The sequence below is a fragment of the Coffea eugenioides genome, chromosome 2 (assembly GCF_003713205.1).
Source record: "Coffea eugenioides isolate CCC68of chromosome 2, Ceug_1.0, whole genome shotgun sequence".
Taxonomy (NCBI): Eukaryota; Viridiplantae; Streptophyta; class Magnoliopsida; order Gentianales; family Rubiaceae; genus Coffea; species Coffea eugenioides.
In genome coordinates, this window is record NC_040036.1 from 63,583,535 (window position 1) to 63,723,071 (window position 139,537).

General features: G+C 34.8%; 3 protein-coding genes and 1 pseudogene across 5 annotated transcripts; all 4 read left to right on the plus strand.

Annotated features, from left to right (window-relative positions):
* Window positions 1-7,584: 7,584 nt before the first annotated feature.
* On the plus strand, window positions 7,585-13,024 carry LOC113760021 (annotated as a pseudogene).
* A 37,204-nt stretch (window positions 13,025-50,228) lies between these two features.
* On the plus strand, window positions 50,229-61,897 carry LOC113763402 (cysteine protease ATG4-like). 3 transcript variants are annotated; one of them, XM_027307203.1, is made up of 10 exons: window positions 50,229-50,422; window positions 51,822-51,970; window positions 53,462-53,900; window positions 53,998-54,083; window positions 54,168-54,218; window positions 54,385-54,764; window positions 58,112-58,250; window positions 60,970-61,025; window positions 61,180-61,250; window positions 61,335-61,897. In XM_027307203.1, exons 3-10 carry the CDS (start codon window positions 53,465-53,467, stop codon window positions 61,553-61,555), a joined length of 1,440 nt encoding a protein of 479 aa, XP_027163004.1. In that variant the 5' UTR covers window positions 50,229-50,422; window positions 51,822-51,970; window positions 53,462-53,464; the 3' UTR covers window positions 61,556-61,897. The 3 variants fall into 3 exon arrangements, with proteins under 3 accessions (XP_027163004.1, XP_027163003.1, XP_027163005.1); XM_027307202.1 differs by having other exon boundaries at window positions 50,229-50,418; XM_027307204.1 differs by lacking the exons at window positions 50,229-50,422; window positions 51,822-51,970 and adding an exon at window positions 52,546-52,621.
* Window positions 61,898-68,793: 6,896 nt separating this feature from the next.
* Window positions 68,794-76,930, plus strand: LOC113760022 (protein BREAST CANCER SUSCEPTIBILITY 1 homolog). The gene is made up of 14 exons (XM_027302600.1): window positions 68,794-68,885; window positions 69,022-69,075; window positions 69,164-69,234; window positions 70,964-71,077; window positions 72,060-72,532; window positions 72,978-73,088; window positions 73,186-74,154; window positions 74,266-74,366; window positions 74,794-74,980; window positions 75,054-75,154; window positions 75,309-75,432; window positions 75,528-75,693; window positions 75,868-75,986; window positions 76,488-76,930. The coding sequence occupies exons 1-14, from the start codon at window positions 68,827-68,829 to the stop codon at window positions 76,836-76,838; spliced, it is 3,000 nt and encodes a 999-aa protein (XP_027158401.1). The 5' UTR covers window positions 68,794-68,826; the 3' UTR covers window positions 76,839-76,930.
* Window positions 76,931-105,145: 28,215 nt separating this feature from the next.
* LOC113760023 lies at window positions 105,146-106,488 on the plus strand. Its single transcript, XM_027302601.1, has 2 exons — window positions 105,146-105,227; window positions 105,569-106,488. The coding sequence occupies exons 1-2, from the start codon at window positions 105,146-105,148 to the stop codon at window positions 106,486-106,488; spliced, it is 1,002 nt and encodes a 333-aa protein (XP_027158402.1).
* The last annotated feature ends 33,049 nt before the right edge of the window (window positions 106,489-139,537 follow it).

Here is a 139,537-nt window from a genome sequence, read left to right on the forward strand (position 1 = left end):
ACTTGACTCACAGTAGCGAATTGATCAAACTTGATTTTAATAGGGATCTATTGCAGTCTACTTTTATTGATGTTATTACATCTATTTTCTTCTCAAAAGGTCCTAAGGAGGTGTTAAGATTCTTCATTTTTTTTGACACCCTTGTTGATGGAAAATCTGTATTCCGAGGGGTTTAGTGTGTGTTTTGGAGGATTTTTATATACCAAAGACATCTGGGTTCCTCCCTATGTCATGATATGATAGCAGTAATATGTAGAAAACCTGTTTTGATGACCTGTTATCATTGAGGAAAAATTAATAAGGTTGTAGTGCCTCTTCCAAATTTTTATGCTTAGTTGTCTTGGTGCTTTGAGTTGCGGCAACAGGGATAGAATTCCCTGGGCTTTGTTGCAACAATAGCCATCCCGTTTGTAGTTGCTAAGGTTCGTAAGTATGGGATTGGTTTGTTGTTCCATTTGAGACACTATGTGTATGTTCGCTGCAAGTCTGTTCCCTAGCATCTTTGCTGCATTTTATTTTCGTGTCCGTTTGGAACTTGTGAATCTGATGGAAGATAAGTCGATGCATGGAGTGAAACATTGATGAATGATGATTTTTTTTTTATTTTTTTTATTTTTTTTTTTTTGTTTGAGAAACTCACAAGAAGATTACACAACGTGAGTAGTTTTGTTGTTTTGCTGAAGCCGAATAGCATAGGAAAGAAATAATTGCAGAAACAAGTTTCCTTCGTAGGTTGCATGTTTTTGCATGAAAGGAGTTCTTATAATAGCACTTTGACCCATCAAGTTCCCTTTTATTCTACAAAGGCCCAAATATGTATTGATTTCTTGCAATTGAGTCCTAAGGTATTTGCAATTTGAACCATTATTTGGCTTTTATTATTTTTGGGACCTTTGAAATGCTTAAATGTTTCAATTGGATTTGGATGTTTGGTAATAGTTGCATTTGGGTCCTCGATATTTTGCTATTTTAGAAATTTGATCAATGATTCGCTTTTGCTTGAGAATTATGCATTATTTGGCCATTTTTAAGTTGCAATTGAAGAAAGTTTGATGTTTTGGTGGGCCCAAATTATTTAGTTTATATCTTATCACTAAATTGGTGCATTAATCTTTTGTTTTTGGTGATTTTAGCCTAAGTTAGTCTTTTCTTGGGTGACTCTAGCCAAGTTGACTTTGTTTACTTCCTTAGTATCACCAACGGGGAGGTATAATCTCTTTTACCCCTTTTGTCTCTCCTATGTGATCCAATGTGCTAAGTGTGAATCGCATGCCTAATTTGCTTTCATTACCATTCTTTAGTTCCATTATTTCATTCATTCTTGCTTTTATTAAATTATTCTTTTAAATGGGGTATGTGTACACCTTTTGGCTTGTAATAGATAGGGCTGTGGCGAGCAATTTGGTCCATTTTCCCCTTCCCCTTTTGTTTTAGTTAGTGAATGTAATAAGTTCATTAGCTTGGTTGCATGCCTATGTGTTATATGTTAAATGCTTTATTAGGATTTTGCATCTAGTCAAGCATGCTAAGTGTTATGTGCTACGTGTTTATAAGTGATTCGCATGTCTACTCGTTTTTCGTAAGTATAAATGAATGGAATGGATGAATGTACGTCACCACACTAGTCCAACGCTAGTTGTGGCTTCTTTTATCGTTTCCACTAGTCCAACGCTAGTCGGAATTCATAGAATGGGCTAGTCCAATGCTAGACCCAATAGGTTCTTTTTTCCCTTTTTCATTAAGTGCATGATCACCACATATCACGCATTTTTCCTTAGCTTATCATTTGGTATGTTCCTCAAACCCCTTCCCCTTCACTTTAGGACTTGCATCTCATGCTAGTTAGAGTTCATTTGCGTGAAAATCCCCTTAAATATGGGATATAGACGAGTGTGGCTTTTTCTAAGCCTTAGCACGCTTGTATCCTCTCTATCAAAGGGCAAATTGAGTCACGATTTAGGTCTCCCCGTACCCATTATGCATGAATTCCCTAGGTTCATGCATCCATTCTATCATAACACTTTTCTTCCTATTTGCACACGTACACCTTTTTATCCCTTCACTTGCACACGAACACTTTTTGCACACGTACACCTTTTTATCCCTTCACTTGCACACTAGCACTTTTTATCATAATTTGCACACATGCACTTCATATTACCATCGCACATACCATACCTTGCCCACTCACGTGCACATTTTCACTTATGCATCTTTGTTTTTTATTACTTTTTCAAACTCATGCCTTCACATTGCATACATGCATTTCCTTCATTTGCATCTCACTTGCATTATTCGTGACTTCTTCAAAGGATCGTTATTGGGCTTCACAATTAATGTGATTGGCACCACTCAACCTTTGAAGAGAAATTTCCCCCAATACCCCTAGGTCTAGGGTTTTGCATTCATGTAGCACATCCAAATGTAATAAATTCTTTGGTTAAAACAAGAAAATTTTTGATTAAATCAACGCAACTAGCCTTGGCTAGGTCGAAGGGGTGCCTTGGATTTTTATCCTTGCCTTCCCCTTCGTCAAATGTGACTCCCGAATCTTTTTCTTTGTTTGCGTGGACTAGGAGTCGTTCAAAAGGGTTTCTTACTTTTTTCCTTAAAAATTCACTTTTTGGGTGACTTGGTACATCCTAACTCTATACCAAGTGGCGACTCCATTTTTCATATAAAAAACCCTTTTTGAACTATTTTTCTTGGGTCAAATCGTCGCAGTTTCAAAAGTCCCATTTAGACCCATCTTTCTTTTAAATCACAATTCATTTTCCAAATCACAAAATACATCTTTCTCAAACCATTCATTTTTATTTTTATCAAAAAAAAATGGGGCGCGACAGTTGGCGACTCCACTGGGGACTTTCGAGAGTCCGAGCAAATTTGATTTAATCAATCTTTTTCTTCTTTTAACCTTTTCATATATCACATTTGGGTGTTTTAGGGTTGCATTTTTTCCTTTTTTAGGATTTTGCATTTCACGCGTATCCAACTACTCCCTCGCTCGTGAATGTATGATTGGTTGATTGGATGTATGTTTACTTGTTTATCTCGCGCTTGCATTGCATTTGGGTGGGGGACATCACCTTAGAGCCTCGCGTTGGTTCTTGATCCCTCCCCTCCAAACGAGCACTAGCATACGTGCATACGCTTTAATTATTTATCCCTTTTATTTTTCTTTAGTGGCTTGTCACGCCACTCCACCCTATTAGGATTAGGTGACTCACTTGGACATGTGATCACGACACGATGTGTGTGTAGCATGTTCCAATGGGTCACTCAATCTTCCGCTTAAAGCTATTGGTTGATAGCCTTTAGCTTTTGGTCGAAGATTGAAGTTTTGATAGATTCACTCAAACACGTAGCCGTGACACGATGTGTGCGTAGCGGTGTTTGGGGAATCGCTCGAGCCACCGACAAAGAACCTTGGGATTGATGACCCTTGGTTTCTAAGTCTGAAGGCTCGGGGGCCTATGACCTATCGAGTCTAGATGCATTAGTAAGCCAAGCCTCATGCATTCATATTAGAATTGCCTAGGGTAGAGTTAGCCATTATCCTGAACTAGGGACACTATTCACGAGGGGAGGGGTCCCAACCCTCTTTTCTTATTTATCTTTATTGCCTTTCATATTATCTATTTGTCCAAATGTGTTATGTGATTATGTGTTGAGCTCACGTTTCCTTGTTTTTTGTTTTTGGCATTCACAAACATTAAGAAATAAGAGGTCTGGCATGACCTTCTTTTAAGACCTACCCTTGTAGATAGGCTATTGCACGTTTGACAAATTATGGTTTATTTTGTTCATAAATTCATAATGCCATACCGTTTTAGGCCTACCCTGGCAAATAAAGGGTTCCTTAGGTCACGTTTCATTTCAAATTGCATATTTTATTGTTTTAATAAAATGGCATTATGCATAAACCCTAGAAAGGGAACGCCACGTAGGGAATCCCGTTTTAGGAATAAAACCAACCCTTTTGTGTCCCATGGGTATTTAACCCTTCAAGGGACTGCACGTTTAAGTTATCGCATAACTGGAGGAATGAGACTCGTAGGTAAGGTAATTGACAAACTACCCTCTTCATTATCAGATGGCTTGCCCTCGCCGCATCTACCAATTGTTAATACCGTCAACTGAGGTTCAACAATGGCCCACCTTCATGTTACCTAGTGAATTGAATCAAGTAGCCCAATTTTTAGGACCAATTGGAGACTTTAAGTAGATCAAATCCAACAATTATTTGGTAGAGGCTTTAGTTCATCTTTGGGACCCCGAGTGTACTGCTTTTAGAATAGGCAATAGGCAAATGACTATAACACTCGAAGAAGTAGCTGGCCTCCTTGGTTTACCCACACGAGGAACTGCCTTGGTGTTTCCATTTGCTTCCGACAAGGCCGAATTTTGTCAAATTATAGGATTGAAAGAGTCCGTGCTACGAAGGTCAGATCAGGGCGTCGCTGTGAATATTCTGTTTGAACGATTTGCGCCACGCGATGGATTCGAGAGGCATGTGACGGATTTTGTGTTCACTTCCAAAGCCGTATGGGAGCGCAAAAGGCTACTAGTATATGGGGTAGTTATGGCTGGGACCTATCTCTTTCCGCGAAAAGATCAAAAGATAGCCTTCAAATCAGCAAAAATTGTGAATGACCTTCTCTTAGGAATTCAGGGTAAGCAATGCTCTATAGTCCCGACCATTCTCGCAGATATTTTCTTAGCTTGTACTGGTTGTCGAAAGGGAGAAAAGTTTTTCCATGGGGCGAACTTGGTTTTATACATATGGGCTACGGAACATTTTAAGAGACAAGCATCAGTTGCCGATAGTTTGCCGGTGGTTGGATATAATTGGGTAATCACACATCCCAAAAGAGTCAACGAGGGAGATCTACCTAAGAACGCATCCGAATGTGTGGATTACTTGGAAACATTGCAAGATTTCAACATTAGGTGGGTATTAGATTGGACAGACTGCTTTGAGCCGATACTTCGCACTAAGGAATCCGAACGTGTTCTCTTGCTGGGAACTCAAGGAATCATCTCATATACCCCGAAAAGATTTCTCAGACAACTAGGTCGCATTCAGGGGCCGCCACCGATTTCCGAGTTTAGTGAAGTCACCATTTTCTTTGATCAGGGGGTATGCCCAAAAGAGATCCCTATGAAGAGCCAAATCACTGAATCTTGGAGAACAATATCCAATGATAGAAGCATTCGTTATCTTCCGGAGCTCAAACAGAGTGGGGTAATGACCGCACCATACGAGGATTGGTTGAAAGATTCCACCACGCAAGGGTTGCAACATGAGTCGTATGAGGAAATTGAGAAGCTGAGAGCCATCATTAAAGCCAAGGACATGGAGGTGGTACAGTTGAAGAAATCCATCGAAGTGCACAAAGGAAAGGCAGAAGAAAACAAGAGGTTATATGAGAAGGAGCGAGAAAGGCGCCAAGAGATGAAGCGGAAATGTGGGGAATTATATGATCAAGCCGAACGTGTCCAGATGCCATATACTAGAGAGAGTAAAGACTCTGTACTAGATAGGCTTAGGAACTTTGGTGATCTTGTACAAAATCGCCTTCGCAATATAATGTAAACAGATGTATTTGGTTTTTGCAATGAATCCCTTCTCACAAAGTGTTTGTCAAATAACAGGTTTGATTAATGGGTCTCATTCCGAAAGTGTTGCATCATGCTAGGCCTACCCTTGGCACAAAAAGGGCCCCCCCATAGGACATGCATCCGAATTTTTCGAATAATTACTAACTCATGCCTTTTTCTTTTTTCTCTTTTTGAATAAATTGCAGAAATTCAGTAATCATTGGTTTATCTAAGGGAGTTCTTTCTTCATTTCAGGTAAATTTCAAAATAGCTTTTCGGAAAAGCCCCATTATTACGCGATCCCGAAGTAAGGCCCAAAGGAATCGTGTAGACATGAGTACTCAACCAGAATCATCCGATAAGGCCGTTGCCACTACCCAGCCGGAAGCTGCAAGTCCTGGGGTTCAGTTGACAGAGTTACTCACAAAATTTGGGGAAATGGCGTCAGAAATGGCCGCTCAGAAGAAGTTGATTGACGAGCTCGTTAGTAGCGGAGTGCAACCTGAGCCTGTACCCGCTACACAACCACAATCCGAACCATTTGTTATTCCTCCATTTCAAACCACCTTTGAGGGAACTTTTAACCCGCAATATGCTTTTACTCAAAATCCTCCTTTCTACCCTCCTTATGGTCAAGGATTTCAGCCTCAAAGCGACCCAAACATGCATCAGAACCCACCAGCTTTTTATCAAACCACCGCGGAGCCCGTGGTGCCGGAGCACACTTTTCAAAATAAGCCAGAAATGGGAGAGTCGTCTGCCCAGATTAATATGAAGTTACTTAAACGCTTGGATCGTTTTGATGAATTTATCCGGAAAAGCCAAGGTTTAAGCAAACAAGGGGTGTTGGATTATGATGATTTGTGCCTGTTTCCGAGCGTGCAACTGCCAGTGGGGTTCAAGACCCCTAAATTCAACAAATATGATGGAACAAGCAACCCTAAAACGCACCTGCGCTTGTTTGCTAACAAGTTGGGCAAGCCAGTGGATGACGAGAATTTGCCGTTGAGATTATTTCCAGAAAGCTTAGAAGGGGATGCGCTTGACTGGTATTCCAACCTAAAGCCGGAGGAAGTGAAGACCTGGCTCGATCTGTCCAATGCCTTCATTAGACAATATGAGTATAACTGTGAGCTAGCGCCAACTCGGACTACTCTGGAAGGAACGAAAAGGCGACCATCTGAAGATCATAAGACATATGCCAAGAGATGGAGAAAGATAGCTGCGAAGGTGGAGCCACCGATGACTGAGGATGAAATTATTCGCACATTCATAAAGGCGCATGATCCTCCATATTTCGAAGAAATTTTCCGTATGACTGGTTGTTCTTTTGCTGCAATTGTAAATAAATTGGAAGAGTTTGACGACTTTGTGAGAGCCGGGAAGATTGTCAATGTCTCTGCCCTGAAATCTCAGTTGGATGCTTTACAAGGTCAAGGAAGCAATGTGAAAAAGCCGCCGTTCAAAAAGAAAGAGGGGGATGCAACATTTATTTGGAACCAAAACCCTTCACCCAGACCCCGATACCAACACAGCCCAATCTACCAACCCCATTACCCTTACTACTCAAATCCGCATCCTGTATATACTACCAACATCCACCACCCTCGACCTCGCCCAAGCTATCCAAACCCACCTTCAGCCCCTTTTCAAATTTCCCAACCAAATCCACCTCAAAACCGACCTCGCCCTCCATATAACCCAAGATTTCCTCCACCAAATAGACCTGTTTACAACCATCCTCAACCTCCTGAACCTTACAACCGACCCCCTAGCCGTACATTTACCAATTTAGGCAGGCCTCTGGACCAATTGTATGACCAGTTGAAGGCCGCCGGGAAAATTGGTACAGTACCCCCTCCTACCTACCCATATGGTATGCCCGCGTGGTATAATCCACAAGCTGTCTGTGCTTATCATTCTGGGGCCCCCGGACATGCCACCTTTGATTGCAAAGCGCTTAAGCATAAAATCCAAGATATGGTTGAAGCCGGGGAGATTGTAATCCGGAAAAGGGAGGCGCAAGGGCCGAACGTAAATAGGAACCCTTTACCGGAACATGCCAATACCATTGGGGTTATTCTGGATGATACGGAGTATGTGGAACCAGTCAAAGAATTGGCAAGGGAAGCTGAAGTGTTTGGGGTCACAGACCAACCTTTTGTCATAGAACTGCCATTTGAAGAGGACGAGAAACCCTTTATCTTGGATCTCACGCCAGCTGAGAGTGAGTCTTTGGAGCCGGTGGTTATTGAATTCCCGAAGCAGGAGCCTGTCCTGAGCCTGCAACAAGTACCATGGAATTATGATGAACCTGACGTGCAGATTGGGGAAAGGTCAATTGCAAAGAAGGAAGTATCAGTGGTCACAAGATCGGGGAAAATTGCAAGCCCGTTTGAAGCAACCATTCCGATTCAAGCAAATAACTCTGAGCCACCCGCCAAACCAACAATTACCGAGAGAGAAGCCTTAGATTTCCTTAAAAGGCTCCAAAGAAGCGAATACAATGTGATCGAGAAGCTTAGCAAGTCGCCCGCTCAAATATCCATGTTGGATCTACTTTTTTCATCAGATGTGCATAGGGATGCATTGCTCGAAGTACTGACTAAAGCTCAAATTCCTAGAGACATTTCAGTTGATAATTTCTCACACGTAGTTGGGAATGTACTCTTCACCAAGCAAATTACTTTTTCCGACGAGGAATTGCCGTCGGAAGGCATTGGACATAACAAGGCCCTGTACATAGTTGTGAGGTGCAACGGAAAAATGCTGCCGAAGGTATTAATTGACAATGGATCTGCTCTTAATATATGTCCCTGGAGCACCTTGGAAAAGCTAGGATTGCAAGACGTCAAGTTGAGGCCTTCAGGGACCATAGTCCGAGGTTTTGATGGAGCGCAAAGAGAGCCAATAGGAGAAATTGATTTAGTAGTTGAAATGGGGCCCGCCCAGTTTCAAATAACCTGCCAAGTCATGCATTTTTCTAGTGTTTACAACGTTTTGCTTGGCAGGCCATGGATTCACAAGTCTGGGGCTGTGCCTTCTTCATTGCATCAATTGCTAAAGTTTGTAGTGAATGACAAGCTGATCACTATATTTGCCGAAGAGGATTGCCTTGTAATCACTGATTCTGGGACAAAAGAGGATGGAAGCCGCAATGTCACCATGACTCCCCATAGCACGGCTGATATCGTCTCTGTAAGTTGGATCACAAACGAGGAGCAAGTTCTACCAAAGGCCAGTGTTATGATGGCTAAGGAAATGATCCGAGGAGGTTATGAATTTGACAAGGGACTAGGACGAAATCTGCAAGGAGTTTTGAAGCCAGTGGAGATTATGGAGAAGAAAGATTCATTTGGCTTAGGGTTCCGACCAACTGCTAAGGATATCAAAGAAATGAAGGAACGTAAGAAAGCAGAGAAAGAGGGCAGGCAAAGGGTTTTTGACATTCCACCACTGTGGTATACTTTTCCACGACCAACAGAGGTTATCACATCAGAGGTTAATCCAGTCGACGAAATTGAAGCAAGTTTGGCTCAATTGTTCGTTGGGGCAACATTTGAGGATAGTGTTCCAGGCGAAGCTGAATTTCCTGACATCCCCGAAGGATCAATTCCCAATTGGACAGCCGAGTCCCTGCCCGTTCGGAAGGAGTTTCGGTAAACTAAAAGGGGTTTATCATTCATGTGAATTCATGAAAATACCTTTGCATCTGTAAATAGCCAATGAAAACAATTTTCCTTTTAACTAACGTTTGTGCATGTAAATATTGTTAAGTTTTCGTTTCAATTTGCTTTCAATCAAAGGTCTTTATGAAAATGCACAAGTTGTTCTTGTCATTGTTGTGTTGTTTATTCGATTGTTTATATTCATATTGCTTGATTCATTTGTTTGTTGTATGCTTATTTACTTATTATCCCACATTCGTTAATTCTTTCAGATGGCCAAAAATAAAATTATTTGACCCTTTGGATATCACAGTTCTGGAATACGATAATGGCAATCTCTATATCACTCACGACTTGGAGGTCTGTGAATCTGAACTCCAAAGCGAGAGTGATAATGAGGAAGTATTCGATTCTTTTGCAAAGGACTTTGAACAATATGAGGAAAAACCAAAACCGAACCTGGAAGAAACAGAAAAGGTTAACATTGGCACTGAGGATGAGGTTAAGGAGGTGCAAATTAGTATTCATTTGAATGAAAGGCAGAAAAAGGAGTTGTTTGAATTCTTGACCATGTTCCAGGATGTATTTGCGTGGTCCTATGATGATATGACTGGCATTTCAACTGATGTGGTGGTGCATAGGTTACCCACAGACCCTTCTTTTCCACCCGTAAAACAAAAACCCAGAAAATTCAAACCAGATATAAGTCTCAAAATAAAAGAGCAGATTGAAAAACAACTCAAAACCAACATTATCATTGTTTCCCATTACCCAATTTGGCTTTCAAATCCTGTCCCTGTTCCAAAAAAGAGTGGAGAGGTAAGAGTTTGTATTGACTATAGAGACCTTAATAAAGCCAGTCCTAAAGATGATTTCCCTCTACCAAACATTCACATTCTCTTAGACAATACGGCCGGACATGAGATTGAAACCTTTTGCGATTGTTTTGCTGGCTACCACCAAATTTTAATGGCAGAGGAGGATAGGGAGAAGACTGCTTTCATTACCCCTTGGGGTACCTTTTGCTACCGAGTCATGCCTTTCGGTTTAAAGAATGCTGGAGCAACATATCAGAGGACCATGACAACCCTATTTCATGATATGATCCACCGGGAGATGGAGGTCTACGTGGATGATATTATAATCAAGTCCAAAAGGGCAGAGGACCACTTGGTTGATCTGAAGAAATTATTCGAGAGGTTACGGAAGTACAATTTGAAGCTAAATCCTGCAAAATGCGCCTTCGGAGCACCTGCGGGTAAGCTGTTGGGATTCATTGTTAGCAAGAAGGGCATAGAAATAGATCCGGCGAAAATCAAAGCAATTCGAGATATGCCAGTGCCGAAAACTCAGAAGGACGTGAAAAGCTTCTTAGGGAAGATCAATTTCATTGGGAGGTTCATCGGCCAGCTAACTGCCACATGCGAGCCGTTGTTCAAATTATTGAGAAAGAATGTGCCGTTGTATTGGAATGAGGAGTGTCAACAGGCTTTTGACAAGATTAAAGATTATTTGTTGCATCCACCAGTTTTAGTGCCGCCCAAACCGGGCCGACCTTTGATTATGTATTTATCTGTACTCGATGGAGCAGTAGGGTGTGTTCTGGGTCAGCACGATGAATCCGGAAGGAAAGAACAAGCCATTTACTATCTAAGCAAGAAGTTCACGCAGTACGAGGCTAATTATTCATTCATTGAGAAAAGCTGCTGTGCATTGGCCTGGGCAGCCCAAAAGTTGAGACACTACCTGTTGAGCCATACCACTTATCTTATTTCCCGATCTGATCCTTTGAAGTATCTTTTGGAGAAGCCGATGCTGACTGGGCGTTTGGCGAAATGGCAGATAATTCTCTCAGAATTCGATATTGTTTTCACCTCACAAAAGGCGGTCAAGGGGCAAGCTATAGCTGATCATTTGGCGGAAAATCCAAGGGATGATGATTATCAACCACTCCGTACTTATTTCCCTGACGAGAGGGTCCTATTTGTAGGCGCTGCAGATGATATAAGTGAACAAAGTCCTGAATGGAGGCTTTTCTTCGATGGAGCTTCGAATTCTCTCGGAGCTGGAATTGGAGCTGTTTTGGTGTCACCCGAAGGGAAGCATTACCCTGCCGCTGCCAAATTGCAATTCGCTTGCACGAATAACATGGCTGAATATGAAGCTTGCATTTTTGGTCTCAAAATGGCGTTGGAAATAGAAATCAAAGAATTGATAGTTTTCAGTGATTCAGATTTGCTCGTGCATCAAACTTTGAAACAGTGGATAACCAAAGATTCGAAAATTCTACCCTACCATTGTAGTCTGCTCACTTTGGCCAAGCAGTTTCAAAATTTGGAGTTTAGACATCTCCCGAGAGCCAGGAATGCATTCGCCGATGCTTTGGCTACCTTAGCTTCTATGATCCAGTATCCTGATGAATTGAAGATCGAACCAATCCAAGTTCAACTTCAAGACAAGCCTGCCCACTGCTGGGTTGCAGACGAGTCCTCGGATACTATTCCTTGGTTTAATGATCTTAAAGAGTTTCTCAAAACTGGGTCCTACCCTCTGCATGCTGGTACAAAGACAAGAGTTTTCTGCGTAGAATGGCTTCAAAATTTTTCTTAAATGGAGAAGTGTTGTACAAAAGAACCTCGGATTTGAACCTTTTAAGGTGCATTGATGAAGATGAAGCTCAATATATGATGAAGGAAGTGCATAGTGGCGTTTGTGGACCTCACATGAATGGCCATTTGCTAGCGAAGAAAATCATGAGAACCGGATACTTCTGGCTTACTATGGAGCATGATTGTATAGACTTTGTCCGGAGATGTATAAAATGCCAAATGCACGGTGACATTATACGCGCTCCACCCACTGAGTTGCATAGCATGACCGCCCCGTGGCCCTGTTCAATGTGGGGTATGGACGTGATTGGTACAATCGATCCTCCCGCTTCAAATGGACATCGATTTATATTGGTGGCGATCGAGTACTTTACCAAATGGGTTGAAGCGGAGTCATTCAAACATGTCACGAAGAAGGTAGTGGCCAATTTCCTGAGAGATCACATCATCTGTCGCTTCGGAGTACCCGAAACGCTTATCACGGACAATGCCAAGAATCTGAACAATGACATGGTAGATGGACTATGTGAGCAGTTCAAAATCAAACACCGCAATTCTGCCATTTATAGGCCTCAGATGAATGGAGCTGTAGAAGCCGCAAATAAGAATCTGAAGAAAATTATCCGCAAAATGACAGAAAAGCATCGCGATTGGCATGAAAAGTTGCCTTATGCATTGATGGCGTACCGGACTTCTATTCGGACATCGACTGGGGCAACGCCATATTCACTTATGTATGGGATGGAAGCTGTATTACCAGCTGAGGTTGAAATTCCGTCGCTACGAATCCTTATGGAAGCTAAATTGGAGGAGGCCGATTGGATCAAGCAGCGCCATGAGCAATTGACTTTGATAGATGAGAAGCGATTCAATGCTATCTGTCATGGGCAATGCTATCAAAAACGTGTGGCCCGAGCTTACAACAAAAAAGTCCATCGGCGGGCATTTGAAGAAGGTGATAAGGTACTGAAGCGAATTTTGTCAATGCAAGATGAAGCTAAAGGCAAGTTCGCTCCAAATTGGCAAGGGCCGTTCATTATCCAAAAGGTATTACCTGGCGGAGCTCTTATTTTGGCGGAAATGGATGGACGGGTTTTCCCTCAACCCATCAACTCAGATATGTGCAAAAAGTTTTTCATTTGATCATGCAAATTTTCTTTAGAAATTCATGCAAATGGCGAAATGCAAGTCAGGCCATCTTCTTTTACACTAAAAAACATTTTATCTCTACTTGTCCCCTTTGAGCCATCAGAATTGACAAATCTCGTTTGATAACCCTTGAGAATTGCAAACCCCACACTGGGGCAAATTTGTTTCGAAAAAAAAAAAACCTACACTGGGGCAAATTTAGTTTTCAAAGAAAAATGCAAAAAGTGAGGAAAATACAATGAAAAATGCAAAGAGAGAAAATCTGATCAAACTGGGGCAAATTTTCCTCAGTTTCGGAGTTGTTCTCAAAAGGGTGCAATCTCAAGTTATTTCACCCCTCGTATCAAATCTGCTTTCAAGCCTCAACCTTTCTTGAAAAACACCCCACCTGACCTCATTACAAAAGCCCAAAGTCCTGGTTTTCGTCACTTGCTGCATTTCTATAAGAAAATTTGTTAATCAACTGGCAGGTGATGTCCGTAATGTCTTCGCCTAATTTTACAAGGGAAGTACATTTTACTGATGCCAGAAATCTTTAATTCATGTTTCTGAGTCGATCATGGTCGAGATATTTCATTCTTCTTTAGGTGAAAACCCGAAGGGGCACCTCGAAAGAAAAAGAAAAAGAAAAAGAAAAGAAAAAAAAGGAAAAAGGAAAAGAAAAAAGAAAGAAAAGAAAAAGGAAAAGAGAAAAGAAAAACAACAAAAGGGGTGGGGGCAACCTTGGTGAAAACCCGAAAGGGCGCCAAGGTAGGTTTTCTCAACAGACAAGCTCAAGAAGGAACAGCCGGTGACCTGGTTCATTTGGGGTTTTCCTCATATTTGTGATACTTCTGCCAATATCGGATTCCGAAGAGAAAATATCCAAAGTTTTGAATATGATATTCGTTGGTTAAATTTGTATTTGTTCTTTACAAATATTCTTTTGCAAAATGTATCTTTATAAACCTCTTGGTTGTTCTCAATTATTTGTGTATGAATGCTTATGATTGTCTACATTCTTTTGCATGCTCATTTTGCCTAACATAGGAAATCATCTTGCATATACATTGATTTTTATATGACTAATTTTCATGCATCATTCTTTCACCATTAAATTCAAATGAATGATAAACCCTGAGGTTTGTGCAAAGATAGGGGATTCAATCATCAGTTACAGGGAGTAACATACAACAAAGCTACCACCTGGATTGGGTGACGTGGTAAATCCGTATTTTATCAGTCTCAGAAATTGAAAGGTTTAAGGCAGACGCCGCCGAGCCGAAATAAAAGCATCACAAGACTCATGTTTACACGATTCTCTCAAGGCAAACCGGATCAAATAATGGTGGCAAGTCCATTATTTCTTCTTTTCTTGCAGGAATGTTGCATTCACAAACAAAAGCAGTCACTCTCTTTTTGGCACCTAAACCGATGTCAGACAAAGCTTCCCAGTAAACAAGGATAGATGTTATTTGCAAGACTCGATCATAAGAAACAGCATCAGCTATCGTTTCAGTCACAGAAATCCAAATTTCCCTCTTGGTACAAAAGTTGAACTATTCTCAGGTAAAAAAAAAAAAAAAAAAAAAAAAAAAACTCAATTCATTGTTTAAATTTCCCCAGTGCAGTCCCGTTTTAAATTCTTGTTCGGGCCAGTCCCGTTTAAATTCCTGTTCGGGCCAGTCCCGTTTTAAATTCCTGTTCGGGTCAGTCCCGTTTTAAATTCTTGTTCGGGCCAGTCCCGTTTTAAATTCTTGTTCGGGCCAGTCCCGTTTTAAATTCTTGTTCGGGCCAGTCCCGTTTTAAATTCTTGTTCGGGCCAGTCCCGTTTTAAATTCTTGTTCGGGCCAGTCCCGTTTTAAATTCTTGTTCTTGTTAGTCCCGTTTTAAATTCCTGTTCGGGCCAGTCCCGTTTTAAATTTCTTGTTCGGGCCAGTTTGTTTAAAACAGTCCGTTTTAAAAATTAAATTCGGGCCAGTCCCGTTTTAAATTCCTGTTCGGGTCAGTCCCGTTTTAAATTCTTGTTGTCCCGTTTTAAATTCTTGTTCGGGCCAGTCCCGTTTTAAATTCCTGTTCGGGTCAGTCCCGTTTTAAAATTTCTGTTCGGGCCAGTCCCGTTTTAAATTCTTGTTCGGGTCAGTCCCGCTTTAAGTTCCTGTTTGGGCCAGTCCCGTCTTTAAATCCGTTCGGGTCAATCCCACTTTAAATCTCCTGTCTAAGTCAATTCCATTTTTTTTTAAAAAAAAAAGTTTGCCAAAAGGGGTCAGTCCTTATTTCTAAAACGTCCACCGTTCGTGACGTTTGCCACCGAATAAAGCAGGTAAGTATTTGGTGTCTACTTCTTTGTCTCAAGTTTTTCCAAAACTCAGACAAAGAGGGGCAAACTGTAGACACCAAATTTTTGGTGTAATTTCTTTTACTTTTTATTCTCATTTGTCGTGGTTGCTTTTAGTTTTTTTTTAGTTTCTAGTTTCTATTTTAATTCTTAAGTTTTAACGTAGAAAAATCATGGAAAAAGAGAAAAAAAGAAAATTGTTCACAAAAATACATTCAAATTTAATCTTTTGGCATTTTGGTTTATTTTTGTTAATTTATTTTGAAAAAAAAAAAAAGAAAAGAAGGAAAAAATGATGAAAAATGATGAAAATGAAAGAAAAGATCGAAAATGGTAATTTTGTTATTTTTAGTTTGATTGATTTTGATGTGTTTGTAATTAAAATTGTTGTTTTTATTATTATTTAGTTTTACTATTATTTTTGTTAAATTATTAAGTTAAGGAAAAGAAAAAAAAGAAAAGAAAAGAAAAAAAAACTAACTAAAGCCGTGAATGTTGTGTGAACCTTAGAAGTAGAAGTTGAGTGGAGAGCTTCGGTATTGACACCACCGACTGATAAGGAGCTGGAGTGATTAGTTACGTAGGTAATACCGACCGAGAAAAAAAAAAAAAGGAAGAAAACAGAGAGCGAGGTTTCTTTTCTGCTGTCTGCTTGAAACTGTGAGGAAGAGTGAGAGTGGGGGAGTATTTCTGGTTCCTTCCAGCCACAACCAAAAGAGAGAGAGAGACTTACCTGGTAAGCACCGCGAGAGGAAAGAAAATAGCGAGCTGCAATCTTTCTTCTTCTCCTGTCTGTCCAGACCGTGAGCTAGAGCAACGGAAAGGAAGACACTGCGTGAGTTCCTCCCATTTCTGCACCCTTCACCCTCAACCAACTGCGATCATCCACCCACTTCAACAACCGCAGCTGCAACACCAACTCGCGAACCGAACTGGTGCGTGAAGCCGAGAGGAAGGAAGGAAAAATTTTCAGATTTTTTTTGTGCGTGAGCTGAGTTGTTACAGAGGTAATTTCTGAGCCAAATTTAAGCTAATTAATGGTAGATGATAGAGATTAAGAGTCTGCATGTTGGATGGTGCGACTGAATGATGAAATTACCACATGAGAAAATCTGTTTTGCAAAAGAAATGAGTTGACCGAGAACTGATTTGGATAATGCAGCGTTAATCTTGTTTCTTGGAGTAATCTGAGCTTTTAAATGTTATTAACTAACTAAGAACTGGATGGTTAGGTCTTGCATGAAGTTAGTTAGCTCAGATTAAGCTAGAAAAGAAGAGATGAAACAAAATCGGCTTGCATGCAAGTTCATCCGAGGGAAGCTGAACAAATTGCTGGTTGATTGACGAATTCTTGGTAATAACCGAACTGAATTTGGACTGGAAATGCTAGATAATCAGTTCAGTAGTTGTGCATGTGAGATTTAAGTGCCAAATACAAGGTTTTAACCGAAGGAAAATTCTGTTTAAGACTATCCTATGTTACCAATTCAAATCAGTTCAAATGTTTAGATGTTTGGGTTCTGTTTGCTAGTTCGAAGTGCTCAGTTTTTGATGGTCTTTTGTTGAAATTTCTGGACTGGTTCGATTTTCCTTTTGGTCCTGTTTGATCATGTCTTCATGCCTTTGCTGACTGCATTTCGAAGCAGCAATTTGCGGTACAATAGTGAGCTGCAACAGAGTATCTGTTGTTGCAGCAACATTGCTAGATGTATCGTTTGGTTGTTCTAAAGTTTGAGTGGTTTAATTTCTGGGGTGGGTTCGTTGTCTCTGGGTTGCGTTTATTGGTTAGTGGGCAAGAGTTGAAATGGTTTTTATCAAAGTTTCAGGGGTTTTCTTTCTCTTTGCTGGTGTCTTCCTCTGTTTCACTCATTTTTGTTTTGGTGGCTGATATGGATAGTTCAGGTCATTCTCTTAATGTTAAATCCTGGTCAGTGTACGTTAGGAGGATGCGTAGGGAATTCTGTTCTTTGATTCAAGTTGGATTTGATTGGAATAGCTAAACTTGCGGTGGAACATGAAATCTGATAAGTTGTCACACGAGGAACAAGGAAAATTTGCAGAATGCATGAACTTCTTTGAGTCATTTGCATGAGTTTCTTTTCTATGTTTTGCTTTGTTTGCATGTTGAAATCATGTTGCATGTTGCTTAGCTTAAAGCTGTGACATTGGAGCTGAAGGTATCTAATCAAAGTCGTGTGTTAAAATTGGAAATTTGAGTTAGGAAACCAAAATGCAGCAGGCTTTACATTCGGCATGCTGAAATCCTTAGTGTTTAAATTACTTAGTCTGTTTGTTATTTGAAATTTTTTGAGAAGTGTTTAGGTGAAAGGTTTGGTTAAAGAAGGTGTGCTGAAGTCCCAAGTTTGTGTTTGAAACCTGTTTTTTTTTGTTTTTTTGTTTGTTTTGAAAGAAAGTTATGGGCAGATTTTCTGTTTTGGCCGATGCAAGCTCAAAGAGCAAAGTGTTGCAGCGGTTTCTTTTTCTTCTTTCTTTCGTGATTGCATGAAAGTTTGCATGAAAATATTTTTTCAGAAAATTACACTTTAACCCCCCAAGTTTCTTTTGGTTGTACTATGACCCAGAAATTGGAAAAATTAATCAATTTAATCCTTCAAGCTTCTCCATGTTCCACAAAAGCCCAAACATGTTCTCATTTCTTTACAAAAAGGTCCTAAGGAGGTGTTAAGATTCTTCAGTTGTTTGACACCCTTGTTGATGGAAAATCTGTATTCCGAGGGGTTTAGTGTGTGTTTGGAGGATTTTTATATACCAAAGGCTATTATTGAGGCTGTCCAGCAAAGTCTTCAAGATATTTCACCCTTGCTATATCATATGCGCTTAACTCAAAGTGAATCAATAAGATTACAGCAATCTTTTTCCATCTTGCCTAAAAGTTCCATAAGTGTTTTATATAATTTCCTTCTATGTTTTGCTTGTTGGATGTGAGTTTTATTTGTTTTGATTGCTTAATCCAGAGTTTGGACAAATGAAATGGTTATACTTAAGGCTGTCTAGAGCCCATTTGTAAATGAAGCTGCAGCAGACTTCTCCTTTAGTTGTAGCAGATTTTGAAACATGTTTTTCTTTCAGAATGTGGCGTGATATCCTGTTAAGTTTTTGGCCTTTTTAGATGCGGAAGTTCTTATATTTGGTTGCTTAGTTTTCCATTTTGGTATCTGGGGAACAAAGTTTAGATCAAAATTAGGCATTTGGATGGGAACCTGCGTTTTTGGGAAATAAAATTTCCAGCAAGTTCTATTTTCTGCCGCAATATGGTTCATCATTTGATCTTTCATTTCATTTTAAGGGTTGGTTGTTTATGAAGGGATTGAGTTAACAAAAATGTTCAGTTGTCAAGGGTGTTTGAGAGTTGGTGTTGGTTAGTTAGTTTGTTTAAAATCTGGCATGAAGTTTACAAGAGGAAGCTGCCGAAAGTTTATTGCAGAAACTTGTTTACGTTGTTTTCTTTGTTGCATGAATTTGGCATGTAAAAAGTTTCAAAAAAAAAATTGCAAATCAGTCCCCCATGTTCCTCCGCATATTACTAAGGCCCAACTATGTTCTAGTAGCTTACAATTGAGTTCTAAAATAATTGCAATTTGAGTCATGACTTGGCCCCCTTCCTTGCTTTTGAGCTTGTGAATTTCTCAAAATGTGTTAATTAGACTTGAGTGGTTGTTGATGGTTGTAATTGGTTTCTAAAAGTGCAAATTGAACCATTCCTTGGCTTTTTCTTTACACTTTGGCCCCCTAAGTCTCTCCTTATCTTACCATGGCCCAAGCAAATTGAAGAATTCAATTAATTTGATCCCTCTAAGTTTCTCTTTGTGCCACAATAGCCCAAGCATGTTTTAGTATCTTGTAATTAAGTCCTAAAATCATTGCAACTTCAATCATTGTTTGGCTCTTTTTCTTTATTTTTGGAATCTTTGAAGTGCTTAAACGATTTATTTGGACTTGAATGTTTGAGTAATGCTTGTTTTGGGTCTTTAGTAGATGCTATATTTGGAAATTGAACGGGTTATTCCGTTTTCTTGGTCTTTAAGCATTTTTTGAGCTCATTCAAGTCGCAATTAGGTGGGTTTTGGTGTTTTTGCTTATACTTTACTTTTAAATTGATGCCTTGACCCCTTTATTGTTTTGAAGCCATTTTCCTTCATTTGCTTACCATTAGGGGAAGGTATAATTTCTTTTATCTTTGTTTATCTCTCCTATATGATCCAATATGCTAAGTGAATTGCATGTCTACCTTGCTTTCTTTACATTTCTTTAATTCCTTTCATTCCTTTCATTTATGGGGTATGTGTACACCTCTTGGCTTGTAATAAATAGGGCTTTGGCGAGCGATTTGGTCCATTTTCCCCTTTCCCTTTTGTTTTAGTTAGTGAATGTAATAATTTCATTAGCTTGGTTGCATGCCTATGTGTTACGTGTTACTTGTTTTATTAGGTTTTGCATCTAGTCAAGCATGTTAAGTGCTACGTGCTACGTGTTTATGAGTGTTTGACATGTTTACTAGCTTTCCGTAGTGTAGATGAATGTGATGGATGAATGTACGTTTCCACTAGTCCAACGCTAGTCGGAATTCATAGAATGGGCTAGTCCAACGCTAGACCCTTAGGGACTTCCCCTCGTTAGTACATGTTTGCATGTTCATTACATGTCATGCATTTTTTTAATTTTATCATTTTGCATGCCCCTCGAACCCCTTTTCCCTCCATTTTAGGATTTTTGCATTTCATGCTAGTTATAGGGTTCATCTGCTTGAGGGTCCCCTTAAATATGGGATATAGACGAGTGTGGCTTTTTCTAAGCCTTAGCACGCTTGTATTCCCTCTATAAAAGGGCAAATTGAGTCACGATTTAGGTCTCCCCGTACCCAATATGCATGAATTCCCTAGGCTCATGCATTTTCAAATCCACTTTACCATTTTATACCCTCATCACACTTGCATTTTTCCTCCCATTTTGCACACGTGCACCTTTATGTTTCTTCACTTGCACACGAACACTTTTATCATCACTTGCACACATGCACTTCATATTATCATTTCACCTACCATACCTTGCCCGCTCACGTGCACATTTTCATTTACATATTTATTGTTTTTTATTACTTTTTCAAACTCATGTCCTCACATTGCATACATGCATTTCATTCATTTGCATCCCACTCGCATTATTCGTGACCTCTCCAATGGGTCATTATTGGGCTTCACAATTAATGTGATTGGCACCATTCAACCTTTGAAGAGAAATTTTCCCCAATACCCCTAGGTCTAGGGTTTGCATTCATATAGTACATCCAAATGTAATAAATTCTTTGATTAAAACAAGAAAATATTTGATTAAATCACGCAACTAGCCTTGGCTAGGTCGAAGGGGTGCCTTGGATTTTTATCCTTGCCTTCCCCTTCGTCAAATGTGACTCCCGAACCTTTTTCTTTGGCTTACGTGGACTAGGAGTCGTTTTAAAAAGGGTTTTACTACTTTGTCTTTAAAAAACACTTTTTGGGTGACTTGGTACACCCCAAATCTATACCAAGTGGCGACTCCGATTTTTTATTTCAAAAACCCTTTTTAAACTATAATTTTGGGTCAAATCGTCGCATTCTCAAACCCCCATTTAGACCCATTTTTCTTTTAAATAACAATTCATTTTCCAATCACAAATTGAATCAAAAAATACATTTTTTTTAAACCATTTATTTATTTTATCAAAAAAAAAAAAAAATGGGGCGCGACATCGACAATATTACAATATCAGAATCTTTTCATAAACTAAGCTGTAGGGAGCAACTTCTTAGTCATCCAAATTATTAGAAGTCTACCAACCATCCCATCCTTATCCAAAACCAATAGCATAGAAGGAGAGAAGTATATAAAACCCTATAACGATTATAATCACAATCCCATAGATTATGATTGATTTTCTATCTATTCCAGCTATTTGTTGCTAGTCGGCAGCTCATATAAATCAAACCATGCAAAATATTTAAAAGTGTGAATAATTGTTTCATTTCCTGTGTTTAAACATATGGACACACTTGATTTAATTTGTTGAAATTGAGATAGATTTCAAAATCTATTTTAATTTATTGAAACTTTATATGAAGCCACTAAACGTAAATTATTTTAGATAATTTTGAAATTCTCTAGAAAATAGGAAGTTAAGAATAAAATGAATACATAAGATACTAAATTAAATTAATTTATTGTAACAATCTGACAATCTACCTAATTTCAAATCCTTCTACTACATTACTATGTTTGTAAATATGATCAAATGAACTTGGTCGCGCTATAATTTGATAGTAAATCATGTTTAACTTCAATATCTATTGCATGATATTTTATTGTTTCATGGATTAAATCCCTAGAAAGAATATCATTCTTCCATCTTTTTTTACCAAAGCTAAAGCTGCTCACTATTATAACACAAAAAAAAAACTTACAAATTTGCTAAAAGAGTAAATCACGTTTTAAACTTTGAGTATATGATACTCTTGATTGGCTTCCTCTCAACATTCATACTTGAAACACTTATGATTCGACCATTATTTTAAGATGTTATGGTTTCTTTGAAATATGTATAAACTTTGAAAGAAATAAAAGGAATAGGAATTTTTTTTAACTTGAAAATATAAAAGAAAGCAATGTATATATAGGCCTGCCTAAACATAGTGGTAAAATTACTTTATCTTAATACCAAAAAGCTTTCGAACCAAATACCCAATTATCCCCTAAAAGACAAAGATTAAAAAAGAGAAAGTCGAAGTTTTTTAATTGAATGTTTTTTTTAGTCATTTTCAATATATGAATAAAGATATATTGAAACATATAATTGCTAAATATTGTACATGAACTAAAAAAATAGAAAAAGCCTATAACAAAAAAAATTAAATTTATGCATAATTTTGTTGATAAAAGATATAATTTCATTCCATGAAATTTGCCCTAAGGGCAAATAGCAAACAACATATTAAACATGTCACAAATACAATACATATGAAAAATCTCTAGATCTAACAAATTTTAGAAATAATAAAAATGACACTATGAAACTCTAATAAATTTATAATTCAGATAAATCATGAGTAGCCCAATAAATATCTATCATGTCAACACCATCAGATCTGTAATCCAACTAGTTCAAGCTCGAATTTGATAGTGAAAATCTGATAAAAGGACTTGAGAAATCCCAGACCTGACATACAAATTTGAAAAAAAAAACTTTTAGATCTAATAAAGAAATGGCTAAAAAATTAAAGGAAAAACTCCCATTAGCATACTCTAAAAGAACAAAACCCTCAATGAAACCCTAAAAAACAAGAAACTCCTACTAGTAAACACTAGGAGAGCGAAAAATCTTATTAGGATACTTTAGGAGAAACTTTATTAAACATAAAAGAAGAGTAAAGGGAGGGACCCTGGCTTGGTCTCCCTTCCACATAAATGTTAATATAATGAAACTTGCCATAGGTGTCCTTGAGTTATGGATAGTAAGTGAAAAAAGAATAACAAATTAATTAGATGAAGAAATTACGGCATAAGAAAGAGTTCAACCAATTATTTAAGATTAATGTACGTAGTATTTAAAGTAACGAAATTTGGATAAATTTAACTATTTTGTTGAATTTAAATATAGATTCAATTTTGTTGAATTTGAGAGTAGATTGGATTTGGTAGTAGTATTTGAAAAATGTAAAATTAAGTGATAACTAATATGAAAATTGGAGATATTAGTGTTAAACAACGTAACATGTTTGGTATTGGAGAATTTAAATGACAAGCTTTAAATTTTTTTGAGCATTCTATTAGAAAACACATATCAAACTGTCAGAGTATTAGAAAGCTTCTATAGCATTCTAATAAATAGATAGATTAGAGAGGCTTATTGATAAGTTAGTTTAAGTACAATTTTTTACTACCTATAGAAACGTTAAAGTAAAGAATTTTACTTAGATAGGCTTTTTGCTAAGTTGGTTTAAGCAAACTTTTTCCTCTTGATTTGAACATTTGAACTAAACTGCTAGACAAGCATTAGATAACATTAATCATACTTATCAAAAAATAAATAATCCAAAAACCTTGGAAAATGATATCAGAAGCCTTCTAAAACATATCAATTAGTGAATAGTATATAATTTGGCAAGAAGATATAATCTTGCAGACAGACTTCAAATTCAAAGTCGAAATAGGATTAGATAGATCTCAGCTTTGTGGAATCTTGTTTCTTGTCAATAGATCTCAGCAATATTCTAATCTAAAAGCCTTGGAAAGTCCATTGCTAGTGCCAAAAAAGGAATTTGGCCTGAGTTCTTGACAGATGACGAGCCTGTGCAATAATAATAATAAAACCTAACTACCATCAAAAGTAGTCAATAATCAATTCTAGGTACTGGAGCAGGGACTCTAGATGTGCAAAGGGTTACTTGATTCACCCTGTTTCCGAAAAGTTTGCTTAATCCGATATATCAGAATTAATCAACTGACAAAAATTACTAACTAGTAGATAGTGGCAAGCAGGGTCGTCTTCTCAGGGACTGGGGAATAGTTCGTTTCCTTTCGAGTCAAGACAAACGGGGTGATTTAGGATTAAATGCTAATGAATTGCTAACTAAATAAATTAAATGCGAAAAAAATAATTAATTGAAAGAAATAATTGGAAAAAACTCTAGCCAAGAATACACTTTAGAAATGGTTCATGCAACTGATCATCGATTCAAATATAATTCCAACATTTATTAATAGATTGGTTATAGTTGTTATACACGCGATAAACAACCAGCCTTTCCTTACTTTTTCGATAGTCAAGGTACGACCTTTAACTATTTCTCTAACCAAGAAATAACCCTAGATACGACCATAGGATTTAATTTCTAGATTGCATTAAGAATTAGAAAAGCTCAACCCTAACTAACAAACACTCTATGAGGGTTTGTTTAAGTTAGATCGTATGTTTTCCTGACATAAATCCAATTATTCCAGTTGCTACCGGAAAGGAAGTAATCGAACAATTACGGATTCAACTACCCCCAATTAACAAGTAGCCTACGTGAATAATTAAATATTGTCCATCTATTCAATCATACACGATAGCTATAGCAATTAAAAGCAGAAAACACATAAATACCAATAAATGAAGGAAACAGTTAAAATAATTTAGATCTCATAGTTATTGTTGAATCAAATCTTCAGTTGTCCCCTTAACTAGAAATAGGAAGTTAGTTCTCCATTAATGGAGAACAATCCACGCAACCCAATTGAGAAAAGCCGTCAATTCTTGTCCCCCCAAAATCGGTCAACAGAGAAAGAAAAAAACAAGAAAAATCGTTGCCTCCGTTTGTTTCTAGCAGAACATAAAGAGAGTCTGATGTCTCTCCAATTCGGCCAAACAAGGGAAAAAAAAAGAATTAGACCAAGTCCACAATTGTGGCTTCTTTCGTTCGTTTCCTCCCAATTGTGCTAAGAAGCAAAAAAAGTCAAAGACAAAAGAAAGTACAATTCTTCTATGCATTTTTATCCTCCCAAAAGAAAACGGTCCTACAATCTCTCCCTTTTCCTACTTTTTCTCCTAAGTAATTGGTATCCAAAATACCAATTACTTCCTAAATAGCAATCCTATTGCAATTCAAAAGGGTCAATATGTAATGATAATTATTGTATTCGACATAACTTTCTAATTGTAAAAAATATAAGTAATGATATAATTTTAGGAACACCATTCTTAATTCAAATATATCCATTTTCAGTAGGACATGAGGGAATTTCTACTAATATTATGGGAAAAACAATTACTTTTAAATTTTTAACACCAATTAGACAAAGAGAATTACAAATGCTACAATCATCCTCTATTTACAAAACAATAAATACTATTACCAAGGTAAAACAACATATAAACTATATAAAGGAAGAAAAATCTTATTTAAAAATCGAAGAACAACTGAAAGAAATAAAAATGCAAAAAAGAATTTCAGAACTAGAGGAATTAATTAAAAAAGAAGTTTGCGCAGACATTCCGAATGCTTTTTGGGATAGAAAACAACACATGATAAAATTACCATATGAAAAAGATTTTAATGAGAAAAATATTCCAACTAAAGCAAGACCTATACAAATGAATAACGAATTATTAGAATTTTGTAAAAAAGAAATACAAGTATTACTGGATAAAGGATTAATAACACCCTCAAAATCACCTTGGAGTTGTGCAGCTTTTTATGTCATGAATCAAGCGGAGAAAGAAAGAGGAGTTCCAAGATTAGTTATTAATTATAAACCATTAAATAAAGTTTTGCAATGGATTAGGTATCCAATTCCAAATAAAAAGGATTTATTAAATAGATTATATAATGCAAAAATATTTTCAAAATTTGATATGAAGTCAGGATATTGGCAGATATTAATAGCCTCTGAAGACAGATATAAAACAGCATTTACAACACCCTTTGGACACTATGAATGGAAAGTAATGCCATTTGGATTAAAAAATGCACCTTCAGAATTTCAAAATATAATGAATAATATATTCAATCCATATAGTTCATTTAGCATAGTTTATATTGATGATGTATTAATATTTTCAGAATCATTAGAACAACATTTTAAACATTTAAATATATTTCTAAAGGTAGTTAAGAAAAACGGATTAGTTGTTTCAGCATCAAAAATGAAACTATTCCAAACTAAAGTAAGATTTTTAGGACATGATATAAATAAAGGAACAATAAAGCCAATAAATAGAGCTTTAGAATTTGCAAGCAAATTTCCAGATGAAATAAAAGAGAAAAATCAATTACAAAGATTTTTAGGATGTTTAAATTACATTGCAGATTTCTTTCCTAAACTAAGACAAGAATGTGCTATATTGTTTGATAGACTAAAGAAAAATCCTAAACCATGGACCGAAGAACATACTCAAAAAATTAAATATCTTAAAGGAAAAATTGAATCATTACCATGTTTATGTCTTCCTCATCCTAAAGCTTTTATGATAATCGAAACAGATGCATCAGAATTAGGATATGGAGGAATTCTAAAACAAAAAATAGATGATCTAAAAGAAGAATTAGTTAGATTCCATTCAGGAACTTGGTCCGGTCCACAAAAGAATTATTCTACTATCAAAAAGGAAATTTTATCTATAGTACTATGTATATCAAAATTTCAAGATGATTTATATAATAAAAAAATTTTACTTAGAATAGATTGTAAATCAGCAAAAGAAGTTTTACAAAAAGATGTTCAAAATATTGTTTCAAAACAAATATTTGCTAGATGGCAAGCAATTTTATCTGTATTTGATTTCGAAATAGAATTTATTAAAGGAGAAAATAATTCTCTCCCTGACTTCTTGACTAGAGAATTTTTACAGGGAAATGGAACGTGAAACCCACAAAGAATACATTCGCAGGCTGAGAAAAGAAAGGGACGATCCTATTCTTCAAGAAAAGATAAAAACATTTCCCATAAATATCATACTTACTATATTAAAAATTCACAAGGACAAATTCAGCCTATTCCTCATCATCAAATTCAAAATCATTCCCCAGTTTATATTCGACCAAGTTTTTGGTCTGTTCAGACTCCAAAAGAAAAAGCCTTTCTTCTCAAAAGACAAATTAATTCCAATATTATTTTTAAAGATGTCCTCAAAAAAGCCGGTCATCCTCAAGAAGAGATTCAATATTATGACCAACAAATTAAACAGCTTCGAGAGAAACTCAACAAAATTATTTCTTGACTTTGAATTTTGCAGGATCATGGATTCAAAAGCAGGAAGTTCTTGACCTAAGACTCCTCAAGACTATGAGATGAGTCTTACTCCTGTAACTCAAAATAGATTCCAATTATTGCAAGATTTTCCAGCATTGACTTATAGTCAAGCTGCTCGTACCCCAACTTCTTCTCAAATAAGACCCATTCAACAGATTCCAAGAACCTCAGAAAAACCCAAAGAAAATTCATATTTTACTAAACCATTCACTCAACATATTACTTTGACTAGATTCCAAGAAGTCCCTCTTTATAACACTCTCAATTCCTTTACTCAAAGAATCTTTCCTTCAAAATGTTTCTGGCAACCAGATGATCCGTTTAAAAATCTGGATTATTATGAATTGATCCTTACAGATACTCAATCTGTGGAAATTTTTCCTATTCCAGATCAAAAGAACCCCGAAATTGTTAGTCATTCAAAATGCATTATAAAGAAAGTTTGTTCTCCCAATGAATGGACTTCTCTTTATTCAAAGAAATCCTTCTCAGTCAGATTCATTCCAGATGGATTTACTTATCAAGATTACAAAATGGCATGGTATCGTGCTTTTTTGTATAGACCATTCAATCATTCATGATTTTTTACATTCAAAGAAAGTTGTTGCAGAGAATTCCCAATTTGGTTCAATCATTGGTGGCAATGGTTTGGTCCTCAAAAGGATATCCTACCTCCAAATGTACTCATGGGATTTCAAACATACCTCAAAAAAGCAAGGGGGGAAGAGTATACAAGACCAATATTATTCCATATAGAATTCAAAGCACCATGGATTTTTTGCTGGAGTTTCAAAATTCATCAAGAACTTGAAAAACCACTTCCAATGTCACTAGTTCGAGAATTCAAGATCAAATGGTGGATAGGATTCAATCAAGAATTCTGTGACCAGAGAAATGTTTTAAGATTCTTGGAAACAGGAGAGAAGCTCAAATGGACAAATCCAAATCAGCAAAATACCAAAGGAGTTAACATTCCAACAACCCCACAAAAGAAAGAAAAAGAAAGCTGCTCAACAACGGAAACAGTTGCAAATGATTTCCTGATGAAAAAGATGATGCAAAATCCAGAAATGCTCAAAGAATATCTGAATTATTTGCAAAATCAAGATAAAAAGGAAGAAGACAAAAAAGATGAGTCAGTCGGATCATCATCAGAATCCACTTTTGATCCTTTTGTGAATTTATATTTTACTTGTAAATTTTCTCCATTTGCTGCCATTAATGTTTCTTTTGTTCTTTCACAATATTTAGTAGGGATTATTCCTTCTTTTATACAGCTTGAATCTACTCCACTATCTAATAAAACTACATATGTTTCTTTAAAATCTTCTACTGTTATTGTAACTAAAGCATACCACTTTTGAAATGTTATTTTTTCTATTGTATTTAAATACTGTTTTTCATCCAATGGTTTTTCTGAAATAATTATTTCTTCCGTGGTTAGAGGTTTTGAAGTAGAAGGTTGATTTTCTATTAGTGTCATTTTAGCTTCTATTTCTAAATCTTTAGTTTTTAATTCTATAATTTCCTTTTGTAATTGTTTTACTTGAATTTTTAAATTATTAATTTCTGTTTGAAGATCTTTAGTAGTTTCTTTTTTCAAATTATTTATGTTAGGGTATTTATCTAATAGTTTTGAAATACTAAATGGTTCAATTATTTTTGGCATTTTTTCTTCTTGTATAAATAAACTCTTTAATCTTTCTAAATATTCTTTTTTAGCTAAAGGATCTTCAATTTTTTCTATCATATCTAATAAAAATTCTTTATCTCCCTTTTTTGTTATTACATTTATGTATTTTGGATTATTTGAGCAGTTACAATCTTCTTCACTTTCTGAACTACTTTCATCATTGTAATAATCATCTTCTGTACTTTGTTTTTTTTTTCATTTATTAATAGACTTATTAATTTATTCTTTATTTCTTCATCTTCTGCACATATTTCATTTAATTTTTTTCTAATTTGCATTTATTCGCTTTATGTCCTACTTTTCCACATTTGTAACAAACAATTTTCTTTTTATAAAATTTTTTCTTTTTATCATATTTTTCATCTTTGTTAGATCTTTTATATTTTATATATTTTTATCCTTCTTACTTTTCTTTTTATATGCTGATGGTGATTTTATACCAAATGCTTCACAAAATGATCTTACTTCTTTTGTTTTGGAACCATACTTGATTTGAAGTTTTAACTCTGAACATAATATTAATCATTCTTTTTTCACAAAAGCAAATAATTGGCCAAAAGTAATATTTTCAAATGAAATAACATCTGTTCCTATTTCTTTTTGTAAATTGTCCATTATTCTTTGTGAAAATAAACTTGGTAATCCTGTAATAAATCTTTCTTTCCAAAATGAAGCATTACAATCTAGTCTTCTTAATACATTTGTTAAAAACATATCTTTATACCATCTAAAATCTGACAAAGTTGGACATCTTAAATTTGTTAAAAATGTTTTATTTGCATTTAACTCTTCTTTTGGATTTCCTACAAAATATATTACTATGGTAACGATTAAAAATTCTGCAGCATCTGATTGTACTTGGATATTACCTTGATCATCTTCTACTTCTATTGTATGATCTAATATTGATAATTTATCTTGAAGTGTTAAGGCATTATCCCACCAATTTTTTAATTGTCCGGTAAATCCTGATACTAGTAATGTTGCAATATTTCTTTCTTGAATATTTTTTAACTTATAAGCTAGTCTAGCCATTCCCATTTCTTGTAAAGTGTTTAGTACTTCATATTCTGCTCTTCCATCTATATTCCATTCAAAAATTGAATCTCCATCATATTTTGTGGTATGAAATTTTGATCTTTCTTCATATTGAATATCTGGGAGACTAGGTTTTGGATAATAATTTCTAGTGCTCACTATTTGCCAATCTTTTTTATTACTTTTAAAAGGTCTTCTTCTTCTTATTTTATTTATTTGATTGTTATCTTCTTCTTTAAATTGCTCTTCTATAGGTAAAATTATATCTTCATCATTTTCCGAGTAGCTTGATTCTTCTGATGATATTTCTTCGTTTATTATATTATCTAATATATTTATTCTAGGAGTTTGAGTCTGAGCTTCTGTTGTTAGACTTTGCAATGTTTGAGATATTCTATTTAATATATTATCTGTATTATTTATTCTTTGAGTATTAACACTTTGAATTAATTCTTGCTCTCTATCTCTTGTTAAGCTTCTAGGTTGAAAATGTGGTGCTGAAACATCATTAGGAAATTTTGTAACTGGTTTCTGAATACTGTCTATTTTAGTACTTATTACTTCTATATGTTGTGATATAGTATGAAGAATTTGATTTGTGTAATTATTTTGCTGATATAATTTTTTAATATCATCTAGATTCACATTATTGCTACTACTACTTGCTTCTGCTTCTCGTCCTTTTTTGAAAGGGGATGCAATAACTTCTCCTTGTCCTAAATTAATTTTTACTTCTTGTAATGGAGGATGAATTGAGGTTACTACTTGATCGTCTTTTAATTTTCATTTTTTATATAAACTAGTTTGAACATTTATCTGTGGTGTATTATATATATCAATTATTCCTATTTTTGAAATATAGAATGATAACCAAGTAAAGAAGGGAAAATCAAATTTTTTATTTTCTAATTCTTTTTTCCATTCTAATATTAAATTTTCTTTACACTCTGGCGATAATTGAAAAAATCAAATTCTTTTTTCTGTATTTTCTTCATCATCAAAATCTTCTTGTAAATATTTATGATTTATTTTATATTCTTTACTTATTACATTTATTTCACCTCGCATTTGAGAATGTGTTGGGGAATATTTTGATTTATTTTGATTGATTACTTCTGGAACAGGAGTTTTAAATTTAAATGTTGAGGAACTTTCTGGAATAAAAGCTGTATCAATTGATTCATAACTAGATCTTCTAGCCGGAATCCATGAATGACTTGAAGTTGAAGATCTTTCTCTAAATGAAGAAAATCTTAACAAAACTTTTCCACCAGGTTCTTCTATAATATCTTCTACATTTGTTTGTTCTATGTTTCTTGGTGCTTGTGGATTTTGAATTATAAATTCATTAGGTATACTAATTTCGTTCCATTTTAATCTTTTGGGAGTATAAGTAGTAGGTCTATCTGCATCAACTTGTAATAATGTTGTTTCATCTTTTAAAGTTGGAGTCATGATAAATTTTGGATTTAATTGAGAAGACAATGGTCTATAATACATTCTATAGATTATAGCAAAATTCTTAGTATGTTTTTCAAATTCATCACCTTGTAAATGAATATCTAATATGACTGAATTCAGAACATGTGGATCTGTTAAGTCTACTGAAAAATTTGGAGCACAGTTAAAGTAAATTGGTCCATTACATACATTTGTTTGAATCATAGATAAAAGAGAGGTTTTATATCTTTTGAGTCTCGTATCTCTTAAAGCTAGATATATAGGAGCATCTACTCATAGATGGAATGATGGTTTTACCGCAACTTGAATTAAACCTATATGAATATATCTATATCCTTTACTAAGATATTTCTAAATTGTATTATGATTTAATAACGGAATTGTTTGATATTCTTCTTGAATAGAAATCGTTTCCTCGTGAGTTTTAACTGATAACGCTATTTTGAAATCTAAAGGGCCTATTCTATAAATATGTTCTATTTTTTCTTCTGGAATAGTCCAATCTGAATTATTTACAGGCATATGATATTCATGACTTTGTACTGTATTTGCTTGTTTTGAATTAGATCCTATCTTAAATTGTCTAAGAAATGCAGCCATGTTTAATATTTTATTTAGTCTTTTATCTTATCAGGAACAATCGAGCCTATGCGTGGAACATCCTATCCTGGACTTACCAACCGACTTACAAAGCTTCAAAATCTTACCAATAATAAGATAAAATCGTAAATGAAATATATAACATAAAAGCATAAATTAGAAATTTTATATAAGAAATAATTCAAAATTAGCAATAACTATGGTCTGGCTCTGATACCAGAACCAACCCAGGCATATAAAAGCATATAAAATTTAGATAAACTTGAGAAATAAGACTTACAAATAATCAGAGTGACCTTTGCAATGGAAGCTTTAAATTTCAGAGGCTTTTGGATGAGATCAAATTTCGAACTTTTATTGAACTTCTTGAATTAAAAGGCGTACAAAGAAATATAAAAACTGGAAGAGGAAAGTTTACAGAGAGAAATTCTTAGAATTGCTAAAAGACTCGATCCTCTTTCTTTTGATATTGAATCCTATTTATAGAGACTTCTTTCTTTGAATTTCATTTGTATTTTCATGCCGACACTTTCATTTGAATGTCATTTGCTTTTCTTGCCGACACCTTATCTTCTTGTAATTGGTTCTTTTGAGATTCTTATCTTATCTTGAAATCGGCATCTTTGAGATTGGCCGACAACTTTATCAAAAGTCTGTCGGGTCTTGAGCACATGGGCCACCGAAAGGATCAAAAGTGGATTCTGATGATGATCCGGCTGACTCATCTTTTTTATCTTCTTCCTTTTTATCTTGATTTTGCAAATAATTCAGATATTCTTTGAGCATTTCTGGATTTTGCATCATCTTTTTCATCAGGAAATCATTTGCAACTGTTTCCGTTGTTGAGCAGCTTTCTTTTTCTTTCTTTTGTGGGGTTGTTGGAATGTTAACTCCTTTGGTATTTTGCTAATTTGGATTTGTCCATTTGAGCTTCTCTCCTGTTTCCAAGAATCTTAAAACATTTCTCTGGTCACAGAATTCTTGATTGAATCCTATCCACCATTTGATCTTGAATTCTCGAACTAGTGACATTGGAAGTGGTTTTTCAAGTTCTTGATGAATTTTGAAACTCCAGCAAAAAATCCATGGTACTTTGAATTCCATATGGAATAATATTGGTCTTGTATACTCCATTGGGAGTTATACCCCAAAATCGGTCAACAGAGAAAGAAAAAAACAAGAAAAATCGTTGCCTCCGTTTGTTTCTAGCAGAGCATAAAGAGAGTTTGATGTCTCTCCAATTCGGTCAAACATAGGAAAAAAAAAAGAATTAGACCAAGTCCACAATTGTGGCTTCTTTCGTTCGTTTCCTCCCAATTGTGCTAAGAAGCAAAAAAAGTCAAAGACAAAAGAAAGTACAATTCTTCTATGCATTTTTATCCTCCCAAAAGAAAACGGTCCTACAATCTCTCCCTTTTCCTACTTTTTCTCCTAAGTAATTGGTATCCAAAATACCAATTACTTCCTAAATAGCAATCCTATTGCAATTCAACTTCTTCAGCGTTTGCTTTCCTTTGGAGTGATCCCACTAATTTCCCAATTTGTAGTCAGCTACTTCACTCATTTTTCTGAAGCTTTCCACGTGCGAATAATCCGGAGAATCCGGCTTTGAAGGTTGGAGTTGGGCGGGGGCACGTCTAACTGTCAGGAAGTTTTCTGAAATATTGATTTTCTGCACCTTTTCTTCACCACTTCCTGCAATTAACACCAAACACAAAACCTGAGTAGAATCCACCAAATAGTGCAATATTTAGTCAAAACAATTATGCAATATTATCAAAATATCTCACTAAAATGCACCCTATCAGTTCTACTTTTCGAAACTAACATAAATCCATAAACCATACGAGAAACCTCCAATCACATGACTGAAAGAATCTAAATGCTCGTCACAATCAAAATCTCCATGACCAATTTGGTCAAAATAATAACAAAAAATAATAAAACTAGTATTCAAATTTTATTATGCATACCTCTTATTCAGCGAACAACTTCATAATTCATTTCAATGAATTGACTAGTTAAAAATGGATCTTAAACCTAAGATTCATGCCCCATGACATTTTTATCGCCCTTTGCGCCATAACTTTCATAACATCAGTTCTATTGCCAATAAATTCTGTGATTTGAGCATCTATCTATCAAGTGGAAAAGTGATCCAAAAAGAATAGGAATCAAATTTCGCTTTTGGTAACTGAACGCTGCCAATATAATCTCTAATAACAAAAAGGTGACCATCAAATATCCATAGACATCCTAAGATCACTTTCTTTGTGTCAACCAAGCTATTAAATGTGTATAGAAGGAGAAATGGTATTATTTTCAATTGTTTCATTAGGATGAATACTGTCAATCTAAATCTTGTTTTAATATGACAAACATTATTTGATGACTTTATTTAAGTATGCAGGATACTTTAAGTGAAGACCTTGTAGTGTTTGACATGGAAAACAAGGTGACAAAAGAAATAAGCCAATTGAGGAAAGCCTGATCTTTTGAATTTTGTTAGAATTTTGTTGAGGAAATCTTTACTTAATTATCGTGATAACATTGAACTCTAAGGTCATTCTCTAGTCTCTAGGGTCAACCTGTTTATCAGTGTCTAAGATATTTCTCAAATTATTTTTGAAAAGTTTTTAATAATATATTTTGTGGTCAAAATTAACTCTCTATGAGTTTCCTAGCATTTAATTTTTTTTTTGAATTTCTATAAATTAGTCAAATAATCTTTCATACAAATCAAAGTTAGTACTTTCATAAAAGATCTTGATTCATTTAGCAATCCATCTTTGTTTACATGCTACCCTCCCCTTTTCAAAGTTAAATTGTCATTTTATGAAAGTCAATGTTATATCTGACTTTCTCATTAAGGTCTGATAGATTTGATTGTTTTCCAATTAAAAATATCCATAAATCATTCATTATATCTAGATTAAATCTTTAAATTGAAACAATAACATTTTCAATCATCAAACACAAAAACCAATAGTCAGTTCTAACATAAGTTTCTATGACCTCTTATTTTGTGGTCAAAATCTTTACAAACCATTAATTGTCCAATGGGTAATTAGTTCCATATGATTCTACAAACAACAGAAGTATTCTTCATTCTAAGCATTAGACTTTGTGAAGTGTTTAAGTGAAAATCTTTTATTGAGTTCTTGTGGTTATAAACTAACCTCTTATTTTTCTTGCAAAAATAATCTAGAGACATCAACGGTGTTTTAGAAAATTTGTGCAAGATTGAGGGCAATCTAGTTGAGCTACAACTTGCTAGCATCGATCCTTTGAATTTGATCTTCTCTAGTATTAGGAAAGTTGCTAGGGTTTGATCTTTTCTTGTATAGGGAATTAAATGTTGGAAAACCTCCATGGTTAGGCCTTGGTGCTGAACTATCATAAAAACCCTATTCCTTACTCTTCAATTTCTATAATTTTATTTTATGTTATTATTTTTCTATTTTTTTACTCTGATTCTTTTATTTCTATTCAAAATATTTGTTTGGGGTATTCATTAGGAAAGGTTATGTAACGACCCCACTTCCTTATAGGGTGTACTCTAAAAGTTAGCGGATCGTCTGTCTGGCTCTCGCCAGAACTCGTTGATTTCACATTAACTTCAGAGATAACCGTTTAATAATTTCCATTAACCATACATTAACTCCAGAGATAACATTTTGATAAACCAAAACCAACCGTTCACATCTTTTACAATACCTTGATGATACAATATTCCTACCTTATTAAGATACTAATCACAAGGCTAAAGTCTTCACGATAAATCCCCAAATTCCCTCGTTCGATCCCCGACCTCCAACTCCTGTAAGGAAAACAAAGCTAAAAGGGCTGAACTAATGCTCAGTGAGGTTTGCTGAGCAAGTAACATTTAATAAACACTTAAATCAGTACAATTAAGCAAGTAATGCACAATTCACTTTACAATCACTTTCATTAAGCAATTGAGGAAACACTTCACTAAACAATCACTTTTAAAAGGATACGGTACTCGCATTAGAGCCACTTCAACGTCATTGAGCATTCATTTTAGTGTCAAGAGACACTCATTTTACTGTCATTGTATATTCATTTCAATATCATTGCACATTCCGCCGATTCACCCCTTATGTCCTCCAAAACAATTAACAATCCCCTACATTCAATAATCAGTTCAATAATCTCCCAACCTCATAGTAATACTCAAGTATACTGAAACATTTACCCAAAGCTACTGTCCTACCCAACCAAGCCCTTTGCTGGCTCGAATAGTCCGTTGAACAGAGGATATTGGGGCCTAGTTCAGCCGATGCGGCGAGGCACACATACGGCTTACATTCATGCATACTTACAGTAACATTCAGTCAATTATCGACCTTCAAACTCAACTAAGCCAAGTGCGATGAAGTACACCCTCGACTTAGAAGGCGAGAGACAATTGAGATACACTTCACAATGAATCATTTAGTAATAATTCATAATAAACACATTTGTCACATAATTGCACTTAGGTACACATAAACAATTAAACACATAAATTCAGAAAACACTCACCAAATATCCAAATGAACTATTCACGAGCCAATGAACTATTCGCGAGCCTCGCATTTGCTTCCTGACTCACAGCTACTTCCTGGGGCAATTTAATAAGTTCAAAGTAAATATATAATTTGTAGTCGCATTTGCTTCCTGACTCACAGCTACTTCCTAGGGCAATTTAATAAGTTCAAAGTAAATATATAATTTGTAGGTAATCACTTATCATTCTTACTTTATTATCTAAACTATTATAATCAAGTTTGACCTTAAAATATAAATATATTCTTTATTTACCATTTATCCTACATTTTATTTCGAAACCTATTAATTTTATCATTTAAACCAAGAATTATACATATGTTCTAAGGTTATAGTTTTTATAGGTATTTAAATTAGCTGTAACCTATTTTCCACCCAAAATCTTAAGATGCAAGCTTAGAAACACTCCATTGGTTCTCCTTTTATCTAGCCAAAGTCTAAGTTGTGTGCACTTTAAATTTTATTTCACTACACTAGCCTCTAAGTTTCATAGTTTTTAAAATACTTGTGAAGACAAGCTCAAGTGATTATAAGCCATTTTAGAAATCAAAGTTCAAAGTTGATAAATTTTTTAGAGGTTGGCAACTTAGTATTCCTATGAACTTCCTTGATTATATCCTATATTTTGAATGAATTTTCACAAGTAAAATTGTTATAAGGTGGTTTGAAGGGGTTTTGATCAGTTTTGGTTCAAGTTCGACTTTTAGAATTCAAGTTAAACTCAAAATTTAAGCACTTGTTTAAGAATGGTTCAAAACAGCTTTTCAGCAACAGGTAGTCAAGTTTCTTCCTTTAGTTTGCTATTTTCTAGCTTAAACTTCCTCAAATTCAAGGTACATTTTACTGCCATTCTGTTATAGGTCGTTTTTGGTTAAGGCTTAGCTAAAATTTTCAGAAAAACTCAACAATACAATCGAAATCATCCAATCAACCCAAATCTACCAAAACAGTTCCGCATGCTTGATTAGCTCCCCTTTTCTTTCTCTAAGATTCAATTATTTCCTCTCAAATTAGGACAATCACAATATTCAGAGTAAAACAGAGGAGTAGGGATGTTTTGGATCAATATATGCATATATTCCAGGTTACAAGATGAAATCTAAGTTTGAGAAAACACGAGAGCATTCTTGGTTCAAATCTGGGATTTCCAGCCATATATCTTTACCAAAATTGCATTTAATGCATCAAACATTAACCAAATTTGACATGCATTCATCATTGAACATAATATATAATCCCTAGTAGGATTTCCATCAAGAAATTCACCAAAATCAACATTTAAAAGCTATCTAACTATCCAAGTTTCAACATAAGCAAAGCTGGGAGGAAATCCAGCAAACATTCGGTTCAAGTGAGGGATTTTCCCAACAAATTTCATCAAATCCATCCCAAATCGACATGCAATCTCATGACCACTGAAATGAGAACATGTAACTTCTAAATCCAGCAAAATTTTGAAGAAAAGAGCCAAAAATTGCAGCTTTTCTCTCGTTCTGTTGTCCAGAAAATTTTCCAGCCTTGCTTTTGCTCACATATCGATCTTTTCCTTGCTTTAACCTCTTAAAAGTCACATGCATGTTAAGGTTAATGTGTTATAAGGTGTTTTGAACTACCGTATGAAAGCTTGCAGCCAAATTCATAGCGAAAAACTGAAAATTTCTTCCTTTCGCTCTCTCGGCCATGTCATCAAATTTTTAGCAGCTTCTTTCAACAATTTCAGCCAAGTTTGTCAATGATTCACTAGTTTCAAAACAAATATCTTATAAGCCATGAGATTAAACATATATCATACATTTTTAGTGAAATTTCCTCCAAGTTTTCGAATGGACAGTTGTGAACTTCAACTCTCCTACCCTTGGCCAAGTCGAACTTTCCAGAAACGAATCAGTTTTCACACAAGATTTCCTTCAGCAAAACTCACTTTTCTTGGCTAAAAACTATCATGCAACATGAGAAATCAAGAGTGCTAGAAGATTGAGAGGTTTATTACAATTGTTACCTCCCTTTTGCAGACAATCTCAGCTGGAAAAATGTGGACAGTTTCCTCCCTCTGCTCCTCAAAGAATCGCACCAGATTTCTCTCTTCTTGCTCCCCCCGCTGCCTCTAGTTTGCACGCCAAACAGCTGCAGTCCTTCCCCCTCTCAACTCTCTGTTGGTTGGCTTGGTAATAGGAAATGATTCACTCTTTCTCCCTTACTCTCTCTCGGGTGCAGACTTGGAGCAATGAAAGAACCAGAAATGTTTCTCACTCGGTGGTGTTTTGGAATGAATGGTTATGACCGAAACTCTCTCTCTCGGTTTTGTTTCTACTGCTTGGTTGATAAGAAGAGAATTCGACTTATTTCCTTCAATCAGCCGACCACTCAAGCTTCCTCATTCGGTGCTAATCAATCCAAACTCTCGTTCGGTCACTGCCTACTCAACAATTTCGGTGGCAAGTTCATCTGGCAGCTGTCCAAATAACAATCATGCACCGCCCAACTATCACACAAATTCCACTCCTTTTCTTTTCCACCGTTTAGATAGCAGCTCCTTACGGTTCCAAGCCCTCCACTTATATGTCTCCCTTTCAGTTTTATTTTATGAAGTACCGTTAGCTGGTTTCTTGGCTGCATGGAAAATTAACCAAAACTCTAAGGTTGGTTTGGTCTTCTTTTTTTTTAATTTTTTTGGTTCATTTGTTTGTCATGAGTTCGTGATTTTATTGCCTCACGCATTGCCCCAAAATTTTTCGTTTGTTCTAATTTGTATGTACCTTGAGAAATTTTCCTTATATCGATCCAGTAAATTTTCACACATTTAGGTTTTAAGGAAAATTAATTAGGCATGTATTTATTCAACTATACAATGAATTAAGATGTCACAATTTGCAATATGTCTATCGTTTGTTTATTTGATTCCTAAAATTTTCTACACCATTCTAGGATATTTCTAAATTCTCAATTTTTATATAAATTCAATTAGACATTTAATTTAACCATTTATTCGTTATAATATTTCTAATAACAAAGCAAATAAAACAAAATAAATTCAAGGCATACACATAACTCTTTTTTTTTTTTTTTTGAGTTCTCACAGGTTAACCTATCTAAGACATTACTATACTCTACCTACCAACTTATTCATTGCTCTAGGTTTGTCTATTCAAGACAATAAATATGTTCAAATAACATGAAACTAACATTAAAGGCCCCCTTTCCCACCCCATTATGCTCAATATTGCAAAAACACCAGCATCTGTCATATCTTCATTTCTCACGCTTTAACACTTCAACAAGTATGCCACCTCTATATTTGACATCTACTTCTTTCTTTTACCTCTCTCTCTCTCTTGGATGCACCCATCCTTCCCTTCACCTTCCTTTTCTTGGTGATTTATGTAGTGCAATCAATTTATAAAACTAAATAAACTTGAGATTAATTACAAATCAAGATTCTTTCAACTCTTAGTTTTATTGTAATTTAATATTTCGTAGAGCTCCTCCTAAGAATGAGAGAAACAATAATCTTTCCTTTATCAGTGATGTACATTGCAATACAATAAACGTAAAGGAGATAAAATCTTCCTCTATGATTTTTTCTCAATTACCCAAATTGTAATAAGCTAACAACTCATCTTGAGTTCCAACTTTATCATTATGTTGTTTGCAATTCATTCTAACTATTATTGATACTAAAATGAGAATAATAATCTACTACATTTAATTGGATTCAAGTGAACGATAGTATAGAATGTCAAAAGTTAATTTGTATATAGATTTGTGAGAGTGAATCACATTGTGAATACAGAATTGAGAATCATATTTTCCAAAACTTGTTTAGAATTTCATCATGATTAGTGATTTCTTGATTTGCTCAGTTTGTTTTTTTACCTAACTATTGAGAGTTGGTTTGTCAAACTACTAAGTCTATTGGCGACTATTGAGAGAAGAAGGAGAAGAAAGAGGGAACAGAGGTTGAGGAGAGGGAACAGAGGTTGAGTTGGAACTTAGGATATATATATATCTTGAATAGGTTGCCATATGAGGTGCCACATATGAGTTGGAGCATCAGACACTAGCCTATATATCATTAATCTAAATAGAAATACATTATCTCCCATGACAGTGTGTATCAAACCTTGAAAGGAAATCTAAACTTTCATCATTGTGGACATTAGTACTTCATCATTAAATTATTATTGGGTAAGCTACTTTGCAAGAATGCAATAAAAGTAGATGCATCACTATCCTATATTGACATCAACATAACCTCTTTTTCATCATTTTTTAGTGTCAAACTTGGCAAATTTTCTCCAACTCCTCTATCATGTTCAGTTGATCATGACACAATCATAGTAGAGAAATTCAAGATGCCAAGAAAAAGAACCAATTAATTAGATTAAGAGATTTATCAAAACTACCAATAAAACAAAGGTGAGAGCATATAAAATGAAAAGAGAGAAAAATCCTAGATATTGATTACTTAACTAAAGTAAAACAAGGAGAATAAAAAGATAAAGTGGAAAAGTGAACCAAAAGGAAGGCACTCGTGGAATAAACTAAAAAAGGAAAAGCAATTGATAAAAAGGATCAAATAACAAAAGTACAAGATTCAGCACTTGTAACGAATATAGACATTTTCAATAGAAGTCCTAGGAAAGAGAAGACTTGCATTGAACAGAAAGCAAAATACTCATAAGGAGCTAAAAGTAAATTACTTTATATTCACTTAATTTAGAAACTAAAAATAATGGTTTTATTTTACTAGTTGTGTCTAGCCATATATACATAGGCCATGGAAGTGGAATTTGAAACTTAAATTCTAATTTCAGTTTCTCAAATGATCTTTTTGTCAATTGAGTAAGAATGAAAAAAAATTGCACAAACAATCCATTACATTTGTACTTTGACTTTCTTTTGGTACTTGCATAAAAAAGAGGATTTTTTTCCTCAATTGTTAAGATTATATAATTATAATCCCGATTGTTTTTAGTTTAAATCATGCATATGTAGGTTATATTGCCAAAAATTTCAAGGTGAAAATGGAAACCATAATTGTTTCCTTCCAAAATAAACAAGATATGTATACTCGCATGCCTCTTCCTTCTTTTAAGTCCAAGTCACATTCAAAACAATTATTTTTATATTTGGGCAGGGATAGAGGATTGGAGTTTTGTGATCAAATCCAAACACAATTGTCAAATGACAATTATATTTTACCTTGAAATCTATACTGCCACTTAGATTTATTTAAGGCCCAAGTTTTAAGCTACTTTTCGAAATTTAGATCGAACAATGACTCAACAGAGTTCAAGGGTTAGGGGTCAAAATGTTCGATTGATTAGTTGTGAGTCAAACGGAATGATGTTATATTGATGATATAAACATATTTTAATTATACATAAAATAATTAAATAGAATAAACATATACTCATTGTCATTTTAATTTTTCCCTAGATGCCCTATATATTAACTTGTCAAATTTATAGTAACTAAGTTGTAATAATCAACCCATATGTTCCGTTAGCTTAACTTTTGTATATCTGAAATGCATATTATGACTCTCTAATCTATAAGATGACTAATTTAGAATGAAATTAATAGTCATTTTAAATATGCAAAAACTAAGGTAGCAAATGAAAATAATAAAAGAATTTTAGGTGTGTAATTATGATTGTCCAAAATTTTAGGGGTAAAAGTACAAAATGAGAAAAGTTTTTAACTTTAAAAGAAATTCCTTATTAGTTCTCCGCCGTGAAGCTTCCAACTCCTTATGTCCCCGTCACAAAGTTTTCACTTTTGCTGGTCATGTGTTTGCCTTGTCTTTTCTTTTCTTTTTTTTTAATGGTTTGTTTTGATTTCTTTTTTCATACTCACTTCTTCATCTCTCTCTCATCTTCCCTTCCATCATTCTTCATTATTTCTTCTTTTGATTTTAGATCTTTTCATGCTTTCTTATGTAAGATTTCTTCACCTTTTTCTTCTTTTCTTTCCATCTTTCTATCTTTTATTATTCATTTGATTTCAGATTTGTTAAAAATTCAACCAAATCTTAAGCTTTTAAGGTGCTCTGTTATGGTTGGTCATTTAGGAAAGTCTAAGAAAAAGATGAAATTTCGACAAAAATAGAACAAAACAAAAAACCAAGTTTTCTTAGATTTTAATGGTTTATGTCAAACTGGGTTTTTGACCGATTTAACAGAGTTTCTTGCACTCGAGTTTTAATACTAACTTGAACTGGAAAACTAGACGGTTCTCGATTCGACCAGTCAAACCAACCAATATGCTCTAAGTTTAAAGACACAGGTTTTTAGTGTCATGAATTTGCTACAGCCATAGATGGAGTGAACTCTTACCCTTTTTTTTTTTTTGAGCTTTTGAACATTTTTTTTCTCAAATTCAACCTATATTTTTCCACAATTGCTTTGAATGTGATTGAGGTTTTGGGAAGAAATATGTAATTGACATGTGCCCATTTTATTGCCAGGAAGGAGTTACACATTGTCCAAGTGTCGCCACTGGTGAGAATTGCTATATTACCTATAATTTTCTTAATAAATTAATTTTGCTTTACTAATTTGTAAATGTGCCCCTAAGTTTGCGATTTACAAAATTGTACTTTTATGCTGAAAATTTTGAGCACTATTCTTAATTAAACAAACAAATAAAGGGCATGGTTCATCATTTTAATGATTACCAAGAACTCTAATACTTTAAAAGAGTGCAGTCCTCTATTTAGTATTGCTATGATGGTACTCTAACGAAATATAAGGCATTAGTGGGTTCCTCGTATCCTCTTACGTCATTTATTAATATGCATGTCGTTTCTTGTTAGTTATTGCTATGTGCATATTTTTGGATGAATTTCATTTGGGCATGGTTGAAAACGGTAAAATAATGTTTATGAGATGAAAAGGGGCTTGATACAACTAGCCATGGGTAATTTTGGAATGTCAGGTTATTTTTAAAAAAAAAAAAAAGATCTTCAAAATGGAAATGAAAATATATGAATGTCAGGTTATCAAGGCAATGGCAAGCCGAGCAAGCTCTATTACTGAAGAAGCTGGCAACCATCATATCAACTCATTATCGTGTTCCTTGCCTCTCTCTCCTCTACTAATATCACTACTGAAAAATTTACCAGAATTGAGTGGGCGTTGAAAAGGGTCATTACTGTCAGGTCTAGTGGAAGGGGAAAAGGGCACTAAGAATTTAAAACAAGATTTGAGTTTCCAAGCTTCTTCGGCGTTTACGGATGAAGTTTGTTAGGGAGAGCACATAAGAGTTTACAGGTCCTGACAGTGTTCTTGGGTATAGAAATGATAGAATGCTTTTGTGTCTGGGTTTGGGGATTGGGGAAGAATAGTGACATTGAGGAGACGGCGGTGGTAAGGGAGCAGTAGAGAACTACACCAAATTTGATCAAGAGAAAAGGTGGGATTGCCCATCATTAGAGATGAAGGGGTGACCAAGACCCGTCCTTGTTACTTTTTCATGCGGCGGTGGCTGCAGCACAACTAATATGAAGGTGGTGATGAATGGTGATGGTGGATGAATATTGCAGACTTATTATTTGAATCATCTGCTGAGCCTCAGTGTCTGTTACAGGATAGAATATTTACTTTTGACTTAGGAAAATGGAGATGATTATTGAAATGAATTTAGTCATAACACCTCCTCTGAAGAACTTCCAGTTACCCGCTTTTCCGACGAAGATTCTTTCTATTAATGGTTTACCTATTTTAATCACCCTAAATAAACCCTCTAGCTTAGATTCATCAGAACCAATATTATACCATCGTCATAGCTGCTCTGAGAATACTTAGGAGACTATTGAATGTGTGGGGGAGGGATAGATTGAATGATTTGGAAGAGAAAATGTAAGTTAGAGATCTTGAATTTAACTTCTCCCACTTATACTATAAAAAAAATTTTAAAAAGAAAGGAGACTGTTGAATGGCAATCTTGCCGATCTTATGGGTCCAGTACTACATTCATGAAACGTCTCATATTAGACGGGCATTGGTTTCTTTTGCCTCATCCAGTTATGAGCTAAGAGGCATAAAATCTAAGGAAGGGAACCTTTCTTACTTGGAACAGCATTAAGGGTCTTAGGACTTCAGAAATCTTGCCGATTTGTGATCATGATTTTGCTCTTGCCTGTTTTCTAAAGGTTTATTTGTTTTTTTTTTGGGTAACCTGACATGTCATAAATATCCCCAACTGATTGTGCGAAAGAGAAAAAATGTGGTGGTGCCGCCAGTAAAAGGTTTACGTTGGAATGGAAAACATATAGTTAGAAGGCTAAAGCTCCATTTGGAGTTGCAGTGTTTTTTAAAAAACACGTTTTGGTACTTTTGAGGCATTTGATGAATATTATTTCATAAAATTAGGAGTGAAAATATTGGTGTTAAAAGTACTTTTAGCAAAAGTTCAAAGAGGACTGTCAATGGGTTGGGCCAGCCCGAGTTCGATCCGAGAAAAAGTTTGATAAGCCTAACCTTACATTGAGTCAGGCTGAGATTAGACATAAATATTTGGCCTAAATTAAATGTGAATCAAATTTGGACCTTATTAGATTCAAATCCGATATAAGCCCGATCTTTTAATATGTATATGCTATAAAACCTTTTTAAATTAATAACCTTGGAACCACATAAATTCTATTAATTTAAAGAGGTATTAATTGATCAATAAATTAATAATTTATCAATTTATGAAGTATATTACAATTCCAAGAAACTCTCATTTAATTAACTAAAATTTTATTTTATAAAAATATGAACTATTATATTAATAAAAGGTGGCTAAAAGTTTACTTGGTTTGCAAATATAATTTAATTCTATTAATATTTTCAATTTTCAATTTTTGTACATGACTGATATCATTTTTCTATAATAAACAGGTCAAAAATATATAGGGATATTACATGATAGATGCCCACCTTCATTTTATTAATGTATTAGATTAACAATATTATGTATATAAATGACAAGAAAATCTTATTAGATTAACAATATTATGTAGATAAATGACAAAAAAGTCTTCTTATAATAAACAAACACAAATTCTTCTCACATATCTCATTATTAGACTATGGTTTTCTAGCTAAAAGGTGTTCATAAATCAACAATAGAATCATATTTTAGGAAAATATGTAATTTTAGTGAATTATTAATTTATGATATGTACGGGACCAAAGGATTACATGATGTTTTCAAAAACTATATATTATCTTATTATTTTATCAAAATTATTAATTTAGCTCGTTAGCCAAAATTGGGATTGAGAAAAATTATTATTTAATAGAGGTTATTAATTTATCAAATATTAATATATAGATATTTTACTCTATATGTATATATATATAAAAATTCATATTTTCATATGTATAATTATATATCTAAATATATAATACTAATATTTTATACTCATGTGTCAAAATATATTAATATATATAATAAATATTAAATATACAAAATTGTGCCAAAAGATTCAGAACATAAACAATGACCCAAAATCCTAAATAAACTTATGAGTTAGAATCAATCATTCTGTTGCTTTCTTGAGGGCAAATAGGGGTAATTCATGGCTTAAACTCTAACTTTCTTTTTGGTTTAGTAAATTTTTGTATTGGTATGATATTAGCTACTTCTTATGCTAGGTAGGCAGATTCTTGGTTTAGTTGTTTCAATATCTCTAACTAGGGAGGGACAGCCGCGCGACGCGCGGGAATTTGGTGCTTGTGATTCAAGATAATTAATAATTATTGTTTAATATTTTGTAGTATAGGAACTGAACTATGATAATTTTATCATGTGATTTTAATAGAAAAATTATAAGTTACATAGTGAGTCAATAAAATAATGTGCAATGAAACATCCTTATCGTTATACTATGTAAGAATCCGTTGTGATCAAAAGTTATGTTTGAATTTCAACTGCAAAGATAAGGGTAGTTTGAAAATGTAAGAATGTTTAAAGTGCAATTGAAAATTATCCAAAAGTCTCTTCTAAAACTTATCCAAGATGATAAAACATTTTAAAGCATCAATTGGACCCCTCATCCCTCGAATCTATATATGTTCATGAAAGATCCCTTAAGCAATGCTTTTGATTTCTCCCTCGACTTAAGCTCAACCTGAATTATCAAGTCAAATTTATCCATCAATCACTTTGCGTCCAATCTAATCTAAAATAATTTTATTTTAGACTAACTATTTATATAATTTGGTGGGCATAATACGACTTAATCACATGTTTCTTACAGAGATAATAATGCCAAAAAATGATAGATAGATAAGAAACTTAAGTGGTCTTTTTCAAAGTTTTGTAGAAACTATTCAGATTTGGTGTTTTTTGCTAAGGGCATTTCTTTATAATCTCATAAATAAGTTCAAATTTGTATAATTGTTAAAGATCTGAATTGAAACTATCTTGATTATAAAAAATTGGTGCAAATAATATTTTCTAAATTTGAAACCGTAGAAAAAGGTAACTAAAATCAGAAGAAATTCCTCATATGAATTCGAATTGCAAACTATAAGTAGAAACTGCTTAATGATATTTTCCAATGTTTACTTGTATGAGTATCCAATATAGCAACTCTACTTAATTGACTCGTTTGAACTATGGACAATAGTTGCTTCAATCAAATCAAGAAACATTATTTATCATTGAACAACATAAAATTATGAGTAAATGAATTAATACAATACAATCAAAATGGTGCTATAGCTAAAGCATTTAAACTCATCAAGTTCCACTACAAATTCTTTTAGATAGCATAAAAAGCAAATTTTTTGTATTTGAAACTATATAAACAGTAGAATACAAGAATGAGATCATAACATGGAAAGCAAATAGAGTGCAAATGACATCTTAGTACTGTGTAGCATGATTAATTTTCTTTTTTAGTTTCAATGAAGTACAAAATTCTAAGTTAATAAATTTTACAATCATAAAATTCTCAATTAAAATAAACACAAGCTGAATTCCAAATCATATTACATGAAAAAATAACTACTTGAACCATACTATATCCATAATATACAATGCATAATAATTTTGTTCAACTATCAAAAAAATTTTCAAGCATTAAACTATTGGCAGAATCACCAGGCCTCGACTCCATCCCTTCTTGCTATGCTTACTGCAACACCCACACCCATAAGCCTATTGCCTCAAACCCTCAAGTTTCAATCGCTTTCATCGATTTTTCATACTTTAGTTTCAACAATACTGATTAGCGTCTTCAAGCAATCTGAGGCCTTAGAAGAAGATGTCAAGGTTGGGGCTTCTTCATGGTAACTGGCGGATCATACCCTTTTGTTTTTTCTTTTTTTTTTCCACTTGGGAATTTGGATTCCTAGCTACTTGGTAGCAACAAGACATCAGGAATTCTGGAAATTCAGACTCCTTTCTTTCAAGAACTGTCAAATATATATCATGCTTCTACATGGTTTAGTTTGAGTGATATATAGTATGTGACGGTGTGTGTAGGTGGTGAATCACGACATACAAGAAAGTCTTTTTTTTTTGCAAAATAAAGATGCATTAAAACAATGTCAAAGTCTATAGAGTAATAGTTAAAGTACAGTCATCCGTGTGTTGATGACACCATTTTAAGTCTTCCAAAAGTAAGGGAAGAACAAAATCAGGATAGGATTAAAAAAAGGTGAAGTCTTCATTGCTGCTTCTTCCCCGGTTCGCTAGCATGTTTGCACACTTGTTTACTTTGCGGTAGTTATGGTAAAAACATAACTGCTGGAATGTAGTCAACAGATTGCTGGAGTCAAGAACAATAGGAGAAAGCTCATGAGAAATAAGGTTATTTGACTTAAATAAAGAGATAATACCTTGGCCGAGGAGGAGAAGATGATAAAATTACTTTTCTGATTATTTTAGAAAGTGACAACATTATCTCAAATCAGAGACAGAATCTCTAGGATCTACTAAGGAAAACAATACAATTAGTCAGTTGTTGGAATTAGAAGTATCAAAAAGCAAACTATATGGAGTTCTTGAATAAACCAATCATCAGAAGAAAAAAAAACTACATTCGAACCCAAAGAACTCACCTCAATTTAAAGGAAAAGCTATGCCTTCCACCAAATATTTAATAGCCATAATAAAACCAAAGGGGTGAAACCGAAAAAGAAGAAAGGGTATCGGCTAAACATGGGGGCATAAATATGATAATGGTTGTTCATATAATAATTAAATAATAATTAAGTTAATTAATTATAATTAAAATCCAATTATGTAAACATCCAATTAATTCCTTAACGGATGAGAAAGGTTTCAGGAATTTGGAAGGCTTGGATGTTAGTCTAATAAATGATTAAAAGGGCTTTTATATAATTCTATCAAAACACAAGCTTAATTCAGTTGTACTTGATATTCAACTTGGCACCAAACATATTGTAACATACCAAACTTGCCCCTAACCTTAAATGTCTGAAAGGTTATATAAGTAATTATAGCGAAATTAAAGCTGTAATGACTTGTACTCAATGCTCCAATTACACTTCAAACACTCTCACATTCCCAAAATAGCCCCACCCTTGCAGTTGAAATCTAAAAATCGTCTTTGTCCTAAACTCGTTCTTATATAGTATAAGGATATGTTACCTAAATGCATACTCATTGCCTTTTGTACTCTACTTCTATTTTAACTAAGTATAATAGGTAGTTTCAATGACAAAACATGCATTTTATATACACCAGTTTAAACTCTATTTGAATCGACCACTATTATTTCTTGGTCTATTTTCTTCTTTTCTGTAGGTTCTTATATGACTCATTAGACAAATCTATTTGTTTACTTCTATTTGGATTCAAAAGTTATGTTTCTATTCAAACCTAGTCAGTGTGAACAAAAGGAGTGGACAAATCTTAGTATCAGTAAATTGAGGACCTTTGAAAATATATTGACTGTTGATCATATTTTATTACTATTTTCCATGTACTTTGAACTAATTGAATATATTATTGTTAAAAAATTCTTGATTTATGTACTTTTTAATGAACAGCTACTACTTCGTATATAGTTTTAATGTTCTGGTCCTATGGATGTTAAACCAGCTTTAGAGCTTAATAGTTATTGTAATTATATTAAGGAAATTAAGGAGCAATAAGTATTTTATGAATCAAGTATGAGTTTTATTTATCAACACGAAACTCATAGTCCGAATCCGAAAGTGGTACTAACTATATGACTCGAATCTAGACTTATTAAAACCTAATTTAGATGGCCTCGATTGACAGGTTTAAGCTCAATTTTAGTACTTTTAGAATAGCTTTTGTATTTAAAAAAACATTAGATTTAATCATTTGATCCTAAATTATGAACTAAATAAAGAAATAAATATATTTTAAAATTTTAAAATTACACATTATCCAATATACTAAGTACTTATTGAATTATATATCCAAACAATAAACTTAAAATCACTTAAGCACTTAATAAGTGCTTTTATTAAAATGTTTAATAGTGAAGTATTTTTCAATAAGTTACCACTATCCCAAATGGCCCTAAATTGGTTGTTTTTTTATTTTTAAAAAAAAGCTATTAAGGACTAAATTGGTTTAAGTGAAAAAGTTCAGGGATGAAATTGATGAAATACCCAAACTTTTCCATTGAAATGTGAAGGACTAAAAGAGTACAAAGAGCAAAGGTGATGGACTTTATCTACGATTTTAGCAAAACTTTAGAATTGAAATCGATTTTAATACCAATTCCCTTGCACCCAATAGCACGCTACACCCTGTTGCGAGTCTCTGTCTCCGTCCCTCTTTTCTCTCTCGTCTTCTCCCCATCTGTGATCGAGCTCTTCCGCTCTTTCTGTGCTTTTTCCCAGAATTTTGAGACATTTGGTTTCGAGTGTTTCTGAATCTCAAGCTCACAAGTTAACTTCCCTTTTGATTTTTTGCCAAACCAAGGTAGGTTAGTTGATTTTCTTGTACTTTTACTGCTTTTAATCGTGTAAGATGGTACTAATAATTCTTACTCTTAATATGATGCTGTTTTTGGATGAAGAACGGGTTAATCTTCTTCTTTTTTTTTAAAGTTTAATTTGTTAATTTAGTCAAATTTATAGCTTTTTGTGGGATTACGTTCTGATTATTCAGTGTTTGGTTTCAAAGATTTTGCTGGTATTTATTTATTGTTTCTGTTCTTGAGCTGTGGTAGCAGGTTTCTGTGGTTGTAAATTTAGCCACACCTTAACTTTGAATTGAAACTTAAGTTATTGTTCTGACCTCAAAATTAATTTGAAACTAAAATTTTGAGCTGAAAAAATTGCAGTATAAGTTGCTATTGTCTTCTAATTGGTGCTTGGCCTTAAGATTACAGTCTGGTAAAGGTTGACACGATGAGCCCATGAAGAATTTAGATTGGCTAAGCTGTAGGTGCATATGTGTTTGTGTACATGGATGAATGGTACATGTATATGGGTATACATCATCTTTCTTTTGATGCCTTGTTTGTGATTTTCTCCGACTAGTTTGCTTCTATTTATGTAAGATAGTACATGGAGTTCTGAATAAGCTAAAGAAGTTCTGTAAGGATTTGAAGCTTGGTAATTGATCTTGCCAGTCATGCACCTGGTAGATGATGTAAAAGATAGAATTTTTTTCCTTTTTGGGGAAAGTATGCTTCTCAAAACAAAGTTGATTTTGTATTACCAAATGGAGGGTGGAAATCTTAATTAGATATGCTTAAATTTGGTTTTTCTTTAAAGTAAATAGCTGGTGTGTCAGAGCACTTAGTATAGAGCCTAATCTTGAAATCAAACAATTTTCCCAGCATTCTTATGTTTTATGCACAGGCTTGAACGCTCTGTTGTGTTATATGTGGGCCTGATTTGTGAATGGACCCAAGCTCATAGCCATTTTGTTCGTTATTGTGCAATTTTGTAGATCTCCCTGACCTGCTATGGAAGATAGTAGCCTGGGGTAACAGTATTTGAAATCATTGTTATTTCTAATATTTAATATTGAATTATCGGTCTTGGGTCATGCTCCCGTGATTAAATTGTACATTTGAATGTATTTACTTTCATTATTAATCCTTTTAATTTCTGTGGCAGTGAGATTATGCTTTATTTTGAGAAAAATTTTGTTTCTTGATGTTTGCTTTACTTCTAGGATCTGCTTTTGTACCTAAACAATTGTACCTTTAGTTTTATAAAATGAAAGTTTCGCAACTCCAAATAAATTTCTTATCAATTCTACACATTTTCCATACCAAGGAATTCTAACACTTGGAAATTACAATATTTAGTTTTACAATTCTGTGATAGTGTAATTCTAATTTGATTCCCATTCTATGGATCAAAATGCAGACTAAAAGGATTCCTATTTTGCAAACTCAGTCTTTCAACTAAATGCGTGCATTGAAGGATATGACTTGATCTGGAAGATTTTCCAGTGAATAATTCAAGCTGGGCTGGGATATCCTTTCTAAACAAGTTCGAGATGTTCCTTCATTCATGTAAGTACTCTTTTTAGTTTTCTGAGAATTCCCTAGTTTCATAACACTTAATAGGCAATTCTGGGCCTTTTTTAACACCATCCTTATAGGAAAAAGTTTAAATTACATGTGAAAATAGTGCCTTTGGGATGCCCCTGATTGACGGGGTCCCAAATTTGAGGTTGATGGTTGTTATTTGTGCGTGACTTAGTGCAATTGTTGGTTGCTTGCTGTCAGAAATTATACTTGGGAGAGAAGGTAAACAATTTTTTTAAAGCCATTCTGAATATTCAGAACAATGTTGTCAATTTATTATTCTTTGGTTGTTATATTGGTTTTAGGGATATGATTACTTGTTCATGTTGGTTTTTTAAATCACATTCTCAGGCTGTATTTCAATGTGATTCCTTTGGTTTTTTGGCTTTTTGTTTCTTCTGGGCTTTTCAAGAACTATCTTGGTTTCAGCTTGTTATTTCAATGTTGCCAAAGAAGAATGATGGTGCATGTTTATTTGCAAAAGATGTGATCCAATGATGATGTGTCAAAATTCTAGAGAACAAAGAATCATCTAGAGGAGGAGGATTCAAGGCCTAGTCTCTACAAAATTTCTCAATGGCCTTGTTTCATGATAGAAATCTTGGCAAATTTTGTTGACAAACGAATAAATACAAGGTAAAAGGTTTACCTTTCTTTGTAAAAGGTTTACCTTTTGAGCACGGGTTTTGTCGGTAAAAAAAATTTGAAGTATTCTCTCAATTCTAATAAAATGTAATTGGATCAAGTATGAGTTTGCGATCAGAGCATATATGGATAGAACTTATAATGAGGTCTCGAAAAATAAGTAATTTCTGCTGGGCCTTTATCCAATGGAATCTATTCCAAACATATATGCCATGGTTCCTTACTTCGACAGGGTACAAATATCTAAAGATGGACAATTAAACCTATTTTTTGATTCAATAGAAGCTCAGAGAGGTGAATGGGGTCCCAACAAATAAGGAGAGGTGTGTTAGAGGTGAATGGTTAACCAAGGAATTTAGTTGGGGGATGAAAGACTGTTGCTATTGTGTGTTTGACTTGAGTCAAGATAGTGGTGAAGTTTTTGATGGCTAACTGTACTATGAATACATGGTTGATTTTAGTAGTGTTCTAAACTTTGTCCATGGATTATGGATTTACACCCAAGAGGAATGATTATGCTTCTCTTTTCAGAATTACTATACTTTTGGAATTACTGCATTACGTTTCTTGTCTGTAGCACTAACTTTTTCTTTCTTTTTTTTTTATATATTTTTAACTGTAACCTTTTGTTTATCTCAAAGACATCATCTTTCTATCTCTACTCAAGTTTCTGGATTATTTAGATTGCTCATTTTGCCTTTTCCTCATTTGATATGCGTTTTCTACGGGCATGGAGTTTTGGTGATATGTTTTGCGCTAGAGTTCTTCTAGATCTTTGAACTTTTTGCTCATTTCAGCTGGTTTAATTATTATATGTTTCTTTTTGAGCAGGTAATGAAGGGTTCCTCTGAAAGGATTGTTAGTTCTAAACATTCTTCAATTGATTCTCCAAGAACAGTTGCTACCTCAACTTCTTCAGAGGCAGGACCAAGCAGCCATAGCATCCACAAGACCTCAGTGTGGTCAGGCTTCTTGGTGTCTGCTTTTGCCATCTTTAACAGTTACAGCGAGCCTAGAGGTAATAAAGTTTCCTCTACAAAAAACCTTGGATGGACTACAGCCTTGAAGAGAGTAGTAAATAGTGGCTCAATGAGGAGAATACTAGGACTAAATAAGGCTGGCATTTCTAGCTCAAGGAGCGACATATGGCTTCTAGGTACCTGTTACAAAGTCACTGACAATGACTCAATAACTGATCCTAGTCAATCTGAAGGATTTGCTTCATTTGTAGAAGATTTCTCGTCAAGAATTTTAATCACATACCGCAAAGGTTTGTTCATTGTATTACTAGTTTTTCACAGATTGGTCAATTTCTAGTGGAAAACCATATTAATTGATGATATAAGTCCTTTCTTGATGATCTGCAGGATTTGCACCTATAGGGGACTCTAAGTATACCAGTGATGCTAGCTGGGGTTGCATGCTAAGGAGTAGTCAGATGCTTGTTGCTCAGGTATATAAACTTGTGTTTGCTTTGATTTAGTTGGCTTACAATAATATATGACTTTCTTCACATAATGCTACTTGTACATGTCAGGCCTTACTTTGTCATCAATTAGGAAGATCATGGAGGAAAACTGTGGACCAGGTAAATAAGAAAATCATGAAGAGTTTGTATGCTGTTGAAGATGCATTTTTGTTTTGGTAATTTGTAACCATTGCATCCCTTCAGTACTTGTTTAATGTTGTCTTATCTGTAAATTTAGCCTCAACTAATGGTTGAATTGAATAATTTTGTCCCGTTGATCTTGTAGCCAATGGACCAAAAATACATAAAGCTATTGCACATGTTTGGTGACTCTGAATTGTCAGCTTATTCCATCCACAATCTTCTTGAAGCTGGCAAGAATTATGGTCTTTCTCCTGGCTCATGGGTTGGCCCATATGCAATGTGTCGTACTTGGGAAACATTATATCGCAGTAAGAAACATGATACTCCAGATGAAGATCTTTCATCGGTGATTGCTATATACGTTGTTTCTGGTGATGAAGATGGAGAAAGAGGTGGGGCTCCTGTCATTTGCATTGACGATATAACTACACATTGTGTTGAGTGCTCGAAAGGCCAAGTTAATTGGCTGCCAATCATTTTGTTGGTTCCTTTGGTTCTTGGACTGGATAAACTCAATACAAGGTATATCTTGTCTGATTCTTTTTAGTTGATGATTTCATTATTTAATGACCTTTTTCTCTTTGACACGTAGAACTTAGTGCCATTGGATCTGTTGTAGTCTTCAATAGGATATTAACCAACAACTGAATACAGTGAAACCTCTGTTGGAAACATGTAATCATGAAAGTAATATTTGATTTTATTTCACTACCTTGTGTTTTCTAGGCTTTTAAAAGACATATGGCTGGGAACTTTTTTAGAAATAATGCACTGTTTCATGTCAAGAATGTAGTGGTGTGTCACTGGTCCTATAATATATTACCTCCAATCTTTTAAAAGGGTAAATTACATATAACCCCCCGTGGTTTCATCTATTGCCATATGACCCTCTTAATGTTTCAAAAAGTTCTCTTCACCTCCCTATGATTTTATGTAACGTGGAACATGACGGAAAATAGCCTGTGTAACGTCGTTAATTGAAATACCAATAGTGCCCTTAATCAAATGCTAAATCAATTGATGGCTTAAGTACCTTGAATAAAAGCATAGAGGATTACGTGGATAAATGCAAAAATCACAGGGGGTTAAAGTGGATATTTATACAAACTATAAGGGGGTTACATGGAGATTAAAATTTTATCACACGCTTTTAGAGCGCGTTTGGTATAAACGCTGTAACTGATTGTGTATTCCATCCATTTTCCACTTTACATAAAACCATAGGGGGGCTATGTGGCTATTTTGAAAACTTAGGGTGGTCATCTGGCATTATGTAAAATCAAAGGGGGGTTATAAGTAATTATGATAGAACCAGCATTCAATGTTTCGTTAGATATGGGGAGAGCTTTAGGGTTGAGAAATTTCTGAACATGGTCATTTAATTCTTGTTCAGATTTTTATTCAGTATGAAGCATTTTTTTTATCTGCCTTTTTAAGTGCAAATTGTAAATGTTGAATATATTTAGTGAATTTAGTTAGTTGCTCCCTTTGAAGTATGAGTTCAACATACCTTCTGTACTTTTGCGTCACATAAAAATTCTTTACCTTCCTATTTATTTGGCAAGGAACATTTTTTTTCCTATACAGGTTTTTTTTCCTTCAGGTGATTTTTTGGTTATGATTTACTGAAAGTTGTTAACATTATGCTATGTTGTTTATTCAAAAACACGAACTTAAAAGAGAAAATTTTAGCAACTTTCTTCTTATTTTGTTATTTCTTGCTTTATTTTCTTACAAGCATCAGCAAACTACCTTGTATGTGTAAAAAAGAAAATAATGTGCTCAATAGAATTAAGTTAGTGCATAAATTTGTCCCATTAACTGAAAGAAATTCTTGGAAAGTTTTTGAGGTACAGTAAGAAGATGATGTCCTTAGAAACTTATACAAATTTACTGCTACAGTGAAGCCTCTGTTGGAAACATTTAATCATGAAAGTGATATTTTATCTCATTTCACTACCTCATATTTTCTAGTCTTTTAAAAGACATATGGCTGGGAACATTTTAGAAATAATGCACTGTTCATGTCAAGAGTGTAGTGGTGCGTCACTGGTCCTATAATATATTGCTTTCAATCTTTTAAAAGTAATGATGCATTAAATTATGATAGAACCAGTATTCAACATTTCCTTAGATATGGAGAGAGCTTTAGGGTTGACAAATTTCTGAACATGGTCATTTAATTCTTGTTCAGATTTTGATTCAGTATGAAGCATTTGCTATCTGCATTTTTTAAGTGCAAATTGTAAATGTTGAATATATTCTGAATTTAGTTAGTTGCTCCCTTTGAAGTCTGGGTTCAACATACTTTCTGTACTTTTGCATCACATAAAAATTCTTTACCTTCCTATTTATTTGGAAAGGAGCGTTTTTTTCCTATATAGATTTTTTTCCTTCAGGTGATTTTTTGGTTATGATTTCCTGAAAGTTGTTAAAATTGTGCCATGTTGCTTATTCAAAAAACACAAACTTAAAAGAGAAAAGTCTAGCAACTTTCTTCTTATTTTGTTATTTCTTGCTTGATTTTCTCTTACAAGCATCAGCAAACTACCTTGTATTTGTAAAAAAGTTAATAATGTACTCAATAGGATTATGTTAGTGCATAAATTTGTCCCATTAACTGAAAGAAATTCTTGGAAAATTTTTGAGGCACAGTAAGAAGATATTGTTCTTAGAAACTTGTACAAAGTGGTGAAAATTTGATTGAAAATCTTCAGATGAAGGAAACATTCTTTTGTAATGTTTGCTTTAGCTTTCCTCTGTATGGTTATAGAGTCAATATTGAGGAATAGTATGAGCATTTAGATTTTTACAGTATGTAGTTCTTTCAATTAGATTTCATACCTAGTATGTAGATTAGTACTTGTGTTGAGTGTTATTAACTGTAGTTCTTTCAATTGAAATTCCAAGTTAACGTACACTGTCATTCCATAGATGTCTACAATAATGTCTGCTATAGGAACTTAAGTATGCTTCTTTTCTGTTCTTTCTGCAACCTGTGTTTGGTTCCAATAGGAACACAGTGTGTTGCGAAATATGTGAAGAATACAAATCAGTCCATTGATTACTTTTGTTAGTAAAGAATCCTGTATAAATTGCTGCGGAGAGCATGACCACCTGGCCTCCTTTGCTTACCTAAAACCATCCACTTCCCTCAAAATTGCTTTGTCGGTGCTTGAAAGAAAGTATAAATATTGTAACATCCATTAGTCAAAAATTCCAAGTACACTTTAGGCATGAAAATTCCTGGTAGTGGCAAGGTCGGTCTAATCTTGCCTGATACTGCTAAAGGAAGAATGAAAGGGTGGTGGTACTGTTTTAAGACTGTGAACAGTTCCCATGAACAGTAACTTGAGGGGAAAGGGGAAGAAGAAAGGTATATAGGGGGATCTTGAAGTAGAGAACAAAACAAACTAATAAACAAGTAGCTGAACTTTTTGTTAATCAATTTCTGCCTAGAGTTATATAAACTACACAATTGCTGAAAATATCCTGCTAACCTAATCAAAGTGCATAATCTCCTTAGGTTCAGATTTCTAGGAACCATACATCTTGGAATATATAACTAGATGAACTCAAATAAATATTTAAATAACGGCATATAGTTGACATTTTTTTGCTCCTAATTCAGCTGCTTATCTTCAGGGGATGCCTAGTTGACACTTGAAGAAAATCATAAAAACCTCCGACTTTCGATTTTCTGGGGCATTTCATTGACTGCATTATTTATCATCTATATACAAAGTATCTTGCATCACAGTTTCTTCCTTAGCGCTGCAAAGGTCCTCATGTAAATATGTATAGGCCGAAATGTAAGCTTCATTCAAGTATATTTCACATGTTTAATGTAGCTTTTATATCTTTAATAGGTACCTTCCTTTGCTGGGAGCTACATTCTGTTTTCCTCAGAGCCTTGGCATATTGGGAGGCAGCCCTGGAGCTTCAACATATATTATCGGCTTGCAAGATGATAATGCATTTTATCTTGATCCACATGAAGTTCAGCAGGTTGAGTTTTCCAAAATTTTGTTCATATTAGCTTTGCAAGCCAACTATGTTTATCATTCTCATATAAGTCATAGAACTATTTAATCCTATTTTTGACTTCAAACTTATATGTTTGAAAAGTATAACAGGTTTAAACACAAAAACCTTTTGCTGTAATTTGCTACTTGTCATCTCCAGCATCATTTATGTGCTAGAAGGTCCATGAACATGCAGTGCTTGCTCTTTTTGGATGATATCTGGGATCAAAATTTTTATCTAACCTAACAAATAGGGGAAGGAATTTGCATATGCACTGTTGGTGTGCTTGCTCTTTTTGGATGATATCTGGGATCAAAATTTTTATCTAACCTAACAAAAAGGAGAAGGAATTTGCATATGCACTGTCGGTGGCTCAATATAACTTTTATTTGTATGGTTTCATGAAATTTGAAACTTAACTGTTGGAAAAGCTTATTCTCATAACTATATATGTTATTGGAGAACTACCTCATCTAAGGGAAGATTACTTCATACTATTGTAAATATGGAAGTTATCTTGAGGAAAATTAAATAAAACCAAATCCAATAATTATCCTTTTAGATCTTTCATGAAATTTGACATGTTAGTTTTTGACCTACTAACCCAGTCTCATGGAATGAGCTTCTAAATGAGACACCTCTAGGACATCAAGAGACTTCTTTTGTACCGACAACACATTGACAGAGGTCTTTTTAGATCCACACAGGAATATGATAGGTTTTGATTTCTTCCTGCTGCCCAATCTGCTTCCCATCTCTAAACTTCAATTTTGGGGTTAAGGATTAGTAGAGACTGGGATTGATTATCCAAAAACTTTCTCTAATTGATTAAGACATTCTACCTGGGGCCATTGCTCCGCATGTGTGGATAATATTCTCACTACCTTATATGTTTTTGAAGACATTCCCCTAAGTTTGTCCTTCAGTATGAACTTGCCACTTTTGTATTGACTAAGGGTTTTAGAAAGCTAGCTTAGATTAAAAGGTTAAGGGGTCTTAAGATATGTAAAAGTTAAGAGCACACATTGAACATAATAATATTCTCTATATAGCATGATGACACAGGACACATTCTGTTGAGATAGGCTTGAGGGTAATCAAAAAGATACATTAAGAAATATATGAGGATAAGAGGGACAAATAACTTTTATGGGATTAGGATTCTGAATAGGGATTAGACTTCTACGAAGCATAGCATTAGCATGCATAATGATTCAATTTTCGAATTTATGAGAATATGTTTTTCATGTTTTTTCAAGTAGATTTCTATTTGCTTAGCCTATAAACCAAAGCTTTGATCATGGTCCAAATTAACTTTCCTACATCTTGCTTTCTGCCTTCATCACATGGAGAGGAGGAGACTTAGGGTACAGGAAGAATATTAAGAAGTGATTGTATTAGATCTGTCCCATTATAAAGGCTGAGATATTATGTGACTACACTATGGCTCAACTAATGGAATATCTTTCAGGAATATACCATAAGGTTATGTGCATTGACTTGAATGTAGTCATAGCTATTCTTTGAGACGGATGTTCCTCCATTGGATCTCTCTCTCTCTCTCTCTATATATATATATATATATATACATATATATATATAGGTGTATATAGGTGTTGCAATCTACTGCGGTGCTTAGATACCATTATTGCAGAAACTAGCTATTGTCCAAGTCACTTAGAGAAACTTGCTTTACAATTTCAGATCACGTAAACTGAGTCACTTGGATAATCTAAAGCAATTTTTCATTTGAGTCTGATAATTAGGCTGCAGAATGAACTGTATGCAAAGCATTTTGGACTTAGTTCTCAACAAGCCTGATTGGTAAGATAGAAGAAGAATTGTTTCTTGGCAGAATGTTTTGCCAAGTCTGACGAATCAGCTGAAGAAAATTGTATGCCAAGTGTTTCGATGTAATTAGTTCTCAAAAAAGCCTGATCCATAACTTAGAGCAAGAACTGTCGCTGGATTGAATAGTTAGATTGTCCTTCCGCATTCTGGTAGTTAAATTTTAAAGGAATTGGCTTTTTATATCAAGTTGGTAGGCCTCGAGTGCGATAATTCGATTATAGTAATTTGTCTTGAAAATAAGCGAATTCGAGCATCAAGGAATAACAATGTTCATTGTTTATAAAATGGTAGAATTGGAAAATTTGTGTCTCATAGTTCAGTGGAAGTACCTAACAGAGAACAAACTAGTGGATGTCTTATTTGAATCACTCTGGTAAACTTTAGTCTTCTATGCGCTAACTTTTTAAGATATACTGTTCCAGCAAAAGATATAAGAAAAATCAGTTCTTTTACATATGGTCTGCCAGTAATCCCCAATGTAATGAAGATAGTCTGAAGAGGAAAGAGGAATGCGTGATGCACCTCCTTCAGGAATTTGATCCCCTACTTTTCAAAACATATACTTTTTCTTTTTTGGGTTCCAAAGGCTTGAAAAATGCATTTGATAGTTTCAGTATCTCAGTTAATAGCTTTAGAGTCAAACTCTTTGATGATTAGTATTTGGAGGCTATCTGAAGGATGTTAATACTTTATATTTTTACATAGTTTACAGTTATTTATGCTGTGTTGTGCATCTTCGTTTCGCACCTTCAGACTCTTTGCATCATAAATGTCTTCACTGTACAACAGTGTTGTTATTGTAATTGACTGCTTAGTTACCACTACTACTCAAATATTGGTTGATTCTCAGGTTGTCGATATTACGAGGGATAATCTGGAAGCTGATACCGCCTCTTACCATAGCAAGTGAGTTATTATCTACATGAATTTGCCTTGGTGGTTTCTCTTCCGTATTTGTTCTCCTCCTGCTTTTTCACTTCCTTCCACTCTTCTTTGTTCTCATTTTCGTTCATTGTTTTGCTCCATGTGCTCTTTGCCTCATTATCATTTTTCTTTTTAGCATTCTGCGACATATTCGTCTCGACTCACTAGATCCATCCTTAGCAATTGGATTCTATTGCAGAGACAAAAGTAAGCAGCCTTTGTCAGATGATTTGTTTTAGAATTGCATTTGGAATACCTGAGGATGATATTCACTTTTCCCATTTTTATCAGGTGACTTTGATGATTTTTGTGTACGGGCCTCAGAGCTAGCAAATCGATCAAACGGTGCTCCACTGTTTACAGTGACACAGTCCCGTAAATCTTCCTACCCTTCCCGTCACAATGATAACATCAATAATAATGCTGAGTTTCCACTACCTGGCTCCTACGATATGGTGCCCGAAGGTGAACCAGAAGGTTGTGCACATGAAGATGATTGGCAACTTCTTTGACTTAACCTCTGGGGGTTATAGAGACCAAATCAAGGTTGCGAAATTGTATGTAAGCTCTCTTAGTCCATTTATCTGCATGCGCAACCCCAATTAGTCCATTTATCTGCATGCGCAACCCCAAATTCTCCTGATTGGGATCCCAATATATACGGCCAGGAGCACGATCTGTTCCCCAAAAGATGTAACATGTAACGTAGTTTTGGACTGCATTAACTATGCTTGTTCAGAATCCATATGTTATCACAGAAGTAAAATTTTAGATGGATGTTGTAAGCTAGTGAAGGTGCAATTCATTCTTTTGTTCAATGAATCATTGTATCCCGTGTGGTGCTTTCGTTCAAACGTTCCTTTTAGTTCTTGTTTCTCTGTGTTTCTTGATTTTACTGATTTTCCCTAGTGCATTTTGAATGCATGGCCCTTGAGATGTAAGATAAAACAAGTTTACTCTTTGCTTATATGCCCCTCTTAAAAGAGATGAAGCCTTCCACTCTCCACATGTTTTGGCGCTCAACAGTGGAAGAGCCAAAGAGTCGATTGACTTCAATGATTCACCATAATTACTTGGTAATGCATATTGTACAAAATGCAAAATGCCTATTTCACAGTGATGTACACAGTCATCACTGGTAGTGTGACGGCCCCACCTTCCCTTAAGGCGAACCAAAGGGTTCGATGGACCGTCTGTCCAGCTCCCGTCAGGACTTCGAAGTCGAATCTCACAAACCCTATAGTACGCGCGATGGAATCCAAAGAAAACGAACAAATGAAAACCACCAAGCTCCCATATAACTTACCAAACCAGGTGGTGAAACAGGACATCGATTAAACACTCACCAAAGCCATAGAAGCGTAACATCTCAATGAATACATTTAATAGACAAGGTTAAACTTGCCATAGAAGCGTAACATCTCAATGAATACATTTAATAGACAAGGTTAAACTTGTAAACATGTATTTACATCGGAGACTTGAATAAATTAACATAAAGTACAATCCAAAGTATTCATACTACACAAAATACAATTAGAGCTTCGTTTTAAAAAAAGCTTAACAACATGACATATATACTAGCTTGACCCCTTTCTTCCAAAACCGTGATTTTCAAGTTTGTCCCTTGTAAGGAAAAACAAAGGTAACAGGAAGGGGTGAGCTTACGCTCAATGAGGTACCAAACATATAGGGGTAAACTCATGGCCTTTCACGTTTAACCAATCAGATACATATACCAGATAAAGGAAAGCAGTTAGACACAGTGATTCAAAGGGAAAGGATACAAGTGGTCCTCAGGAGCCAGATTTCCATTGCAGTACTTGATCCGAACCCGTTGACTCTCCGTCAACGTAAATACAACCAACATATCCGTAGACCCCACTTTACACCAATTTTCATCCACCAAACATACCCCTTACGGGGCCCGAACACCTCAACAGATACAGAAATGATAATACTCGAGTATACCGGAATCAAGAGTCTCAATACCCAAAGATTTCTAGAACAGACTACTGTGGTTCGTTATTTAATTGACCAGGCCCTTGCCGACTCGACTCGAGTAATTGAACCACAGGATTTGAGTTCAGAGGTCACAGAAGAGTCGTTGGATTCAAATCTCCAAACGGCGTCAGAACAAATACAGATACAAATAACAGGTTCAAATTCACATAGTAAATTGGCATACGAACAGACAAGAGAACGAGTGTGATAAAGTATACCCTCGTCTCAAGCAGAATAAACAGATAGTACAGTCATTCATATCACAGATTGCATGTACAGAAACCAAGTTAAACAACAAGTGAGGGGAGTGGTACACTTACCAGTTCAAGTACAGATACTTCAAAAGTTTTCACCCAAAGTGACTTTAATCACCGTGAAACCCTAAGAATAACAAATGTAAAGTAGTTGAAGTTTCCACATCCAAAACCGAGTAAACAGGATGCACAAGTGAGGCTCGATTACTAGTCGGGTGCCTCTCCAAGTTATATACTAGTACAAAAGAATAAAATATAATTTTTTGAGCAGACAGATAACAGTTGGTACGAGGGTTACAAACAACCCTAAACCCCCTCATTCTACTACAATGCAACTCCAACTTAAAGGAATTAGACGGCCTAAAGATTTGGACAGCATTTCCCCCTAAATTTCCTTACTTTTCCAGCCATCATGGCTTCATTTTTTCTCAAATCAGCCCCAATGTCACCCACAAAATACGCTCATTTCAATAGCCGTTCAATAGATTCAAAGTCATACAAGTACAAAATTAAACTAGGAAAATGTCCGGAAATGAAGTTTAAGTCATAAAACAAAAGACAGATTTGCCGTCGCTTAGCGTAACGGGCACAACCGAAGCTACGCCTATCGAATTGGTGTGAAATTTATACCATTTCGAAGCTAAGAGAAAGGGTTACAACTTTGATGAAAACCACTCAGTCCAGTTCGTAGTGTATCCAGGTCAAAATTTCAAATTACAAAACCAGAATCTCACAATCAGGCTAGTTAACTGTACTATACGTAAACGACAATAACTCAGGCTACCGAAGTCCGATTGAGGCGTTTTCAGGGCCGTTGGAAAGCTAAGACATAGCACTACAACTTCCGTGTTTTAGCCAAATGCTAATTCACTACAGATCAGGGTGAACAGATGCGATCAAATTGGTGAAATGTCAACACTGTCTACCGAACTCTACCTATGGCAGTCAGGGGTATTTTTGTCTTTTCACATGATACAGTGCTCTGATTGGGCTGAAATTTTACAGTAAACTATAAAACATCATTTCCTACAACTTTCATGTTTTAACCTAAAGTTAATTCGGCCTCCAACATGGCCGAACAGAACCGGGCAGAACAGGGTCAGATAAAACCCTAAACTGAAATTTATGCACTCTAGCTGAAATTTCTTTAGGCAATCAAAACTAACATACCAAAGCTTCATTTCACACCATCTTATGCTATCATTCCATGTCCCAACAATAGTCATCATATAAAATCAGAAAAATCACCAAAAATTCTAAAATTTGTCAAACTCTACTTTAAACCCTAAAATCTTCCACAAAATAATCTATTTAACCACTACAACCCACTCATCAACCATTATGAAAGCAAAGAAGGAACTTTCTTAGCAACTTACCTCAAAAACTCAAGAAAGCTAGCAACTTAGGTCTTCCCTTTCCAAAACAACTCCACCAACCTCCTTAATCCTCCCTAGCAAGACGTTTCTATGGAGTAATTTGAGATTCCAATGGTTGGAACTTAATATTTGGCTTGGATTTGAAGTTGAAGATGAAACTTTTCCTCTCTTTCTTTCTCTCAAGTGTTCGGCCAAGAAGGAAGAAGAAATGGGATATTTTTGGTCAAATTTTTGGTATTTAGTAAAGGTAAGAAAGTTAGGTCAAAGTCCAACTCCAATCGGGTCGCGACACCTAGCACCTTTTAATGTTATTTTCATCCTCTTGTCTCCCAATACAAATTAATCTAGTTAACCTCCAATTATCTCCTAGGATCTGGTAAAATAACATTTCTTAATACAAAACTTCAATTAATCGTCAAAAATTTATCGCACTTGGCGCACTAGCGGGTCCCACATCTATAACGCACTTCAACTTATCATGAACTAACTTATTTTATGAAAATGATTAAAACCTATACTCACTTATAAAAATCTCTGGAAAATCACATAATAGGGTTTAATGCAGAAAATGCATGCGAGAAAAATAAAATAAAAGATTATGAAATAAAGAAAATTTACGGGTCCTCACAGGTAGTATGTACACCATCACCGTTGGATCTATAACATATGTGTAAAAGTTGAATTTTAAATTTAAATTTTGCATAGTCATCATTTGTTCAATACTGACAGTGTATAGGAAAAATTATTTGGAGACAAAAGAATAAACCTTTTACTAATTGGTTGAGTGTTTGGGAACTTGCAAGTGAAAAAATGTAACAAACATGACAAAGAAAAAAAATTTCACATAAAGAAAAAAAATGGTGAAACAATATGAAGGTTGTACTGAATTCTTGATTATAACTTTTCCCATTCCTCAATTTGCATGTTTGAGTAAAATCAAGAAGAAATCTTGCCTATGCAACTCCATCAAAATTTTGAATTTTGTTTTTTAGATCTACAAAAAACAAAATAGAAAATTTTGCACTAAATTCAGTAAATTGAGTTGCTCTTTAGACTTTTCATTGCAGCAAACTAATTTCGAGTGCATGTCTAAATAAACAATCTAACAACTTTTTATTTCCTTTCATTATAGGATAATACTTAACTCAACGATCAATACTAACAAGGGATATCTCAACAATATTAATCAAGCCACAAATTGTAACATAAAAATCAACTTATACTTGGGCCATTCTAATCAACAATATCTGAGACTTGAATTTAGGACTTAAAACTCTTGATGCCTAAACTTTGGTTGTTTGACTACTAGACAAACTTTGTGGCTCCAAAATAGAGCATTTTAAAGTTATGAAAAATGTATAACAAGAAATTTAATTATTGAAAATAGGTCATAAATTTTAATTTGGAAGTAGAACCATCAAGTTGTCACTACGCAACATCTATAGCGAGAAACAAATCCTGAAATGGCCGCATTTGGATTTGGTTGAAAATTGTTGCATATACGGGTGCAGCATTTTTACTTAATCAAGAATTGATTGATATCGAGATTATAAATTCAGTATTATTGAGTAATTTAACGACTATAACAACAACTTGCCTCTTTGCACTGATGAAAAACCACTAGTAATTAACATAAAACAAAGAAAATAAATTTTTTTTCTCGTGGGGAAGGGAGAGGAGGGAGAGGGAAAATTCACATGATGTGATGCTTAAGTTTAGATTGAAGAACCTTAGAAATTAGAGATGGTAGCGGATAGGGTAAAATTTGATATCCATCGGTACTTGACCCGATGGTTAATTCGACTAGACGATTAATGGGTAATTTGTTAGGGTTTGATATTGATGATAGGTTACGAACGTTTAGCCCAATAAGGTTGGTAGTAGAATTCTAAAAGTCCAATACCCAATACCCGACACACACACACACACACATATATATATATATATATATATATATATGCATGCATGTGTGTGTGTGTGTGAAAAGAATTAATAACTCTATAAAACTTGTTTATTCTCTTTAGTTTGCAATCACACTTTCTATGCAACTCCTTGTTGAAAAATGTGGAATAGTTGTTCGAATCTTCTTTTAGAGTATTGCTAAATTTACCGTTCATAAATATTGAATTTCTCTATAGCTCTACTTAAGTTTAAAATTCAATTTAGTGTGTTGATTTAACATGATATGTATTGATTTTAGTTTGATAAAAGTTGACAAAAGTTAATTTTCTTTTCTTGAATTATTCAGATTAGTAGATAGAAGGTACCCGATCAATAATCTAAACCCAAAATGAGAGGGTTTGATTATGAGAATTAAAACTTGTAGGGTTACCCAATAAGGTTCAGTAAAATATTTACATATGCAAGTTAGAGTTTGGTAAGAGAGATTTTTTAGGGCACTCGACTTGTTGCTCTTCCTATTAGAAACAAAATAATTAATGGAAAACAATGAAAATAAAAATTTTCTCCAGCAACAAAATAATTAATGTAAAACAATGAAAATAAAAATTTTTCTCCAATAACTAGGGTATTTTTTGTTGCGTTTTTCTAACATGTGTCCAATAACACGTTTAAATCCCACCTAACCTACCATATATATGCACACATTAATAATTAGTACTCTACATTTCATTTATATATTTTTTCTAATTAACTTTATCTTTTTAAAAATCTTACACCTGAAATACATATTAATGGGTGCCCAATAAACAAGACCCTTTTTTGTTTATGTAAATTTACATCATCATCTATGAACGTTTATATGACCAAAGTGAAGATTTGTGCAAACCTTTGAAGCCATATAGTTGATTAATTAGGTTATACGTAATTCATCTTACATAGAGATTTGAATTGTCAACAATCAAGTAATTCAATAGATCAAAAAGTCAAAGCCTCCTCGTTATAATTGGTTGATAGGGACGTACCATTAAGGTCATACCTTAACAAAATCTTAAATTCTTTAATTTCTCCTCATCATAACTTGGGGTTGAATGACTTTCTTTGAAGAACTATCCACGTGGAGCTACCTTGATTAAAAGTAATCACAATTTTTCATCAAATTAGAGTACTGATTGAGTATTTAAAAGTCTGAATCTTGCAGATTTAGTTCTACATTTATTGATATATTGCCTTTTGTGGAAAATTTTTTTTAAATAAATTGAGAGTGTTGGATAGAAGTTTGAAATAAATATTATAATGCTTTTTTATGATGTGATATATGATATAGACTAGTGGTTGGAAAGATAAAAAAAACAATTGAAAAATGTGTTTGCGATCCAAAAATAAATATTAATAGAAATGGTGACATATCCAAACACATTTATTTGTATGAAAGATTAAGAGGAATGACCCGTATGCTTTTTGAATTTTTGAATTCAAACAATAATTAGGGCTTATTTGCGGTCGTGATAGTTTATTAAAAAACATTTAATTAGTAGAGCTTTTGATCGAAGTACTTTTTAAATGCTTAATCATATTGTTCGGATGTTTATTTGTATAAGTACTTTTTCTATTTGATAATGTATAATTTTGACTTTCTAAAATATATTTATCTCTTCACTTAGTTCAACATTTATAATAAAATTATTAAAGTTAATTTTTTATTTTTTAGAGCACAAAAGTTGCATACTGTTAAAGTTAATTTTTTATTTTTTTAAAGCACAAAAGTTGCTCTAAAAGTGCCATTTTTGAGTTTATGCCAAAAGTACTTTATTGATACTAACTAAAACTCTCACTCCTAAATTCAAAGAATAATACTCACTAAACGCGTGTACGTTAAAAGTGCTTTTGTCCTCCAAAAGCACCTTTTAGCAAAAACATTTCTTAAGTCTAAACGGGGTCTTAGTAATTTAAGTGGGCTTATGTGACTTGACTTTAGTAGCTTACCTCAAATTTTATTTATCCATTTATTTTTTTGATAAAAGTAATTTTTAAGAAAACTCGCGGGAATGAATAAAACTTAAAGGCGCGGTTTTTACTCTTTACAGAACTTTTGAAAATGAACCAAAAAAATTTGAAAAACCCGCGCCCTTCAAATGTCTCATTCTTCTTCTTCACTCTTCTGTCTTCACTTCTTTCTCCTCTCCACCTCAATTCACACATACCAACACACGCTCAGAAACACACACACGTTGATCGGAAGAGATTCTGATGGCGGCGGACACTTCTCATCTGGAGAAAATGGGTAGAGAACTCAAATGCCCCATCTGGTAATTGAGAATTCTCATGATCCTTAACCTGTTTTTCCCCCCCTCTTTTTATTTAATTTTTCTTCTTGTAGAAATAATTAGATTGGTTTGGTTTAATCATCGTGTGAATTTTATTACTCTGATTTGATTTTTGCAGCTTGAGTCTGTTGAATTCTGCTGTCTCGCTCTCATGCAATCATGTATTCTGCAAGTAAGTCTTTTCTTTTTCTTTTTTTTTTAATCTATTATATGCCTGAAAATTGAGATTAAGAAACAAAAAATTTTGTGATAAATTGCAGTTGCTGCATTGAGAAATCTATGAAATCAGCATCAGATTGTCCAGTATGTAAAGTACCATTTCGCCGTAGAGGTATTTGTTATGTTATGTTAATGCCTTTTTGTTCTCTGTTTTTTCCCACCGGGCAAGGTCATTCAAATTTCAGCAACTGTTACAAATAGAATCTAGTATTTTCGTTAAGAAGGAGAATGGTGAAAAGTTTAGCCATAAGAAATTTGTAATTTTATCAAATGGAGCTGAAGGGAATTTGATTTGTTTCCGTAGAAATGAAGGAACTAGATGTAACAAATATGAAATGAAACAACTATTGGACATGACATGCAAAAACATCACAACTCTAAATGGGGTCTTAGTATTTGAGGTTAATTTTTTTCTATAGCAGAAATATTAAGATTTTTTTTAGCTTAGAAAGGCTTTATTGTTTGTTTTGATTTTCTGCATGCGACATCTTTTCTTTTTCCTGTAGTATACATTTCATTACAATTTTCTGTGTTTCTGTGGTATGTTTTGATTCAGATTCTTGGTCATCATTATGTGGTGTTTCTGTTACGAACTTACCATTAGACTGAAAAATTGAATTGAATTCTGTAAGCAGCACTTAATCAAATCTTTGAATGTGAATTTCTGCATCAGTCAACCTTAAGTGGGCTCATGTTTAGTGTTTCTTCTGTTGATTAGCTCATATACCCTTATACTCTCTGTACAAATCCCTAAGGGAGTTAAATTCATTCTCTTGTTTTTTCCCCTGCGTGTAATTCACTTGGTCACTACTTTGGATGGATTTAGGTAGGGGTGAAACATGAGTCAAATTACTTGAGGACTCTAACTCAGTCTTCACTCTTTAAGAGCTTCTTCCAGCTTGCTTTAAAAGTAAGCAACCCAAACTTGAATTGTACAAGTAACTCGTTCTTTGGTCAATCAAGCTACTTAAGCTTGATGTCATAAAGCTCATTTGGATCTTTTTCAAACAATTATTTTATGAATACTTTCTTTACAAACTTGTTAACAAAACTAAACCAAGCTTTAATAGAAATAGAAGCCAGCTCTGCTTGACTCATTTAAACCCTGGATTCAGGTTAAACGGTCTTACCTAGAAGAATGAACTAGACTAGGAAGAGGATAACAGGGATTAAGACGATTGAGTCTTTGCATTATTAGGTGAAATATTGCATAAAATATTGGCTTTAGCTGACAAGTAGGGCACTAGCTGGAAGTAAAATTGTCAGTATTCTGGAGATTGATTGGGGAAAGTGCTACCACTGCATATCTGCAAGTAATTGAGGCAGGTGCTCAGAACTCAGAACATCCAAATGCTAGCTCAAGTTAAGACATTAAATCATAAGGTAGTAATAGAAAAGGACGTTTCTGATTCTCTTGTACCCATCTTTGCATTTTTTAGCTACATTCATTCTAAAGGTACGGAAAAAATAATCTTGAAGAACATATGGGGGCAAAGCTACAGGACTAGAAGTTTCCATGTAAGTGCTGGAAGCAGGAATTACAAAGTTCTAGCAACCAGATGGTTTGCTAGATGAGGCCAAAAGAACCCAACAATAAAAGACTGAGGACATGAATTGTGTTTTACTCTATTCTTGTTTTCTCCCTTATGTCATTTAAATTCTAAAATTTGATCTTCATTGTACTCATCTCAAAAAGATTAAGAAGCAATATATTATTTGTTTCTCGCTGAGTTTGCTTCTGTTTAACTACCTTCAAGTAAGATTAATAATTGATTTACTTGATTTAGTTTCAATATATTTAATTTGGAAGATCACATTGGTTTTTTGCTTCACAAATGAAGAAATTCGTCCTGCTCCTCATATGGACAACCTGGTCAGCATTTACAAGAGCATGGAAGTAGCTTCAGGAGTCAATATTTTCGTCACACAGACAGCCCCTACAACTAGACTATCAGGTAGTATAAGATTTGTGTTATTTATTGGCCATAGAGTAAATATTAACTTGTAGAACTACTTCCAGAATGTTTTCATCAACCAAAGGTGTTAATCAACATGTGCATAGATCGCAGGCTAGCATTGCTGATGTTGCTTATGTATCTTTGTTTCCATTTATATGGTTCTTTGTTAGGAGTTAGTCAACCTGCTCCAGTACTGCAGTTTTTGGTTCATTTTCTTAAATGAATATTTGTGTCCTTTCAACTTTTACATGTTGGCTTCTAAAGTAAAAGAAACCCATGGTTTCTTATGTGGTAATAGATTATTCTCAATTAAAAGAAGCAAATGATCATACTCTGTGACACAGAAGATATATCACCTTTTACTTAAAATAACTGGAGCAAAGGTTAATTAGTTATGATCCTACCTGAAAGTGCTTCTTTTGTGTATATATGCACAAGACTAACTTAAGTGAGATGTAGCTTTGGCTTTCAATCAGCCATTCTGTTTACTAGTTTTTGTACAACATGGAGGGTGTCAGAGTCTATCCTCGTTCGAAAAATTAAAAGCAACTATGCCTGTTCACTTGCTGCTAATAGATCTCAACAAGCATGTAGCGCATGCACGGTTGACCGCACTGTCAAATTTAAGCCACAAGATCTCTTTCGCGGTTGTATGTTCAGGTTTTCACTATTATAGTTAAGCTTTTATTATATTTTGCCAAAAATGCTCCCCCAGCAGTATCCATGTCCCTTCCCCAGGATGGATGCTACTCAAGTTTCAATGTCTGAATCTTAGCATTTTGCTCTAAATAATTTGATGATATCTCGAGGCAAGCAATGAACTGCAATCCTTTTAGATCACTTAGCTTGAGAATGGAAATAGTTACCTAGTTGCTTGTGCTCATATTGACCCCTCCTGCCTTTTAGCCATTTGTGTGATGAGAAATGAATTTGACTAAGATATTAAGGTTAGAAAATTACCTTTTATTGTGTTGTACAGGGCATGAGAGCCATTCTGATGGTGATAAAATTGGTGATATTCAAGAAAATATTAATACTTGCATTGGGACTTCAGCAGAGGAGAACCAGAAAATATGCAAAAGAAAGGGGTCTAAAAGATCAACACAAGCTAAATGTCCTTTGAAGCCTTCCTTTCCAAAAAAGAAAAGGGTTCATGTTCCACAAAGTCCACCTTCTGAAACCCCTATTAGGCTTGAAAAATTGGTAAATGAAACTGCTGAAATCAGCAAAAATGAACCTGAGAGCTCTTTCCTGATGAAGGAAAAGCATGTGTTCAAGAAAAAGGGAGAGCCTTTATTTACTCCATTCTTCTGGCTGAGAGATGAAGAGGATCCTGAGAATCCTACTCAGCAAACAGATGAAGATCAGATCATGGATACACCACCTGATGCTCCTTGCTTCAGTGATATTAAGGATTCTGATGATGAAGTCCCTAATGAAATGCCCCCAGATGTAAGTATTAGATAAAATGCCTGCAGTATAAGTGTTTTAAGTGTTCAGCTGCATCACAATAAACACATCTATCTGTTCTGTTGATCTAACCTATCATAATACTGATCAGGATAATTGTTTAAAAATTTTCTTCATTACCAAACTTGCACTGGACAGAGCTAGTTTTACACGGTGCTCTGTATTCAGTGGACTTCTTCAATTAATTCTCTTAAGAGTCCTCAATTGTCAAATTCTTATATGCTTACAAAATCATAAAAGCTGCCAGAATCCTGCACATGTTTTTGTTTAGCATGTTTTTGTTTACCTAGATTGTGTTAACATCTATGATCAAGTTTGGTATATCACAATAGGAGTCACATAGCTTACTTTCGATCAATTCTAGAATGAAAGCTTTGCATTTAATGACAAAAATAGTACAGCAATACATGCTTTTCACTGCACGCAGGGGGAAAAATGTATTGCATGCAGTGACATGGACTTGTTTGATAGTGAAATGTTTGAATGGACACAAAGAGGATGTTCTCCAGAACTTCAGTCAAGCCCTGTTCCAATGCAGGTATTTTCTGAAAGCACATTTCATTGTAGTAAATGTCCTTTTGTTCTTTAATCTTATCCATGTATTTTTCCATTAAACCAGCATTTAAGTTGTGCAGGCAGAGGAATGTGGAGAAGACATAATAGAGCCTGCCACACATATTACAACTACAATTGTGGATTCTAAAGTTCAGAACAGAGAAGTCAGGATAAGTGAAACTGACAAGGAAGATTTGGGTTTACCATGTCTGTCAGTTGAAATTCCCATGGATAAAATTGCTAGCAAAGCAGCTGGGATGTCTAGAAAGAGAATTAAGAAGTCAGTAGAAAACAGCCAAAGTAAGCGAGCCAAGATGACTACAAATAAGGCACGTACAGCTCATAAAGAATCAGAACAAAGGCCTGGAAAAAGCATGCCAGAGGAGCAGTTTGGCAATAATGATAATGTATTCAATTTACCAAGGAAAACATCTAAACGGAACAAAAAGGTTTCCTTTGATGCTAATGTTGCAGAGGCAGCAGGAAATACATCTACTTCATCTGGTGGGACAAATCCTTTGTTCAAGGGTAAAAACAAAGTAATGATTGGTCTTCCAGATTTATTAGGTCACAAGAGGCAGAAAAGGGGAAGTAAACGTGAGAAAATTGGCAAAATGAAGGATAGTCTTAAACTAGAGAAACATAGCCCTAATTTAAGAGCCAAAAAGCCAGAAGAGTTGGATGAGAGGTTGACTCTGAAGCAATGTGGGGGTTTGATTTCTCATTCAGGTCAAAAAGTAGCTCCTGAGGAGGAGGGAGCTTTTGGTATGGATAGGGTACTTAGAAGATGTGGGGATAACCATGGAAAAAAGAAAAAGAATTTGAAAATGGCAAGATGTTTCAAAGGAAATAAATCTGGAAATACTCTGACTGATCTGTATCAGAATGGTGATGGAGAGGTTGCTGCAGAAATTATTCCAAGCGTAGGAGCAGATCAGGAGAAACCTACCAGCAGAGAGACACAAAACCCAGCAGGTGTTCACCCGCAGGGTGCGTCCAGTCCTAACAAAATTCAGTGTGCATTCTGTCAATCTGCTGAAGACTCTGAGGTACCAACGCCTTTGATTTCGAGTATAGTCTTTCCTAAGTCCTCAATCAATTGATTTCTATTCTTGCTTGCTGAGTCAACAGCATAATCCATTTTCTCTACAAATCTATAGGCTTCAGGTGTCATGGTTCATTACCTCAAAGGCAAGCCCATTTCAGGTGACGAGATTAGAGGACCAAATGTCATACATTCTCACAAGTATTGCACAGAATGGTATAAATGCCTCCCAAGTTCTGTAAAGTTAACACTTATATGTTCAAACAATCAACATATGGTTCGCAAGATTGTATTGCAAATGCTTGCTAGGCACTCAACTTCATTCTTAGTGACTTCTTATGACACTCAGTATTTTCCTTTAGCATCAAGTATAATGCTAAGCAGAATGGATTATGATGCTCAAAAATTTAATTTCATATTTCAGCAAACATTTGGTGTTTCTAACATTCAGTAAGTTTAGATTTTGACTGTCTTTAAAATGAGCTCCCAGTATATTCAAATGATTATAGGGAAAAAACAAAACTGACAATTTTGCAGGTGAAATGCATTCTGAGACTTACATTAAGGCTTCCGCATCCAATAGTTGTAGGCTTGAAACCATTGGCTGTTGATACTACATTAACGCTTGTAAGCACATCTGCAGGGCTCCTAATGTATTTTTTCAAGATGATAATGCAATTAACCTTGAAGCTGAGTTGGCAAGAAGTCGAAAGATAAAGTGTGGTTTATGTGGAATGCGAGGGGCAGCTCTTGGGTGTTTCCAGAAGAGTTGCCGCAAGAGCTTTCATGTTACATGTGCAAAGTTGACCCCAAACTTTCGATGGGATTATGTAAGTGTAAAAATTGATTCAGCTCCAATGAGGCACTGATATTGTCATGCAAATTAACTTGTTTTGGCTGCAGGATAACTTTGTAGCATTATGTCCCCTTCATGCCAGTTGTAAAATGCCATGTGAAGCAACTGGATCTGAATCCAACACAAAGAGGAAATCTGCTCCCAAAGGGTCTGTTGATTTCCAAAAACTGCTCCTTCAACTTCTTTTCCACAAAATCTTAAGCCTCCCAGTCTCAAGAGCCCCAAACCCCCCATTGCCATCCCAGCTATTTGCTTAACCAAGAATTTATTGTTTCTTATTCCTAATTACATTTATTTCACAGGGATTATCATATCCAAGGGCCACAAGTGGTTAAGGATGATGTTAAAGAACATCTGCAGTGGAAATGTGACAAAAAGGCCAAAAACTTGATTCTCTGCTGTTCAGGCCTCACTAATGCTGAGAAGGTAAACAAAGGCCTATGGAGTATAGTTGGCAACTTGGCGTGAACTCAAACAAGCTCATTCAGTCAACTAATAAACTTAATTCATTGGAATTGCAGGATATTGTTTCCCAATTTCAGCAGTTGTCTGGAGTTATAGCACTGAAGAATTGGGATCTAAGTGTGACCCACATTGTTGCATCTACTGATGAGAATGGGGTTTGCAAAAGAACCCTCAAATTTATGATGGGTGTCTTGGAGGGGAAATGGATTGTGAACATTGAATGTCAGTAACAATGTTTTTCTACACACTGATTAAACTTATCTTAATTGAATCTGTTAAATCAATTCAAGTAGTTACAGTTTATGATTTTGCAGAAGATGATTCTCTTAATTGATTTATTTGGTTTAATTTAATTCTTGTTTCTGCTTAATCATCTTGCTGGCTTTGTTCCCACAGGGGTTAAGGCCTGCATTAAGTTAATGGAACTTGTTGATGAGGAGCTTTATGAAATCAAGGTTGATAGCCATGGAATCAGGGATGGTCCTAGCCGTGGAAGATCAAGACTTCTGGACAAGGTTATTTTCTATCTACACTTCGTTTTATGTGAATGAGCTTGTAAGTTAACTAGATCGATCAAATTGCATGAACAAAGTCTGATACCATCTCCAAGCCAGGGTTAGAAAATCTGAGTCATGTGTAATCATAAGGGTGGTTTGAATGTCAAAGCTTATGATTACTTCTTTTGAGACTTGTCCAAGTACTTTTAAATTTGCAGTAGTAGAGATGTTTACAAATGTTATTTCAATTATCTTTGTATCTTTTGTAATACTACGTCCTCTTTACATTCTCCGTCTTTCTATACTACCTTTTTGCTGGAAACCATTACTTTAGTCAAAGTTTGACTTTTTTCCATTTGTAGTCGGGACCCTTTGCTCCCAGGGTCTTGTATGCTTCAACTCATTTTACAGATCTATCAATGTTGATGCAGCAATTGATACGTTAAGTATACTTCTTTTTTTCTCCTTGATTTTGCAAAAGAAAATGGAACTTTGACTGTCAATTCTATGAACTTGCAGAAGCCAAAGCTCTTCAGTGGGTACAAATTCTATTTTCTGGGCGAATTTGTTCCTTCATACAAAGGGTATCTTCATGATCTGGTTATTGCTGCTGGAGGAACTGTACTAAACAGAAAGCCTATTTCTGAAGAGCAGAAAATCTTTTCATCGGAGTGCCCTCCTTCAACTACTTTCATTGTTTATAGCCTTGAGCAACCGGAGAAATGTGGGGCAAGCAAGAGAAACACAATACTGAACCGTAGACGTTTTGATGCAGAGGCTTTAGCTAGTTCCACAAGAGCTGTTGCAGTAAGCAATTCATGGATTTTGAACTCAATTGCTGGCTGCAAATTGCAAAACCTTCCGGAATGATGTTTCATATTGCATTTCATCTTCATTGGCATTTTCAACTAGAACATTTATCTGTCATTTTGATATGACATTCTTGCTAATTATCTATACAATGTAAAATGATGAAATATTATCAAAATTTCTTATGACACATTTTTTGGGAAATTATTTAAATGATCAGATGGAGAAGGGAAACACAACTGAAGTAGGAGAATTGAGTATGCTTGGGTGATGGCATTCTGAATGCTAGACTTTGCCAAGGCAAGCAGCGCCTGAAAATGAGAATACAGTCTGAGTCCATCTTTTATGTGAATGTGACGTGACGCTCATCTTTTATGTGAATGTAATGCTTGACGTGTACTGCCAAAGTGAAGTACATTGAAATTTTACTCAGCAAATGGATTAGTCCTATTTGAAATTATGGATGCATAAGGTAGTAGAGAGAATAGAATTCCCAAAAGATTCAGGAGGGAGTTCTTACTAGTTACAAATTAAGCAGTTACATAAGAAGCTACGAGTGCAATGTCACAGGTCTTCCATACATCAATTCTGGTCTGCATTGTGTTATATCGGCTGTGCTTGTGCCCCATGAATGCTTTGCTAACCAATTTTTAGTGCCATCTTCAAGCTCTGAGCTGTAACAAGGTCAAGCCAAGTACACAATCTCCACCAATGCTGCCGGAGTAAGGTTCAAAAGCAGATCTATTGCATCACGGGCAATAGATGCTGGTTGATTGAAAGCACCTTTCAGCAATCTCAACCTGCTGTTTCCGTGAACATCTTCATGACAAGTAATTGAAGCATGCGATCCTGCATTTTGCTTGTCACTACTCTCAACTATCATCAGATGCAGTGTTTTGATAGTTATATTCTGTGGCAAAGCCAAAATTTTTTCACAATATAAACTCAAAAGCCAAGTCATTATACCACCCGGACAACCCAGATCGTCATTTGCATTGTATCCAATAAGTTCTTGTTACTGAAATGTCGCTGTTTTAAGTTGAAATGCTGTTTCTATATGTCAGAGTTCACCCAGCAACATCCTGTTTGTTGGTACAAGAAAATGAAAAATTTTGTTTATTTGTTATAGTTAAGCACAGATGCCATTTAGGGTGCGTTTGGTTCCCATGGAATTGAGGTTTAGAATTGGAATTGGGGTTCCAATTTCAATTCTGTCGTTCGGATTCTGCTCCACTCAAAGAATTAGAATTGAATCCGAATTCTATGGGTTCAATTCCATGAATTGAATTCTTTACTGGATCAAAAGAATTCTAATTCCAATTCCACAACTAAACCCTGATAAACGGGTCTACACGCGGATCTAATATGGGTCAAAAATTAAAATCGGGTCAAGCAGAAATATGAAACACAGGCATTCTCTCTCCATCCCGATCGCTCCTTCTCCACCATCTTTCCTACTCCAACCTAACCTCTCCCACTACGGTCTCCCTCTGCCTTCCGTTTCTGTGGATTGTAGTCGACAATTTTGTTGGCGAGCACGCCTTGAGGTAGGCTAACCTTCAAGAGTCAGAGAGACGGAGATCTGTTGTGCATATGCATCTTTTTGGGTTTATCTAAATTCGTCCCTATCAGTTGTCCCTATCAGTCCCTATAATCATGCGACTGAATATGAGTTGGCCTTTCGGCCCCATAATCTTATAATCCTCTTTCTAGGTTCTTTCCTTCAGCTTTTCTGCTTTCCCCAAATTTTAGACACATTTAGGGCTTGTGAAAGGTAACTTTATCTTTGAAATTTTTTCAATTAATCATTGGTTATGGGCTTTATTACATAGCTTTTTTTCATTGAATACATTGCAATGATTTGTTCTGTTTTCATTTCTATTTTTTCTTGTGATGAGTGCTAATTCACCATCTTGCTCTGTTATCTCTGTGTTTTAGGATGGAGATGGTAGTCTTGGAAGAGGGTTTATGACTGTAGTGTTTTCTAGTTTTTAGTTCAATAAGAATGAGCAGGTAGCACTTGTGAATGTGATAGCCCGTTTCCCGACTTTTTTTCCTGTTGCAATGCGCTACACATCAATGATATCTGCTCTTTTTTTTTTTTTGGGTTACAGAGATATCTGCTCTTACATTAGTAGCTCTCTAAGTTCTAGTGGAGGTGCTTGATTCCAAATGGGTTTTGACTGAGTTGGAGTTGAATATGAAATCATGTGAAGTCTGTATAGAAGAAATTCTAAAGGCTTAATAGCCAAATACATCAAAAGTTAATTTTTTTTCAAAAAGATTGTAGTGTTTTCTGTGTCTAATGGTATATTGTGGCATTAATTTAAATATTAATCAATTCCCTAGTTGATTTTTCATCTCATGTAAATTGTCAAGACGTTTGCTTCATGGTCTTTATTTCTATAAGCATGAGCTACTGTTGATTGGGATTCTTGATGTCAATTAGTAATTATATATCCTGAATAATTATTAACTATCCAGTTATTAGTTTGGTGCAATAAACTGAGATACTTTGTATGGGTGGCAACGTTTACTGATTAAGTGCTAGTTAATTGTTCCTGAAATGGTTGCTTGTCTTCAGTTTTTGCATGCTTTATGGTAAAAGCATGCATTAGTTATTCACAAATATTCAGAATACCTTGAACACCAATCTGCTTATGCGCTATATGCTAGTATATTGGTTTTCTACTAAGTTACACAAGCTGAGTGGGCGAATTTTTGGACTGAAGAGCAAAGGAAGATTATTCCTTTTTGTTTTTGTATTCTGTTGAGAAGGTAGGTTTCAACCTCTTGATCAGTGTCTGGCTCGTGAATACCGGATATTCTTGATTTGCATTTCTAAACAAGTGTAATGATTTCTGTGAGGTATGATTTACTCCCACATTGCTCTTATCCAATTCATTGAACACAGTTTTGTTTCCATATTAACTTTGAGTTTGAACATAATATGTAAGGTGTTCATGCGAGATTGGTAGACAAGGACTTTGCTCCAAAGGTATCTATTAATCTATGTTATAAATGTCAATTTTCTTGGGAGGCGCTGAACATTAGATGAGAATGATATTAAGAAACAAGAGGAAAAGCTAGAGGCAGGTGCTTCCTTTATTGGATGAAGTTGATGCTGAGATGCGAAGAGTACAACATGGGTTGATGAAGATGAAATGGAAAATGAAGAAGAGGAAGATGGAATGGAAGATAATGGTCCAAATAATGATGGTGGCATAAATGCTATTAATGAGGAATCGAACAAGGGAGTGGACACAATTTTGGAATGCTCTAGCACGAGCAATGATTGTTGACTATCAAATTAGACAAAGCTATTATGCAAGTTGAAGTTTGATAGGAACTTATTCAGACTTAATTGAATATTCGAGTGGCCATTTACTAAAGAATAGTAGTAATGTATAATTGTGCTTTTCTTTCGCATTTTTTTTTTTCTTAAATCACTTTGTTTGCATATTTATCTATTGAAATTTTTTGTAAGATGCAAAACTCAAACATTTATGATAGGTACATGCTATGACTTCCCTCCCCAGTTCATATAATAGAGTAGGTTTTTAATTTTCTAAAATTTAAAGTTCCTAACTTAAAAAAAAGTAGCAAGGTTTTAACTTGATAAATATGAACTACTTTTTAAGTTAGAATATGTAATTAGTTTTTTATTTAATATAATTTAATTAAGAATATTTTTTCTTGCAGAAAAGGAACTAATTGGTTTATTTCTTTAAAGCTTTAGTAGCAATTAGTTAAATGGAAGAAAAAAATTATTAAAGGCACTAATTGGTTTTTTGCTTGAAGCTTCAGTAACAATTAGCTTAGTGTTAAAAAAGTATTACATAGGAAAAAGAAAAAAAGAAAAATTTTATGTAAGCAAATGTTGGATGGAAACAATTCTAATTTTTAATGAATTCTTCTCCCATCCAAACAAAGAACTTGGAATTCAATTCGTATCAATTTTATGCATTTTCCAAGCAAAAGAATTCCAATGTTTTGGAATTCCAATTCATAGAAATCTAATTCTATAGAATTTCAATTCCAATTTAATTCCAATTCTGTAGAGCCAAATGCACCCTTAAGGTAACCCTTGATGATTTGCACAGCTCCTTAGGCAGTGACATTATGATAAGTGAATGATGCTGTCTCAGGTGATTCCAAAAGTAGGAACACCCTGTAAGGGCATCTACAGTGGATTAGAATATAATTCATATGTCACATCAGTATTTTACTATTTTCTTTTTTATTATACTATCACTCACAATGAATTACACTCTACACGGTATAATAATATGGGTCTACAATCAAATCAAACATTTATTTTCAGGTTCTTTCGAGCATCTTGTCATCATCCACACTCCATGGAATGCATTTGCAATTAGGTTCTTCCACCGCCACATTGGTGAGAGTAATGTTTTCCACCCCTCATTGTGTTGAATACGGTGGAAATTGGGAGTCCGACATTGATTCCATTGATGTTGCATTTTCCTGCTGCCCGACGAAATCAAAATGCTTCCTTATCTCCGATGGAGTTTTTGAACCTCCACAACCCATACCAAGGTTATAATATATGATGTGTAGTGCTTTCTCATATTCGGATTAAAATAAGTAGGTCGCGGATACATGGAAATTGGATATGAAAATTTTGGTGGATTTTGAAAATTTGTTGGATGGTTGGAAGTGGATAAATTTAAGGGATATGCATAATTTTGCACATTCGTAGGAATACCAGAAAATGAGAAATTTGGGTAATTTGGGAAATTTTGGTGGTTTTGATTTTGTGAGGAAGATGAATTTTCTATGTTTGGAGCATTTAACATATTTGTAACACTAATAAAATTCTCATCCATAATCACAAAATATTGAAATTTTGAAAAATTGTGCAAAGAGGTTGAGCAAAATGAGTGAGAGAGTAATAGAAATAATAGAGTAGAATAGTGAGATATGAAAAAAAAGGGGTGACTTGTGTGTTTTATATTGAGAGAACCAAAACATGACCGTTGAAAAAAAAAATTGAACGTTGTAAATTTAACTTTTTTTTTTTTTTTTGTCGACGGAGTGGGGTGTCCGGGTCAAGTCCGTAAAGGCGGCCCGACTAATCCCACTCCGGCCCGGCCCAGCGCCCCAACCAGACCTAGCACGTTAAATGCACGGCGAACTGATGTTGCTGCGGAGGTTCGACCCCAGGACCTAACGGTCCCGAGGAGGAGGCGCCAACCACCAGCCCATATTCACGTGGGGGCGAACGTTGTAAATTTAACTTGCTGCACCAAATTTTAGCCATTGTCCGTGCCAAAACAAATTTATCTATTGCTCCAAAATGGCCCACCATGTCTCTTTTTCAGCAACATTACATGCATCAGGCCACAATGGTTGGCCGTGGAATGAGGCCGTGTCATGGGAGGCATTGACATGGAAACCTTTATGGTAGGAAGACTGCTACCGTAGGAAGCCATGCAGCGTTGGACACGTGCATTTGGTCAAAAAGCACCAAACGGAGCCGTCATGTGGCAGTGGTAATGCGCGTGGAGAAAGATTTGTACCAGATTTATCTTTTGTATTACCAAAGTAGTATTAGCAAAGGAATGACAAAACATTACAAAATAATTAACAATTAATAAACTTCATATGGGCAAATGGGCATTACCTATTCAAAATACTAGTTTTTTGTGGATATTTTACGCTCAAACATTCAATTTATAATAAATATATGAATGTTTTTAGTAAAATTCAAAAAGTGTTACAATAATTTCTTACAAAAAAAAAAACTAGTAGGTTATCTATTTAACATAAATTAAATATTTTTTAAAAAAGAAATATCCCATAAAGTACCATCTCTTCATGGCTTTTCTCTATTACATGAACCAAATACCAGGTTTTTATAGGTATTTTATTCTGAATCATTTAATTTATGTTAAATACATAAATATTTGCAAATAAAATTCAAAAGCCGTTACACAAATATTTTTACGAAAGGAAAATTAGCATGTTTTGTATTTAATATAAATGAAGTATTTGAAAGTAAAAAAAAAATTGTCCATAACATACCAATTCTTTACGAGTTTCTTCCATTATATGAATAAACTACTAGCTATTTATGAGCATTTTATTTTGAATCAATTAATTTATATTAAATACATAAATGTTTATAAGTGAAATTCAAAAAGTGTTACACTAATATTATTACGAAAGGGAAACTAGTAGGTTTTGTATTTAACATAAATTAAATATGTGAAAGTAAAAAAAGAAATTACCCACTTTTTACTATCTCTTTACGGGTTTCTTCTATTATATGAATAAAATACTTGCTATTTATAGGCATTTTACTCTAAATCATATAATTTATGTTAAATACATAAATGTTTGTAAGTAAAATTTAAAAAGTGATACACTAATGTTTTTACGAAAGGAAAACTAGTAGGTTTTGTATTTACATAAAGTAAATACGTGTATACTATATTAGTATAACTGTATTATTAAATGTATTACTAAATTTAGTATAACTAATTCATAATTTTTATTAATAAGCATGTATACTTAATACTACAATTCATATTATCAATTAAATTACCTACACCCCTGCACATTATATATTACACATAGCTAATAATATTATTATTTGAAGTTTGTAACTAATCAAATTAAATATTATATATGATAAAAGAAAATTATAAAAATTTTATAATATTAATATACTATACACAAATATTATATTAATAGAGGCAAGCAGAGCATGACACGTTATAAATTTTTTTTTTGGGATAATTTCATAAACCAAATCGCGATTACTTTCTGTAAAGTATCAATTTCCCATAAAAGACCAACTCTTTATGGCTTTCCTCCATTATAAGAACAGAGTACCCGTAAATGCATTTATTTATGGGATAAAATAGAATAAACCCGTTTTCCAATAAAACATCAGCTGTTTATGGTTTTCCTCCATTATAAGAACATAGTACCTATAAATCCATAAACACATTTACTTATGGGATAAAATAAAAATTAACCCGTTTTTCAATAAAATACCCGCTTTTTCTGGCTTTCCTCCATTATAAGAACAGAGTGCCCATAAACCCGTAAACACATTTATTTAAGGGATAAAATAAAAAAAAAACCCATTTGCCCAATAAAACACCGGCTCTTTATGGGTTTCTTCTATTATAAGAACAAAGTACCCATAAACTTGTTAACACAATTACTTATGGGATAAAATAAAAATTAACCAGTTTTTCAATAAAACACCAGCTCTTTATGACTTTCCTCCATTATAAGAATTGTGCAACCATAAACCCGTAAACACATTTATTTATGGGATAAAGTAAACAAAACCCACTTTCCAATAAAACACCAGCTCGTATTACAATTCATATTATCAATTAAATTACCTACACCCCTGCACATTATATATTACACATAGCTAATAATATCATTATTCTAAGTTTGTAACTAACCAAATTAAATATTATATATGATAAAAGAAAATTATAAAAATTTTGTAATATTAATATAACTATATATTAATATACTATACACAAATATTATAATACATGAACATCTAATATACATATATAAATATATTATAAATAATATAATTATATTACTATATAAATTTAATCAATTTATAACACATATGTTTCATAAATATACGGTCCTCTATTAATGAAATGATTATACTATATATTTATACAATATATTATACATATGTATATAATAATTATAAATACAAACATAACTATATTTGTTATTATGAAAATATTATAACGATTATAAATATATTATATAACTATACTAATATTGTAATAAAAATATAATTAGTCCTTAAATATTTTAATTAACATATGCATCACTATCATAATTATTCCAATTCTCCCTTCCCAAACGCTATTCTGAAACGCCACATTAAATTGTCATGCTCACTTTTCGACAAATTAATACAACGGTAACTGAATTCATACGCCATTTCCTGAGCATCAGTCCATAAAATGTGCATGTTAATTTTATGGACAGTGATGTTAGTAGCAAATACAATTTTTGATACTTAACTGTAGTCTAACAACATTTCTTTCCTATTTTTCCAATACGACAATTGCAACTACGTACTTTTACAAAGTATACGTCGGCTTCAATTTCATATATTCAGTGTCGATGTAAATCAAAAGCCATTAATGATATTTCGATGTTTTCAAATCCGTTACAAAACTGATTTGAATGAAGAACATACAACCGAAAGCTAAATCGGATGCTTATGTTGAACATTTGGGTACCAAACAAACATATTATACATATGTGTGAATCGTTTTCTATTTTAATTTGATGCCCAACCAGTACATTCACCTCCCATTTTTTGCTCTTCCCACTTCTTCTCCACCGCACGTGGCAAATTTAAAATTATCATCAAGCTGTAAATTCCTTTCTTTCTTGACACACAATTACATTTACAGTCAGTTGTCGCATATTTCCATTCGTTACGACTTAATTTGCAAATGTTGTGTACCTCTGGTTCAATCCTGCAATTATCCCTTCCTCTACTATCCTAAAAGGTCAACAGCGTACAGTATTCCTTGGTAATCGGATGATCTGCATCCGGACACGATATTCTGGTTCCATCTGTCCACGCGCGTTTGCACTTTAACCATCCGGACACGGCATTTTGGTTATATTAGTCCACGCGTGTTTCCACTTCAACAAAACATCTCCGTCAGCATAAAGGCCTTCTTGACCATGTGTCATGCTCTGCGGGCCTATAGTAATATAATATTTGTGTATAGTATATTAATACATAGTTATATTAATATTACAAAATTTTTATAATTTTCTTTTATCATATATAATATTTAATTTGATTAGTTACAAACTTAGAATAATAATATTATTAGCTATGTGTAATATATAATGTGCAGGGGTGTAGGTAATTTAATTGATAATATGAATTGTAGTATTAAGTATACATGCTTATTAATAAAAATTATGAATTAGTTATACTAAATTTAGTAATACATTTGTACTAATACATTTAGTAATACAGTTATACTAATATAGTGTACACGTATTTAATTTATGTTAAATACAAAACCTACTAGTTTTCCTTTTGTAAAAATATTAGTGTATCACTTTTTCAATTTTACTTACAAATATTTATGTATTTAACATAAATTATATGATTCAGAGTAAAATGCCTATAAATAGTTAGTACTTTATTCATATAATAGAAGAAACTCGTAAAGAATTAGTAAAAAGTGGGTAATTTCTTTTTTTTTTTAACTTTCACGTATTTAATTTATGTTAAATACAAAACCTACAAGTTTCCCTCTCGTAATAATATTAGTGTAACACTTTTTGAATTTCACTTATAAATATTTATGTATTTAATATAAATTAATTGATTCAAAGTAAAATGCTCATAAATAGCTAGTAGTTTATTAATACAGAAAATCATTCAAAATGTCCCTCACATTTTATAAATTAACTTTTGTTGTCCCTCACTTTTAAAAATGTAATTTTACGTCCCTTACAAATTTATATTGACTAAATTTGGTTCCTACCTAGATTTCCAACTAGTTTTTGGCTGGAATCCACCATGTGACTTACATGTGATCATTTTTTAAGGACAAAATTGTCAAATCAAATTTTTGTATAATCTGATTCATAGTCCCTCACATTTCACATAATGAATTTTTCGTCTTTAATATTTTACAAAATGAATTGTTTCATTCCTCACATTTCAAGAAATGAATTTTTCCATCCTTCACATTTTTCAAAATGAATTTTTTCATCCCTCATTGATCATGTGTATGAATAGCTTTTTTTCTATAAACTCACGTATATGTCTATTTGATTTTACTTGAACAATATGAATAACATGTAATTTATCTCTATTGAATTTCATCTAAACATGCTAATCGTCGCTATACACATGCTATTCAATAGATATATATATAGAGATTTAAAACTAATAATTTTGTTTGAAACCCACGTATATATTTATATGATTTCACCATTTGAACCTATTCAATATTTGTAACCTTTCTCTTTTGGTAATAATTTATTTATTGAGCTGTATAATAAGGTCGCCTAATTATTGGGTCTTAACTCGAATTCTATAATTATGCTAACAAATATCAGTTTAAATCTGAAATTTCTACTCGACACTTTTAAGACCAACAGTTAAATTACTTGCCTTGTGATTGTCTTAAAATTTGAAAGTGCCAATCACTTATTTCTTTTTATCATACTTTTCTTTTGTTTACTTTTTCTATCCAAATTTAATTCAATATAAACACACGATAATATTTAGGATTAAATGTCATCTTTATTTTCAAATTTCGAGTAAAAGAAAATGAATATAAGTGAAAAACTAACAATTTTTTTTAAACACATGTAAATATCTATTTGATTTCACTTGAGTAGTACGAATAGTATGTAATATATCTCTATTTGATTTTACATGCTATTTGTATTGTTCAAGTGAAATCAAATAGATATATACATGAATTAAAAAAAAATTATTCACACACATGATCAATAAAAGATGAAAAAATTCATTTTGCAAAATGTGAAGGATGAAAAAATTCATTTTGTGAAATGTAAGGGAGAAAAAATTTATTCTATGAAATGTGAGGGATTATGAATCGAATTATATAAAATTTAATTTGACAATTTTGCCCTTAAAAAATGATCACATGCAAGTCACATGGTGGATTCCGATAAAAAACTAGTCGGAAACCTAAGTAGGGACCAAATTTGACCAATGTGAATTTATAAGGGATATAAAATTACATTTTTAAAAATGAGGGACGAAAAAATTTATTTTGCAAAATGTGAGGGACGTTTTGAACGATTTTTCCTTATTAATATAATGAAAAAAACTCGTAAAGAATTGGTATGTTATGGACAATTTTTTTTTACTTTCAAATACTTCATTTATATTAAATACAAAACATGCTAGTTTTCCTTTCGTAAAAATATTTGTGTAACGGCTTTTGAATTTTATTTGCAAATATTTATGTATTTAAAATAAATTAAATGATTCAAAATAAAATACCTATAAAAACCTGGTACGTGGTTCATATAATAGAGAAAAGCCATAAAAAGTTGGTACTTTATGGGATATTTTTTTTAAAAAATATTTAATTTATGTTAAATAGATAATTTACTAGTTTTTTTTGTAAGAAATTACTGTAATACTTTTTTAATTTTACTTAAAAACATTCATATATTTATTAAAAATTGAATGTTTGAGAGTAAAATGTCCATAAAAATCTAGTAAAATACCCATTTTGAATAGGTGTTGTTGTCCCCAATCTAAAACCCACTTTCAAAACAAACAAATTTATTCTAAATTTTTTTTTGGATAATTTCATAAAGTTTGCTCGCGGTCACTTTCTGTAAAGTATCACTTTTCCATAAAAGACTAGCTCTTTATGGCTTTTCTCCATTATAAGAACAGAGTACCCATTTTCTCATGAACAAATTTATTTATCGAATAAAATAACAATAAACCCGTTCTCTAATAAAACATCAGCTCTTTATGATTTTCTTCCATTATAAGAACAGAGTACCCATTTTTTCCATGAACAAATTTATTTATCGGATAAAAAAAATAAACCCGTTGTCCAATAAAACACCAGCTTTTTATGACTTTCCTCCATTATAAGAATAGAGTACCCATTTTTCCATAAACAAATTTATTTATATAAGAATAGAGTACCCATTTTTTCATTATAAGAACAGAGTACCCATTCTCCAATAAAACACCAGCTCTTTATGGCTTTCATCCATTATAAGAACAGAGTACCCATTTTTCCATAAACAAATTTATGTAATCGGATAAAATAACAATAAACCCGTTCTCCAATAAAACATCAGTTCTTTATGGCTTTCCTCCATAAATTATCCATTTTCCTTTTTTTCCATAAGCTAATTTATTAGTTGGATAAAATCAGAATAAAATTAGGTTGAATGGCAAATTACCCTTTAGGATACAATGGAACAGTAGAAACTAACCTATAGCAAGTTTAAACTCCGTTTCCACTACAAACATATGCAAGAAATTGTTTTTGCAAACTCAAGCCACTTAATTTATAAAATCTCATAAAATCTCAAGGAACCTTTAGAACTGTTATAAAAAGTAACTTATTCATTCTAAATTTTTGTTTGGGATAATTTCATAATCCTCCCTAGAGGTTTCTAACAATTTTACTTGGCACTCACAAATATTGAAAAATCTCAACTTATCTCTCTTTTTTTTTTGGGGGTCTGGAACTCACTTGCCCCCCTTACTTTAAACTTTCAAAACAAAACAACACAAATGTAACTTTGTTGGATGCATAACCACTAGTCTCCTTTTCATAATTGTAGGGCACCGATGGATTACTAATTTATTTATTGGATAAAATCAGAGTAAATGGCAAATAAGTGGGTTTAATATGTTATACCCGTTTATTCATAAATTACTATCCATTTATGGGTATGCTGCATAAAGTGCCCATTTTCCCATTTTTCCAAAAAGTATAAAAAATTGTATTTGATACTAACATCACCGTCCATAAAGTAGGAAGCACATTTTATGGAGTGATGCTCTCGAAACCGCGTATGAATTTAGTTACTGTTGTACTAATATGTCGAAAAGTGAGCATGACAATCTAATGTGGCGTTTTTGAACAGAGTTTGGGAATGAATAATTGGAATAATTATGATAGTGATGTATATATTAATTAAAATATTTAAGGACTAATTATATTTTTATTACGATATTACTATAGTTATATAATATATTTATAATCGTTATAATATTTTTTTAATAACAAATATAGTTATATTTGTATTTATAATTATTATATACACATGCATAATATATTGTATAAATATAAAGTATAATTATTTAATTAATAGAGGACCGTATAATAATGAAACGTATGTGCTATAAATTGATTAAATTTATATAGTAATATATTTATATTATTTATAAATATATTTATAAATGTATTTTAGATGTTCATGTTATTATAATATATATGTTTATGTAATAATACTTCAGTTGTACTTCGTTTGTACTTCAGTTGTATATAAATGCGTTTCCATTCTTCAGTTGTACTTTGTTTGCTCCTCCTCCAGGCGCGTTAGCATTGCAATATAACGGGTCCGTTTGGTCCTCATTATTCATAGACACGTGTCGACCTCTGTATGGCTTCCTACGATAGGAACGGTCAAAGGGCTTCCTACCATAAAGGTATCCGCATTTGACACTCCACGGGAGATGCTCTGACAATCAGTAAAGGTACAAAAGTACTCCTAATTTCTTGGACCTAAAAGTCTATTGATGCCTAGCTTGTGAGGACTATTTGCAGGTGTGTTTGGATCTTGGAAAACTAAGTGAACTCCACATTCTCCTTGAATATCTTAAATAGCTTTTGGCTTTTCTGCATCAGCTGGGTGCATAATCCACGTACATACTCAGTCATCAACTGCTCATGTCTCTTGAGGATGGAAGCCGGATACCTTTATGGTAGGAACGCGTTGACCGTGCCTATGGTAGGAAGGCCTCCACAGGCCGACACGTGTTGCAGGTGGATGGATTGCAAACGGAGATGTTAAATTGTTGAAGAACGCGTGAAGAGCAAATCTCAAATTTTGGTCTGTGGCCAGAAGCAAAAAAAGCACAAGTTCAGACTTCCGTTTTCCAAATCAGTAGGTTGGGGTAGGGAAGGGTAATTACACGTCAGAACCACTGGCATTTATGCATTTGCAGTTGTACCCGTTAGGAACGGAAAAATATTGGAAATGCCTTGGACAAAGAAATATGCGTAAAGAAGGTACTGAAGTTTTAACAAATAATAAATGTAAATGTCACACGTGTCAGGGATAATAACTTGAAAGAAGGAAAAGTGGAGCAGAGGTAAACGTAGTAGTTCAACAGCAACGCGAAACACAAAGATATTGAAGCCTTCATTATATTTATATACACATATAAATTTAGTACCCAAGGGTTCAGCTTAAGCATCCGGTAAAATGGTCTCATAACTATCGTTACGGTAAACAAAATAGTTTTAGACATGATGTAATTGGTTATAAAAATTTTAGCGACCATTTGATTACCCGTTAGACCAATCCACTTGAATAGGATTATAGGTAAAAATAAGGGATTAAATTTCTCATCTAAAATAGTAAGTTAACGTAATAAATTAGTAAGTTTTGCAATCGAAAAGGTAAATTGTAAGTAATATGAAACATACTTTTTAAAGAGATAAATTACAAAAGTATATCGCAAATATACTTTTGAGGGTGTAAGTTTATTTGAAGTAAAAGTTTGTTTGTATACATAAATAGTGATTTTTACTGATAACATAGTTAATTTGATTAATGACAAAAATATGCTAATGTATGGCTAAAATATTGTATTATGCTTAAAAAACTTATACGAAGGCCATATTTTAGTGTTATTTGAAATAACACTAAAATGTATTATTAATGATTAAAACTGAGTACCTTACTTAGTATGTACTGTTAATATACTTGTATACATACTTGATCGTATATGAATAAATAAGTATTTTTGAAATTTGTAGGGAAATTAATTTTTTCTTTTGGAGTTTTAAAAGAAACAAAGCGAAAACATTTTTCCTCAGAGCACAAAAATCCACAAGTTAAAGTAGTTGGTATAAAAGGGAAAGAAACATTCTGAATATCATTATTTAAAGTACTCAATAAATGAGATGTAAAATGGTCGTTAAAAACAGGTGCATTGACATATAATAAAGGAAAGCCATAAAGAGCTAGCCATTTATAGGAAAAGTTATCATTCATAAAAATAGCAACGCTTCACGGTTTTCTTATCAGTCTTGCAACATATGAGCAAAGTGACAATAATTAAAATAGTATTTTTTTTCGATTTGTACATATTTAATTAATATTTTTTGCTTTTTAAAAAAATGAATGAAAATGTTCTATGAGAAAGCACATAAGTCAAAAGGAACGGTCTAAAAGGGAAAATAATAGTAGATACGTACAATACTTGTAGTTCATGTTCGAAGGCTATAGTGCTGTTTTTAAAAAAATATCCCGAAAAATATCTAATCCAAACGGAACCGATTCTTCATTATTTTAAATGTCAAATCTGTGATTGTGTTTGAACTGTTATCCATTGGTATCGTAAAGTATCATTTTTCCATCAAATACCACCTCTTTAACACCAATTTTCACATAAACAAATTTATTTATCGGATAAAAAGCATAAAAATTCGTTTTTGAATAAAACACTAGCTCTTTATGGCTTTGCTCCATTATAAGAACAGATTACCCATTTTTGCATAAACAAATTTATTTATCGGATGAAATAAAAATAAATCAATTTTTCAGTAAAATAGTAACTCATTATGGGTTTCCTCTATTATAAAAACAGAGTACCCATTTTAGCCCCTCTAAAATAAAATGTTGGCTTTGTCACTGACTGAAATGTTTGTAACTGAGATTTATCTATGGTGAATATATGAAACATAATTTTTTCACTGTATTGAATTTATATGATGAAAAATGAAATGGGTGAATTGGATTAGTGAGCATCAGTTTTGTAAATGATTGTGAGAGTAAACTATATTATGACTATAAAATACGTTGAATTGTGAAAATTATAATTGAAACATGCTCCTAAATTTTGGATATGTGACTTTCCTAGTTACGAATTTCTTAAATTAACAGTTAGTTATTACTATGAGTATTGTGGTAAGTGTGAGATGTGAATGTCAGTAATAACTGTTAGTTATTAGTCTCAGTAAAATCAGCAGTAAATGTGAGACATTAATTGGAATTTGCAGATATCATTTTACATGGGTGGTTATTATCTGTTAGTTAAAATTTAGGAGTTTTAATTTTATGGGTTAGGAGGGAAAACGTGAGGGAAATGTGGGACAAACATGAGCATGATTATAGGATTTGTACGACCAGTTATAGGATTAGTTGTCAGGTAAACATTTCTTAATTTTAGAAATGTAAAATTGTAATAAAATAGTATTCATACAACATGACAATTTGGAAAGCTTCTTATCCAAAATTCCTTCTGCAATACATATATATTAGTATTTTGACCCGTGCTATGCACTGGATTATATTTCAAATTAAAATAATATTGTATATATTTATATATTGTGGTACAGAATAATATATATATATAGATTAAAAAGTTTAAAGAAGTGCATGTTTAACATGTTGAAAAAATTTTAATTTATAATGATTTACATGATAGAGAAATTGTTAACGCATTTAAGGAGAGGGTTAGGTTGGGTGGTAAGGTGAGAAGAGTTTTCTAAAAAAAATCAATTTATCAGTACCCAACAAAACATATTATGTCATACCCATATATCAAAACTTATAATATAAAAAAATAAATTATAACCAATTTATTTTCTTCCATTTTTTAGAAAAAAAAAATCTTTCTCCTGTCTTGTACCTCTAAAATTGTTGACTGCATTTAGATTAGCTTTTTTTTTATATACTTTAACGTATATTGAAAAATGTTAGGAAATTGGTTTAATTTCTTTTAGGTAGAATTCTTATTTTGTGTGGAAGTAACTAGTTTCCTAATTGGTTTTAGTTACTTGAAGTAGTAGCCAAGAAATATTCTATTTAGTTTAGGATTAGAAGTTATTCTATGTAAGTTTAGAAATAGTATTGTTTCCAATTGTTATTTGATTTTTTGCAGTAATATTCCCTATAAATAGATGGGTTGCATACTACACAGAGAAACACACAAAAGAAACACACAAGGAGACACAAGGGGCATCATATAGCCTTATACATGGGGTGTGAGAGAGAGTTCTTGAGAGATGAGAGATGGTATACAAGGGTTGGGTTTGGTTCAAGTTGTATTCTTGTATAGGGTTTTCCTCTCATAATAAAGAACAGGTTTCTCTCCGTGGACGTAGGCTCAATGGTGGAGCCGAACCACGTTAAATATTGTGTGTCGTTTATCTTTCATGCTTGTGGCTTATTTGCCATTAAATTGTTGTGCACTTGATATCTCAATAGTTATTTATTCCGTGTTTGGATCCTAACAAAAAAAATCTCTGTAATATATATTTTAGAGTTCTCAAAATTATTAAAAATCACCATCATATCTCTCTTTTCTTATCCGTCAGCTAGTCATAAGATGCCTTCTACGACTTTCGTATCTTCTATCATGGTACCACTCTCTCTATTTTTTTTTTTTTTGTCATCTCTGTCATATCCCTGCAATCCCCTTTCTTCTTCTCTCCCTACTCTGCCCATCCTTGTAACCCACATTTCTTCTTCAACTTTTCTCGCCACTTTTCAACTCCTCACCATTTTCTTCCCTCCCTTCTCCTCCCATACCCAACTTCTAAATTCATATCTATGCACCCAATATATTTAACTTTACCTATCATAATGAAAATATAAAATTGAAAATTGATTACAATGGTTGCAATTATTAGTATCTAAAAATGGAAATGAAAAACTGATAATATCTATAATATTCTCAAGTACTACAATCAATATATATATATTTAACATAGCAAATACATATTTACATATGAAGACGGTAATAAGAATACATAAAATAATTAATGATACCAAAAGTTATCCTTAGTGTTTGGGTTTTACATTCTTATTCAAATCTAATCAGGGTCAAATTTGGGTTAGATATATACAAATTAAGTAGTATTTTAGAGTCGAATGTTCTATATTTTTTTCTTAAACTATAATGTTACTTTTTTTAAAAATTTTTGGTAGAATTGGTGTTGTTATTATCATATTTATCAAAAAAAAATTTCCACGTTAAAAGGCCAGTAGTACTTTTTTTTTTATTTAGTGATTTCATAATTTAGATTTCATGAATGGTACCATTCTTGATTTTTTAAATCCACGACATTATTTCCTTTTGTTTTCTGTATAATTTTGCTATTTTACTTAGGATTACTAAGTTAAAAGATAAAATATTATTTTTTACTTTTTTACTTTTACTAAGTTTGGTAATGTTTTCTCTTTATTTACCTTCCCACTAATAAATTTCAAACCAAATTCCTATATAAGTGGAGCCACTTCTTACTTATTTAAATTAGAAAGGCATGGAAGGCACTTCTTATTTAGAAAAATGTTATTTGCACTCCATTTTTTATTATTTGTAATTCCACCATTTGTTTTATCATATAGTCTAATTAATGAAAACTATATGATCAAAATGATTATTGAAGTGTGAATAACAAAAATATAGTGTAAATAATCTTACTTATTTAAATTAATAAGAAAGCATGAAAGGATGTCATATTTGTTATCTCTTGTTATGGTCTTATAGAAGTTTTAATTGGAGTAGAATCATAAATAACGCAAGGTAATCGAAAACGTGATAGGTTGAAGTACAAATAAGATAACATGCACATTAACCAACAATTTGAAATGAAATGATTTTAAAAAGTAACTAACAATTTCAAATGTGAAGAGTAGATGTGGAAGTTAAGAGAAATATATTTTATAAATTAAATTAAATGTGAAATGCTAGAAAAATAGAATTGGTAGTGGGAAGACGTGTGAAGGCTTGTTGCTAAAAATTCTTTCTCAAATTTATATAGATATAGATAGATATAGATGTCTTTTTTTTAGTGGTTCAATCTCATATTCATGAACTATCTGCAGAAAAAAAAATTCTGGACTATACTAATTTTGTTATACCAACTCTGTTATTCTTATTAGTGTATTAATTGTTACGCTATTTCTCTCATTTTGTTGGGTCTACATTAATACAAGTGTAATTGTTATTATGTCTCGTGTCCCAGAAAATACATAATATCCTATTCAGGTGGATACGTGCAACAGATAATCAAATTGATGGTAAAAATTTAGAATGAATAAGTTGCTTTTGCATAACGGTTGTAAAGGTTTCTTGAGACTTTATGAATTAGGTGTCTTGCGTTTGCAAAAAGAATTTCAGAAGATTTTTTGTATTGAAAATGGAGTTAAAACTTGCTATAGGTTACTTTCCTGTATTTCAATCTTATCGTAAAGGGTAATTTGCTGTTGAACCTAATTTTTTTTCTGATTATATCCAGCTAATAAATTAACTTAAGAAAATAGATAATTTATGGAGGAAAGCTATAAGTAGCTGGTGCTTATTTTGAAAAATAGATTTATTTTTATTTTATCCAATAAATAAATTAGTTTATGAAAAATGGGTACTCTGTTCTTATAATGGAGGAAAGTCATAAAGAGCTAGTGTTTTATTCAAAAAGGATCTATTTTTATTTTATCCGATAAATAAAATTTTTGTATGCAAAAATGGGTACTCTATTCTTATAATGGAGGAAAGTCAGGAAGAGCTAGTATTTTATAGAAAAATGTGTTTATTTTTAGTTTAGCCGATAAATAAAATTTTTTATTTATAGAAAAATGGGTACGCTGTTCTTATAATGGAAAAAAGTCATAAAAAGCTAGTGTTTTATTGAAAAACGGGTTTATTTTTATTTGATCCGATAAATAAAATTTTTTATGAGAAAAACGGGCACTGTGTTCTTATAATGGAGGAAAGTCATAAAGAGCTAGTGTTTTATTGAAAAATGGGTTTATGCAGAATTTTATTTTATCCATAAATTTTTTTTATGGAAAAATGTGTACTCTATTCTTATAATGGCGGAAAGCCATAAAGAGCTAGTGTTGTATTCAAAAACAGGTTTATTTTTATTTTATCCGATAAATAAATTTTTGTATGGATGTCTAGATAAAATTTATTGATCAGATTAAAAGAAAATTTATTTTAACACTCATTTTTCCAAAAACAAATTTTCTTTTCGAAAAAAAAAGAAAATAAGCCCGTTTTCTAATAAAACAGTCGCTGTTTATGGCTTTTCTGCATTATAAGGAAAGAGTACCCATTTTCTCAAAAACAAATTTATTTCTCGAAATAAAATAAACATAAAGGCGTTTTACAGTTAACCACCCACTATTTACGGCTTGCCTCCATAAATTATCCACTTCACTATTTTTCATAAGTTAATTTACTAGTTGGATAAAATTGGAATAAAATTAGGTTGAACAGCAAATTACCCTTTAGGATAAAATTGAAATATAGGAAAGTAACCTATAAAATTGTAATCAAATTGTTTTTGCAAACGCAAGAAGAATAATTTATAAAGTCTCAAGAAACCTTTACAACCGTTATGCAAAAGCAACTTATTCATTCTAAAATTTTAGCATCAATTTGATTACCTATTGGACGTATCAACGTCAATAAGATAATATGTATTTTCTGATACACGAGACATAATAAGAATTAAACTTGCATTAATGTAGACCTAACAAAATGAGAAAAGTGGCGTAACAAATAATACAATAATAAGAATAACATATTTGGTATAACAAATTTAGTATAGTCTAAAATTTTATTTTTTTTCTGCAGATAGTTCACGAATATAAGGTGCAACCACTAAAAAGAATGACATGCATATGTAATGTAAAAATGAATATAAAATGAATGTAGTTACATTGTGTCATCCGGTATTCGGGTCCATAGTGGAAGCCGAACTTCAATAATGGAAAGCCAAAGTTGAAGCTTACTTCAAACGCTATGGGGAAGAAGTGGGGTCACCAAATATTTGGTACAAAGGAAAGACTTGCAATAACATAGTACGGAAGTCAGTCTGCTGTTTGCTTCCATCCGTACACGCTTCTACTTGAATCCCTGTGCACGCGCTCTCCAACAATTTAACGTCTCCGTTTGGACCGTTTTGCCCCCAACACGTGTCGCTCTCAGCCGGCATTCCTACCATAGGCAGGTTCCTACCATAAAGGTTTCCGATGGAAGCCTGGTAAATCATGCTGGCTGTGACACAACATGCACAAAATCTGCTGGCTAACAATAATCAAAGGATCATATATGTGGAACTTGATGCCTTGTTTATCAAACTTACTGTTCTGGCTTCAGCAAAGTATACATGTTCACTATGGATGTAAATCAATAGGGACACATACTAGTGTTTTTAGAAAACGTGCTATCTACAGACTTCCATAAGTTATTGCTCTGGGGAAAACAGACGAAACAGCAAGTCTACCATTTATTACATGGATGTTGTGAACTCGTGATAAGGAACAGAACCGAATTAAGAGCTTGGCAAGGAGTGTATGACATTAAGTTATTGGCGTTACAGATTTCCTAGACGTTTCTCTACTTGTATTTTTCTATTTCAATTTCTGCTCAACGTCAGTTTAACGCATGTATTTCTACTCCAGCGTAGGATAATGAGAGTGATTTACTATGGTTCTATTAGTCCTGTAATTTCAGTTTATATGTTAAATGCATGGTAGTTCTGGTTCAGGTCGCAGTTGCAACTCTTCAGTCTCTTGGACTTGCTGATCACAGGCCTTGGTTGTTGGTTCAGGCAGCCATAGTCACGGACAAGAATCATCCTTGCTTCAAGAATATGCAAATCCACGTTCATTTTTAATATTATAGTACAAAAGTATTGTAGTACCAAGTAGAAAGTAGTAATGAGCATTTAGAATCCTTTGCCTAAGATTTATCTTACAATGCATTAATGACCCATGCAAAGGAAGAAAGCAAATTCACCAGCTAGACTTCCCCATGCATGTCATTAGTCATCATTTGATTATTGTCATAATTTATACCAAATTCACATAAACCAAGTACCAAATGTCAATGGAATAACAAGAAAATGTCCACATTAAATCCATTTTTCGTTTTAGTGAATTATTACTCAACATACAATGGGTGCTGCGATCGGATAACTTTTCTTAGTTTTCTAATTAAGACATATGCTGCTAAGTAATTACTGTAATTGATGAAGCCAAATCCAATGGGCAGTACAAATTTGGTTTTCTAGCTGCACCATAGAGCAATAAAGAGCACAAAAGAATACCTTGCTTCACCATAGATATTGAGGGCATATCAGTCACAATATTATTTTTTGCACTAAAGTTAGCTTTATTTAAAATTGTGAAAAAAGAAAAAAAAAAAGAAGAAGAAGTTCCGGGAGTTAGGTGCAAAAATATTAAACGTTGGGGCACAAAGTGTGATTTTAGTATACTTGAGAGGTGCAAAGTAAAATTAATCCTTAGGTTTTAACTTTTGATATCCAGTAACTCAAATGATTCTTATAATGAGTTTTGGAGCCGCTAATAAGAAATTCACAGACACAAAGATAACATCATGTCAGATAAAAGGGCTTTCTAGAATTGGATAAATTCTATTTTGTACGTTATGAAATCCATCATTAGTTGAACCAAATGGTTCAAACTTGCCGAAATTAGGGTGCAAAGTGTACCAAATCACGCTTTGGAGTACAAAATATCCCAAATTTAATGAACTTGTTTGAAGTAAGAATGAAGGTAGTATTTAAGGGTGCAAAATGAAATTTACCCCATCACAAAATTATGAATTTTATATGCATTGAACTTCACACCATGAGACAAAAGGACGTTTGAGAATTTGCCTATTTTTTCCTCTTTGGACTCCGCAAGCATATTCTCCATCTTATATTGTATAAAGCAATTTTATACTAGTGTAGATCATTTCAGTAAACCCTCCTGACGTATGGACTCATTGCACGCCAATTGTTCACATTTTTATTATTTTTAAAAATACTAGCAATTTAAGTGATTTAGCTTTTAGTATCTTTAAAGTGAAGTTTATGGAGTAAAAATTAAAAATACGATTTGAGAATCAATAAAAACATTACATTCACCAAATGAAAAATTTTCAACGGTTTGAAGAAATTTTTTAGTACCCTCAGAGCTTTGTAAATAATCAACTAGTATAGCAGGGAAGGAAAAAAAATTGAACTATTAAAAATTTAAAAAAAGATATTCCATAAATATGAGGACTGAGGAGGGACTGAACTACACAAATTTTTTTTAAAAAAAAGGGAAAAAAGAAATGGAGTGGATAGTGGAGGGAGGATAGTAAATGAAGAGATTGGCCTGAAAGAATGAAGAGAAGATGGTGACGATTGACGATTGAGGAGGAGCAGAACTAGGAGCAAATGATGACGTTTGACTAAAAAGAAAAAAAGAATGAAGAGAAGAAAATGAAAAGGAAGAGAAACCGAAGAATGCCAAAAAACAAGCTAGAAAAAATATTTCTAAGAAAGATTTTGTCCAGAAATATTTAGACACTGTTTGATTTGAAGGAAAGAAAGGGAAAGACAAGGATATTGGCAGAAAAGAAAGGAAAAGAGAGCATAGGGAGAGTGGTTTCCATCTATTTTGTGTGGATTAAATATGGAATGAAAAGAAAAGAAATACTAAATTTTTATTTGGTTTGAAGAAGGTAAAGAAAGGAAAATAAAAGATCAAACATTAATTTACTGGAAAATTTATCTTTTAAAAATTTAAATTATTTAAATTAATTTAATTTCATTTCCCTCCATTTTCACTCACTTTTGGACGGAAATTATAATTCAACAAACTAACTAGACCCTTTCCCTCCCTATCCTTTCTCTCCTCAAAAATGAATTCAAACAACAAAAACTAAATCCCTTAAATTTCTCTCCTTTCCTTTGTCACCCGTTCTCTGAATCCAAATGGTGCCTTAATAAATCTAACTGCTTTACATAGAATATTACTTGAGTTTTTTAGCAAAACACTCCTATTTGTATCCAGTTCATCATAATATGCTTTCTAATCTAATTACAATGGATTAAAATAAAGCTAATACCGAGTGTGTTCGGATAGCCATTATTTGATTTCAAATTATTTACTTGCATCACAAATACAATTTCCAACACATCTTTTTATCTTCCCAATCACCTTTTATCTCACATATATCATATCACAAAAAATACTACAATAATTATTTCAAACAATCTCCTATTCAAACACGCTTGGTATTACATTTACGTTAAACTACAAAACTACTCATAAATCATCACATTTTTTATCTGCGACTTTTCTTTGCCTTCATATCAATCTGATGCATATACAGCGTAGTTGCGTCCTCTCTCTTTTTTTTTTTTTTGGGCTAAATCTTGCTATCATAACGCAAAAAGTTAAGTTTTCGAGTACTTTACTCCATCACTCTTTATTGCCTCTAATGATTAGTTGCCAAACTTTTTTAGCACTTAACCCCCTTAACTAACCATGAATCATTGGGATTAGTCTAATAGTCAAGGGAGGGCTTTTAGAGTTTTTCACTACCAATTCTAAGATTCAAATTTTGTGCTTGATAGGTGCAGATGGAAAGGGCGTGGAGAGGGACATGAAGATTAAACAAAAAAAAAAAGACTAACCATCAATGCTAATGATGTAATTTGTATACTTCAATCAATGAAAATTTTAATTTTAGCACTTTACTTTCTAACTTTTAGTTCCTCTAACATTTTTATCCTTGGCATTATTTTTAAACGGTTAAAGTCAGGAAATATTAAGAAAAAATAAGAATTTTTTTTATGAGGATTTGAAACCAAAATCAATATAGAATTGAAACTCTTGCATCATGAGAAATTATCTGATGTCCAAATTGTCAGAATTGGGTACTGAAAATAACTTTGACCTAGACATGCATATAACATGCATATGTGATTTTTTTCAGCCTCTTTGTCAATGATTTGATATGATTGGTCTAATCATGTTCCTTATGCTGGAATGATAGTGTGGAAACATTTTTTTTACTCATGAAATGAGAGATTTTCATGAGTTTGGCAAACAGTAGACCCATTTTTGTTATGTTGTTATTAGTTAATTATATGTGTTGACATATTTTAAGCCAAGCATATTTAGAATTTCAATAGTTTTAGAAATTGATTTGTTATTTGGTAACTATATTAGATTTGGTATCACAGTTGGTTTAGGAAATAGGTTGAGTCATGTTTTTGTGTTATAATTAGAATATCATTGTAGTTATGTTTCTCTATTTAAGGACTTGGAATCCTAAGTTTATAGTTGAGGAAAATTAGTAAAGTAAAGCAGAATATTTTGTTTCCTCATGTGCTTTTCTTATTGTTTATTATTTGTAAGATTTTAGTGTCACTTCCACTGCTGATTGTTTGTGCTAATAATTGGTATTAGAGCCCTACGTTTAAGAGTTTGATCTTGGGGTGTCTCTAGTGCCTAGAGGTTTACAAAGTTTGTGATAGAGGAGCTTGTGCCATAGAAAGGTACAGAGGTTATGGTAGAATACTCGTTTATTGAAAAATTGGACCACGAGAATTGGTCTTGGAGTACTCACTTGTTGATTGAAATTAGGAAAAGCGACCCTAATGGGACAGAGGTCTAAAAAGAGAAATTCTATTGAGATTCTTGGTGTTTTGCAGTGATTAAGGAAAAGATCCTGCCAGATTATTGATTGTCACAGTGGTGTTTGATGAATGCTGAAACCACGAAGGCCAAGAAATTCAAGTAAGGAAGAAAAATTTTGTGAAGGTACATAAATTATTTTAAGTTACCATGAAGAAAGAATTTGTCAATGGTGAAAAATTAAAAATTTTGCAAACAGTAAGTACTATTGAAGAAAGACGAGAATGGAAGTAAATAATGGAGAAATATCTGACAAGGTGTGGTTTGGGTGACATTTTTAAATTAAATTCTTTCTATCTTTTGCCAAAAGAACTCAAGAAACAGAAGGGAAAGTTTTTTCTTTCTTTTTTTTAGGATCATACGAAATCCATGGTTGAAGAATATTATATGAGACTCTTTATTGATTCTGAAATGCCTAAATGTTTTTAGTCAGATCTCTGTTTCATTTCAATGGAGTATGATTATGTCTAATCATAAATCAAAACTTGGTTTGACATGGGAAGTTAATTTGGAAAAAGATACGTTTGTTAATAAAGAGACTTTTGAAATTTTTAATATGGGTAAAAATTATGATTTGCATACTTTGTTTGGGGTGATTGATGAAGAAAAATTTGTCAGTCAGTGCATTAATTTGATTGTGGATGAAGATGGAAAAGAAATTGTTAGTGAAGGTTTTGATTTGAATGACGATGTGCATGACAATATTTTTGAGGTGGTTGAATCTATTGGAAATTTTTTGCGATGAAAATTATTGCCATAAAGGAGATTATGAAATGCATGATTTTTTACTTGAAGATAGTGTGGGTTATTATTATTCAAGAAAATATGGTGGCTCTAATTGTGAACGGGTCAATATGGATTACTTTTTTGATCGAGGAAAATCCGCAAAAAAAATCATATGCAAAATACAAGTTTTGTCCACCTCAACGTGTGAAGAAGAAATTAAAGATTAATTACAAATTGGAGTTGCAAATTAGCTACACTACAACAAAGATTTGCATGGAAATTGTTGCTCGTGATGGAGTTGGACTTGAAAACTTAGAAAGCTTGGTTTAAGAGAGGCATTGTTGACATATTTTAAGGCAAGCATATTTAGAATTTTAATAGTTTTAGAAATTGATCTGTTATTTGGTAACTATATTAGATTTGGTATCACAGTTGGTTTAGGAAATAAGTTGAGTCATGTTTTGGTATTATAATTAGATAGGATTTGTGGTTATATTTCTCCATTTAAGGACTTGGAGTCCTAAGTTTGTAGTTGAGAGAAATTAGTGAATTAAAGCAAAATATTTTGTTTCCTCCTGTGTCTTTCTTATTGTTTATTATTTGTAAAATTTTAATGTTACTTCCACTATGTGATTGTTTGTGCCAACAATATGTTTTTACCTTCAAATTCTAATCATGAGGAATATTTTGATATTATATTTTTGCAATTTCATGTTCCTTTGGGTGAAGAGAAGAATAACAGGCAAAATAAAAAAAAGAAGTGAAAATAAGGTAAGAAAGTATTCTGATAGAGTTGGAACAATTGAAAGGGGTAGAGTGCTCTAAAGACAAGTTAAGGACTGACATGTTAATTCTCCAAAAAAGACTAACATGTTAGATGCGACAATGATTAAGAGCGAAATGAAATGTGTGAAAGAAATGCAAGTAATTTCATCCATGAATTCACCACGAAAAGTGGAGCTTAATAAAAATAAAATTTTCGGATTAGCAAAAAAGAGAATGAATTAAAGTAGATAATAATAATAAGTTTCTATTATGCGGCAAGGAAAAAAAAAAACAGAAAGGATAGCTGGAGGTTGGTTTGGAAGGTGCGGAAAACTGAAAACTCAAGCAAAAAAAAAAAAAAATTTTCATAGCTTCTGAGCCTTTTTAACTGACAATTGCAAATCTATCGAATTGGGCTGGTGCCGATAAAAACTACAAAGATTTGGAAAGGTAACATGAAACTACTTTTAAACATGTGAAGATTAATTCAATAATAGTCTTACATATACATACATGTACATATACATATATATACTTTTCAACAAACTTATTATTATATGTATATGTATATGTATGTATGTATGTATGTATGTATGCATATATATATGTATGTATCTTTTTTGTTCTTTTGGTGAATAAGATTGAGTGCAATTCCATCAAATCTATCAAATTCGGGCTTAGTGCAAGTAAAGAGGAAAAGTTTTGAAAAGGTAACAAACTATTGTGCTAAAATGTGAAGATTGAGTAATACTTTTTTTTCTGTGTTTTTTTGGGTGGATTAGATTAAGTCCAATTCATCTTAAACTCCTTCATACTTTGTTTTTCAACTAAATTTGACTACTTTTCGAAAAGTAATTCTAAAGTAGACATAAGGATATGTCATGTACTTAAGGCACAATACTTAGAGAACTTTTTATTTTGATTTGGATCAACTACGTGGCAAATCTAATAGTCATCGGCATTTAATCAATATGCTATTGCCAATTGAAAATCAAGTGTCCTAAAATTTGATTCGAATGGTGTCTCATGTATAATTAATGGGTTTCACAATTTTGTTTGGAGTATTTTACTGATAAAAAATCAACTACTAAACTTACCAAATAATTAGTCGGCCCGTGAAATTGCTCCTATATATAATATAATAATAAGAAAAGAGTAGGCAAGGTCTTGTGGGCACATGCAACCAGAGAGCAAATTTTTGTCTAAGAAGTCAAAACCAAACAACAACCAATGAACGGAACCAATAATGACCACTGATTGCGCCAAAACAAGAAAATATAATGCTATGAACCAACCATTCTTTGGTGAGCTAACACCATCAAACTTTGAATAATACAATCAACAGGAATCAAGACAGCCCAGATACAGAGAAAGGGAGAGGATTTGAGAGAAATAATACAAAGAGGGAGGGAGTTGAAAGCTACCTCTCTTTTTGGATCTCTCAAAATATCTTAGATTAGTTCTATACATTGTTTTTGTTTAACCCCAAATTAAAGAGTACTTTTTTCTTGTCAATTCAGCATTAATTCCCTTCCCTATTGCCTCCCTTCAATTTCTTGAAAGGTTTCATGTTTTGCTTCGCCTTTGTTGTTATCTCTTGAGAGTTTCTAGTTGTTTTTGGAAGAAGAAATATGAGCAAATCTCGAGTACATTCTACTCCCGATTTGACTTCTTCTACATCTGAAGATGATTACGATGATTCGGGTTTGGAAGGTAAATTCTTTCTCCTGCTTCATTTTACATTTCTTTTGGCTTGCATTTGATGCCAAAGTCACTTTGGAAAATCATATGTTTAAAAGGAAGCGCGGTTCTTGAAGAAATATACATTTTTCTATCCTTTTTGTTAATTTTTGGATCAAAAAAATATCAGACAAAAGAGATTTCAAAAGATTTTGCACTTGTGATCCTAGGTATCAAAAAAGAACAAAATTTTTTAACAAAATGTCTCAAAATTTGAAGGGCTCGTAGCATGGAAACCTATTGCCAAATGTGCATTATTTGGTTCCATTGATTTTCGAGTAATTTTGTTATGTTGATCCTTTTTGATGTTTCAGGGGTTGCAGCAAATGTGAAATTGTTGCTAAAACTAATCCAAGATCACAACAATGCCTGTCACAAACAAAAGAATGATGGGAGGAGAAAGCTAAGAGTGGCTACAATGATGACCATCCTTGACAATGTTAGAACCCGAATACAAAAGTGTCAATTTGTTGGGAATAAGAGATCAGAAGCAGAACTGAGGCGATGCAATACAGATGTTCAGGCTAGGGATGTCACAAGGGAGAGCAAGCATGGAGGAGATTTAAATGCTGATGAGCAAGAAAAGCTAAGAAAAGCATTGAACGCGAGCTTGGCAGCACGAAAGAGTCTTGAAGCAATGTGTTCAAGCCTAGGGAAAGAGAAAGAAATCATGGAATGTGAACTTGCGAAAAGGAATCATGAGGTGAATGAAATGGAAGAACTGATAAGCGACCTGAAAGAACAGAATGAGACATTGTTAGAGAAAGTGAAAGAATGTGCTTTAGAGCATAGAGACTACAAAAAGTCTGCTGTAGGTGGTGCAGGATTAGTAGTTGGGGCTGAAATTACACAAGGACATACCAATGCTATCCTCCAGGAGCGTAATCGGGCACTTTCAGAGCATCTCTTGCGATCACTCGATGGATATCGATCAATCAAAAGGAAGCTAAAAGAGGCAGTAGAGGAAAATTTGGTAGCTCGAGTGATGATGGAGGAAATGATGGTCAAATTTAAAGGAAGCTTAGAAATATTCCGCAATTTCAAAGAAAAAATAGCAGCATCAGCCTTGAGTGATCCTTCAGTTGATGATATCCAAGAAGAAATCGATCAATTGGAGAACATTTTTGAGTCTTTAACAGTGCAGGTTGCAAAACATGGTCAGAAAAAGGCAGAATGCATGAAAGTAAAAGGCGAGATCATTGGTAATCCTTCAAAGACCTCTGTTGTTGTATGAGAAAAGGTGGGGTTAAAACTTACAATTGTGTGTTTTTTCGGATATAGTGATGGTGAACACAACATTTTCCTTCCTTTTCAAATGGAGTACTTAGGGACAAAAGGAAATGTGACAAAACAAGATTTATTACTGAGATTGGTTGGGATTCGGGGCCTTTCCAGTTGAGGTTTTGTCCAATTTTGTGAACTGGTATAATGTTGATATAAACTAACATATTTTTATTATTCTCATAAGTTTTATATCAATTCAATTATAATGCATATTTACATCAAAATTGTACTAATTTATACTAAAATTCTATCAGTTTACACAATTGAAAAGAACTAAAACTGGAGAGGCCTCATTTCCGGTTGCATATTTTGATTCATGTGCAGTTGACTAGTGATTAGCTTTCTAGGTTATCTTATCCCTTGAGAACTTGTAATATGCCAAATTCTTCCTTTTTAGAAAGATTGGATAGGGAATTGTAACGCTTGATGATAAATTAAGCCTTTCTTGATGATAAGTTAGATACCTTCTTGTAGCTTTAGATAGGGTACAAAGCCCTTGTTTTTGGCATTGGCAATTTGATCAAGATACCCAAATTTATCAATACTAGTGCTTGACGGTGTGCAACTAATAAAGAAGATAGTAATAAAGATTCAATTTATTTTTTGTTCAAAAGTATTAATTTAAAAGAGTTCAACTATATTAGTATTTTTAGGAAAATGGTAGTTTTTTGTTAGGAGAGTTATAGTTAATTCAACACATGTGGAGTGGTTGTAGATAGGTGGATTACGTGATTAGTTAAAATGATTTAATTCTTTTTAAAAATAAGAGTAAATTAGGTAATACATTAAATGATGCAATTTATTTATACCAAGCTCCCCGATCTTTCTTTAGTTATAGTAAGATATATATTGGCCACCCATTACTCATGAATAGTTAATTTTATGATTTTTTTAAAAGTATGATATGCAATGTACATTTAGAAAACATAATCATCTATGGAATCTAAAACCCTCATTGTATTTCGTACTTGATATTGATGAACGGAAGGAATTCTTTAGCATATGCTAAAATAGAATGTCCTAATACGTAGAAATTTAATGATTTTCCAACATATGTATTGACAATTATTTTAAGAATGTCAAGATTAGCCATATATATGTTTTTTGCCTGAGCAAACCGCACACATGGTCATTAAGCTTTTCTAAATTTCTTATTTTGGATAGTAAAATTCTTCTTTATTCAAAATGATCTCTCAACCAATAAAAAATATTTTGGACCAAAAAAATATATGTTATCTTAATAGAGAGATCATAATTGTATATCTTTATTAGTTGAATGACCATTTGGTTCCAAAAAAAATTCAGTGACCAAAATAGGAAATTTTAAATAATTTAAAGACCTGCATTCCTTCTACTGTCTTTTTAAAAATTTCTATTGTTTAATGGAGGCAAATGTGATGGTGTAGGCCCTTAAAACATTTATTATATGAACAAGGTTCTCGAATCAATATAAGCCAGAAGGATTCGCAATTCAATTAAGAAAGAAAAGAAAAGAGTTTCTGAGGCCAAAAACTAAGAAATGAAGGAATGGAACTTGAACGATTTTTATTTAATAAACTGACTATCTCGGTACTTGCACACACTTAAACAAAACAAAGGAAACACACACACCAACAGGGGTTGGTCTGAGTGGTAAGCGGCTCGGATTCGCTTAAGCAGGTCTTGTGTTCGAGTCCTAGTGTATGCAGACACCCTTGTTGGGAGACTCTCCCATCATAGCCAGATGCGCGATGCGGGTCGGGTCCGGATTAGTCGGGGCAAAAGCTTCGGATACCGGGTAGGCAACCAAAAAAAAAAAAAAGGACACACACACATATATAGACACACACGCACATGTATAGACTCGTTAGTTTCCTAACTAACAAATACTAATCTGAACCAACAAGGGAAACAAAGACAAATTGGATTCAAATCATGACTCATGCATAGCCAAACCTATTACTAAAAAAAGTAATCTTGATCTAATTCCTGCATTGCCTCCCTTAAATCAAGATCTTCAGACTTCACCAAACATCTTCTTCAACTTGAAAAATATTTTCACCTTTAATGGTTTCGTAAAAATATCTGCTACTTGATTTTCACTTTTGCAATAGTCAATGACAATATCCTGATCTTAAACTAGTTCATGAATGAAGTAAAACTTGATGTCAATGTGTTTGTTTCACCATGAAACACCGGATTCTTTGATAATTCAACAGCAGATTTGCTATTACAATAAATCTTAATAGGACCATCTTATTCATATCATAGAAAACCAAACATTCTTTTTAACAATAATACTTGAGTAGCACTAGATGCAGTTGCCATATACTCTGCCTCTACTGTAGATAATGCCACAACTTGTTATTTTTTAGAGGACCGTGAAAATACACTGCTACCTAAATAAAGGCACAACCCGATAGGGCTGTCAATTTGGCCATTTAAGTCGGTCTTTGATAAGTCTAGACTTGACTCACCTAGCTATCAAGATATTTGGGTTTCAAACCATGAATTTCGGGCTTATATATGTGAAGCTCATATTTGGTTCACGTTGGATGAGGGCTTTGAGTCTAATTCGGGTTTAATCCAAATTCGCTTATTACTCCTTAATTTCCTTAATATAATTACAATAACCATTAAGTAGTAAAATTAATTTATAATCTACAATATTCAAACTACACATAAATTAATAAAAAGTTCATTAAAAGTATTTAATAGGGCTTTCAGTTTTAGATCATGTTATAGACTAAGAGTAATAATAATTAGTTAATGGACTACTAATAGGTTTTTCTCTTTAAATATATTTATTTGATAAATCTAAGTCTCTTCAAAACTAATTTTTTTATCTTCAAAACCAATACTAATTATTAATAGTCTAATTATACATGACGTATTTAAAAATAATATATTTATAGTTATGTACATTAGGCTATGTGTCTATATTGATATTTCAAGTGGTTCTGGAGTGAGCCCTCAAATAGTGAAAAATGATCTAGTTAATAAGAGTAGTAGTAGTTCATCTTCTACAGTAACGCATCTTATAGGCATGAGTGAATTTCTATCTCATATTGCTACTGTAGAAAATGTACAACTACAGAAGAGTAAACTGGACACTTACTTTGAAGATGGTCTGATTTGACCTATGGACGAATATGCAAGCATACGTTTCATGCTTGTTTGAGTAATAGCAATGAGATTTCCCAATATCATGCTAAGAATAGCTAGGATTTCCAGAAGAAGATGCCATCCGTTTGATGAGAAATAAAAAGGAATATCGAAAATTCGAGTGGCTGAAGCTGAAGCAGCTACTTTCGAAGTAACAGAAAGAAAAGCAACGACGGGAGTGGGAGAGTCAGAGTCGAAAAGAGGATTCATCACTTCTTTCTCTCATTCAAAACCGTGCATGAGACTTTCATCTCACACGGCTCCTAAGTGATAAAAGAAAGAAGAACTCATCTTCTTTCTTTTTTGATTACCTTCCTCGCGTATGTATAAGACCGAATCCATTCGATTTCTAAATTTCTAAAAAGGATTACTAATCCTTAACTTTTCGAGGAATCCTTCATCAGTGGTTGTGAATGACTGATTTTTTCAATCTTTTCGACCTTGGTTCCGTAGGAGCAAAGCAAGTCAGAAAGATTGAAAAATAGAACCATCTGATTTAATTCGTTCTCAATAGCCATGAGATGATCATCTTAGGGTGATCCTTTTGTCGACGGATGCTCCTATTACACTCGTAGTCTCTGAAGGATGAGAACCAACTATGTAGCATCTACATCGAGAATTCAAGTATTGTATATGTCATTAGTCCGATCCTTTGTAGGAACTACCCGTAATAACGAACTTACAAAATGTATCTGTTTATCATAAAGAGATTCGGCGTTCTTGACCTGCTTCACCTTAATTGTTATTTGAACAAGTAAAAGTTCTGTCTTGGTCCGAGTGGGGATAGTATTTCTCTTCTTACTGCCACAGAAGATTCGAGCTTAGATATTGTCAATTTAGATGCTTTGAAATTGTGAAAAGGCACGACAAAATACAAAATTTTACCTAAGATGGCTGCTAATATTTTAGTCATTCCTATCAGTACAATGGCTTCAGAAGTGACATTTAGTGCTAGAACAAGAGTGATTTATTAATATCATGCTTTTTTGACTCTAGAAACTGTGGAAATGTTGATGTACGCTGCTGATTGGTGTCGAAAGCTACACGAAATCAAAAAAAGAGATAAGGTAATTATGTAGCAACTTACCATACCATCTATTTGAAATGTATCCTATAGTTGACTTAATCTTTTTCTTTAATAGTATTATTTTTTATTCAGCAAAAAGTTAAGTCAACACGAGATCTTATTACCTATACCTGGGCTATACATTTTTTTTTAGGTAATCTATATATTCACCTTGTAACTTTTGGCTGCTTGTTCAAAATATTTGTATATTATTTTTTAGTTGCTAGCACTTATATATATATATATATATATATTGGATGAAAGTTTGAGTTTTGTTAGTTTTTTTTTTACTTGTCAAAGTCCTCGAGTCCTAGTTAGTGTACTTATGTATTATTGAAGTTTTGCCATTATCAATATCATATTCACGGTATTCTTGCATTAGCCAAGAAATAAGAAAGGGCTGGTTTTGTTAATAATAAGTTTGAATTAGAAGTTTCTTATCTTTTTTTCTTTGGCTATTTTGGAAGCATATTGGTGCTAAAATGTACTTGTTTTTGTGGCTAGTTCATTGTGGTTGATATGGAAGTTTTTTGGATGCATTTTGGTCCTTTTTTCTTGGATGTTTTTAGCTATTTTTTGTTGATTTTTTGGGCTTATTTTTTGCTAGTTTTTTGGGCTGTTTTTTCAAACTATTTCGGTTGGTTTACTTGACTTTTTTCCTTGGCTGGTGTTTGGCTGTGTTTTGGCAGCTCAAGAGCACATTGAAGAGGTCATGTCCAGAGGAGGTGACCAAGAGTGTTGAAGTCACAATTGACAATGCAATTTCCCTTTGAACCTTGTTCGTGTACTTGATTGATTGCATGACAAATTGATTGGTTAAACACTTTAAGACCCTATTTGATAACTCAATTCAATACTTAAACTTAATAGATTTATATCTTAACACATTCAGACAGTTTGATAATCCAAAATTGAACATCTGAATTAATTAAGTGGCATTGAATTTTTTAGACAAAACTTGCTCTCAAAATTAAGTGATAAACTATTCACTTATTACTGAAGATGATATGCTCTAAGATGTATTAGATTTGATACTTAACAATTTAATAAGTTAATGGAATTCAATTTCTGTTTCAGTTTTTAGACTTCAATTTTATTAAACGTACCCCATGTTGGACACTTAGATTTTCATGTGGCCCAAATTTGTAAGCCTAAGTTCGATGTTTTATTTGTTGGATTTTAACGTGTAGGACTTCTATGTTTATGAATGTTTAATGGACAATTTGTGGTCTAAATTCGATCAGGAACATGTGAAAAACTATGATCCATTATAGAAATGAATTGTAGGCTATTATCATGCTCAAATTTTGACCAAGAATAGGTAGTTCGACAGCTATTTTGGTAGCCTGATTTCAAGCCGCTCCAGAGTTAGAAATTGAGTTTCAACTCGCGAGCCTTTTCGAATCGAATTTGAACTTCCTTTTTTCTTGGTTGAGTCGACCTCGAGATCTATTTTCTTGACTCATCGAGCTCGAACTCGAATTCGAGCCTAGAAACAAACAATTCGAGCTAGGTTCGATTAGGGATGGCAACGGGGCGGGGTTGGGGCGGGGGACCCCTCCCCCGTCCCCCGCCCCGTTGCCTATTAGTTCCCCCGTCCCCCGCCCCGTCCCCCGCCTCCTGCTCGCCCCCGCCCCGCCTTGCCCCGCTTCCCCCGCGGGTGCCCCCGCGGGGTTAATAAAATTTTATTATATAATTTTATTATAATTAAATTTTAATAAATAATCAAGTACTAAAATATCAACACATCACCAAATTATTATTCATTGTAATTTTACAATTGAAACTCATAAAAACAATCAAACATAAGTTATTTGAATACAATCCAATATGATGAAATAAATATAACTAAAATAGTCAAGTTTTCACTTTTAGTACAAATGCAATCACTAATTCATTATTGTGTTTGTGCTTTTTTTTGAGAAAAAAGTGTTATTCTATTAAGTGTAATTAGAAATTTAGTATAAATGTATTAGTAAATTTAGTATAACTAATTAATAAATTCTATTAGTAGACATGTAGAATTATTCATATAATTGATAATATCAATTATATTACATAAACTAATATACATTATATAATACATCTAACTAATAATATCATTATCATAAGTTTATAACTAATTAACTTACATATTATATATAATTATATATATATTTATATATATATATATATATTTTTTTTTTTTGCGGGTGGCGGGGCGGGGGATGGGGCGGGGGTATACTCCCCCGCCCCGTTTCTAAGCGGGGGGAAAAAATTCCCCCCGCCCCCGCCCCACCCCCCGCCCCAACCCCCGCCCCGAAAGCCCCCCGCGGGCCCCCGCCCCCATTGCCATCCCTAGGTTCGATAAGTTCAATACTCGACTCGACTCGATTCATTTGCAACCCTATTTATCATGCTTTGGATGTGATCAATGAGCAATTTTTCTATTCTAGTGTATATTGTTAATGGATTAATTGGTGATATATATGAAAATACGAGATAGATAGTTGATTTTTGTTTTTGTTTTTACCCAAGTCTGATAATTTCGCAGGTTTCCTGAAAAAATTGTTGTTTCCTGTACAATTTTTCTCCATCTGAATTGATATAGATGAGTATTTCGTTTAAATGATCACATGTATAACTAGTTTCCTATATTCTTTCTATTTCGCATACATGAAGAGAGACTCCAAACTTTTCATGTGGTTGGTATATATACAAAATGAAAAAGAATAATGAGGGTTTGTATGGATTCCTTTTTTCTTCTTTTATCTTCAAAAAACATATGATTTAATTACACATCTACAGTAATGCTTCTAAAATATGCAAAATTCGCCAAAGATTTAAAAACACCCTAAATACTCCTAAAGAATGCACCAAAAAATAAAACTCAAGTTTGATATATTAGCATGCTTATTTTGACCAGAAAAAGAGCTTATTTTGGATTCACCTAATAATCTGTTTATTTCTTTTGTTGATCTTAACGCCAAATCACCCTGTTAGGTTGGAAAGCTAATATCATGATTTCCAATGAATTCGTCTACCTAATGCATCAGCAGGCTATATAAATCATGCAATTTTGCTGTTAATTATTAGATATATATACACATTATTATTTTACACGTATATTAGTGTGAATTTTTTTAATTGTAATTAGTATGAATTAGTGAAAGGCATAAATAATTCATCAATAGTTTTTGATATAGTATTCATATTTACGTCAGAAAATTATTGTACTTCAAATATTTAACTACTATATTGGTCTTTAGAAACTTTTCTACATACATTATTACAATGTGGCAATATTCATTAAATAGTATAATACATGAAAACAATAATTGGTATTCTTTAAGATTGTAATAGAATTTTCTCTTCAATATGATTATACGCCTACTAATATTTATTTTCTGTTCAACACAAAAAAAAAGCAATCTATTTTTTTGCGAATGATTTATTATTTTTTTATCAAAGTTAATAAACTTAACAATGTAATAATTAAGTCCATATTAAACAAAGTTACCATATATGGATAAAAATGAATAATTCAAATTTATATAAAGAAATAAAAGTTGTTAGAAGAGAGAGAACGAGAGTTAAATGTTGGGTAAAACCCAAATATCCATTTATTAATTCTCTTCAATTAGTAATGGCACTACGAGAGATAAATGATTTATTGAAATAAGAGCTTTCGTGTGTGTGTCTATACATATATATATATATGTATGATATATTTATATGTATGTATGTATGTATTAGTTGAGCTGGTACCATATATGGATAAAAATGAATAATTCAAATTTATATAAAGAAATAAAAGTTGTTAGAAGAGAGAGAATGAGAGTTAAATGTTGGGTAAAACCCAAATATCCATTAATTAATTCTCTTCAATTAGTAATGGCACTTTGAGAGACAAGTGATTTATTGAAATAAGAGCTTTCGTGTGTGTGTCTATATATATATATATATATATATATATATATATATATATATGTTCATAATCTATTGTCAAAACTAATTTCAAACATTAACAAAAAGAAGTGAAAACTTGCAAACATATTAGAAATATGAATCAACATCGTTACCTTGATCCAATCATCATACCACTATCTCTCACACTGTATTTTTTGTTCAACATCATTCCATTTGCAGCCAATTTCTTTCAGCATTTCTATAATTGCGTGATATTTGCTTTTCGACCACTTCAACTTTGAGTCAATGTGAGGAGAAACCTACTTAGTAAAGGTTGGCATCTTAATTAAAATTCTTTTATGTAACTCAACCATATAGTTGTTCTTGAACTCACAATCAGCTATCCATATGGGATCACAAACAAGTTTTCACACAATAAGCCAAAAGTGCGTCTATCCATCTGAAGTTTACTCTTACAACCAATGTTTTGAAAACCGGACCGGACCGGCCGGTTCGACCGGTTGAACCGCGAACCGGCATGGCACCGGTCCGGTTCAATGACATTGTTGACTTTGCTAGAAAACCGGTCAAAGACGGCAGTAGAGGAAAATTTGGTAGCTCGAGTGATGATGGAGGAAATGATGGTCAAATTTAAAGGAAGCTTAGAAATATTCCGCAATTTCAAAGAAAAAATAGCAGCATCAGCCTTGAGTGATCCTTCAGTTGATGATATCCAAGAAGAAATCGATCAATTGGAGAACATTTTTGAGTCTTTAACAGTGCAGGTTGCAAAACATGGTCAGAAAAAGGCAGAATGCATGAAAGTAAAAGGCGAGATCATTGGTAATCCTTCAAAGACCTCTGTTGTTGTATGAGAAAAGGTGGGGTTAAAACTTATAATTGTGTGTTTTTTCAGATATAGTGATGGTGAACACAACATTTTCCTTTCTTTTCAAATGGAGTACTTAGGGACAAAAGGAAATGTGACAAAACAAGATTTATTACTGAGATTGGTTGGGATTCCGGGCCTTTCCAGTTGAGGTTTTGTTCAATTTTGTGAATTGGTATAATGTTGATATAAACTAACATATTTTTATTATTCTCATAAGTTTTATATCAATTCAATGATAATGCATATTTACATCAAAATTGTACTAATTTATACTAAAATTCTATCAGTTTACACAATTGAAAAGAACTAAAACTGGAGAGGCCTCATTTCCGGTTGCATATTTTGATTCATGTGCAGTTGACTAGTGATTAGCTTTCTAGATTATCTTATCCCTTGAGAACTTGTAATATGCCAAATTCTTCCTTTTTAGAAAGATTGGATAGGGAATTGTAACGCTTGATGATAAGTTAAGCCTTTCTTGATGATAAGTTAGATACCTTCTTGTAGCTTTAGATAGGGTACAAAGCCCTTGTTTTTGGCATTGGCAATTTGATCAAGATACCCAAATTTATCAATACTAGTGCTTGACGGTGTGCAACTAATAAAGAAGATAGTAATAAAGATTCAATTTATTTTTTGTTCAAAAGTATTAATTTAAAAGAGTTCAACTATATTAGTATTTTTAGGAAAATGGTAGTTTTTTGTTAGGAGAGTTATAGTTAATTCAACACATGTGGAGTGGTTGTAGATAGGTGGATTACGTGATTAGTTAAAATGATTTAATTCTTTTTAAAAATAAGAGTAAATTAGGTAATACATTAAATGATGCAATTTATTTATACCAAGCTCCCCGATCTTTCTTTAGTTATAGTAAGATATATATTGGCCACCCATTACTCATGAATAGTTAATTTTATGATTTTTTTAAAAGTATGATATGCAATGTACATTTAGAAAACATAATCATCTATGGAATCTAAAACCCTCATTGTATTTCGTACTTGATATTGATGAACGGAAGGAATTCTTTAGCATATGCTAAAATAGAATGTCCTAATACGTAGAAATTTAATGATTTTCCAACATATGTATTGACAATTATTTTAAGAATGTCAAGATTAGCCATATATATGTTTTTTGCCTGAGCAAACCGCACACATGGTCATTAAGCTTTTCTAAATTTCTTATTTTGGATAGTAAAATTCTTCTTTATTCAAAATGATCTCTCAACCAATAAAAAATATTTTGGACCAAAAAAATATATGTTATCTTAATAGAGAGATCATAATTGTATATCTTTATTAGTTGAATGACCATTTGGTTCCAAAAAAAATTCAGTGACCAAAATAGGAAATTTTAAATAATTTAAAGACCTGCATTCCTTCTACTGTCTTTTTAAAAATTTCTATTGTTTAATGGAGGCAAATGTGATGGTGTAGGCCCTTAAAACATTTATTATATGAACAAGGTTCTCGAATCAATATAAGCCAGAAGGATTCGCAATTCAATTAAGAAAGAAAAGAAAAGAGTTTCTGAGGCCAAAAACTAAGAAATGAAGGAATGGAACTTGAACGATTTTTATTTAATAAACTGACTATCTCGGTACTTGCACACACTTAAACAAAACAAAGGAAACACACACACCAACAGGGGTTGGTCTGAGTGGTAAGCGGCTCGGATTCGCTTAAGCAGGTCTTGTGTTCGAGTCCTAGTGTATGCAGACACCCTTGTTGGGAGACTCTCCCATCATAGCCAGATGCGCGATGCGGGTCGGGTCCGGATTAGTCGGGGCAAAAGCTTCGGATACCGGGTAGGCAACCAAAAAAAAAAAAAAGGACACACACACATATATAGACACACACGCACATGTATAGACTCGTTAGTTTCCTAACTAACAAATACTAATCTGAACCAACAAGGGAAACAAAGACAAATTGGATTCAAATCATGACTCATGCATAGCCAAACCTATTACTAAAAAAAGTAATCTTGATCTAATTCCTGCATTGCCTCCCTTAAATCAAGATCTTCAGACTTCACCAAACATCTTCTTCAACTTGAAAAATATTTTCACCTTTAATGGTTTCGTAAAAATATCTGCTACTTGATTTTCACTTTTGCAATAGTCAATGACAATATCCTGATCTTAAACTAGTTCATGAATGAAGTAAAACTTGATGTCAATGTGTTTGTTTCACCATGAAACACCGGATTCTTTGATAATTCAACAGCAGATTTGCTATTACAATAAATCTTAATAGGACCATCTTATTCATATCATAGAAAACCAAACATTCTTTTTAACAATAATACTTGAGTAGCACTAGATGCAGTTGCCATATACTCTGCCTCTACTGTAGATAATGCCACAACTTGTTATTTTTTAGAGGACCGTGAAAATACACTGCTACCTAAATAAAGGCACAACCCGATAGGGCTGTCAATTTGGCCATTTAAGTCGGTCTTTGATAAGTCTAGACTTGACTCACCTAGCTATCAAGATATTTGGGTTTCAAACCATGAATTTCGGGCTTATATATGTGAAGCTCATATTTGGTTCACGTTGGATGAGGGCTTTGAGTCTAATTCGGGTTTAATCCAAATTCGCTTATTACTCCTTAATTTCCTTAATATAATTACAATAACCATTAAGTAGTAAAATTAATTTATAATCTACAATATTCAAACTACACATAAATTAATAAAAAGTTCATTAAAAGTATTTAATAGGGCTTTCAGTTTTAGATCATGTTATAGACTAAGAGTAATAATAATTAGTTAATGGACTACTAATAGGTTTTTCTCTTTAAATATATTTATTTGATAAATCTAAGTCTCTTCAAAACTAATTTTTTTATCTTCAAAACCAATACTAATTATTAATAGTCTAATTATACATGACGTATTTAAAAATAATATATTTATAGTTATGTACATTAGGCTATGTGTCTATATTGATATTTCAAGTGGTTCTGGAGTGAGCCCTCAAATAGTGAAAAATGATCTAGTTAATAAGAGTAGTAGTAGTTCATCTTCTACAGTAACGCATCTTATAGGCATGAGTGAATTTCTATCTCATATTGCTACTGTAGAAAATGTACAACTACAGAAGAGTAAACTGGACACTTACTTTGAAGATGGTCTGATTTGACCTATGGACGAATATGCAAGCATACGTTTCATGCTTGTTTGAGTAATAGCAATGAGATTTCCCAATATCATGCTAAGAATAGCTAGGATTTCCAGAAGAAGATGCCATCCGTTTGATGAGAAATAAAAAGGAATATCGAAAATTCGAGTGGCTGAAGCTGAAGCAGCTACTTTCGAAGTAACAGAAAGAAAAGCAACGACGGGAGTGGGAGAGTCAGAGTCGAAAAGAGGATTCATCACTTCTTTCTCTCATTCAAAACCGTGCATGAGACTTTCATCTCACACGGCTCCTAAGTGATAAAAGAAAGAAGAACTCATCTTCTTTCTTTTTTGATTACCTTCCTCGCGTATGTATAAGACCGAATCCATTCGATTTCTAAATTTCTAAAAAGGATTACTAATCCTTAACTTTTCGAGGAATCCTTCATCAGTGGTTGTGAATGACTGATTTTTTCAATCTTTTCGACCTTGGTTCCGTAGGAGCAAAGCAAGTCAGAAAGATTGAAAAATAGAACCATCTGATTTAATTCGTTCTCAATAGCCATGAGATGATCATCTTAGGGTGATCCTTTTGTCGACGGATGCTCCTATTACACTCGTAGTCTCTGAAGGATGAGAACCAACTATGTAGCATCTACATCGAGAATTCAAGTATTGTATATGTCATTAGTCCGATCCTTTGTAGGAACTACCCGTAATAACGAACTTACAAAATGTATCTGTTTATCATAAAGAGATTCGGCGTTCTTGACCTGCTTCACCTTAATTGTTATTTGAACAAGTAAAAGTTCTGTCTTGGTCCGAGTGGGGATAGTATTTCTCTTCTTACTGCCACAGAAGATTCGAGCTTAGATATTGTCAATTTAGATGCTTTGAAATTGTGAAAAGGCACGACAAAATACAAAATTTTACCTAAGATGGCTGCTAATATTTTAGTCATTCCTATCAGTACAATGGCTTCAGAAGTGACATTTAGTGCTAGAACAAGAGTGATTTATTAATATCATGCTTTTTTGACTCTAGAAACTGTGGAAATGTTGATGTACGCTGCTGATTGGTGTCGAAAGCTACACGAAATCAAAAAAAGAGATAAGGTAATTATGTAGCAACTTACCATACCATCTATTTGAAATGTATCCTATAGTTGACTTAATCTTTTTCTTTAATAGTATTATTTTTTATTCAGCAAAAAGTTAAGTCAACACGAGATCTTATTACCTATACCTGGGCTATACATTTTTTTTTAGGTAATCTATATATTCACCTTGTAACTTTTGGCTGCTTGTTCAAAATATTTGTATATTATTTTTTAGTTGCTAGCACTTATATATATATATATATATATATTGGATGAAAGTTTGAGTTTTGTTAGTTTTTTTTTTACTTGTCAAAGTCCTCGAGTCCTAGTTAGTGTACTTATGTATTATTGAAGTTTTGCCATTATCAATATCATATTCACGGTATTCTTGCATTAGCCAAGAAATAAGAAAGGGCTGGTTTTGTTAATAATAAGTTTGAATTAGAAGTTTCTTATCTTTTTTTCTTTGGCTATTTTGGAAGCATATTGGTGCTAAAATGTACTTGTTTTTGTGGCTAGTTCATTGTGGTTGATATGGAAGTTTTTTGGATGCATTTTGGTCCTTTTTTCTTGGATGTTTTTAGCTATTTTTTGTTGATTTTTTGGGCTTATTTTTTGCTAGTTTTTTGGGCTGTTTTTTCAAACTATTTCGGTTGGTTTACTTGACTTTTTTCCTTGGCTGGTGTTTGGCTGTGTTTTGGCAGCTCAAGAGCACATTGAAGAGGTCATGTCCAGAGGAGGTGACCAAGAGTGTTGAAGTCACAATTGACAATGCAATTTCCCTTTGAACCTTGTTCGTGTACTTGATTGATTGCATGACAAATTGATTGGTTAAACACTTTAAGACCCTATTTGATAACTCAATTCAATACTTAAACTTAATAGATTTATATCTTAACACATTCAGACAGTTTGATAATCCAAAATTGAACATCTGAATTAATTAAGTGGCATTGAATTTTTTAGACAAAACTTGCTCTCAAAATTAAGTGATAAACTATTCACTTATTACTGAAGATGATATGCTCTAAGATGTATTAGATTTGATACTTAACAATTTAATAAGTTAATGGAATTCAATTTCTGTTTCAGTTTTTAGACTTCAATTTTATTAAACGTACCCCATGTTGGACACTTAGATTTTCATGTGGCCCAAATTTGTAAGCCTAAGTTCGATGTTTTATTTGTTGGATTTTAACGTGTAGGACTTCTATGTTTATGAATGTTTAATGGACAATTTGTGGTCTAAATTCGATCAGGAACATGTGAAAAACTATGATCCATTATAGAAATGAATTGTAGGCTATTATCATGCTCAAATTTTGACCAAGAATAGGTAGTTCGACAGCTATTTTGGTAGCCTGATTTCAAGCCGCTCCAGAGTTAGAAATTGAGTTTCAACTCGCGAGCCTTTTCGAATCGAATTTGAACTTCCTTTTTTCTTGGTTGAGTCGACCTCGAGATCTATTTTCTTGACTCATCGAGCTCGAACTCGAATTCGAGCCTAGAAACAAACAATTCGAGCTAGGTTCGATTAGGGATGGCAACGGGGCGGGGTTGGGCGGGGACCTCCCAGTTCCCCCTGCCCCGTGCCCTATTAGTTCCCCCTCGCTCCCCCTCTCGTCGTCGTGCGCGTGTGCCCTCTGCTCCCCCGCCCCGCCCCGCCCCCGCCCCGCTTCCCCCGCGGGTGCCCCCGCGGGGTTAATAAAATTTTATTATAATTAAATTTTAATAAATAATCAAGTACTAAAATATCAACACATCACCAAATTATTATTCATTGTAATTTTACAATTTAAACTCATAAAAACAATCAAACAGAAGTTATTTGAATACAATCCAATATGATGAAATAAATATAACTAAAATAGTCAAGTTTTCACTTTTAGTACAAATGCAATCACTAATTCATTATTGTGTTTGTGGTTTTTTTTGAGAAAAAAGTGTTATTCTATTAAGTGTAATTAGAAATTTAGTATAAATATATTAGTAAATTTAGTATAACTAATTAATAAATTCTATTAGTAGACATGTAGAATTATTCATATAATTGATAATATCAATTATATTACATAAACTAATATACATTATATAATACATCTAACTAATAATATCATTATCATAAGTTTATAACTAATTAACTTACATGTTATATATAATTATATATATACTTTTTTTTGTTTTTCGGGGGGCGGGGCGGGGGATGGGGCGGTGCTCTCTTCCCCCGGTGCCCCGTTCTAAGCGGGGGAAAAAATTCGCCCCCGGCCCTGGCCGCTGGCCCACCCCCCGCCCCAACCCCCGCCCCGAAAGCCCCCCGCGGGCCCCCGCCCCCATTGCCATCCCTAGGTTCGATAAGTTCAATACTCGACTCGACTCGATTCATTTGCAACCCTATTTATCATGCTTTGGATGTGATCAATGAGCAATTTTTCTATTCTAGTGTATATTGTTAATGGATTAATTGGTGATATATATGAAAATACGAGATAGATAGTTGATTTTTGTTTTTGTTTTTACCCAAGTCTGATAATTTCGCAGGTTTCCTGAAAAAATTGTTGTTTCCTGTACAATTTTTCTCCATCTGAATTGATATAGATGAGTATTTCGTTTAAATGATCACATGTATAACTAGTTTCCTATATTCTTTCTATTTCGCATACATGAAGAGAGACTCCAAACTTTTCATGTGGTTGGTATATATACAAAATGAAAAAGAATAATGAGGGTTTGTATGGATTCCTTTTTTCTTCTTTTATCTTCAAAAAACATATGATTTAATTACACATCTACAGTAATGCTTCTAAAATATGCAAAATTCGCCAAAGATTTAAAAACACCCTAAATACTCCTAAAGAATGCACCAAAAAATAAAACTCAAGTTTGATATATTAGCATGCTTATTTTGACCAGAAAAAGAGCTTATTTTGGATTCACCTAATACTCTGTTTATTTCTTTTGTTGATCTTAACGCCAAATCACCCTGTTAGGTTGGAAAGCTAATATCATGATTTCCAATGAATTCGTCTACCTAATGCATCAGCAGGCTATATAAATCATGCAATTTTGCTGTTAATTATTAGATATATATACACATTATTATTTTACACGTATATTAGTGTGAATTTTTTTAATTGTAATTAGTATGAATTAGTGAAAGGCATAAATAATTCATCAATAGTTTTTGATATAGTATTCATATTTACGTCAGAAAATTATTGTACTTCAAATATTTAACTACTATATTGGTCTTTAGAAACTTTTCTACATACATTATTACAATGTGGCAATATTCATTAAATAGTATAATACATGAAAACAATAATTGGTATTCTTTAAGATTGTAATAGAATTTTCTCTTCAATATGATTATACGCCTACTAATATTTATTTTCTGTTCAACACAAAAAAAAAGCAATCTATTTTTTTGCGAATGATTTATTATTTTTTTATCAAAGTTAATAAACTTAACAATGTAATAATTAAGTCCATATTAAACAAAGTTACCATATATGGATAAAAATGAATAATTCAAATTTATATAAAGAAATAAAAGTTGTTAGAAGAGAGAGAACGAGAGTTAAATGTTGGGTAAAACCCAAATATCCATTTATTAATTCTCTTCAATTAGTAATGGCACTACGAGAGATAAATGATTTATTGAAATAAGAGCTTTCGTGTGTGTGTCTATACATATATATATATATGTATGATATATTTATATGTATGTATGTATGTATTAGTTGAGCTGGTACCATATATGGATAAAAATGAATAATTCAAATTTATATAAAGAAATAAAAGTTGTTAGAAGAGAGAGAATGAGAGTTAAATGTTGGGTAAAACCCAAATATCCATTAATTAATTCTCTTCAATTAGTAATGGCACTTTGAGAGACAAGTGATTTATTGAAATAAGAGCTTTCGTGTGTGTGTCTATATATATATATATATATATATATATATATATATATATATGTTCATAATCTATTGTCAAAACTAATTTCAAACATTAACAAAAAGAAGTGAAAACTTGCAAACATATTAGAAATATGAATCAACATCGTTACCTTGATCCAATCATCATACCACTATCTCTCACACTGTATTTTTTGTTCAACATCATTCCATTTGCAGCCAATTTCTTTCAGCATTTCTATAATTGCGTGATATTTGCTTTTCGACCACTTCAACTTTGAGTCAATGTGAGGAGAAACCTACTTAGTAAAGGTTGGCATCTTAATTAAAATTCTTTTATGTAACTCAACCATATAGTTGTTCTTGAACTCACAATCAGCTATCCATATGGGATCACAAACAAGTTTTCACACAATAAGCCAAAAGTGCGTCTATCCATCTGAAGTTTACTCTTACAACCAATGTTTTGAAAACCGGACCGGACCGGCCGGTTCGACCGGTTGAACCGCGAACCGGCATGGCACCGGTCCGGTTCAATGACATTGTTGACTTTGCTAGAAAACCGGTCAAAGACCGGTTGAACCGTGAAAACCGCCGAACCGGATTGAACCGGCGGTCTTTCCGGTTGTCAAGCTTTCCTTTTTTTTTTTTTTTTTTTAAGTTTGCAAAATGCAAGCTATTAAGATGCGAACCCAAGACCTTTGTAAAAAAGACCAATGTTTAACCGTTGCACCATCACATCTTATTAGTTCTGCTACCACATTCGCCTTTCCCGGATGGTAATTGATCGTACAGTCGTAGTCTTCCAGGAATTCCATCCACTTTCGTTGTCTCATGTTCAGTTCCTTCTGAGAGAAAAGGTATCTAAGACTCTTGTGATCCGAATACACTTCGAAAGTCACCCCGTATAGGTAATGCCTCCACTTTTTCAGAGCAAACACCACTGAGGCTAATTCTAGATCATGAGTCGGGTAGTTTTGCTCGTGAAGCTTCAATTTTCTAGAGGCGAAAGCAATCACATTCCGGTTCTGCATCAAAACGCACCCCAGTCCTTCTTGCGACGCATCCGCATATACTGCAAACCCGTCCACTCCATTTGGCAAGACCAGTACTGGAGCCATGGTCAATCTTTTCTTTAATTCCTGAAAACTTGTTTCGCATCGGCCGTTCCAGATAAACTGGCCATGCTTCTTTGTCAAGTCAGTTAAAGGTCCTGCCAGTTTAGAAAAATCCTTAATAAACCGTCGGTAGTACCCAGCTAGCCCTAGAAAGCTACGAATTTCTGTGGGGGTTTCTGGCCTCTTCCAATTCGTCACGGCCTCAACCTTCGCCGGGTCCACCGAAATACCTTCGTGGGAGATCACGTGACCCAAAAATGCTACTTTCTCCAACCAGAACTCGCATTTACTAAACTTGGCGTGCAGTTGATGTTCCCTCAATGTCTGCAATACCATTCTCAAATGCTCCTCATGCTCCTCACGTGTCTTAGAGTAGACCAAAATGTCGTCAATGAACACCACGACAAATCGGTCTAGATAGGGTTTGAAAACCCTATGCATTAGGTCCATGAAGGCGGCGGGAGCATTGGTCAGTCCAAAGGGCATAACGGCGAACTCGTAGTGCCCGTATCTTGAATTAAAAGCAGTTTTCGGAATGTCCTCCTTCCTAATCAACAACTGGTAGTATCCCTGTCGGAGATCTAACTTCGAGAAGACCACTGCTCCTTGCAACTGGTCGAATAACTCATCAATGTGGGGCAGTGGATATTTATTCTTGATCGTAACGTTGTTCAGCCCCCTATAGTCAATACACATCCTCAAAGTTCCATCCTTTTTCTTCACAAATAGAACAGGAGCTCCCCAAGGAGACTCACTCTCGTGTATGAAACCCCGCTCCAACAGATCTTGCAACTGTAACTTAAGCTCTTTAAGTTCTGCAGGCGCCATTCGGTATGGGGTTTTCGAGATAGGTGCGGTTCCAGGCAACAAGTCTATTCGGAATTCTATCTCTCTTTCCGGAGGTAAAGCTACTAACTCATCAGGAAATACATCTGGAAATTCTCTCACTACGGCCACATCTTCCACGTTTAACTTATCCGTAGGGGTATTAATTAAAAAGGCCAAAAATCCTTGCGCCCCTCTACTTATCAGTTTCCTAGCTCGAATGCCAGAAATGAGAGCAGATGAGGCTAATCTACCCCTTATATCCAACCTTAAGGTTCCCTCGCCAGGAATGCGAAATTCTACTATTTTCATTTTACAATCCAGTTGGGCGTTATATTTGGCTAACCAGTCCATACCCAGAATCACATCGTACCCCTTAATAGACAAACTAATCAGGTCTCCTAAAAATCTCCTCTCTCCTACCCATACATCGCAATCCTTATAAATCATAGTAGTCACCAACCGTTGATTCCCCGTAGGTGTACTAACTTCTAAGTCATATGGTAAGCTAGCAGGTTTTATATCGATGCCACACATGAAATCAGGGTTAACAAACGAATGAGTGGCACCAGGATCAATTAAAACTTTGGTAAAGCGGTGGAAAATAGGGATCGTACCTTCCACCACCTCGGAAGACTCTGGGACCTGATGGGGCTCTAAGGAGTAAACCCTAGCTGGAACTTTCGGTTTGGACCCATCTCCCTTGGCGGGTCCTGTATTGGTCCTCGGCAGTGGTTGGCTTCCTTTTCCATCTTGTTTCAGGACCGGGCAAGTAGCCAGTTGGTGGTCCGCACTTCCACACCGCAGACACTTACCCTGCTTCCTCCAGCAGTTATCCTCGGTGTGGTTTGCTTTCCCACAGTGCCCACAGGGACCACGAGGTGCCGAAACTGAGCCACTCTGAACATTGCCCCTTTGTCCACGCCCAGCTTGACTACCCCTAAATGGAGTCCCTCTGCCTGAACCAGAGTGTCGGCCGCCACCCGATCCTCGTCCAAACTTAGAAGGAGTGCTCTTCTCACCTTGTCCAGACGTACTCCTAGGAAAACCACGCTTCTTAGCCTGGAAGTTTCGGACCTGCAGCCGTGCACTCTCAACTCGTTGGGCTTTTTCCATTGCCTCGCTAAACGTGGTAATTTGAGCCGCCGCGAGGTCTTTTTGGATCTCGACGTTCAAACCCTGAATGAAACGCCTAACCCGTCGTTGCTCTGTTATGATTAGCTCAGGCGCGAATTTAGACAGGCGGGTGAACTGACTCTCGTACTCTGCCACAGTCTGAGCCCCTTGCCGGAGCCGGATAAACTCGTCCTCCTTCCTCTCCTGGACTAGAGGAGGGAAAAACTTTGCATTAAATTCGCGGATGAAGTTCACCCAAGTCCTAGGTGTCTGCTCCCGTTCCCATTTCTGTCTAATTACGTTCCACCAGGAACGAGCAGCCCCCTCGAGTTGAAACACGGCAAAAGTCACCTGCCGTTCGTCTGGGTAGTGTAGAGCTGCAAAAATGTCTACCATCTTCTCAAGCCATTTCTCAGCCATGTCAGGGTCGGGTCCCCCAACAAACTTTGGCGGAGAAAACTTTTGAAAACGTTCTAGAGCTCTATCTTCGCTCTCGACATGGTGGCCAGGGTTTCCGGGGTTTCCAGGGTTAGGGTTTGGGTTCTGAGCTTGTTGCTGCACTACTTGTGCAAGCAGGTTTGTCATTTGCTGCATAGCAGCAGCTATCTGGGCATTAGGGTCAGCTTGGGGTTCAGGATCAGGTCCAGTCGAGGTTTCCCCCGCACCCCTAACCGGTGTGGGTTGTCTAGCACCGCGCCCACGTCCCCGACCACTCCGAGTACCTTCCATAAGTTTCACTCGGTCTAGGCAAAAGTACTAAACCAAAGTCATAAGACGGCATCGTAAGTAACATGTAAACTTTGCACAATAACACATTTAGACAGTCCAAACATAAGCACAGACACACATATATACAAGCCAAACACATATATATATAATCAGTCAGTCAAGTACGGCCAAGGCACGTACGTACACAAACGATCCACCGGAGGATAGGCCTATCAAAAGAAATTTACACGTAGCTAATCTAACGACCCAAAACGATTAGCTAAGGCGCTATCCCTATCCCTATGAACATACAAAAACCACCACTATCCAAAAGATGCCTAAAGATCAAGGCCTAGTCAGTCGCCGGGGTCTGGGATCCGGGCGATGGGGTAGACTCCTCCCCAGGGTCGGCCTCCGCACACGACGCCTCGTCGCTACACTCTTCCAGGCCATCGTCACACAAGTTAAGGATCGCCTCAGCGCGACCCCTGACCTTGCGAGCTCGCTTAAGCTCTCGCTCTCGGGCTTCCCTTAATTGTGCGCAAAGATCAACTACTCGATCCTCGGCCTCAAGCACATCATATTCTAGCTCCTTAATACGCGCAGCTTGCTTATCGCTGGTCGCCCTATCCTGGATCGCATCGACCTCAAGTCAAGCATTCTCCCTAGCCAACACTTTGCGCTCTTTATCCAGCGCGAACACGAGGGTGTTCGGGTAGGCATACCTTTCCTTACACGGGCACCGTCGAAGACGGTTCGACGGGCTCCAGCGAATGACGGCCCCTCCCGGCCGTATCTGATATGGGATCACGGGGAGTACTTTGCGAGGTCTAGCCCCCGAAGGACTAGCACTAGGGTCACCCTATCCGGCCATCCTACATCACAAGAACATGTAATCGTAAATATAAGCTTAAAGGCCAAAAACAACAATCCTCAAGTCAAACAGTCCTATAACACCCAGGCTAATTCAAACCTAGGCTCTGATACCACCTGTGACAGCCCCACCTTCCCCTAAGGCGAACCAAAGGGGTTAGCGGACTGCCTGCCCAGCTCTCGCCAGGACTACGGCACAGTTTACGTCGATCTATAACGTTCCGGAACATACCATAGCACGCAAACAAGTCAAAAGAGTCAAAATAAAAAAACAAAAATTTGCGCCGAAGATGAATAGTGCAGGCCACGTCAGAATCCGGCCGGATACAAGGCAGAGAGCAATCCGAAATTTTTTTCAAACCCTTCACAATCCGGCCGACAATCCGGCCAGTTTCTGGCCGGATTCAGTCCAGTGCCTTTTCGTTCAAAATTTTTCTTTTGCCGTTTGAAAGCCGAATCGTTCCGAAGTTCATCCAAACATCAATTTAACATATACACATTTAAATCCAACATTGTCAAGCCAAAATGGCATACCAAAATAGCTATTTAGTTCATACATAAACAAGTAGCCATTTACACACCAAACATTGGTGAATCAAAACACTTAGGGTTTTCACCCTCAAGGAGCTAAGCAAAATACATATACATGAGCTCAACTTGTCATAACCGTTTCCAATTCCTGTAAGGAAAACAAATAACACGGAATGAGCTAAAGCCCAGTGGTACACTACTACATAAGCAACCAAAGTCACATAAGGATGAACTTTTATTTAAAGTGCACAAATAAGCAGTAAAGCAAAACGGTAAAAGGATACGGTCGGCTCTCAAGAGCCCAATTCCACGCTTGCCATCTTGATCCAATCTCATTGACCCTCCGTCAATGTTAAGAGTACCAAACCGTAGACCTCACTATACTTCCATTCCTTCCACCCAACATACCCCAACCGGGCCCGCACTCCAATTCAGTAGTTTTTGGTAATACTCGAGTTTACCGGAACCAAGGGTCTCATTACCACAAGGTTCCCCAGTACAGTCCCCGTGGCAATTCAATCTTCACGACCAAGCCCTCGCCGGCTCGATCCAATTGACTACCAAACGGGGTTGAGCTCAGTAATACAGTAAGGTCGTTGGACATCGTCCAAACAACACCAAATCAGTTTCCATAAAATGGAATTCACCAACCAATATATCAAGTTCAGTAATGCAGTAAAACGGTAGCCAATCAGTGACAATATCAAAAGAGGTGAGGGCGGTCAAGTACACCCTCACCTTAATCAATTTCAATATCCAAGTAAGCCTTCAAGGCATCACTACACATAGCACAAAGCCACATTATAACAAGTAAGTGAGTAGTATACTCACCAAGCAAGAAAGTGGTGTTTCATACACCGTGGTCACCAAGACGTCGTGAGCTACCGTCACTAACTAACACATGTAACACATTCAATGAGACTCGATTCCGAGCCATATAGCAATGCCAATCATAACCCTAATAGGGTTTTACAACCATATACAAGCATGATAGCAAACCAGAAATTAAGAAAGGCTTTAATGTAAGCCTTGATAAGAAAACCGGTTTTGACGTCATAATGCGGTAATGGCACAACTCTCACTACAATTATCGGTTGGGGGTGTAAAACCCACCGTTTCGAAGCTATGAAACAGGGCTACAACAATGTAGAAGGCCACTCAGTCCAGATCCTAGCACAACTAGGTCAAATACGCCAAATACTAAACCAGCATTACCAAAACAGGTTTGCAAAACACACAAAACTGTAATGAACACAACTCAGGCTATACATGTCCAAATGCCGAAATTCCAAAGGCATAAGTTAGCTAAGATATCCAGCTACATTTCATCAGAAGACACCAACTTCAAAATCCAAACCAAATCCAGTCAAAACAGGCAATTACTATCGCAGTTCGGACATTCTGTTCACCAAAAACAGCAACAGTAAAAACGGCATAACTCTCTCTATACTACTCCAAATTCCCTGAAATTTTGCAGGCATATCAAACTCATCAATACCTACAACTTTCATGTTTTAAGTAAAGTCCAATTCGGCCTCTATCTATGACCTAAAATTTCGGACAGATTAGGGGTTCATGAACCCTAACTTCTCACATTTCATTCCAAATCCAAAATTGATTGCATTTCACAACAATTCACACCTACTAGAGCCAAAGCCCCTTATTACCAACCATCATACTAGTCCACAACATAAAAATCATATGAAACCAGAAAATTCCTCATAAAATGGAAAACTTCACCAAATCAAGCCAAACCAAGAAATAAATCATATATTCCAACACTCAAGCCACTTCTAAGCATAATATAACCATCATTAGGTGTAGTAGAGGTTCAAGCATCACTTACCAAGTATCAAGAGATGTAGAGAGGTGTTGGCCACCTTAGAGCTTCAAACAAACTTCACTAATACACTTACTATCACTAGAAGGAAAGATTGTATGGAGTAAAAACTAAGTTAAACACTTGATTTGGTGGATTGGACAAGTTGGAAGCTTGAAATGTTGAAGAACTTTCTTCCTCCTTGCAAGAGAGAGGTTCGGCCACAATGAGAAGAAAAATGGTGAATTTTGTGAAATTTTTGGAGATATTAACTAATTTGGGTCAAAAGTCAAAAATGTGAATAGTGTTTCTTAAAGTCCAACCAATGAGAAGATGACACTTGTCACCTCATTAAATGCATTCTTATCATTCTTTTCTCTCTCACATCAATCACTTCACACACACTACTTATCTCTTAACACCCGATAAATTTTTCACAGTATCCGAAACTTAACCTTATTGGCCGAATTTTCCCGAACTTATCGCACTCGTGGGTCCCACGTCCAATATATATTCTTAATTTTCTAAAAATTCACCAATACTAGAAAAATCATCTTAAAACTATAATTGCTCATAAAATCCACCAAGAAAATATTCCTAGGCCAGAAAATGCAGAAAACATGAAATTTAAGGGAAAAAACCCTAGAAAAAAGAAAAAGAAAAAAAAATTAGGGTAAATCTGGGTTCTCACACTCTCCCCCCCTTAAAAGAATTTCGTCCTCGAAATTTCTCACCTTAGTTCCCGAAAAGGTTTGGGTATTTCTTTCGCATTTCCTCTTCCATCTCCCAGGTGGCTTCCTCAATTCCGTGGTTTCTCCATAGCACCTTCACTAGCGGAATCCGCTTGTTTCTAAGCTCTTTGACTTTTCGATCGAGCACTTGGACCGGTTTCTCTTCATAGGCCAGCGATTCGTCCACTTCAATCTCCTCCGGTTGCAATACATGGGATGGGTCTGGATGATACTTCTTTAGCATCGAGACGTGAAATACATCATGGATTCGAGAGAGACTGGATGGCAGTTCCAATCGATACGCGACCGCTCCTACTCTTTGTAGGATCTTGTAGGGTCCGACGTACCGCGGTTGAAGTTTCTTTCCTTTGCCCGTTGTAAGACTTCGTAAAGGTGTGATTTTGAGAAACACATGGTCTCCAACTTCAAATTCCAAATCTTTTCTTCGATTATCCGCGTAGCTCTTTTGGCGACTTTGAGCGGTTTGGATCCGTTGCCTTATCAATTTGACCTTCTCTTGAGCCTCTTCCATCCATGGAATAGTTGCCGGGTCTAAAGCTTTCCTTTCGCCAACTTCATCCCAGTAAATCGGCGAGCGGCATTTGCGTCCGTATAGGGCTTCATACGGAGCCATTTGAATCGACGAATGGAAGCTGTTGTTGTACGCAAACTCTACTAAGGTCATGTGCTGACCCCAGTTGCCTCCAAAGTCCAGAATGCACGTTCGTAACATGTCTTCGAGAGTTTGAATCGTCCGCTCTGACTGTCCATCCGTCTGAGGATGATAAGTCGTGCTCAAATTCAGTTTAGTCCCCAAGGTTTCTTGAAACTTCTGCCAAAACCGAGATACAAACCGTGGATCCCGATCAGAGACGATGCTCACAGGAACACCGTGTAGTCTCACTATCTCGTCCATGTACAGTCGGGCCAACTTGTCCATTGAATACTTCATGTTCACCGGCAAGAAATGAGCCGACTTGGTTAACCGATCAACGATCACCCAAACGGCATCGTGTCCTCTTTGCGTCCTCGGTAAACCTGAAACGAAGTCCATCGTGATGTTTTCCCACTTCCACTCGGGTATCTCCAAGGGTTGCAATAAACCCGATGGTTTCTGATGTTCCGCTTTCACTTGTTGACAAATGAGACACTTTTGTACATATTGAGCAATTTCCTTCTTCATATTGTCCCACCAATAAGTCCCTTTCAGGTCTTGATAGATCTTGCTGCTGCCCGGATGGATTGTATACTTGGACCGATGAGCTTCCTCCAAAATCTCCATTTTTAACGACTCCTCCTTTGGTACCACTATTCGGTTTCGATACTTCAAAAGGCCTTCAGGATTCAAATTGAAATCCGTTGTTTCTCTCTTATCCACTTTCTCTCTCCATTTCTGTACCATCAAATCCTCGCCTTGCGCCTCTATTATACGTTCCAGTAGAGTGGAGGTCACCCTTACATTGCTAAATATCACCTTATGACTCCCAAGACAGGGTTTCCACTCGCACACGGATTCTAGCAAATCCCACTCCTTAATCATTAGTCCTGCTACTTGCACCTTACGACTCAAGGCATCTGCTACCACATTCGCCTTTCCCGGATGGTAATTGATCGTACAGTCGTAGTCTTCCAGGAATTCCATCCACCTTCGTTGTCTCATGTTCAGTTCCTTCTGAGAGAAAAGGTATCTAAGACTCTTGTGATCCGAATACACTTCGAAAGTCACCCCGTATAGGTAATGCCTCCACTTTTTCAGAGCAAACACCACTGCGGCTAATTCTAGATCATGAGTCGGGTAGTTTTGCTCGTGAAGCTTCAATTTTCTAGAGGCGAAAGCAATCACATTCCGGTTCTGCATCAAAACGCACCCCAGTCCTTCTCGCGACGCATCCGCATATACTGCAAACCCGTCCACTCCATTTGGCAAGACCAGTACTGGAGCCATGGTCAATCTTTTCTTTAATTCCTGAAAACTTGTTTCGCATCGGCCGTTCCAGATAAACTGGCCATGCTTCTTTGTCAAGTCAGTTAAAGGTCCTGCCAGTTTAGAAAAATCCTTAATAAACCGTCGGTAGTACCCAACTAGCCCTAGAAAGCTACGAATTTCTGTGGGGGTTTCTGGCCTCTTCCAATTCGTCACGGCCTCAACCTTCGCCGGGTCCACCGAAATACCTTCGTGGGAGATCACGTGACCCAAAAATGCTACTTTCTCCAACCAGAACTCGCATTTACTAAACTTGGCGTACAGTTGATGTTCCCTCAATGTCTGCAATACCATTCTCAAATGCTCCTCATGCTTCTCACGTGTCTTAGAGTAGACCAAAATGTCATCAATGAACACAACGACAAATCGGTCTAGATAGGGTTTGAAAACCCTATGCATTAGGTCCATGAAGGCGGCGGGAGCATTGGTCAGTCCAAAGGGCATAACGGCGAACTCGTAATGCCCGTATCTTGAATTGAAAGCAGTTTTCGGAATGTCCTCCTTCCTAATCAACAACTGATAGTATCCCTGCCGGAGGTCCAACTTGGAGAAGACCACTGCTCCTTGCAGCTGGTCAAACAACTCGTCGATGTGAGGCAGTGGATACTTATTCTTGATGGTCACGTTGTTCCGCCCCCGGTAATCAATGCACATCCTCAAGGTTCCGTCCTTTTTCTTCACAAATAGGACCGGAGCTCCCCAAGGAGATCCACTCTCGTGAATGAATCCCCGCTCCAAGAGATCTTGTAATTGCAACTTAAGCTCCTTAAGTTCTGCAGGCGCCATTCGGTAAGGGGTTTTCGAGATAGGTGCAGTGCCAGGGAAAAGATCTATTCGGAATTCTATCTCTCTTTCCGGAGGTAAAGCTACTAACTCATCAGGAAATACATCTGGAAATTCTCTCACTACGGCCACATCTTCCACGTTTAACTTATCCGTAGGGGTATTAATTAAAAAGGCCAAAAATCCTTGCGCCCCTCTACTTATCAGTTTCCTAGCTCGAATGCCAGAAATGAGAGCAGATGAGGCTAATCTACCCCTTATATCCAACCTTAAGGTTCCCTCGCCAGGAATGCGAAATTCTACTATTTTCATTTTACAATCCAGTTGGGCGTTATATTTGGCTAACCAGTCCATACCCAGAATCACATCGTACCCCTTAATAGACAAACTAATCAGGTCTCCTAAAAATCTCCTCTCTCCTACCCATACATCGCAATCCTTATAAATCATAGTAGTCACCAACCGTTGATTCCCCGTAGGTGTACTAACTTCTAAGTCATATGGTAAGCTAGCAGGTTTTATATCGATGCCACACATGAAATCAGGGTTAACAAACGAATGAGTGGCACCAGGATCAATTAAAACTTTGGTAAAGCGGTGGAAAATAGGGATCGTACCTTCCACCACCTCGGAAGACTCTGGGACCTGATGGGGCTCTAAGGAGTAAACCCTAGCTGGAACTTTCGGTTTGGACCCATCTCCCTTGGCGGGTCCTGTATTGGTCCTCGGCAGTGGTTGGCTTCCTTTTCCATCTTGTTTCAGGACCGGGCAAGTAGCCAGTTGGTGGTCCGCGCTTCCACACCGCAGACACTTACCCTGCTTCCTCCAGCAGTTATCCTCGGTGTGGTTTGCTTTCCCACAGTGCCCACAGGGACCACGAGGTGCCGAAACTGAGCCACTCTGAACATTGCCCCTTTGTCCACGCCCAGCTTGACTACCCCTAAATGGAGTCCCTCTGCCTGAACCAGAGTGTCGGCCGCCACCCGATCCTCGTCCAAACTTAGAAGGAGTGCTCTTCTCACCTTGTCCAGACGTACTCCCAGGAAAACCACGCTTCTTAGCCTGGAAGTTTCGGACCTGCAGCCGTGCACTCTCAACTCGTTGGGCTTTTTCCATTGCCTCGCTAAACGTGGTAATTTGAGCCGCCGCGAGGTCTTTTTGGATCTCGACGTTCAAACCCTGAATGAAACGCCTAACCCGTCGTTGCTCTGTTATGATTAGCTCAGGCGCGAATTTAGACAGGCGGGTGAACTGACTCTCGTACTCTGCCACAGTCTGAGCCCCTTGCCGGAGCCGGATAAACTCGTCCTCCTTCCTCTCCTGGACTAGAGGAGGGAAAAACTTTGCATTAAATTCGCGGATGAAGTTCACCCAAGTCCTAGGTGTCTGCTCCCGTTCCCATTTCTGTCTAATTACGTTCCACCAGGAACGAGCAGCCCCCTCGAGTTGAAACACGGCAAAAGTCACCTGCCGTTCGTCTGGGTAGTGTAGAGCTGCAAAAATGTCTACCATCTTCTCAAGCCATTTCTCAGCCATGTCAGGGTCGGGTCCCCAAACAAACTTTGGCGGAGAAAACTTTTGAAAACGTTCTAGAGCTCTATCTTCGCTCTCGACATGGTGGCCAGGGTTTCCGGGGTTTCCAGGGTTAGGGTTTGGGTTCTGAGCTTGTTGCTGCACTACTTGTGCAAGCAGGTTTGTCATTTGCTGCATAGCAGCAGCTATCTGGGCATTAGGGTCAGCTTGGGGTTCAGGATCAGGTCCAGTCGAGGTTTCCCCCGCACCCCTAACCGGTGTGGGTTGTCTAGCACCGCGCCCACGTCCCCGACCACTCCGAGTACCTTCCATAAGTTTCACTCGGTCTAGGCAAAAGTACTAAACCAAAGTCATAAGACGGCATCGTAAGTAACATGTAAACTTTGCACAATAACACATTTAGACAGTCCAAACATAAGCACAGACACACATATATACAAGCCAAACACATATATATATAATCAGTCAGTCAAGTACGGCCAAGGCACGTACGTACACAAACGATCCACCGGAGGATAGGCCTATCAAAAGAAATTTACACGTAGCTAATCTAACGACCCAAAACGATTAGCTAAGGCGCTATCCCTATCCCTATGAACATACAAAAACCACCACTATCCAAAAGATGCCTAAAGATCAAGGCCTAGTCAGTCGCCGGGGTCTGGGATCCGGGCGATGGGGTAGACTCCTCCCCAGGGTCGGCCTCCGCACACGACGCCTCGTCGCTACACTCTTCCAGGCCATCGTCACACAAGTTAAGGATCGCCTCAGCGCGACCCCTGACCTTGCGAGCTCGCTTAAGCTCTCGCTCTCGGGCTTCCCTTAATTGTGCGCAAAGATCATCTACTCGATCCTCGGCCTCAAGCACATCATATTCTAGCTCCTTAATACGCGCAGCTTGCTTATCGCTGGTCGCCCTATCCTGGATCGCATCGACCTCAAGTCGAGCATTCTCCCTAGCCAACACTTTGCGCTCTTTATCCAGCGCGAACACGAGGGTGTTCGGGTAGGCATACCTCTCCTTACACGGGCACCGCCGAAGACGGTTCGACGGGCTCCAGCGAATGACGGCCCCTCCCGGCCGTATCTGATATGGGATCACGGGGAGTACTTTGCGAGGTCTAGCCCCCGAAGGACTAGCCCTAGGGTCACCCTGTCCGGCCATCCTACATCACAAGAACATGTAATCGTAAACATAAGCTTAACGGCCAAAAACAACAATCCTCAAGTCAAACAGTCCTATAACACCCAGGCTAATTCAAACCTAGGCTCTGATACCACCTGTGACAGCCCCACCTTCCCCTAAGGCGAACCAAAGGGGTTAGCGGACTACCTGCCCAACTCTCGCCAGGACTACGGCACAGTTTACGTCGATCTATAACGTTCCGGAACATACCATAGCACGCAAACAAGTCAAAAGAGTCAAAATAAAAAAAACGAAAATTTGCGCCGAAGATGAATAGTGCAGGCCACGTCAGAATCCGGCCAGAATCTGGCCGGATTTCCGGCCGGATTCTCGGCCGGATACAAGGCAGAGAGCAATCCGAAATTTTTTTCAAACCCTTCACAATCCGGCCGACAATCCGGCCAGTTTCTGGCCGGATTCCTGGCCGGATTCAGTCCAGTGCCTTTTCGTTCAAAATTTTTCTTTTGCCGTTTGAAAGCCGAATCGTTCCGAAGTTCATCCAAACATCAATTTAACATATACACATTGAAATCCAACATTGTCAAGCCAAAATGGCATACCAAAATAGCTATTTAGTTCATACATAAACAAGTAGCCATTTACACACCAAACATTGGTGAATCAAAACACTTAGGGTTTTCACCCTCAAGGAGCTAAGCAAAATACATATACATGAGCTCAACTTGTCATAACCGTTTCCAATTCCTGTAAGGAAAACAAATAACACGGAATGAGCTAAAGCCCAGTGGTACACTACTACATAAGCAACCAAAGTCACATAAGGATGAACTTTTATTTAAAGTGCACAAATAAGCAGTAAAGCAAAACGGTAAAAGGATACGGTCGGCTCTCAAGAGCCCAATTCCACGCTTGCCATCTTGATCCAATCTCATTGACCCTCCGTCAATGTTAAGAGTACCAAACCGTAGACCTCACTATACTTCCATTCCTTCCACCCAACATACCCCAACCGGGCCCGCACTCCAATTCAGTAGTTTTTGGTAATACTCGAGTTTACCGGAACCAAGGGTCTCATTACCACAAGGTTCCCCAGTACAGTCCCCGTGGCAATTCAATCTTCACGACCAAGCCCTCGCCGGCTCGATCCAATTGACTACCAAACGGGGTTGAGCTCAGTAATACAGTAAGGTCGTTGGACATCGTCCAAACAACACCAAATCAGTTTCCATAAAATGGAATTCACCAACCAATATATCAAGTTCAGTAATGCAGTAAAACGGTAGCCAATCAGTGACAATATCAAAAGAGGTGAGGGCGGTCAAGTACACCCTCACCTTAATCAATTTCAATATCCAAGTAAGCCTTCAAGGCATCACTACACATAGCACAAAGCCACATTATAACAAGTAAGTGAGTAGTATACTCACCAAGCAAGAAAGTGGTGTTTCATACACCGTGGTCACCAAGACGTCGTGAGCTACCGTCACTAACTAACACATGTAACACATTCAATGAGACTCGATTCCGAGCCATATAGCAATGCCAATCATAACCCTAATAGGGTTTTACAACCATATACAAGCATGATAGCAAACCAGAAATTAAGAAAGGCTTTAATGTAAGCCTTGATAAGAAAACCGGTTTTGACGTCATAATGCGGTAATGGCACAACTCTCACTACAATTATCGGTTGGGGGTGTAAAACCCACCATTTCGAAGCTATGAAACAGGGCTACAACAATGTAGAAGGCCACTCCGTCCAGATCCTAGCACAACTAGGTCAAATACGCCAAATACTAAACCAGCATTACCAAAACAGGTTTGCAAAACACACAAAACTGTAATGAACACAACTCAGGCTATACATGTCCAAATGCCGAAATTCCAAAGGCATAAGTTAGCTAAGATATCCAGCTACATTTCATCAGAAGACACCAACTTCAAAATCCAAACCAAATCCAGTCAAAACAGGCAATTACTATCGCAGTTCGGACATTCTGTTCACCAAAAACAGCAACAGTAAAAACGGCATAACTCTCTCTATACTACTCTAAATTCCCTGAAATTTTGTAGGCATATCAAACTCATCAATACCTACAACTTTCATGTTTTAAGCAAAGTCCAATTCGGCCTCTATCTATGACCTAAAATTTCGGACAGTTTAGGGGTTCATGAACCCTAACTTCTCACATTTCATTCCAAATCCAAAATTGATTGCATTTCACAACAATTCACACCTACTAGAGCCAAAGCCCCTTATTACCAACCATCATACTAGTCCACAACATAAAAATCATATGAAACCAGAAAATTCCTCATAAAATGGAAAACTTCACCAAATCAAGCCAAACCAAGAAATAAATCATATATTCCAACACTCAAGCCACTTCTAAGCATAATATAACCATCATTAGGTGTAGTAGAGGTTCAAGCATCACTTACCAAGTATCAAGAGATGTAGAGAGGTGTTGGCCACCTTAGAGCTTCAAACAAACTTCACTAATACACTTACTATCACTAGAAGGAAAGATTGTATGGAGTAAAAACTAAGTTAAACACTTGATTTGGTGGATTGGACAAGTTGGAAGCTTGAAATGTTGAAGAACTTTCTTCCTCCTTGCAAGAGAGAGGTTCGGCCACAATGAGAAGAAAAATGGTGAATTTTGTGAAATTTTTGGAGATATTAACTAATTTTGGTC

Excerpts from the sequence above, each read along its gene's own strand:
- LOC113763402 (XM_027307203.1), top strand. The coding sequence starts at position 53,465 with ATGAAGGGTTCCTCTGAAAGGATTGTTAGTTCTAAACATTCTTCAATT. Across the intron at positions 53,901-53,997 it reads TTTAATCACATACCGCAAAG|GATTTGCACCTATAGGGGAC; the intron begins GTTTGTTCATTG and ends GATGATCTGCAG. Across the intron at positions 58,251-60,969 it reads ATCCACATGAAGTTCAGCAG|GTTGTCGATATTACGAGGGA; the intron begins GTTGAGTTTTCC and ends GTTGATTCTCAG.
- LOC113760022 (XM_027302600.1), top strand. The coding sequence starts at position 68,827 with ATGGCGGCGGACACTTCTCATCTGGAGAAAATGGGTAGAGAACTCAAA. Across the intron at positions 69,235-70,963 it reads AGTACCATTTCGCCGTAGAG|AAATTCGTCCTGCTCCTCAT; the intron begins GTATTTGTTATG and ends TCACAAATGAAG. Across the intron at positions 74,367-74,793 it reads CACAAGTATTGCACAGAATG|GGCTCCTAATGTATTTTTTC; the intron begins GTATAAATGCCT and ends GCACATCTGCAG.
- LOC113760023 (XM_027302601.1), top strand. The coding sequence starts at position 105,146 with ATGAGCAAATCTCGAGTACATTCTACTCCCGATTTGACTTCTTCTACA. Across the intron at positions 105,228-105,568 it reads CGATGATTCGGGTTTGGAAG|GGGTTGCAGCAAATGTGAAA; the intron begins GTAAATTCTTTC and ends TTGATGTTTCAG.